The sequence below is a fragment of the Leucopleurus acutus genome, assembly GCF_964270905.1.
Source record: "Leucopleurus acutus genome assembly, chromosome: 1".
Classification (NCBI taxonomy): Eukaryota; Metazoa; Chordata; class Mammalia; order Artiodactyla; family Delphinidae; genus Leucopleurus; species Leucopleurus acutus.
This window is the reverse complement of record NC_139142.1, coordinates 65,887,047-66,031,225: the sequence shown is the minus strand read 5'-3', so window position 1 is coordinate 66,031,225 and position 144,179 is coordinate 65,887,047. Positions and strand designations below refer to the sequence as shown.

At 36.7% G+C, this 144,179-nt stretch overlaps 1 protein-coding gene across 2 annotated transcripts; it reads left to right on the top strand.

The window, feature by feature from the left end:
• The first annotated feature begins 38,253 nt into the window (after positions 1 to 38,253).
• On the top strand, positions 38,254 to 112,082 carry ARHGAP5 (Rho GTPase activating protein 5). Of its 2 annotated transcripts, none has more exons than XM_082856022.1 (7): positions 38,254 to 38,408; positions 51,021 to 54,908; positions 73,322 to 73,466; positions 98,545 to 98,622; positions 101,390 to 101,521; positions 103,536 to 103,641; positions 108,716 to 112,082. In XM_082856022.1, the coding sequence occupies exons 2-7, from the start codon at positions 51,189 to 51,191 to the stop codon at positions 109,041 to 109,043; spliced, it is 4,509 nt and encodes a 1,502-aa protein (XP_082712148.1). In that variant the 5' UTR covers positions 38,254 to 38,408; positions 51,021 to 51,188; the 3' UTR covers positions 109,044 to 112,082. The 2 variants fall into 2 exon arrangements, with proteins under 2 accessions (XP_082712148.1, XP_082712147.1); XM_082856021.1 differs by having other exon boundaries at positions 73,319 to 73,466.
• Positions 112,083 to 144,179: the final 32,097 nt, after the last annotated feature.

Genomic DNA, 144,179 nt, shown 5'->3' with positions numbered 1-144,179 from the left:
TCTGAAACAGTTCAGTTTAAACATGTTTGCAGCAAAGTCCCTTCAAATTTCTGAAATATATGAAGTCATTATTTATATGAGAGTGGAATCTTGTTTTTAATATGGATCAGTTTGAAATAAATGCTATTTGGATAGCTTGTGAAACGTACATAATTTTGTCACTTTCAGAAATGTTTAGGTACAGGGTATTGTAAATTAATTAATATAAAACCTCGAGTTTATAGATATAGAATTGTAGTGCCACATGATGCAATTAAATACCCGATGTTCTATTTTCATAAGTCCAAGGTCATTGGTCTAAAGTACAATTATATAATTTCTGTTATGATTGCTAGTGATTGGTATAATTCAACTAATTATTGCCTAAACAATGGAAGTTGGCTGGGACTCAAACTGCAACAAATGCTTTTTTGTATGAGAAGCACAAGGAAACTTAATACTTTTTCCTTTTATCATTCATTATGTTAGGCTGCAATTAATCATAAATATTGTACTGGGGGGTGTAGAAAGCTTTCCTTATTTTCCAGGATCATCTTTCTTGAATGGGATGGAAGGTAACCCTCCAGAGAAAAATAAATGATTATGTTTAGGGAAACATCACATTGACTGACTAATTGGAAGGATAGCGGAAAAATCCCACAGGAAACGGTCTGAAGCCTGTGACTTTTACAGTCAATGCTCTTCTTAGACAGAGCAAACATTCCTTTTAATGGCATAAAAGTCCATTTAAATTGAAAGTACCATCTGCCCAACCTTATTATCTGACCACAGGGTCAAGAGTAACCATTGCCAGATAAGGAAATAATAAAATAATAAAATGTCATGAAATATGGAATGAACTTGGGTCTAAATAATAAGAGTGCGATTACAAATTAGGGGGCTGCCTTTTGAAAAGGCGCTTGTACTTTGAGGCAACTTAATATATTACATCATTTATTAAAACCTTCTTAGCCTTTCCAACCTTTTCCAGTAATTTCTTTGTCTATTTTGACCACAAACTTTGAATGAATTGGTGATGAGAGAACTTGGTCATTGTCACTTTCCAGAGGCATAGAGATTTGTGTGAGTACAGATAACACAGAACCGCCACAGCTGACAATAGAAAAGCTAGGGAAGAAAATAGTGTGCACGATTTAGCTGTGCACCCAAAGATGTTAGGATTTGCACAGGGTTCTTGGAATTCCTTAGCATCTCTACTAGAGCTGAGGAACTCCCTGGTCCCTAGAGGCGAGGGGTATACATACTGTAAAAAGTCTACTGCTGAGGAGGCGCTGTGGGGACATCCCAGGGGCCCAGGGTGGGCAACAAGTTTTTTCCACGAACCTCAAGGCAATGAGGTTTTCCCAGTCAAAGTGACAGGATTGAGAATTCCATCTGTCTTATGGTCACTTCCCACAAATTCTAGGTAGAGAGTTGCCCCTTCTTCCCCAACCCCTTGCAAAGAGCTTTATAACTTGGAATATGTTCACAGAGGCTGTTAATGCCATTTCCCCACATGTTGTATCCTCAATGTCAGAAAATTCCTATTGAAAAGAATGATAGTTTGGATAGGGTAAATCTTCCATGCTAGTATCACATTCTAAAATTAATGGTATGCCTTCTGAAGTACTGAGTGAAATAAATTGCCTTTAGTACAGCACAATGTAGCACAAATAAAAACGTTAAGTTCCTTATTTAAATCTCATTTGAACGTTTTATGCTGCTCACCTTAGAGATTGTCTCATTTCCTTGGCAACTAAGGACAAGTAGGCAGAGACAAGCTGACCGTTGTGGAGCTGGACCTTCTGGAAACAAAAGAGGCCTTATGGAAGGCCATATAGCACACCATTTAAACATGTCAGGCCTGGAACCCAGTTGCCTGGGTTAAATTCTTGTTCTGCCACTACCAGCTATGAATCCTCAAGCAAGTTGCTTCACTTCTGTGGATCTCAGTTTCCTCATTTGTGAAATGGAATATATAATTATACCTACCTCAAAGGATTACTGTGAGGATTAACCAAAATCATTCATGTCAAACACTTATAAATTTTAGCCGCCATTATTATGAATTCATTTCTTCTACCTCGATATTCCTTCGTCTGGCATTTCACACACCAGGATTATTCAGAATTATTATTGAGAATGCTTTAGCCTACCAAAATTTTAAATGCCTAAACAACAGTCCTAGAGAAAGTTATTTATTCTTTAAATACAGTATAGACACATTTCCAAAAAGGCCTGCTCTCTGGGTTTCCTCAGCACTGATAGAATATCCTTAGACCACAGTTATACCCAAAGTTATTTAAGTGAGCCCAGAACCTCTAAAAAATTAGGCAAATGAAAAATTTGCAGGCCAAATAGCATTCCAATGATTCTGAACATCATGATTATAGAAGTTTCTGATCCACTGGGGGCACACTTTTCTCATTTGTCTCAGTAGCGAGAGCTCTGTAGTTCCACCACCCCCTTTTTAGCTCACAGAACTATTTCTTCATTTTTGAAGATGCAGTAAAATGTGAAGGGGGAAGGTGCTTGAGCACCTACATAGCCTGGTGCCCACCTGGTCTTTGATGGTTTGTCAGGGGTTTGGTTCTGGAGTTCATATTTTGGGTTATGTGTGGATTAGAGGTTATTGGCTGGAATTTTTTCTAAGCCGGAAAAAATAGTTACTTTGGTTTTTTAGGTCATAGCAGTCATGAATGTTATTAAAGATTAGTATGGAGTATAAAAAATTGTTTTCCTTAGAATTCTTGATCTAAAAAAGTAACCTTTTCATTTTAACCTCTGAGCTTACCTTGCAATACAAGTAAATAGACTGCAGCAATATTATACTCCTTAGCTGCAGCAGCAAACATTTCTTCTTTCTAGGATGCTGCAAAATCATAAACTGAAGAAGTCAAAGTCAATTTATGAACTCTCCAAGATCTTATTAAGGAAAGAGCTAGAAAATAGATAGAAAATGTATATTTATCCTTATGGTACATGTAAAATAATCTCAGTACACTTCCCTAAGTGCCTCTACTATGCTGTGTAGGCTATGTAAGATTATGAATGCATTGAGTTTACTTAATATGATGCTTTTGGGAATGTGGTATAATTGAAAGCTTCAGAGATAAAACTAGCATCAATTGAGTTGAAAAGTTCCTTTTTAAATAAGAGCTGTTAAATTATACTGCAAAATGCTGGAGAAAATATTACACACTATCTAAATGTGAAATTAATGTTGTGCATTAATTTGCTATAAGTAGTGCATCGCAACTTAGTTCATAATTGAGAGAATTGTTTCTTTTGTTTCTGGTGATTCAGATTTCCCACGTAATAATATATCTTTTCCTTGTCTCTTTCTGTAACCAAATTCTGCTGCTAGAGTAGTCTGTTTGAACAAGAAAATTAGTGCCTTAGAAAGGTGTTAATAAGTCACAGAGCTGAGAGGAATATTTCAAGGTAAATATATTACACAATTTTCTGAAAGTGAGCAAGTTTGCTTCATGATTTTCCTCACTGACTTAGAACCATAGCTCTTTCACCGTGGTCTTCCTTCTCTTTTGTAACTTGTGGCTTCATTTGTGTGACTCATTTCACTTGTTAGGTTTATCTCCATGGATACTAACCATCCAATAAGCCATACTTTGGACATTTAAAAACAAGATGTAAATCAGCAATTCTCAACCTGTGTTTTCAATATCCAAGGGTGTGTTGATGTAAATCAAGGGTTATCTTTAGTTCTTTAAAAGCTAACTCAAAATAGCTTTGGACTTCAAGATGCTACTGAAAACTAGAATGAATGATCGTGCAACAGCTTGTTTTCTAAGATTTGAAATACAGTTGACCCTCAAACGACATGGGGGTTTGGGGCCCCATTCTCTGCTCAGTGGAAAATCTTCCCATAACTTTACAGTTGACCCTTCGTGTCTGTGGATCTGTATCCACAGATTCAACTGTGGATCATTTAGTACTACAGTAGTTACTATTGAAAAAATCCACATATAAGTGGACTGGCACAGTTCTAACTCATGTTGTTCAAGGGTCTACTGTATATATACTTAAAGAATTCTTAGTATAGCTATAACTACTTGATTGAAGAAATCAGTTGCTAAGCAAACAACTGAATGGTCTTAAAAATATAACTTGTACTTGCTTCCATTTTTGGATTCCTATTCCCTTCCCTCAAATCCATAATATTTGGAGGCACTGTGTTGATATTATAAAATTTATGGAGAAACTAGACTCTGCTTATTAGATTTCACCATCGAAATGGTTAGGCTCTAGAGGTCATTATCATTTTAAAAATTAGCTTTCTTCAGCCAAATAAAATCATAGATGCATGATCTTAGAAACTCCTCATTTGTAAAGGAGCAAAGGCCCACAACATTCAAAGGAATTGTTTGAGTTTACCCAACTAGTTAGCAACAGAGTTCTACCCAGAACCTAGGACCCTTCCCACCAGTATTTTATTTTTTTCCCAATATACCAGACTACTATCTCATTGGCACATATCCATACATTTTAGAATAAAGTGAGTGACAAGGCAAGGGAATAAGAAATTGAGAATTAGAAATTTGGTGTAGGGTCTATGACATTGTGTCTCAAAGTATAACCTGATGATCACCTGTATTAATTACTTGGATGCCTGTTTAAAATGTAGATTCCTGGACCCTACCCCAGACCTACTGAATTTCAATCTTCCAGGGGTGGAACCCAGGAATATGCAACTTAAACAAGCTCTCTAGGTAATTTTTCCATGCCCTAATGATATCCTACATGTTTCACTAGAATGTTATTTAAAACATTTTAAAGTGTCATAAAAACATAATAGATTCCCATTTGAGAAATGTGTAAAATTTTGCAGTGGGTTCTCAGGAGTGGTGCAGAGGAGACTGGGTGAAAGGGAAGGGCCTTGAGTTTGGGTTTCAGTCCAGGCTCTTCCACTTTTCTGTGTGAGCCTGGTCAGGGCACTTAACTTTCTGAGTCTCCAATTTTTCTTCTTTAAAATAAGAATAACGCCACTCTTGCAGGATTACTGAGAGATAATGGATAGAAAATACCTGGCAGGCACTGGACCTAGCATAGTAGAGGCATGCAGGTATTAATTACTGTCATTACCTAAGCTAATATAACTATTTTTTTCCATGCCTCGTCCCTTCCCATGCAAAGTAGAAATATATTGAATTCTACATTGTTTTAGACTTAGCTACCATCTGTGAATTATTTCTGCCCTTCACTCCTCCTCCTGTCCTCTGTGGCTTCCTGCCTATCTCTTGGCCATTTCACTGTCCATTAGTCACCTCCACTGGGAGGAAATGGAAAAAAAGAAATTCAATTCAAAACACCTATTTTCCTCATATGTTATTACTTTTACTAAAAGGCTTGGTTTGAGAGAAAGAGGCTGAATCACTGACAAAAATAACAGTTTTTAGTTTTTTTGAGAATTGAGTTTATCTATTTTTTAGATAGTTTCTGTTCCTGCTCTTGTAATGGAAAAGTGGTAGTCATCTACTTGACATGCCCTCATTTGAAAACAGTGATTTTAGTCAACATTGCATGATAAAGGGATATTTCTAAGTGAATCATCTGAATCTTGTTTCCTTCCTTACATTTTAGGGAAACTGAGAACATGTGGTTTAGTGAAACTCATTAAGATCCTACTGAGAAGGAACCCGAGTATGAAGTAGGTCAAATTCAATCTCCCAGTCATGCCCTTCAGGCACTGCTGACACGAGTCTCTAGCGTGGCAGAGGTGGATTGCATGTGGATGGATTCCTAGATCGCAGAGCTGCTCAGTCAGTATAGCTCACACCTAATGAGAAGGTGCCTGCACAGGGCCGGCAGCCAGGAGCCTAGAGTTTCATGTAAAATGCCCTCGGTTCCTTCAGATCTTCAGGTTTTTCCTCATGAAAAGTTCTTGGTGATAGGCATCTGTTGATTGGAAAGGAGAGCCACAATCTCAGCTGCAAGAACTGTGAGCCTCCAGAGGTGGTAAAACCCAAAGCATCACACAAAGGTGAGTGTAGCAATACGGAATTTTTTTCTTAACCATGCTGGTGTGTAGTCAGACTCTGGCAGGAGGGTGGGGGTGGGGTGTGGCTGTCTGGAGCCCTGGTCTTTTCTTCTTCCCACTCTTTACCTATTGCCAGTCCTGGGTCCTGACAGGGTGTCCGATATTGGCCCTCAGGTGGACCAGTGATATGGTTGACATGTGTGGCATGAGTGGTCCACTAGAATAGCATCTCCTTGAGGGTAGGTATTTTTTTGTTTTGTTTTTAATTAGTTTCTTTTTTAAATTTTATTCTAGTAAAGTTGATTTACAGTGTTGTGTTAGTTTCAGGTGTACAGCAAAGTGATTCACTTATACAAATATATACATTCTTTTCCATTATGCTTAATCACAGGATATTGAATATAGTTCCTTGTGCTATATGTAGGACCTTGTTGTTTATCCACCCTATATATAATAGTTTGCATCTGCTAATCCCAAATTCTCAACCCATCCTCCCCACTCCCCCTTCCCCCTGGCAACCACAAGTCTGTTCTCTATGTCTGTGAGTCTGTTTCTGTTTCATAGGTAAATTCATTTGTATCATATTTTAGATTCCACATATAAGTGATATCATATAGTATTTGTCTTTCTCTTTCTGACTTACTTCAGTTGGAATGATAATCTCTAAGTCCATCCATGTTGCTGCAAATGACTTCATTTCATTCTTTTTTATGCCTGAGTAATATTCCTTTGTATATATGTACTGCTTTTCTTTATCCACTCATCTGTTGATGGACATTTAGATTGTTTCTATGTTGTGGCTTATTGAGGGTAGGTATTTTTGACTGCTTTTTTCACTGCTCTAATCCCAGCACCTAGAACCAGGTCTGGCATAGAGTAGGCACTTAATAAATATTAATTAAATAAATGCATGAATTAATCATTAGGGTTAATAAATGTTGAAGGAAAAGAATGGGGATGGGGAGGCCTTCAAGATGGTGGAGGAGTAAGAAATGGAGATCACTTTCCTCCCCACAAATACATCAAAAATACATCTACATGTGGAACAACTCCTACAAAACACCTACTGAATGCTGGCAGAAGACCTCAGACCTCCCAAAAGGCAAGAAAATCCCCACGTACCTGGGTAGGGCAAAAGAAAAAACAGAGACAAAATAAGAGGGATGGGGACCTGCACCTCTGGGAGTGAGCTGTGAAGGAGGAAAAGTTTCCACAGACTAGGAAGCCCCTTCACTGGGGGTGGGGGTGGGGAAGCTTCAGACCCACGGAGGAGAGAACAGCCACAGGGGTGCAGAGAACAAAGCGGAGAGATTCCCACACAGAGGATCAGGGCCAACCAGCACTCACCAGCCTGAGAGGCTTGTCTGCTCACCCATTGGGGCAGGGGGATGCTAGGAGCTGAGGCTATGGCTTCAGAGTTCAGATCCCAGGGAGAGGACTGGGGTTGACTGCATGAACACAGCCTGAACGGGGCTAATGCACCACAGCTAACAGGGAGGGAGTCCGGGAAAAAGTCTGGACCTGCCTAAGAAGCAAGAGACCATTGTTTCGGGGTGCATGAGGAGAGGGGATTCAGAGCACCCCCTAAATGAGCTCCAGAGATGGATGCAAGCTGCAGCTATCTACTTGGACCCCAGAGACAGGCATGAAATGCTAAGGCTGCTGCTGTAGCCACCAAGAAGCCTGTGTGCAAGCGCAGGTCACTATCCACACACCTGCCCCAGGAACCTATGCAGCCTGCCACTGCCAGGGTCCTGTGACCTAGGGACAACTTCCCCAGGAGAACACACAGCTTGCAATGTCACGCCAGCCTCTGCCACCACAGTCTCACCCCACATTCCCATTATAACTACCATACCCCTCCTTCCCCCTGGCCTGAGTGAGCCAGAGCCCCCTAATCAACCACTGCTTTAACCCCGTCCTGTCTGGGAAGGAAGAGAAGCCTGAAGGCAACCTACACACAAAGATGGGGCCAAAACCAAAGCTGAACCCCAGGGGCTGTGTGAACAAAGAAGAGAAAGGGAAATTTCTCCGTGCAGCCTCAGGAGCAGCAGATTAAATCCCCATGATAAACTTGAGGTATGCTGCAACTGTGGAATACCTGAATAGACAACAAATCCACCCATAATTAAGGCTGTGGAATTTGTGAGCAACTGTAGACTTGGAGTTTGCTGTCTGAAGCTGACTTGTTTCTGATTCTTGTTTTCTTAGTATAGTTTTTAGTGCTTGTTATGATTGGTGGGTTTGTTTATTGGTTTGGTTGCTCTCTTCTTTTTCTTTTTTTTATTACTTTTTAATTTTAATATTGTTTTCTTTTTAATTTTACTTATTTTATTTTAGTTTACTTTCTAATTTTTTTCTTTCTTTTTTCTCCCTTTTCTTCTGAGCCATGTGGCTGACAGGGTCTTAGTGCTCTGGCCTGGTGTCAGGCCTGAGCCTCTGAGGTGGGAGAGATGAGTTCAGGACATTGGAAAACCAGAGACCTCCCGGGCCCATGTAATATCAATCAGTGAGACTCTCCCAGAGATCTCCATCTCAACGCTAAGACCCAGATCCACCCAACAGCCAGCAAGCTCCAGTGCTGGATACCCCATGCTAAACAACTAGCAAGATAGGAACACAACACCACCAATTAGCAGAGAGGCTGCCTAAAATCATAATAAGTTCACACACACCCCAAAACACACCACCACATGGAGCCCTGCCCACCAGAAAGACAAGATTCAGCCCCACCCACCAGCACACAGGCACCAGTCCCCTTCACCAGGAAGCCTACACAAGCCACTGAATCAACCTAACCCACTGGGGGCAGACACCAAAAACAAGGGGAACTACAAACATGCAGCCTGCGAAAATGAGACCCCAAACATGGTAAGTTAAGCAAAATGAGAAGACACAGAAATATGCGGCAGATGAAGGAGCAAGGTAAAAACCCACCAGACCAAACAAGTGAAGAGGAAATAGGCAGTCTACCTGAAAAAGAATTCAGAGTAATGATAGTAAAGATGATCTGAAATCTTGGAAATAGAATGGAGAAAGTACAAAAAAGGTTTAACAAGGACCTAGAAAAACTAAAGAGCAAACAAACAATGATGAACAATACAATAAATGTGATTAAAAATACTCTAGAAGGAATCAATGGCAGAATAAGTGAGGCAGAACGGATAAGTGACCTGGACGATAAAACAGTAGAAATAACTACCGCAGAGCAGAATAAAGAAAAAAGAATGAAAAGAATTGAGAACAGACTCAGAGACCTCTGGGACAACATTAAATGCACCAACATTTGAATTATAGGGGTCCCAGAAGAAGAAGAGAAAATGAAAGGGCCTGAGAATATATTTGAAGAGATTATAGTCGAAAAGTTCCCTAACATGGGAAAAGAAATAATCAAGTCCAGGAAGCACAGAGAGCCCCATATAGGATAAATCCAAGGAGAAACATGCCAAGACACATATTATTCAAACTATCGAAACTTAAATACAAATAAAAAATATTAAAAGCAGTAAGAGAAAAGCAACAAATAACATACACGGGAATCCCCATAAGGTTAACAGCTGATCTTTCAGCAGAAACTCTGCAAGCCAGAAGGGAGTGGCAGGACATATTTAAAGTGATGAAAGGGAAAAACCTACAGTCAAGATTGCTCCACCCAGCAAGGATCTAATTCAGATTTGACAGAGAAATTAAAACCTTTACAGACAAGCAAAAGTTAAGAGAATTCAGCACCACCAAACCAGCTTTACAACAAATGCTAAAGGAACTTCTCTAGGCAGGAAACACAAGAGAAGGAAAAGACCTACAAAAACAAACCCAAAACAATTAAGAAATGGTAATAGGAACATACATATCAATAATTACCTTAAATATAAATGGATTAAATGCTCCAACCAAAAGACATAGACCAGCTGAATAGATACAAAAACAAGACCCATATACATGCTGTCTGAAAGAGACCTACTTCAGACCTAGGGATACATACAGACTGAAAGTGAGTGGATGCAAAAAGATACTCCATGCAAATGGAAATCAAAAGAAAGATGGACTAGCAATTCTCATATCAGACAAAACTGACTTTAAAATAAAGACTATTACAAGAGACAAAGAAGGACACTACATAATGATCAAGGGATCAATACAAGAAGAGGATATAACAATTGTAAATATTTATGCACCAAAGGTAGGAGCACCTCAATACATAAGGTAAATGGTAATAGCCATAAAAGGGGAAATCAACAGTAAGACAATCATAGTAGGGGACTTTAACACCCCACTTTCACCAATGGACAGATCATCCAAAATGAAAATTAAATAAGGAAACACAAGCTTTAAATGACACATTAAACAAGATGGACTTTATTGATATTTATAGGACATTCCATCCCAAAACAACAGAATACACTTTCTACTAAAGTGCTCATGGAACATTCTCCAGGATAGATCATATCTTGGGTCACAAATCAAGCCTTGGTAAATTTAAGAAAATTGAAATCATATCAAGTATCTTTTCTGACCACAACGCTCTTAGACTAGGTATCAATTACAGGAAAAAAACTGTAAAAAAATACAAACACGTGGAGGCTAAACAATATGCTACTAAATAAGCAAGATATCACTGAAGAAATCAAAGAGGAAATAAAAAAATACCTAGAAACAAATGACAATGAAAACACGATGACCCAAGACCTACGGGATGCAGCAAAAGCAGTTCTAAGAGGGAAGTTTATAGCAATACAGTCCTACCTCAAGAAACAAGAAAAAGCTCAAATACACAACCTAAACTTACACGTAAAGCAATAGAGAAAGAAGAACAAAAAAACCCCAAAGTTAGCAGAAGGAAAGAAGTCATAAAGATCAGATCAGAAATAAATGAAAAAGAAATGAGGGAAATGATGGCAATGATCAATAAAACTAAAAGCTAATTATTTGAGAAGATAAACAAAATTGATAAACCATTAGCCAGACTCATCAAGAAAGAAAGGGAGAAAAATCAACAGAATTAGAAATGAAAAAGAAGTAACAACTGACTCTGCAGAAATACAAAGGATCATGAGAGATTACTACAAGCAACTATATGCCAATAAAATGGACAACCTGTTAGAAATGGACAAATTCGTAGAAAAGCACAACCTTCCAAGACTGAACCAGGAAGAAATAGAAAATATAAACAGACCAATCACAAGTACTGAAATTGAGACTATGATTAAAAATCTTCCAACAAACAAAAGCCCAGGAGCAGATGGATTCACAGGTGAATTCTATCAAACATTTAAAGAAGGGCTACACCCATCCTTCTCAAACTCTTCCAAAATATAACAGAGTGCGGAACACTCCCAAACTCATTCTACGAGGCCACCATCACCCTGATACCAAAACCAGACAGATATCACAAAAAAAGAAAACTACAGGCAGTATCACTGATGAACATAGATGCAAAAATCTTCAACAAAATACTAGCAAACAGAATCCAACAGCACATTAAAAGGATCATACACCATGATCAAGTGGGGTTTATCCCAGAATGCAAGGATTCTTCAATATACATAAATCAATCAGGGTCATATACCATATTAACAAACCGAAGGGTAAAAACCATATGATCATCTCAATAGAGGAGAGAAAGCTTACGACAAAATTCAACACTGATTTATGATAAAATCCTGCAGAAGGTAAGCATAGGGGGAACTTTCCTCACAAAATAAAGGCCATATATGACAAACCTACAGCCAACATCATTCTCAATGGTGAAAAACTGAAACCATTTCCTCTAAAATCAGGAACAAAACAAGGATGTCCGCTCTCAACAATATTATTATTCAACATAGTTTTGGAAGTTTTAGCCACAGCAATCAGAGAAGAAAAATAAATAAAGGAATCCAAATCGGAAAAGAAGAAGTAAAGCTGTCACTGTTTGCAGGTGACATGATACTATACATAGAGAATCCTAAAGATGCTACCAGAAAACTACTAGAGCTAATCAATGAAATTGGTAAAGTAGCAGGATACAAAAGTAATGCACAGAGATCTCTTACATTCCTATACACTAATGATGAAAAATCTGAAAGAGAAATTAAGGAAATACTCCCATTTACCATTGCAACAAAAAGAATATAATACCTAAGAATAAACCTATGTAAGGAGACAAAAGACCTGTATGCAGAAAACTATAGGACACTGATGTAAGAAATTAAAGGTGATACAAACAGATGGACAGATATACTATGTTCTTGGATTGGAAGAATCAACATTGTGATAATGATTATACTGCCCAAAGCAATCTACAGATTCAATGCAATCCCTATCAAACTACCAATGTCATTTTTCACAGAACTGGAACAAAAAATTTCACAATTTGTATGGAAACACAAAAGACCCCGAATAGCCAAAGCAATCTTGAGAATGAAAAATGGAGCTGGAGGAATCAGGCTCCCAGACTTCAGACTATACTATAAAGCTACAGTAATCAAGACAGTATGGTACTGGCACAAAAGCAGAAATATAGATCAATGGAATAGGATAGAAAACCCAGAGATAAACCGATGCACATATGGTCACCTTATCTTTGAAAAAGGATGCAAGAATATACAATGGAGAAAAGACAGCCTCTTCAGTGAGTGGTACTGGGAAATCTAGACAGGTACATGTAAAAGAATGAAATTATAACACTCCCTAACACCATACACAAAAATAAACTCAAAATGGATTAAAGACCTAAATGTAAGGCCAGACACTGTAAAACTCTTAGAGGAGAACATAGGCAGAACACTCTATGACCTAAATCACAGCAAGATCCTTTATGACCCACCTCCTAGAGAAATGGAAATAAAAATAAACAAATGGGACCTAATGAAACTTCAAAGCTTTTGCACAGCAAAGGAAACCATAAACAAGACAAAAAGACAACCCTCAGAATGGGAGAAAATATTTTCAAACGAAGCAACTGCCAAAGGATTAATCTCCAAAATATACAAGCAGCTCATGCAGCTCAATGTCAAAAAAAAAAAACAAACACCCCTACAGATGAACCGGTTTGCAGGGCAGAAATAGAGACACAGATGTATAGAACAAACATATGGACACCAAGGCGGGAAAGTGGCGTGAGGGGGAGGGTGGTGGTGGTGGTGTGATGAATTGGGAGATTGGGATTGACATATATACACTAATATGTAAATTGATAACTAATAAGAACCTACTGTATAAAAAAATTAATTTAATTTAATTAAAAAAAAAAACCCCAATCCAAAAATGGGCAGAAGACCTAAATAGACATTTCTCCAGAGTGGACATACAGATTGCCAACACACACATGAAAAGATGTTCAACATCACTAATCATTAGAGAAATGCAAATAAAAACTACAATGAGGTATCACCTCACACCAGTCAGAATGGCCATCATCAAAATATCTACAATCAATAAATGCTGGAGAGGGTGTGGAGAAATGGGAACCCTCTTGCACTGTTGGTGAGAATGTAAATTGATACAGCCACTATGGAGACCAGTATGGAGGTTCCTTAAAAAACTAAAAGTAGAACTACCATATGACCCAGCCTTCCCACTACTGAGCATATACCCTGAGAAAACCATAATTCAAAAAGTCGTGTACCACAATATTCATTGCAGCACTATTTACAATAGTCAGGACATGGAAGCAACCTAAGTGTCCATCAACAGATGAAAGAATAAAGAAGTTGTGGCACATATGTACAATGGAATATTACTCAACCATAAAAAGAAACGAAATTGGGTTATTTGTAGTGAGGTGGATGGACCTAGAGTCTGTCATACAGAGTGAAGCAAGTCAGAAAGCGAAAAACAAATACTGTATGCTTACACATATATATGGAATCTAAAAAAGGATTTAAAAATGGTTCTGATGAACTTAGAGGCAGGGCAGGAATAAAGACACAGATGTAGAGAATGGACTTGAGGACATGGGGACAGGGAAGGGTAAGCTGGGACGAGGTTAGAGAGTATCATTTACATATATACACTACCAAATGTAAAATAGATAGCTAATGAGAAGCAGCCGCATAGCACAGGGAGATCAGCTCCGTGCTTTGTGACCGCCTAGAGGGGTGGGATAAGGAGGATGGGAGGGATACATAAGAGGGAGGGGATATGGGGATATATGTATACATATAGCTGATTCACTTTGTTACACAGCAGAAACTAACACAGCATTGTAATGCAATTATACTCCAATAATGATGTTAAAAAAAATAAATAAAAATAAAATATATGTTAAAAAAAAAGAAGAAGAAGGTGGAAAAATGGGAGAGGGAAATTATGAGGTGATGATTGGCCTGGTTGAGTCAATCTGATCATCTAAAGAGTGTCCTTTGCAGAAAAAAGAAGATACTTCTTTGGTCAAAGGCCCATGAGATTCCTGCTACTGCTAGATCCTCCAAAGTTTTAGGGTCTACCCCTGATAGTATTAATGCTGATGACTGTGTGAATTAGAAAAATAATGATAATAATAATGATGAATAACAACAACAGCAGCAACTGACATTATATAGCACTTACACCATGTGGATTATATTTCCCAATCCATTTGTAAACTTAGTGAATGATAGTAAAAGTATAATGGCATTTTGCCACAGCAGTGTGAGAGCTTACTATAATATGGTATCAAGTCCATTTAGTCACTGGAATGCAATGTTACAAACAGGTCCTAAGGGCAGCAGGCAAGCCTAGTTTCTGTAAAAAGACACTTCGTGTGTGTATGTATGTGTGGGTGGGTGCATGCATATATGTGCCTCTAAATACACAAAGCCTACTCAAAATCGTTTTAGTGATAACCTTGATTCTGGACGTTGGGTTGCTAGGTAAAGCTAAGTATAATTTTTACCTTAAGGCCACATCCTTTTATTCAGAGGATGGTTTTCTGGGAAGTTTCCAAAACCACAAATGCAAATGACACAAACATCTCTAGAAATTTCCCTTTTAGGTGAATGGCAGTATGCCCACAAACGTGATGTACAGAGTGTACTTTTTTTGCAGTTCGCGGGCCTCTCACTGTTGTGGCCTCTCACGTTGCGGCGCATAAGCTCCGGATGCGCAGGCTCAGCGGCCATGGCTCACGGGTCCAGCCGCCCCCGCGGCATGCGGGATGCTCCCGGACCGGGGCACGAACCCGTGTCCCCTGCATCAGCAGGCGGACTCTCAACCACTGCGCCACCAGGGAAGCCCCAGAGCGTACTTTTAAAAGGAGCCCCTAACCTGGTCTGTATTTTATAGATCTGCTCTGTGATCTTTATTTTGTCATCTTTGTTTGCTGCTTTAACACTTTGGCTCTCGAAGGTACTTTAGTTAAATTCAGTGAAGGCAAACCGAAATGAATGGAACCATTAAATAGATTGTAGTGTCCTTCAGCGTGTCCTTTGTGAAAGGCCATAGGCTTTGGAAGAAGACAGGCTTGGGTGGTTTGGATTCCAGCTCCGCCAGTGGTCACTTGAATGATGTTAGGTAGCTTTCTTAATAATCAGAGTTCTCCACAAAATAGAGAAAGAAATAACCTCTGAGGGTTGCTGTGAGGATCGAGTGAATAATACATACAGTAACATCGCATGTGTAAGGTGTATATACACTTACTTCCCTTATTACCTGCTCTTATCACCCCCCTCAGCATCCTGCACAGTGTTGGCTGCTTGGATACTTAAACGTCCACAGAACTAGAGTAAATTAAGAAAAAACCCAGGTTTTCCTCCTGTGTCTTTCTCCTTTATGTTCACACAGAACACTTCACTTCTGGTCACCAAAATGGTCACCAAATGCATGGAGTGTTTTTCCCCACAACAAGGAATTCTCTGTGACACTCAATTCTGGCCCTGTCTTCCTGGAGATAGTGTCATATCCCACAGGTTAAGGGCTCAGTCCCACAAGACAGCTCTCATCTCATTTCAGATGCCAATCGCAAATAGTCGGTCCCCAACTTCTGTGGGGCTTGGCTACGAATCAGAGGTTCCCACTACTTCCATCTTGGCTTTGATTAATTTGCTAGAGCAGCTCACAGAACTCAGGGAAACACTTACTTACATTTACCAGTTTATTAAAGGATACAGATGAACAGCCAGATGGAGAGATATATAGGGCGAGGTCTGGGAGTGTCCCAGATGCAGGAGCTTCTGTGCCTGTGTAGCTGGGGTGCATCACGCTCCTAGCATGGATGTGTTTGCCAACCTGAAAGCTCTCTGAACCTCATACTATTGGGATTTTATGGAGGCTTCCTCATGTAGGCCTGATCAATCATTAACTCCATTTCCAGTCCCTCTCCCCTCTCTAGAGAAGTGGAGGTAAGAGCAGGGCTAAAAATTCCATTTCTAATCATGGCTTGGTCTTTCTGGTGATCAGCCCCCATCCAGGAGCCCACCTGGAGTCACCTCATTAGATCAAAAGACGCTCCTAGTTCTCTTATCACTTAAGAATTTATAAAGGTTTTAGGAGCTCTGTGTCAGAGACTGGGGATGAAGGCCAAATATATATTTCTTATTATAAATCACAGTATCACATGGAGCCTCAGGGCAGCCCCTTCTTTCTCTCATAGACTGTTGCAGTTACAGCTAGACACTGTACTTCCAGCCCATTCTCTGCATTGCCACAAGCATTATCCTAAACACACACACACACACACACACACACACACACACAATCTTATTCTACTTCCTTCTTAGTTTTCTGCTGCCTTCAGGATAGAGCCTAAGCTCCTTGTTGAAGCATGCAAACCCTCCTCTTCTAGCTGTAGGTCTATTGACTCATTTCTTGCAGATCCTGAACTGTTTCTTCAACCTTTCCATGCCCTTTTACAACTCTGTGTCTTTGCATATTTTTTTTTCCAGCCTAAAATGCCCTTCCACTCTTCTCCAGATATTCCAGTGAATATCCACTATGTCTTCTTTAAAGGTAGAGCTCAAATGTTATCTCCTCTATAAAGCCTCTCTGGACTGCCTGAAGCCAAGTCGGTCACTCCCCTTTATGCCTTTCTGACTCCCACAGTTCTTTAGGTATATCTTTATTTTAGCAGTGTCATGCAGTAATTAAAATTCAAACACACTTAGCAATGCCACTTTCTGGATGTGTGACTGGGGGCTCTATTAGCCTTGTTGTTTTCATTTGCACAATGGAGACAATATTAGTACCTATCAGACAGAATTATTGTAAGTATTAAATGAGATAATCCATGTTAACCACATAGTACAGTGCCTAGAACATGGTCTTTACAGGGCTATCCTTGTTAGGCTGTGAGCTACTTCATTTTTGTATCCCCAGTACCTAGCACAAAGTCTGGATCACAGTAGGTATTTCATATATGTTTGTTGGAAGAAAAGGAGGAAGCAAACAAGCTACATTTCATCTCTATTAACAAAAAACAGAAAGTGTTAAACTGTATTTATGAGGAAGGCTCATTAGCTGTTCTTTCTTTCAACCTTCAGTCAATACTCGGATCTTCAGTTTTACCAGCTGTAAAATGCCTACTTCCTGCTCTCCCCCAGAAAGCTTACAGAATATAATATGTAAAAATTACACAGCCTTAATTAAGTCTTCTAGGTACATCTTAGCTATAGAAACTGCTCCAATACTGTCCCCAAAAAGGGAAGAGAAATTAAGAATGCATTTAAACTGTGAAATTAAGGAAACTTGGTAAAACGGAGGTCAGATAAGCCATTCAGTAGCATTTCTAGAGTCCTCCATTTTCTGTATATAGTGTCAATACTTTTGTTTTCAGAAAACTTCACTCTCCCAATTATCAATCCTTTTAAAATTAATTGTTAATAAAATGATACTGTTGTCTTCCTTTACTTAAAATTCGAAACATAATTGTTAAAAACAAATGCCAATTGAGGACGCGGGAAGGGGGAAGGGTAAGCTGGGACAAAGTGAGAGAGTGGCATGGACATATATACACTACCAAACATAAAGTAGCTAGTGGGAAGCAGCCGCATAGCACAGGGAGATCAGCTTGGTGCTTTGTGACCATCTAGAGGGATGGGATAGGGAGGGTGGGAGGGAGATGCAAGAGGGAGGAGATATGGGGATATATGTATATGTATAGCTGATTCACTTTGTTATACAGCAGAAACTAACACACCATTGTAAAGCAATTATACTCCAATAAAGACGTTAAAAAAAAAAGCCAAGTTTCACCGTAATGAGGTATAGCAGCCCATTTCTTTCTGTCTGTCTAAAAGTGAGCTTTGGCAGTGGATGGCAAGATTTTGGGGTTCTAGTTCAGGGACAGGTATTAACAAGTGAGTTAATCCGGCCAAGTTTATAATTTACCATCTTAACAGCACTGCTGGTTATTTCTTAGATGCTTTGAAATTTTTAACATTGTTTAATTTTTCTGCAATTCAAGTTCCTCGTTTGCAAAAAGAAAGTAAAAATACCTATGGGAAGATATGAAGGTTAAATGAATAATGTAGATAAAACATCTAACATGGTTCTTTGCATGTAGTAGATGCCTGATAAATGTTATTTTCTTTTTTGTCAGGATTTTGTTTACAGCACCACGTTTTATTCAGACTAACCTGCTTAACATATGGTTTACCTCATTATACTGCAAACTCATTCGCGGCAGGAATTATGTTATACTCATCTTTGGATTCCTAGCACCCAGCACACTACTTAACACATAAGAGGTGTTGAATACATAATTATGGAAGGCAGGAAGGAAGGATGGGAGGAAAAAAAGAAAGAAGAAAGGGAGGAGAAGGTGAGAGATGGAGGGAACTAAATACTAGGTAGAGTTGAGTACCATGGAACAAAACCCCCTATATAATTATTCAAGTTACTTTGTTTTATCATACTAATTGTAATAAGTCTAAGCATTACCAGCACTATAAAAAATACTTGAATGCTACTTCATACTTTTGAAATGAAATATATATATATATATATCTCCTTTTTTTTGTTGTTTTTTTGTTTTTTTGTGGTACGCGGGCCTCTCACTGTTGTGGCCTCTCCCATTGCGGAGCACAGGCTCCGGACGCACAGGCTCAGCGGCCATGGCTCACGGGCCCAGCCGTTCCGCAGCATGTGGGATCTTCCCAGACCGGGGCACAAACCCGTGTCCCCTGCACTGGCAGGCGGACTCTCAACCACTGCGCCACCAGGGAAGCCCCTCCTTTTGTTTTATGCCAATGTTCATGAACAAGCATTACTGAATGAAAATTGATTATCAAAAGTGTAACAAATGTGAGGTGGGCTGTGATTTTGATGGCACGTGTCACAGGCCAGCAAAATACGAGAGTGTCACCATGTTTCAGGGCTCTTATGTGGCACTTAGAAAACTGCAGTCTGTGACCTAGTCAAGGTGATTTATCGCAGGTAAAAAGCATATGTTTTGTGCCTTTTTAGTGATGTGCTTGGCACATATTAAGAAATGATACAATCTGTATAGTATAAAGTTGCAGTGCATACCAATCAGAGATGTTATGCTTCGGGCTTCCATAATTCACTGTTTGAAAATACCTTATCTGAAGAAAACGAAAGAACAAGAATCTGCTACCAAGATAGTTTTCAGTCTTCTCAAATAGACTTCTAGTATCCCTTCTCTAGTGTGTGCTACGGCCCCTAACTTTCTTATTTTAGACTTTTTGTTGCTGTTGCTATTCTTTTCTCTTGGTTGACAGTTGATACATACTGTTTTCTTTTTAATTTTTTAAAAAGTTTTAATCATAAAATGTAAACAACATAAAAGTGTAAGTAACAAATTCCTCTTTGCCGTGTCCTTACCCTCCTTCCCTTGCATTCCATCCACTTTCTTCCACAGGTACGCATCTTTCCAAATCTTTACCGTATATTAAATGTATAGATATATGTACATATACATACACATATATTTTTCACACACATGGGATCCAGCCATATATATGTATGTGTGTGTGTATATATATATATATATATAAAATTAAGTGACATGCTTTTTTCATTTAATATCTTAAGACACCTTTTCATGTTAGTACATATAAATACATCTCGTTCTAATGGCTGCATAGTGTTCCATGCCATGGTTCTAACAAAATTGATTTATCTATTCTTCTTTTAATCAAAATACATTTGTTTTCCCTCTTTTGCAATATAAATAGTATAGCAATTGACATTCTTGTCTATTTATCTTTCCATAGGGTAGAGTCCTAGAAGTAGAATTGCTGTGTTAAAGGGCACACCATTTTTCTGAGTGCCACTTAGAACAGTCTATTGCAGCATTTAGTAACCATTGCTATTTGTTTTTTCTTTCCTGTTTTATAGAGGTTGGAAATCTACTCTGGTTTAACTGATCCTTCAAATACATTGAGATGTCAGCATAAAGAAGCTTTTGCTTCTTAAAAAGAAGGGGGAAAGGAAAGATTGTGCCTCTTATGTTAATTTAATCAGGAAGCTTTAATGATGTCTTAATGTTTGGGTTTTCACCATAACAAAGTTTCTTTTAAAGTTGATTTCAGTTCGTTTTACCTTATTGTTTTATCTTATGCCACATCCAAGAGGAGTTTAACCATTTAAATTGGTAGTCACTTAAAAAAGTTATCTCCCCACAGCATGGATTTGAGGGGGGCAGGCAAATATGGAGTGAAGTGCTTCTCATTAGATTATACGATTGCAATCCAGTTCTACTGAAGCCCTGCAAAATTATTGCTGCCAAATGTAATGTACATTTTCTGTTTTTTGGTTTTGGGGGAACAAATGCTTTCATTATTTCTTTTGTATTGCAGAAAGGGAAGAATCTAAGAATTCTGAAATTTTAAGTGTTGAAAATGAGAAATGTAAGCTACAGCTATACGGATCACGATTTGAGCTATCTTTTTAAAACGTTATGGAGATTTCTAAGAATGGGGTTATATCACAGCCCCTCAAATGGGAAGTTATGAATAACACTCATAGACGACTGAGGAACTAGGGCCATAGAGTTCTGGGAAACTATTGGATGATGGTGTTTTGGGGCTGTTTGGTCATACCTCCTGGACTCCCTCCTAGAATCTCCTGGTACCCTCCTCCACCTATCCTGACTGCTGTGGTCACAAGTGAAATGATTTTCTTTATCATCTTATTGTTAAGCTTCTGCTACAGCTTCAAAAATCAGAACATTTTAAAGTGGAAAAGGAGTCCTTGGAGACCACTAACTTCTTTCTCTTGTCCTGAAGTACTAAAACTGAGCTGCATTCTAGTGTAATCACAGGTCATCTGTCTTTCCAAATGATTCCTATTGAATTTCTTTCACTTATTTTTTAACTAAAGAAAAAAAGTGATGACTAATAAGAACAGAATGAGCAAATCAAACATCTCCCTCTCCATGCCCTCAGCACATGTGCCCATTCCTTGGCCTTTCACTACTCTGTTCAACATGGCAGTTCCTCCTCCTTATACAGACTCTGGTTGGTTATCACTTCCTTGGTGATGGAAGCCATCCTTTGTATACCCTCACTCCCAGTGGAGAGCATTCTTCTAACATGCTTATCACTATAATCCGATATTTTTCTCCTGTTTGTCTCTCCCATTAAATAGTGAGAATAGATTTGTCTTTATCTTCGTATCTCCAGCACCAAGCACAACATCCAGCACTCAGTATATGTTGGTTAAATGAATGGACGAATGAACAACTGACTGAATAAACCAATTGGATAAACAGTCCTTTCTTAGATGTCATAAATATTTTTCAATCTAGAGGAAGAAGGATGGATTAGAGTTCCCTCTCTACTTTCCGAGTCCGTAAAAGCTATAGTCATTTTACTTAGACGCTTTAAAATATTTGAGTATGGATGATAATCACCTACTTTGGAGAATGACTAGTGCATGATTTGGTGTTTGTTAATGTGCCAGAAGGCATCATGACAGCGATTGTTCATCCATCATTTGGTAATTTGCTGGATTCTTACTTAGCCCATGGAAAGGATTCCAGAGCTTTGTTGTAGAGACCTCTGATCGTCTGGACTGGGCCAAACTGATTCATAAAAATCTGAAATTTTCAGGGCCATATGTACCGAGAAACATTCCAAAATTTGTGTGTGATTGTGTTTAGATTAGATTGCCTTTTTAAAATTTGTCAGATGATGGCCAAAGTGACAAGACCTGTATCAAAACAAAATACGCTGTGAAAACTGCTGAACAGTGGCATTCGGGAAACATGGTAAGTGTGTGTGCTTTTGTAAAAGTGATTAAAGTGAATCAGGATTAGCAAAAGTTTAGGGTTCAAGATTAGCATAGAAATTAATTTCTGAACAAGCAGGTTGTCTTGTTTCATTTCATTGCTTCCTGTGTGATTATGTAAAGCTGAAATTAATTTCTGAGCTGTTTTTTAGCCACGAAACCATGCTAGTATTTCTCAACTTTTTATTTGTGTCTGTGTCTAGATTCCCATTTTGTGTCCTCCCATCATGCAGTGGCTAATCAAGGGCTTAGCTATACCCTTGTGAATTTCTGACTAGTTGCTTCTGACCCTACCTATCTCATGTAGCACTTTTCAGTTTGTATCTGAACCATTCCTTTAATCAGTGTGTTTTTGAGGAAGATCTTTATCCTGCCAAGAACCTGGGAAAGCTTCATGAAGAGATTGCTCAGCAGCCTAGAATTTGCAAGTGATTAATCAGGGTGCAAAGCTTGCTTAAGGTTGGAGAGTCAGTTCCCATGAATGCATCTATACCCACACAGCAGAGTGACTCTGAAGGGGGCCAACTCCTAATAGGGGCCTGCAGTGTGGACCAGCCATCCTACTTTATTCAGGAATGAGAAGGATAAAAAGAAGGAAGAGTGTGGTGACAAAAGTCTTAATGCCATACTCCTTAGCTCTATAGAAGTTTTCTGGGTTTAAGGTCCTTCTGTTTTAGGCTCTATTCTCCTTTTCACTGCCAGCTAAACCGCTGAAACTTTATCATACTTATCTTGACATGACCTCTTAGATTCTTACTCAATATAAGTTTTTATACCTGGGTGAAATGTAAACATACTAAATCCTCTTTAAACTGGTGCTGGTTTGTTCTTGACAGTAGTTCTATTGCCCTAAGTTAAAAGCTACTCTTCTTCCCAGTACATTAGGTGCTTAGTTACTCTTAAAACACTGGCTATCCCAAGTTTCTTGGAGTAGAAATCTCTTTATTTCTAGGCGCCCAGTATTTTAAAATAAATATATTTCCTGTAATTAGGCTTTAAAATGATGGAACAGTTATGAATAAAATTATTTCTGTGACTACCTAAAATATCCACTAAAAGTTCAAAATGGTTAAGAAGAGGAAGAGATGTGTGCTTGGTTGGCACTTAAATATCATATGTTTGTGTATAAAGTCATATTAGTTTTGTACATATACTCACTTCAGGAAAAAACATGGTCAGAAGAGTAGAACAGGGCTTCCCTGGTGGCACAGTGGTTGAGAATCTGTCTACCAATGCAGGGGACATGCGTTTGAGCCCTGGTCCGGGAAGATCCCACATGCTGCGAAGCAACTGAGCCCGTGTGCCACAACTACTGAGCCTGTGCTCTAGAGGGTGCGAGCCACAACTACTGAAGCCGGCATGCCTAGAGCCCATGCTCCGCAACAAGAAAAGCCACCCCAATGAGAAGCCCATGCACCACAACAAAGAGTAGCCTCCGCTCACCACAACTAGAGAAAGCCCGCACGCAGCAAGGAAGACCCAACACAGCCAAAAATAAATTAATTAATTAAAAAAAAAGAAAAGTAAAATAAATGTTAAAGATAATGCTACAATCACATTATTGAAGAAAAGTGAACATTAACTAGATGTATAAACATTAAAATTAGATTTGATATTTTAAAATTAAAAAGTATTATCATTTGTTGAAATTTACTAGGAACAGCACTTACAATTTCACTAACTCATTCACTCTCAAAATTTTCCTGAAATGCTATTTACATAAGCAATAATAATATTAATATTAAACATTTTAAGGTATAGTTCAACTTCAACATTTAAAAAGCATACACAAACCCTGATAGAGTAACTTCACAGTCTATTAATCAATTACAATCAAATAGCACAAACCAGAAAAATACTGAGTTAATAGTCATCAGCAATAAAGATAGTGATAGTTTTGGAGAAGAAAATTTCCTACAGTGATTATTTCCATAACTTACTCATTGCTGTCAGGAGAGCATTAACACATACTTTTAGCATTCTTTGCAGAAATTATCTTCTAAAGACAGCTCTGTTCTAAACTATGTCACTGACATACTATGTGATTCTTTGGACAGACTTCAATGTTTCCATCTATAATACATGGATAAATATGTTGAAACCTAATTTTGAAGATCCACTGACTAAATGGAATATAAAAAATAAAGCAATGTTTGAAAATAGGCATGCTGCGTATTTTTAATGGGTTTACTGAACACAAATGTGCAGGAATATTGAGAAATTTTTGGTAAGAACAACTTCCCTAGCATGAAAAGCATATTAATATTGCCACATGTTGACATTTACAGCCACATATGACATTTAAATCCAGTTGCATATGGTTGCTAAATCAAGGATCTGATATAATCAAAGTTTTAAAGCTCAAAGGATTCTTAAAGAGCAGCTAGTCCAAGCTCCTTATTTTATAGATGAGGAAATTAGGTTCAGAATGGAAAACGCATTTGTTCATGTTTTCACGGAGTGACTGCACATCCAGATCTCCTCAGTTCCAGTTGTTATTTCCCTCAGAGGGCTGACTTTTGTTGGGACCTTTGAAGGTGCATACCAGTGTCTGGAAACTTAACATATAGTGTCCCACAGGTGCAATTTTTCAAATGTACATAAGTGCCACTGGGATTAACAAAATACATTCATTTTTAAATAATAAGAAAATTCATGATAGTTGTTATTTTTGCTGTTGTCATTTTGTATTTGTCTCATCAATAGATTCTCAAAATACAAAATATCCCATGGAAGCCACTGAAAAATTTTGAAGAGAATATGAAAAGTTTGGGAACCATGACACAGTATCCCTTCTCCTATCTATTTATTAAAATTTTGAATGGCTGGAAAGGATAATGATTTATTCATTTGTTATGATGGTGATGATGATGATGATGACGATGATGATGATGAACTGGGGGAACAGAGGCCCAGATATACTGATGCAAAGATGAGCCTGAAACCAAGGGCTCAGGTAAGCATGCTGATATTGGTATGTACCCTGTGCCACTGGAGCATTATTTACCACGCACTCACACCAAGTGAAAGGCAACCTCCTTGTTTTATAGGCATGTTAAGACACACAGAACATTTGATTCTAATGGCATTTTTCACTTGACACAAGTAGTATCATAGTAATATCCACCTAGTCCTTTATCCTGACTTACTAGCAATACTCCTGATTCTGGTTTTCAAGCAACTCTGGAGAAGCCCGAAAACCCCTAAGGTATCTAGCAGTGTCAGATCTTCCTTCTTTTTAACCTTATGGCAGTGTAAGCTCATTCCCTTTTGTTCATTCTTCACTGCTTCATTTATATGCTTAAAAATAGTTTTCCTTTTCTCAAGCAAAGGAATTCAGGTTACTTCAGCTCTTATGGAGTTTATTTTCCATAAATTAGGGCACTCAGAAGTACTCATATTAAATTGCGCTCTGTTGAGGAGACAGTGAGTAGCACATCACTAGAGCAAAACACTCTGCCATGAGTCTGCACACAAGCAGGGTTCAGGAAAACATTCTGAGGCTTTCCCAGAAGAAAGGAGGATCCAGAACACAGCCCTTATTACAATTCCACAAACCAACTGCGCATTTGTAGTCAGAATGTTCTCAGAGCCTCCTCTATTATATTCTCTGTGTTCCATGTTTGTTTTGATGTATGCACCTCATCCCCATTAACTTTAATGAGTTTTGCCCGCAATCAAGAGACCGACCCTTGTATGTGGGGAGCTACCATTCTCTGTATTTCTCAGGAAACAAGACGCCACAGGGGTAATCTTACATGGGAAGATAACCAAGGTCTTCCTTAAGGCCTCCTTTCCATAGCAGAATCTGTCTCTCTTTGCATTTAAGTGCTCGGAGTCTAAATACACTTTTGCATTTAAAAGAATAACTAAGATTTTTAGGTTAAAAGTTTGGCAACCCAGAAAAACCTAGTTTTTGTTTAAACAATTTGAGAAATAACACACATTGCTAAAGAATTGTGACTATTATTTGTGTTGGATCAACTAATACATGTACAAAATGTTGATATTTTTAATTCTTGGATTTTCAAAATTTATTTAAAAGGGTTAATGTTTAATTATGTTTATTATTTTTCTATACTACTATTACTACTGCTCCTGCTGCTACTACTATTAATATTACCAAGAGGACTTGCTGAATAAGAATTCTGTGTTTTGCTTGTCTTAAAACATCTCCCTTTATCACTTTTCTTGGAATGTCCTGCTAAAAGTTTAGTTACACTGAAGGAAATGGAAACAGTATACGAAGGAGGGATGGCTTTTATGAAATGGAATTTGCGGAATGCCCTCATTTTGGATGAGTTGCAGACTCAAATTCCACAGAAACCCAAATAAAAACAGTTATATGCCAGTTAAAACAAGACTTCACTTGGTCTTGGAATGGTCTCTGTGTCATTTGGTGGTATGGCACTAACCTAAAAACTGCAAAAAAAAAAAAAAAAAAAAACCATGAGACTACAAATTTGACAGTAGAAGAGAAAAAATGAGTTAGAGTACCTCTAATGATCAGAATCTGAAAATACCGTAATCGTAAAAGTAATTTGAACAAGTTAGTTGTTTAGTTAGATTAAGGAGAAATTATTGTCCATTCAAACTTGTCATTCTATAGATGGTTTTTTCTATCTTTTTATCTATCTATCATCTATCAATCTATCTATTTATCTGTCTCTGCTTGTCATGTTTAAAAGGAGAAATTGTAAATGATGAAGTTATTATAGAATAACAGAAATTGAAAGACTTATTTGACCTTCACAGATATAATATATGGACCTAGCTCTCAGTAAAGATCCAATCCTAGGACATGAAAATGAGTTCATTGCAGGCAGGGGCCATGCCTTTCATGTTTATATTTCTGGTTTGAGTAGAGTCTTTGGCACATAGTTGGTACAAATTGATAGTTGTTGAATAAGAGAGTATATCGAAATAATATTCCAAAGAGATGGTCTACTTAAGTTTCAAAACTCTTGTTGATTGTATTCTGTCTGCCAGACAGTGTAATTTTAAGGAACGTTGTGAATGAGAAGACATGATTAGTATGTGCAGCATTAAAAAAAGAATCCTCTTTTTAAAAAGTCCAATAAAGTATATGGATAGATAAGAAAGTATATAAGATGAATATGCAAGAAGTATATATGATAAGTATATTTTTTAGAAAATTACCCAGAGATAGCCACTGTTCATATTTTTATATATTTCCTTTCAGGCTATTTAAGTATTCATATGATTTTTATATTTGAACAAACTTGGAATCATATTGAATTTCCAAAATATGTCAAACTCCACATATATCTCATATATAAAATAATCCAGAGTAAACTAAAAATAATTACCCTATAACCAGCTTACACTTAATATATATCACTTTCAAACAATGAATTCTCAACAAATTTAAACTAAAAGCAAAAACTAAATAAGATTTGAACCAATGTAACAGGACTAGGGGGACTGAGGAGATTTCTAGTTGTCAGCACTCCTAGAGTGTTTCCCCTTTGTATGAAGACTTTCCATTTTCAAATGAGGGTATTTTACTTTAGCAGCTTATAGAGTATTTATTCTCAATATCTTAGGAGAGTTTGATAGGCAAGCATTCCCTCTACGCTGCAGGTGTACATAGTGACATCTGATTTCTGAAAACACCTTGGCAAATACCTATTATTGTGATGATTTAGCTAAAAATACTTATCTGAAAGGTGGGCTGTGGTAGCCAATTACAGCAAGTTAACTGATGAGATGACTGGGGAGGGTGAAGTGTTTTATCCTCAGGTAAATTCAAAGAATTGTCAGCAGCCTGTTCCAATACAAGGTGAACATGCAGAATGCTGTCAAAGCCAGAGCTCTTTTATTAGAATTAGGGCGACACTTGGGATGCTTACCACAGTAGCATGAACCCACAGGCCACACTGCAGATGTACACGTAGTAAATCAGAAGAGAGTATCCAAACTGCAGTAGCCTCTTTTCTTTCTAATCCCTAAATTGCTGTGGCACATGATTTCTTTGAGGCCAAGAAGTTGCCTTACACTGCAAAATATTAAAAGGCATGGCAGTATTTCAAGGTATCAAATGAAAAGATCACTTTGAAGTGTTTTAAAATTGTATTCCCTTGGCTTAAAAGAGTTAACTCACTTTCAAAAACACTTACAACTATATACCCTGAGAAAACCATAATTCAAAAAGAGTCATGTACCGAAGTGTTCATTGCAGCTCTATTTACAATAGCCCGGAGATGGAAACAACCTAAGTGCCCATCATCGGATGAATGGATAAAGAAGATGTGGCACATATATACAATGGAATATTACTCAGCCATAAAAAGAAATGAAATTGAGCTATTTGTAATGAGGTGGATAGACCTAGAGTCTGTCTTACAAAGTGAAGTAAGTCAGAAAGAGAAAGACAAATACCGTATGCTAACACATATATATGGAATTTAAGGGAAAAAATGTCATGAAGAACCTAGGAATAAAGACACAGACCTACTAGAGAATGGACTTAAGGATATGGGGAGGGGGAAGGATGAGCTGTGACAAAGCGAGAGAGGCATGGACATATATATACTACCAAATGTAAGGTAGATAGCTAGTGGGAAGCAGCTGCATAGCACAGGGATATCAGCTCGGTGCTTTGTGACTGCCTGGAGGGGTGGGATAGGGAGGGTGGGAGGGAGGGAGATGCAAGAGGGAAGAGATATGGGAACATATGTATATGTATAACTGATTCACTTTGTTATAAAGCAGAAACTAACACACCATTGTAAAGCAATTATACCCCAATAAAGATGTTAAAAAACAAAACAAAACACTTACAACTGAAAGTGAATTAGGCACCAAGGAGAAGAAGGTTAGTTGTAGTAACTACTTTTGATCAAAATGCCTCAAAAGTTCTGCTCAAGGCTCATGCTATTGAGATAGAGACCCCAATTGCCATGGATCAGGGAGCGTATGGCTCAGAGTTTAATAGTCGTTCACCCAGATTTTCTGATAGAGTGTGTGTACTGTTTCTACAACAAAATCAAATTAGGATAACTGGCATGAAGCCATCCTGTTTAAACAATAAGGAAGGGGAAGGAAAGTAAACAACAGCTATGTATTGCCAATTAAGCAAACTGATTGTAAGAATACCCTAGAAGAGAAAATATTTTACTCAATGGTACTGTATTTTTTACAACATTTTGCAAGCTGGGAGAAAGAAGCATTACAAACATGCAAGGAAGTATTGGGAAATATTAATAAAGTCATTGTTGCATTAAGAAAAAGTCTTAAGGATTTTTCTGGGGAAAATTCAATCAGAGAATTTAAGATCCAGGGAGGCCCAACTCAATTATAAGGCTCACAACCCGATTTTAAAATAGGCAAAAGATTTTAATAGATATCTTATCAGAGAAGAGATATCAATGGCTAAAAAGCACATAAATAGATGTTCAACATCATTTGTCATTAGGGAAATGTGAATTCAAATTAGAATAAGATACTATTTCTTACCCATTAGAATGGCTATAATAAAAATGACAGACAATAACAGGTATTGGCCAGATTGTGGAGAAACTAGAACCCTCATACACTGCTGACAGAAATGTAAAATGGTACAACCACTTTGGAAAATATTTGGCATTTTCTTATAACATGAGACATAAATTTATTATATGACCCATCAATTTTACCCATAGGTATCTACCAAAGAGGAATGGAAACATATATCCATGCCAACATTTGTGTGTTCATAGCCGCATTATCCATGGTAGCCAAAAAAGTGCAAACAATCTAAATGCTAACTAACTGGTGAATAGCTAAATAAATGTGATATATCCATACAACAGACTACTATTCAGCAATGAAGAGGAAAGGATTACTGATGCGTGCTAGAATATGAATGAACCTCAAAAATATTATAAGTCAAAGAAGCCAGATACATGAGACCACATATTGTATGATTCCATTTATATTAAATGTCCAGAATAGGCAAATCCTTAGAGGTAAAAAGAAGATTAGTGGTTGTCTGGGGCTGAATGTGGAAACAAGACTGATTGTAAATGGGCACAAGGGAGAAAAAACATGGGTGAGACCATGAGCAACTGAATAGATTACTAAATAGATTGTGAGGACCCAGGATTGGCTACTGGATGCCCAGGATGGTGCTGCTGATTGGGGGGTGGGGGACAGAGTGATGAATACATTGTGGGAGTATAAAGAACTGTAAGCTTAGAAACTACAAAGCAACCTTTTGTCAAAGAAGGTTCAGAGAAGCTGACCTTCTCTGAACAGGGATGTGGCTGGCTTGTTCTAGGAAACCAGAGGTCCAAACCTAATGAAATAGATTTTAGAGATGGTTTTGGAGGAATGTAATTAATTTAGTTTCATCAGGATGAAGTTTGTTTTTTTTTTTTTTCTCTTTGTGGGGAGGGATGAGGTATGGGACCCAGACAAAACCCGCAGGGAAGCTGAGAGTAACAACTTTGTCCTGGGTGTGATGGTGGGTGTAAATTAAGTGTGAAACAGGAAGAAGTGAAGCCTGGTCTATAGGCTAACCCTGTAAAATAATTTCAAACTCAAGTTAAAGTGGCAAAGGGACAATTTTATGGATATGGAAACTTCAGAGAGATTCAATGACTTCTGAAGGTCACACAGAAAGCAGAATCTGAGATAACAAATTCAGGTCTCCTCATCCCCAGTTTGGTGGCCTTTCCACTACAGACTAATTTGTGCCCCAGCATTCCTTTGTACTATAGTTAAGACCATCTTTACCTTTCCTTTAAACTGGTAATCAATTGTACTGTGCTGAGGATATAGTGGAGGAGGAACTCTGCAAGATAAATGTCTGACTTAGAAAAGCAACCCTCATTTCCTTAGGGGTGATAGGAAGAAAAGGTAGCCTAAGTGTCAGCAAATCCACATGGGAAACCATCCAAATGGAACACATTTTATCATAAACCTTGTGGTCCAAAGGGAAATGCCAGAGCATGTGGAAAGATCAGTTTGGCTTTATCAGTATTAGAGAAGCTACCTATTGTCTATACCTGAAAGCTTTTCAGCAGAGTCTTAGTGTAGAAACAGAGCTTAAAAATAGAATCTGTGCCATGAGACCATCAACAGTAGAGGCATTGGTATTGGCAGATTTACATAATTTAAAATAAGTCATTAGGGACTTCTCTGGTGGTGCAGTGGTTAAGAATCCACCTGCCAATGCAGGGGACATGGGTTTGAACCCTGGTCCAGCAAGATCCCACATGCCGTGGAGCAACTAAGCCCATGCACCACAACTACTGAGCCTGCACTCTAGAGCCCACGAGCCACAACTACTGAGCCCGTGTGCCACAACTACTGAAGCCAGAGCACCCAGAGCCCATTTTCTGCAACAAGAGAAACCACCACAATGAGAAGCCTGCAACGAAGAGTAGCCCCTGCTCACCTCAACTAGAGAACGCCTGCGTGCAGCAATGAAGACCCAATGCAGCCAAAAATAAATAAATAATTTAAAAAATAATAATAGAAAAATAAGTCATTAAATATAATAAAATGTATGTTCTTTGCTTGATTTGGTCTGTAAGAACTTTAAAAAAAATTCATCAAAGACAGTACAATCTAGTGGTGGAAATAATAGGTTTGCCTAGACCATTTCATTCCCTTACATCAGAGGCTGCTGCAGACAGAAAGAGACAATGCCCAAGGTGGCTTGTAAAAGGCCCAAGAGAAAGTTAAGGGAGAAGGAAAAGAAGATGGAGAATCAAAAAAGAAAGGAAGAAGGAGGAAACATCTAAAGTAAGAGTAAGAGGGGGAAAAGAGTGAAGAAAAGAAAAGGGAAGAATAAAAAAAAAGTAGCTATATATAGTAGGCAGTTCAATTGCTTCAAGACAGTTTACCTTATTCTGCTTTATACATTGCCTTTTTCTCAATTTTCAACACCAGTATAATCCAAACTTTTATTGCACAAGAAATAATAGGTTCATTTTTAAAAATTTTAATTGCAGAAAAAGCAAAAAGAATAAAATAAACATTAGCTGTAATATCACCATGTAGATTAAATCTCTAGTAACATGTTAGTCAATAATATCGCCATCTTTTCAAAACATTTTCTTTTTTATAAAAATAGAACTGTGCTTCCTTCCTCACTTTGTAGCCTGATTTTTTCACAGAAAATAAATGAAGTATGTATTTATTCTACCTCAATAAATACATACTTTCAAAGTATTTTAGGACTTCCCCAGCGGTCCAGTAGTTAAGATTGCATACTCCCAATGCACGGGGCACGGGTTCAATTCCTGGTCGGGGAAAGATTCCACAAGCCACACAGCGTGGCCAAAAAAAATAAATAAATAAAGGGTGTCGAAAAATATTTGCCTCCATTTAATTTTAGAGAATTTGATTTATAGGACACACAGAGCTTTTACAAATTTATGAATTATTGCTTTTACTTTTTTATCATGTTTGTAAAATCTCAGAATTCTTTTTTTTTTTTTTTTACTTTTTCTTTTTGGCTGTGTTGGGTCTTCGTTTCTGTGCGTGGGCTTTCTTCTAGTTGCGGCGAGCGGGGGCCACTCTTCATCGCGGTGCGCGGGCCTCTCCCTGTCGCGGCCTCTCTTGCTGCGGAGCACAAGCTCCAGACGCGCAGGCTCGGTAGTTGTGGCTCACGGGCCTAGTTGCTCTGCGGCATGTGGGATCTTCCCAGACCAGGGCTCGAACCCGTGTCCCCTGCGTTGGCAGGCAGATTCTCAACCACTGCGCCACCAGGGAAACCCTCAGAATTCTTAATGTAAACACTTTTGGGGGAAAGAATAGAAAAGAGTTACTTAACATCTACTTCTAAGAGAACCAAAGCTAGAAATAATAAAGTATATGCTAGAACCCTGTGCCGGGCTCTGCTGAAGAGAGATGGGAAGACTATTTGGGGAAAGATGAGTATTGTTATTCCTCACTATGTAATAGGTGTGTATGAAAGAAGCTGTGCATCCATCAGAAAAATCGCATTGTTATTTGTGAAGCGTTTTGAAGAAAATGCAGTAGCATGGATTGGTGAGACAAACATTTGCCATCTATTGCAGTTTATAATAACAGAGGAAAATGACAAAGCCTTAATTGTGAAATGATTATACACCTTGTCATTGATTTCAGAAACTGCTAGTTGCATTTCTTTAGAATGTTCTCTGATGTTTCAGATCCATGGTTACTTGTCGCTAGTAACTCACATTTACCTACCAGAGAGATGTAATATGGAGAAATGTGGGTTGTACTTAGGGAAGGACATCTAACTCAACTTTCACAGGCTAATTCATCAATTTCTTTAAATGATTTGTATTTTCCAAAGTGACTATCTCAGCTGTATTTCAAAATATAATCCAAAGCCTTCTGTTGGTAATAAGTCCACAGAAATCCATAAAGCCTAGAGTGTTTCATATTATTATTATCAAACATTTTTTGAGCTTTCTACTAGTTGTATTCTAGTTATTGTATAGGTCCAAACATTCATTTGTGATCCCTACCTAGAGGGGCTCGCAATCTAAATTTGGCCTAAAGAGAGTGGGAATAAGGGATATTCACAAAAATTATGTGTATGGTTAAATAGTCAAGCAATACAAGTTCCTGTTTCCCATTGTAATGATTTACAAATTACAGTGCCAACAATCTCAAAGAGAGAATTCAGTTAGCAACCTTTGCAGTTATTTTTTATCTTTACGGGGTTAACCTTACTGGGGTTGATTAAATTCAAGCTGCGATCTTTCATGAAAACTCAATGGAGGGTCCAGATGGTCCAACATTACCTCCTTTTGTGAGAGGAAATAACTTGAAGATTTTTGTCTAATTAAAGTATTTGTGCTGGTTATTCCTTTAAAAGGAGTCTGCATTACAAATAATCTTTATAAAATACTAATTAGTCAAAACTAGAGCTCTGATTTCACTCTTTCAGTTATGTCTGAGAACCAGAGCAGCATGAACATGACATTTTGAAACTAGACTCTGATACCATCTTTGGGATTTCAGTCTGAAAATACAATTCTGAAAAATCAACAGAACAAGGTTCTGTGGAACAAAATGCCAGGAAGGTCAATGCATTACTTTCCTACTGTTCCAGTCCCATGCTCTCAATTACCTTAACTCTTGTCAAAATATTTTCTATGGTAACAGCCAAGACATAATTAGCACCTTTTCTTCATGCTGAAAATATCATTGGTAGCCATAAAACAAATTTGGAGAAAGCTTTTCAGCACCTCAACTCAGCAAATGGCTACTATGGTTATATTGTGGTCATTAGTTATTGGTATTTGCCTGCTAGTGGGAGAAACACTCCATCTTACTCTGCCTTCCTTCCTTCTAATAGCCCTAACTGTATGAGATACAGAGAAAGAGAAAAGTCTAGGGAGAAGGTGGGGATTAGGTGGGGTATGGAAATGAGTTGTGACATTCTATAGGAAATTAGGCAAGAAACAACATTACCATGCTTTGGTTATTTAGTTATTTGCCTTTGTTATTCTCCAACTTCTTTGGGTATTTTGTCTGTAATCAGGTTGATATTCTGAGATAGTTTGTTCTCCAAAAGCCTGTCTTATGTCAGACAGGCAAAAAGTATGGGTCAATTTTGTTATGAATGGAAAGGCCCTTTATTTGGCTTTTCCTATGTTCTTGGTTCAGCCTACAAAAGCCAAAGTAGTTATGATCAGAGATTTCCAGCAGGGGGTGTACCTGCTTCTATAGGGTAAGTTTATTGAAGCCAAATGACATCAAACATCTCAATATGGTGTGTAGTGTTACCACTGATGGTAGAAGGTAGAATTTTGATAACATTTTTTATGGCTGTCATCTCTTTTGATCCTAAAAAGACCATGCATATTAATACTTTATTAGGCTGTGTTAAAGAACTAGAAACTTGTGGAGAATATTTAAACTAAAAACCTAAAATACCTGACTGAAATCTTATTCTGCTAATTTTTAAAAAGTAAATGAAGAATAAAGCTTCAGGTGAATTTAATTATCCAGTACAGCAGAACAAATGCTTAAATTTTTTTTAAGATAAGAAGAGTAGTTGATCTGAGAGGGGTTGGTAATATTTCCTCTCTCTCTCCCTCTCTCTCTCTCTCTCTCTCTCTCTCTCTCTCTCTCTCTCTCTCTCTCTCGTGTGTGTGTGTGTGTGTGTGTGTGTGTGTAAATGATAAATTACTTATTTTCTCAAAGTTTTTGTTTTGGGTGGGGAGTGTTGGTGTTTAAAGCAATTTCTCTGAACGCATGGTTCCTGATCAGTTTTAAAACATGCCATGTTGTCCTTGGGTTTTATTTTCTGCTGTTTATTGCCTTTTATTTGTATATATGTAAGCATTTTTAACCCTAGAACTTTTGCCCCCAATTCCTATTTTCAGATTTTTATGTGTACAGAAAACTGTATGCTTTCTTTTTTGAGAGGAGGCAGGTACTAACATAAAAATGATACAAATTTGTTAGTTATTAAGCAGTTTACCAGTATATTAGTATTAATAAGGAGCAAAGTTGTAAAGTTCCAGACCCCTTAAATCAAGATGGATGATGCAGGAGGACTAAGAAGTAAAAACAATGCCAGCTATGAAAATTATCTTTTGAAAACCATGACTTTTTTCCCCCTACACTTTCTGGTGTCTTCGTTATGAGAAAATGAGATTTCAAAAGTCCTTTTTTTCCTCCAGTATTATGTCCTGACTCTTCAGTATCATGTCCTTTTCTAAAGAAAACAGTATTATGTAAAGAAAGTAACATGTTTAAAAGCCCTGATTTGACTTTGGTTTATATTGATACATGTCCATAGTTATGAAATTTCTGATTATTTAGGAAATAATTTTTAAAATATCTTTAGGACACCCTATAGTACTTAACATTTCAACCTCAAAATTATGGCTTTGAATTGGCTTCTTGTACTTTTAAGGACTTTTAGTACAAAGGTCAAAAAATGCATTTAAATGCATGAACTTTCCAACCTATACAAGTGGTGTGGCTATGTAAGGCATTAGTACCATGTGTTGATGGATCCACTCTCCGAAATTTCCTCCTCTCCTCTTTTTTCTTCCTTTTCTCTGTATTTTCTTTCATTGCAAGTTTTCTTTAGTGTCCTTTTTCCCTGCCCATAGTTTGTAACTGAAAGAAATAAGTACCTATGTACCTTACTTATCTGGTACCATTCAGATGCAAGGGAGTGACTGGAGTAATTTTAGTCACACCTTTTTAAACTTAGGGAGCAAGAGACATCTAGAGAAATTAAACATCCCTTCTGTTTTTGTCTATTAAGTTTACCTTAGAGAAATATGGAGAATAGAGGGGCAGGGGTGTGGAAGAAATGAACAGAATTTCTGCTGGAATATTGTGACAGATTTACTGACAAATATTTTCTAACAGATTTTTACCAAAAGGCAGTTTTTGTTTTTCTTTACTGACAGACCGGAAACGTACTTCTGTCTGGAAGCAGCTGCATCATTATAACACTAAAAAGCAACCTTGGCTAACTTCAGTACCTTATGTAACATAAGAAATACAGAATAATTTGAATTTAAAAGACTTTTTTTTTTTATATGTTAACTTTACTGATGACAAACTGTTTTCAATGCAGGAAATCTATCCCCAAAGAGAAATTCTCCCCCACATTACTTCTTTCTTTTAAACTTAACAACAAATTGGGGTAGATTTATGTTTTCGCTCATTCACTCTTTCATCTGCTGGCAGCTATTTTAAGACCTCTGTGTAAGACGGATTCTGATGACCTTGGGAAAATCACAAGACCTCAGTTTCTTCAATGGTAAAAGAAAAGGCATTCTTCCACCGTCCTTTCTCCACCATTCAATGCCAATGCCCAGATGAGAGATACACCGAAAGCTCAGTGTACCCCCAAACTTGTGAAATTTCCACAAGTCTCAAAAAATATTGAATATATTTAAGGCAGTGTAATAAAAGCCGGGTGGCCGATGGTTCCTAAGGTTGGGCTGGTAGTGGTGTGAGCAGGGGTCTTCTGGGCTACCCCAAAATCCGCCCCATGTCTTGGCATCTCGCTCAACTTCCATAAGAACGGACTAAACCGAGGGCCTGCCTCCGTCCTTGTGCGGTGTCGACGGCGAAATGGATTCTTCTTGCTCCCATGTAGTTTTGCCTTCTGGGTGAGTATGGCACCAGGTCCCGGGCGGGTGATGTCTGTAGTTGGCCAGCGATCCCAGGCAGAAAACTGGCTGCACACACAAGAGCATACAGGCAAGTATGTCCCTGAGAACGAGCTTGGGCGCATATTTTCATCTCTTGAATTCGTTAACGCTCTGAGACCGTAGGCTGATTTATCGAGAATCATTCAGTGCCCATGCGATGTTTTGCGGCTAACACAATATCAGGTTCCTTTTCAGTATTGTGGTTTGCTCTCAGTTACGGCCAGAAACCGGAACAGAAGGAAAGGGAGAAAGCAGGAAAGGTTTGGAGACGACCGTGCTCAGGGCGGCATGGTCTGCAGCTTCTAAAGCGTGGAGGATGGGACGGAGGAGGAGCAGAATACGGAGAAAGGGGAAAGCAGAGAAAAAACACTCACGCCAATGGGTAAAAGGGAAAAGGTGAGAAGGAATGGAGTAAGAGAGGGAACCAATGGGTGGGAGGGGCGGAGGAAGAAGGGGGAGGGGCAGAAGCCAATGGGGGAGCCGGGACGCGAGCGAGGACGCGGCCCCGCGCGCTCGCTCCCTCCCTCCTTCTCGGGAGCTCGCGCCTTCCCAGGCTCCCGGGAGACGAGGGCAGGGGCGGGGCCCAGCCGGGCTCGCGGCGCGGGAGGCGTCGCGAGGTGAGGGCGGTGGGGACGGGGGATTGTGGGGAGGGCGCTGTGGCTGCGCGCGCGCGCGCCCCGTCGAGGCTGCGCCGCCGCTCCGCCCCCGGCCGTGTGTGTGGCAGCGCGCGCGCGTGCGTTTCGGCGGTGCGCGCCGGGAGAGATGCTGAGGTAAAGTTCGGGAGAGAGGGAGAGATCCGTCAGCGCGAGGGAGCCCGAGTGGCCGCCATTACTGAGCCCGGCGCGGCGGCGGGCGCTGGGGAAGGGGGGAGGGACGGGGCCGCCGCTGGTGGCGGGGAGGGAGGGAGGGAGGGTGGGTTACCCGGCCGCGGGAGCCGTAGGGCTTGAGGTTTCGGGGCGTGTGTGTTGGGGAGGGCGGGGGGAGGTGGCTGAAGGGACGCGGCGCACGGTGAGCGCGCCGGGGAAGAGAGACGAGCAGAGAGTGGAGGAGGAGGCGGCGGCGGGAGCGCTCCCCAGGAATGTCGCTGCCGCCGCCACCGCCGGGGCCGCTGCCGTTGAGGAGGAGATGGAGGAGACCGACGGTGTTAGGTAGGACCTTGCGACTCCCTGCTCCTTCGGGCCTGCCGGCTCGCCCCCTCCCCGCCGGGGACCCTCCAGCCGCCCGCTGCCCTCTGTCCCGCTCGGTCGCCGCCGCCGGTTGTAACCAGTTCAAGGGGCTGGGGCCCCGCAGCCGCCGAGGGGAGCCTGGCGCCGCGCTCGGTCCCTGCAGGCCGGGGCGGGGAGCGGCTGCCTCCGGGAGGATACGGGCGGCGTGAAGGGCAGAGAGGCCGTGGGGGTGGGGGGCGCTTTCTCCACAGGTGACGGGGCAGGGGTCGGCGGAGGCCTGGTGGCGGCCGGGGATCGCGCGGGCCCCGCCGGGTGTCCGACCTCGCCCGCCGCCCTCACTTGCTCTGGTCTCGGATGGTGCGTGGGGGAGGAAGGTGGCCGTGTCTGTTGCCCGGGTGGCTGCTGTTAACGAGTTCCACCTGGAAGGGGGAGAGGGGGTGGGCGCATATTCGCGGAGACACAGTCCTCGTTGCAAACTTGAGCGTCTTTCTGGGGGATCGGCCCTTTCACTTTTTTCCCCTAGCTCCCCCACTCCTCCCTGGGTTCTGTTCACCAATTTCCCGTCTGCTCCTAAAGCTCAGGGTAGGATATGAGAAGTTGCGCTGCGCAACCAAAACACAAGAGTCCTAAGGGTTGACTGCGACTGGGTGAGCCTTTGATACTGAGTTCTCGCTAGAATAACCTCTAGATTCTCCCTGTTTCCACTAAAGAAAAGTATCGGGGTGGGGGTGGGGAGCTGCGCGGGAGCGCGCGCGCACTTATCCACACATAAATACACTCACTCCTTCACACCCTCCCTCTCCAGCGTTACTAGAAATGCAAGTGAGGTGGACGCTCTGGGTGCAGCTGAGGCTGAAAGGTGCTCGGAAGTCAAGGCAAACTATCAGGACGTTTAGTAAAATTTCGAGAAAGTTGTAGGGGAGAAGCTCCAGTCTGGGCCCATGCTGAATATATGGGAATTTAAATGTTCTAAATTTAGGCCAAAATAGGCATGAAGATGGTGTGTACGCGCGTTTTTAACTTTAAATTCCCAACGATAATTTGCATTTGCCTTTGTGATTGGTAGGAAACGACATCATTCTTTAAAAAGTGTTCAGGTATAAAACAGTGAAATGCATCGCTATATTTACTGATTTTTGCTTATGCTGTCTTCTACAGGTGTTGGGGGGGCGGGGTTTGTCGACTCCACTTAAATCCAAAACCAGTATTCAATTTGAATAGTATATTAGGGAGTGTTTATTTACATTGCTGTTCTCCTTCATTTCAGGGCATATTTCTCTAAGTCTCCATTTAAGATGGTTCTTTTAACAAAAATGTGATCTAGATTCAACTCTTAAGAAAAATATTTAGTTAAGTAAGATATGTTAATAAATTGTGTTTGGAAGTGTTTTGCTGTCAATTCCAGTTTATTTGACTTTAATGTGATAAAACTGTACTCTTACTTAGTATTTTTAGATAGACATACTGACCATATAGGTAACCTGCTAGACAGTTTCCAGATTAAGGTTTTGCTTCCATTTTAAATTGCTTTCTCATTTTTGGCTTTTTCATGTGTTCTTTGTAATTGACTCACATTTCTTGTATCTGTAGTATCAATAGATCAGAGGAAGAGGCTGGTAAATGCAGATCACCAAAAACTTTTATAGGCCTTGGAGCATATGACTAAACATACATGACTGAAAAGCTGGGAATACCTGTGCATTTAACTTTCAAGAAATAGCACTATTGATCAGATGGACTTAAAGCAAAAATTAGAGCAATACAGGTGACTAGATAACAGTCGATTTGGTTGTCATGTGTAGGCTACATTTTTTTTTAACCCACCTCAGCATGTCTTATTTTACCATTCTTTGTACGTTAATTGTAAGAGCACTGGGGAATGGGGTGTGTTACACTTTGATATGAGAAAGAATTGTCACAGAATCTGATATCTTTATCAATTTTTTAGCACCCCTCCCCCACATTTAAATTAGCCATTTAGAAATTGTATTGCAAAATTAATATCTTACTTCTGTCACATGGTACTTATCCTAAATGTTTTCAAACCATGCCCCCACCCCCATCTTTTTATGTTTGAAAGGCAGATTTAAATCTGCACACTTGCTCTTTCGGAGAAAATTATTTTGACCTTGAAAGTTAAGATTTTTTAAGGAATAAAATACTGTACTTGCATTCTTTTTTTGGAATTGAAGTTGTGGCACAGCTTAGAATAATAGTTTTGTAACTCACTTTTAAATTGAAAAAATTATTTCTCAAGAAGAGCTTACTAAACTTTTACTTTTTCATCATTAGCAGGACTTAAGGTAAGTGTTGCCTTTAGTATTCACTTCTTAAATATGAAATGACATAATAGAGATTTTCTTGATAACTACAGAATGTTTTAATTTTCACAACTTCAGTTTCCATAGATATTATTTTTAAAACTTTATTTGGGCTAATTGTTTCTTTGCCCACCAAGGAAGGATACAGGTAATATAGTTCACTCAAGAAACGCTGTATAGTGTTCTGTTTTAGTAATGTCTTATGTTCCTAAAGGATGTTTGTAAAATACATTTGAAGTACACCAAGGGAATTCGGCTTTTTAAAGAACTGTGAAGAAACTTTATAAAGTGATCCATTATTTGGTGACTTGAGTAATCAAGCTCCTATTTGTTTACATGAAGGTTGTTGATAATTTTCTCAAACTCGGAAAATTAAGAAAAAATAGTTCAGTACTAAGAATTTTAAGTATGAACTTTAATTGGTTTTCAAATTCTGTTCCTTGGATCCCTTATGGATTTTTGCTGGATGTCTTGAGACTTCCTCTGATACCCCACCCTTCAAAACCAGGGCAGCCTTTATTTTTGTCTATTAAGTGTATTGTATCAATACTTAAATATAAAAATTCCTTTGAAAACAGAAATCATCTGCATTAGGAATTTTTTGAAAGCCTCCAATTTGTATTCATTAGTTCAGATTATCTTTTTTGGCACTTATTATATGCCTGGCCTTGGGGGTACCAAGATAAGTTAGTAGTAACTTTACCAGGAATAAATAGTTACAAGTACTAAGAGATGCGGAAAAGAGAACCACTGTTTCTGTCAGGGCCTCTTTGGGAAACCTTTACAGAAGAAGCATTTGAATTTGGATGTTTTGACTGCAAATAGGAGTTTGAATGTAAGAGAGACAAAAAAGGTTTTTGTTTTTTCACTGTATTTTGGAGGTTGACTGTCCACAATTCCTTAGATTTGCAGTCAGATAAAGTAGGTTGTTAATATTTGGTCATGTCTGTGTGTTTTACTTCTTAGAATTAGACTGTTGGGAAAAAATTATGCATAACTTTGTAGTTTTAGGGTTAAAATATGACTGGTATGTTCCATTTGGTTAGATTCTCAAGCTTTTCATCATGAAGAGTTAATGGAAAGGTGAATTTTTATTTTTCTATCTTCGTATTAGATTTAGTCTATTTTATTATCCCTGACCAGTATTTTATTGAGCAACTAGGCACTGTGAGTGATACAAGGAAATATAAAATATTGCTCCCTTAAAAGCTTTGGTGGGGAGTGAGCTTGACAATTTAGGAATAGTTAAATGCCAGTTAGAAGTAGAGTAGAAGAGCCAGATACAAGGTAGTACCTGTTGATTTAAAAATTGGTGTAAAGGAATTTAGATAAAGGAGATGTCATTTGCAAGTTGCCTAGGATTGGAATGAGTGAGAAAAACATTTAAGTTAATGACACTGTGGACCCAAAGCACAGGGGAAGTGTGGATAAATTGACAAGTGAGGAGAAAATATAAGGTAAAAATGTAAGAGCATCAGTTTGTATGTTGTGAGCCAAATTGAAGGATTGGGGAAAAGTGTTAACACAAGGTTAATAGGAGGAGTAATCGGGAAATAAACAAATTACATCTTCATCACTGTCCTTGTTATTATATTTGGCATTGTCAAACAGCCTTGGAAAACTCATTCTTTGGCTTCTGTTAAGGTATATAGTTTGTTCTTTTTCTTCCTAGTGATCCAATATTGTGATCCAGTATTTTACGTTTCTTTCTATACTTGCCTTTCCAGAGTCAGGATAATGTATCTCTTTTTATTTGCTCCTTTATTTTTACTTTGGTTGATTACTAAAGAGAAGGTAGAAAATTAACATTCCTATGATCTGGGAAACTGAGATCCAGATTTCTACTCTTCTCTGTAAGTTTGTAACTCTTTGGATACTTGTTAAAAAGAGTATTAAATCAAATGGCCTCTTAAATAATTTTCTAAAGTTTATGATCTTGAAATTGATGTTACTGATCTTGACTTTGCCTCATTTCATTTCTGTATTTTCATTTGTCTTGGTAATACTGTTACCTGAAACTCAAGTGATAGCACCATCTGTTGCTGAGACTGATTAGTTTTTCTTTAAGAAACATTGACTCATTTGTTTTTATTTCTTTTATCTAGCAGCCAGTCACCAAGATCTTTGTCTTGGACTGCTGTTTTCAGTTCTGTGATAGTTCAGGTGCTTTCAAGCCTCTAGTGTATGTACATCTCTTGGGCATTGTCCCCTACCAAATCCAGTTTTGTATTCTACGTCTAATCTGGAATGGCTTCTTATTGCTCATTACAAAGTCTAACTCACGTTTGCCCTTGAAGACCTTCCATAGATCTTATATCTTCAGAAATAAATAAGAAATAAGTTTCTACTTTCCAACATGGCAGCTGTGCTCAACCACTCCACCCTAATCACACACCAGGAAGGACTTCTTTTTAAAATCCAAATCCAGTCTGTTTTCAGAGTTTACTCAGATCCTTTAATCTGTTGCAGGGGTCTGCAGATTATAGCCTCTGGGCCAAATCCAGCCTGCTGCCTGTTTTCATTTAATGGCTTTTTACATTTTGAAATGGTTGAGGAAACAGTTAAAAGAATAATATTTTGATATATGTGAAAATTATATGGAATTCAAATTTCATTGTCCATAAATAACCAGTGATCATTTTTGTAAGTATTGTCTATGGCTGTAATATTTACTGTCTGGCCTTTTACAGAAAAAGTTTTCCAAGCCCTGACCTATACCAATATGTACTGATTTTTCATTTCTTTGAATTCCTGTTACATTTATCAGTTCCATAGTATAGCACACTGCCTATGACTCCTCAGCTATGGTACTATATATAAAGCTTCTTAAAAATAGTGGGGAAAGTGTTTTTCAGCCTTTTAAAAAAAATCCATACCTCCTTTTTAGTCTATACCCCTTTTTGAGATTCTTATTTGACCACCTAATGTTCCCATAATTAAGAATATTGTTAAACTTAATACAGTTTGTTTTCCCTCCTGTGTAGCATTACAATAACAAACGTTAAATTATGCCCTTTCCCCCTGCTTTTCAGTTCTTCAAAGTGAGAAGAAAGGACTCAGACCCTGGAAGGGAGCATATTCATAGCCTGGCTTAGTGGACTTCCCGGTACATACCTTTGTACCCTCAAAACTTCTGACATAAAGCTAAGCAAATAGTAGCTAAGCACAGTATGTACTTAATGGGTTGCTTACATAGGTTAATGTAAATGAGGTTACTGTTGGTTCTTCTGTTTTCATCACGGAATAAGGAAATGGACTAGGAAGAGTTTAGAATAACTTTGACACCATGTCCTCAGAAACAACATGTTGTTAGAGGAAAGTGTGGATTAAAAACAGGATAGGCAGTTTATCTAGGGAGTAGTTTACATCATTGCTTTTCAAATATTTTCTGCAATGAAACTTTTTCAAACAATAAATCCTTGAAATATCAAAAGATAAAAATGGATAAAAGCAGAATTACCTTTGCTGAGTAGGTTTTGGGGAGATCTCAAGAGTACTGCCTACTGAGACCCTTCTGGAAGGTACCCTTCAGGCTTAATGTTTATAAACCCATAATTTGTTAATGAGCAGACTAAAGATCTTGGAAAAAATACTGGACTTTTTATATTAGAATATTCTGCTGTGCTAAACCTTATGGACCCATAATAGTGTGTGATTTTGTTAATTGTGACTGCGAATATGACTTCCAGATTGTCCAGTGGTTTGGGATCCGAGTCTGGAGATTGATTCATTCAGTCATCAAATACTTGAGCACCCACTGTGTGTCAGGCACTGATCTGAGTGCTAGGAATATGGTAAAAAACAAAACAAAATCTCCATCCTAACAGTTTATCCTGAATCTTACCAAGATATGCTTCAATGAAGACTAATTCATAGGAATGATGACTTTAGCATTCCTTTCACCCTTAAGATAGTGTGCTTATGTGGTACAGACCTTGGTCAAAGAAAACATGGAATATGATTGACTCTCCTACAGGTGTTAACATTGTTTACTTAGCTATCTTTTATATGTTAAAATGACTTTTCCATTTCCTCTTCTAATTTTTATGGCATATATTTGTCATTGAGAATTAGCAACATTAAGAAAAGTATATTTTAAGGCAATATTATGCCATATTCATCTTTTAGTATACAGTTGATGTTTTTATTCTCAAACTGTTCTCGATAAGTTTACCTAAGATTGTGGAATATATGATCACCTTTGGGCTTGGATCTGCTTCTGTCTTGAATATTTGTTTATTTAAGGGATATTTTCTCTATTTGACTTAAAGAAGATGGAGCACATAATTACAGAGCTGCTTCTGCGTAATTAGGTCTTTGAAATGTTTTCTGTAGTAAATAGTTGTGATTTAAAAAAATTTTTAGGTGTCAAAAATAAAAGTTAGATGATTATTCTGGCTGAATACAGGCATACATTTTATTACGCTTCACAGATACTGTGTTTTTGCTCATTCAAGGTTTTTGGCAACCCTGTGTAGAGCAAGTCTATAGACACCATTTTTCCAACAGCATTATTTTTTAGTTAAGGTATGTACATTGTTTTTTTAGACATAATGGTACTGAACACTTAGTAGACTACAGTACAGTGTAAACATAACTTTCATATGCACTGAGAAACCAAAAAATTCATGTGACTTATGTTATTGTGATACTTGCTTTCTTGTGGTGGTACGTTATTGTGATACTTCCTTTCTTGTGGTGGTCTGCAACCAAACCTGCAATATTTCCGAGGTATGCCTGTACAGTATTATAGATTATAGTTAGTCTTTATTCTGATGGCTTAATTTTTGACAAAAAATTTTGGGACCTTGAATATATGTATATTTTCTCCATAAGTAGCTTTAGAAAATCTTTTAGATAAGTAAGTCATGGCACCTATTTAGTAAACCTAACATGCTTTATTTTTTTTTTTTAACCGAAGATTTAAGAACATTTGATTTTAATATTTATTAGCATTCATGCATTTGTTGAATAGCTACTAGGTGGGAAGGACTGTTCTGGGCTCTTGGGAGCCCAGATGATGGAATGAACAGATTTGTGCCTTGGTGCATCTTTATTAAACCTGGAGTGGGGCAGGGAGAGGGATAGAGTTAATGACAGATAATAAAGAAGTAAGTTGTATAGTAAGTTAGGAGGGTAAGCAAAGGGGAATTTGGGGAGTATTAGGAAAATAAGTGCAAAGGTAGGAACATGTTTGGCTTGTTGAGCGACAGTTCAGGGTTTCTCACTGTGACTGGAATAGAATGAGAATGGGGAGAATAGTATGAGAGTAGGTCAGAGAGTAAGGTAGGGCTGGAGAAGGTAGATCTTGTAGAAAGCCATTGAAAGGACTTGGCTTTTATTTTTAGGAGCCACTGGAGAGTTTTGAGCAAAAGAAAGGAAGGGTCTGACTTACGTTTTAGAAGAATTACTCTGGCTGCTCTATGAACAGACTGGGGAAGGGGAGCAGGAGTGGAAGCAGAGAAATTAGTTTAGAAGCCTTTGGAATAATCCAGAGCCAGAGATGACAGTGGAATGAGATCAGAGTTATAACAATAAAGGTAGTGAAAAGCAATAAATTTTGGATGTATTTTGAAGATAGGGCCAGCAAGAATTTCCTGACACAGTATGGTAACTTAAAAGTGTAAAATAGTTTTTAAAATATACTTTTTATTGATTAATGAGTGCAATAGTTTTGTGAAAAGGTACAAAACAAAATTTAGTTTAAGTCCAGAATTAATAAGAATCTTTTCAGTTTCCTAGATCCCTTATAGAACTTAAAAACATTTTTTTTTTTTTGCAGAAAACCACTTCATGTTATTAAAACTCCATTAAAAGGAGCATGTTACGTTTGAATGGCTTAAAATTGCTCAGAAAACTTAGTTGTAGAGGTAGCTTCATTGCAGCAGACAACTGTAGGACAGTTCCACTCAAAAATTGTACATTGTCATTAATTTCTGTAAGGATGCTTAATCTAAACATTTCCTTGAAGTGAAAGTTTATAGGGTAGTCTTAAAGGCAGGATGAGAAACTGATTGCAAACTATTAAAAGCAGCACTACTGCTTAAGAAAGTAAAGATTGGTCATCAAGAGACTCATCTTAACCCTCTAACTTTGAGTAGGTCATTGTTTTTATCTTTTTATTGGTTTTTTCATGAGCAAAAATCAGCATGATAGTAGATGTTAGAGAGAACAAGGTATTTTTAGTTATATGAAAATAGTTATGTCAAAAATAGAAAAGAGGGGCTTCCCTGGTGGCGCAGTGGTTGAGAGTCCGTCTGCCGATGCAGGGGACACGGGTTCGTGCCCCGGTCCGGGAAGATCCCACATGCCGCGGAGCCTGTGCGTCTGGAGCCTGTGCTCCGCAACGGGAGAGGCCACAACAGTGAGAGGCCCGCGTACCGCCAAAAAAAAAAGAAAAGATATGTCTGGATTGACATAGTCAAATATTACCATTAAAAATATTTGAAAGGAATTTTCAAATTAAATCAAACAGGCTGCCTATAGACATTGGCCAGGCTGCCTATAGACATTGGCCATTAGCTTATTAGTGGGAACTCAAAACAAAAAAAACAGAAGGCATTCTTTTTTTCTCAGCACAGCAGAAAAATTACCTTGGTTAGTTAATGAGGGCAGTTTTGACTTGGATAGTGAGGGCCAGTGGATAATTCATGTATGTATAAACTATCCAAGTGTCTGAAAGTAAATTTCTTTATAACCTATTACAGCCAATCTCATGAGAGCTGTCTTTCTCCCTTGGGGTGGTAATAGCATACTCACTCAAACAAATGGCAAACTCTTTTTGAGGGCAGGATGGCAACAATTTTTTTTTTTTCTGGTCTAGGATTTCTGAAACATTTAAAAAATCTGAAAACACTTTTATAAACTTTAGTTTCTGAGTTAAGTAAACCTGTAAATCAAATAAAGAAGACACTGCTCTGATGAAGAGTTGGAGAGAGCAACTATTTATTTGCCCAGTGTTCTTTCCCACCTCTAGATGAAAGAATTTTCCCACCAGAATTTGAAAATCACTATATGGCGACTCATGACATAAACTCTGGATCTGACTTCAGAATACCAGCAGGTAGCCTGCCTGAGAGCATCGTTAGAAAAAAGAATATGTATGTTCCTCACTGTGTCTAATTGGTAGTTTACTGTAAATTTGGTTTGTTAACCATAAATGTCACACAAAGCTACCTTATTTTTAATTTAAACTTCAGTATTTGTAATTCAGAGACTGCCACTAACAAATTAATTAGGATGTGTTGAAGCCTTAGTATTAAAAATTATCCTCAGTATAATAGAGGGGCTTCCCTGGTGGCGCAGTGGTTGGGAGTCCGCCTGCCGATGCAGGGGACACGGGTTCGTGCCCCGGTCCGGGAAGATCCCACATGCCGCGGAGCGGCTGGGCCCATGAGCCATGGCCGCTGAGCCTGCGCGTCCGGAGCCTGTGCTCCGCAACGGGAGAGGCCACAGCGGTGAGTGGCCTTCGCACCGCAAAAAAAAAAAAAAACACATAATAGAGGGGTTTTTTTTGTCTGTTAGATAAAAAGCTTTCCAGTTTTCAATGACTGATGAAAGCGTGAAGACTTCATGCCTCCACTCATCTTCATTTACTTTTAAGGCCTTTTTCTTTCTGAAACTTTAAAAATTGATTTTGTGATAGTGTTTTTATTTCTTCTCTTATACTCTATAACTTTAGATAGAAAAGTATGTCAGTCTTTTGAGGTTTATGCTCTAGGAGAGCATGAATGATTCTTTTCATGTGTTTCGATAAGTATATGTAAAAAATATTAACAAAGATGTGACCATTATGACAAGGATTAGATTTGTAGTTGAAATTTTTCTGCAGTATTCAGGTCCATATGATGTTGTATTGTTACCTTTCTATTAACAGCTTTGTGTCTCTTAAGCTGGAAAGCAGGGGATAGTCTTAAACTTCTTTGAATTGCTCTTAGTTTTCAGAATAGATGTTTGTCTACCAAAGAGTTAATAAAGAGCTATATGTAGTTCTAGTGTTTGTACTGTTTAATGTAAAAATTCCCCAGAGTAATCACTGATTATGTTTTCTTTTGATGTACATTTAAAAGGATATCTTCTGCAATTTTTTGCTTGCTTAGTAAGAAAGGATAGACCTTGTATTCCACTGTGTTTTCAGTTTTTTTCTTAATTGTTAGTTATGAATCACTATGCTATTTTCACAAACTAATTTCCCTTTTTATCACTGTTTATAACTTTGTTATCCAGTTAGTTCACTGTTGTCTTTTCAGTAAATATCCATTAAGTAGCCCAGTTGTTCTTTTATGCAGTTTAGGTAAAGAATGTTAAACTTGGTGCTAAGTGCAAATATTCAGTTTGATCACGTTAAGATTTGTAAAAATTTTTACTTAATGAAAGAGAGTTAAGAGCATTGGGTGGGACTGCCCTACTTTCTTATGCTGCTAGTTATTGTATATACTGCTACCAGATAAATATTTGTAAGTCACCAGTCTGATCACATCATTTTTAATAAATCTTCAATAGCTTCCTTGGTTCTAAGAATCAAATTTTAAAAACAGAACTTAGTATTTATTAAGCATTTTTTTCTTTGCTAGGCACTTAACATTAAAGATTAACATTTTCTTTAACATTAAAGAAAAAATTAGTTCTTAAATTTGTATAGATAGGCAGCCCTATTTTATAGATGGGGGAACCATGTCTCAAGAGGTTTAGGGCTTTACTATTGTCATAAACTAGTAAATACTAGGAGTTGAATTTGAAATCAGTTCTATTTACTCATGGTGTTCTACTACTTATGTTGCTCCTTCAACATGACAATATATTTATTACCGAATTGAAGATAATGAACATTTTGCTTGAATATCAGATGGCTGATATTGTTAAAAGTAATATTTGGTTGAGGCTGATAGGATAAACTTAGAGAATACAAAAATAAATCTGAAACTTTATTTTAAAATATTGTACTAGAAATATTAGAATTTAAATTTCAAGAATAATTTCTCTTTACCATTAGTTGTTAGTATAGCAGATGTGCAGCACAACCTAAATAGATGTTTACTTGCAATTTTGAGGGTAGTGGAGAAGCCACATATTGGGGGCAGGTAGTGGTTCTTTATTTTTTTCCTCATGGTCTTTTTATTCTTTTATTTTGTCTGGATTGAAGATAATTTTCACATATGTTGATGTACATGACTGGATATTTTCCTTGTGAAATTTTGATGTGGTAGAAATGATGATGTATTGCTTTTCCTTCAACCTCAAAAGAATGTGAAGAATCTCCAAATGATACCTTTGTAAGAGACTGATTCATTGCTTCCACACAAATAACCTAAATTAAATTACATGCAATTCTTAAAGTTTATTTGATGTTGTTGGTATATCAAATAATTCTAAAAGATTTTCTCAAATACATAATCGTAAAATTCTTTAGCTTTGTGCTGCTCAAAATGTGATCTCTGAGCTCTTTGTAAATACTCAGAGGGAATAAATACAGAAATCAAAAACATTTAGAAACAATTTGACAGTAATTTTGTATCTCTTGAATCTAATAAGAAACTGGGACCTAGATTTTTTAAACATTTCATTCATTGTATTTTTAAAAATTGACTTACAGATATGAAATAAAAGGTCCTTAGATCGTTTGAGTAGCATTGATCTAGTTAAATGCTGTCATTATTTGTATTAACTGTTCATTTATATTTCCTTGTTTAAGTATATGAATATCCTTAATTGCTTTTAGATATAAAATTTGATAGATTTCACAGGAGTATGTTGAAACTTATTGAAAATTTTTTTTAATTCTAAAATCTTGCTAAATTCATATGAAATTCCATTTTAGGGAATAAGTTTTGAGGAACCATGTTACAGAAAGCAGATAGTTTTTTAAAGTTGTGAGAGAGTTGTTCATGCAACTAGTATGTTTTAGTTATCGTCAAACATAGCCAGCCTCCAGTCAGAAAAGGCAGGAAAATTGAGGGAGGGGAAAAGACTAGTTGTTTCCTCAAACTCATAGGAAGAAGTAGAAACAAAATGCACATTTGGTTAAGAGGGTTTTATTTTAAAGTTTGTAAGATCACATTAAAATTTGTATTTAGTTTTTCTTGTTGTTAGATTTGCCTTAAATTTTGAGGTCATCTTGCATTTATAACAGTAAATCATAAACTGTCTTTGGTGATTTCTTAAAATACATGTAACATTGTTAACTTGCCTGGTGCTTTGTTATGAACATCTTTAATATGTATATAATTCGACATGTGTAATTCATGATTAAGATTTGTCCTTTTTCTCTTTCTAGGAAGATGATCCATATGATCTTGAAGACCTTTCTGCACAGAAATGAGGGAAATACAAAGAACCAAATATCGTTCTGAAATTCGGGATCTGTATTTTGAGATGATTTTATTTTCAGAATGAGAAGTATATCTGGTTATCTTTATGAATGTAGAGACATGACAAGAGAGTTATGATGGCAAAAAACAAAGAGCCTCGCCCCCCATCCTATACCATCAGTGTAGTTGGACTCTCTGGGACTGAAAAAGACAAAGGTAACTGTGGAGTTGGAAAGTCTTGTTTGTGCAATAGATATGTACGCTCAAAAGCAGATGAATATTATCCAGAGCATACTTCTGTGCTTAGCACCATTGACTTTGGAGGACGAGTAGTAAACAATGATCATTTTTTGTACTGGGGTGACATAACACAAAGTGGTGAAGATGGAGTAGAATGCAAAATTCATGTCATTGAACAAACTGAGTTCATTGATGACCAGACTTTCTTGCCTCATCGGAGTACGAATTTGCAACCATATATAAAACGTGCAGCTGCCTCTAAATTGCAGTCAGCAGAAAAACTGATGTACATTTGCACTGATCAACTAGGCTTGGAGCAAGACTTTGAACAGAAGCAAATGCCTGAAGGGAAGCTCAATGTAGATGGATTTTTATTGTGCATTGACGTAAGTCAGGGATGCAATAGGAAGTTTGATGATCAACTTAAATTTGTAAATAACCTTTTTGTCCAACTATCAAAATCAAAAAAACCTGTAATAATAGCAGCAACTAAATGTGATGAATGTGTGGATCATTATCTTAGAGAAGTTCAGGCATTTGCTTCAAACAAAAAGAACCTTCTTGTAGTGGAAACATCTGCACGATTTAATGTCAACATTGAGACGTGTTTCACTGCACTGGTACAAATGCTGGATAAAACTCGTGGCAAGCCTAAAATTATTCCCTATCTGGATGCTTATAAAACGCAGAGACAGCTTGTTGTCACAGCAACAGATAAGTTTGAAAAACTTGTGCAGACTGTGAGAGATTATCATGCAACTTGGAAAACTGTTAGTAACAAATTGAAAAATCATCCTGATTATGAGGAATACATCAACTTAGAGGGAACAAGAAAGGCCAGAAATACATTCTCAAAACATATAGAACAACTTAAACAGGAACATATAAGAAAAAGAAGAGAAGAATATATAAATACTTTACCAAGAGCTTTTAACACTCTTTTGCCAAACCTAGAAGAGATTGAACATTTGAATTGGTCAGAAGCTTTGAAGTTAATGGAAAAGAGAGCAGATTTTCAGTTATGTTTTGTGGTGCTAGAAAAAACACCTTGGGATGAAACTGACCATATAGACAAAATTAATGATAGACGGATCCCATTTGACCTCCTGAGCACTTTAGAAGCTGAAAAAGTCTATCAGAACCATGTACAACATCTAATATCGGAGAAGAGGAGAGTAGAAATGAAGGAAAAATTCAAGAAGACTTTGGAAAAAATTCAGTTTATTTCACCTGGGCAGCCATGGGAGGAAGTTATGTGCTTTGTTATGGAGGATGAAGCCTTCAAATATATCACTGAGGCTGATAGCAAAGAGGTGTATGGTAGGCATCAGCGAGAAATAGTTGAAAAAGCCAAAGAAGAGTTTCAGGAAATGCTTTTTGAACATTCTGAACTTTTTTATGATTTAGATCTTAATGCAACACCTAGTTCAGATAAAATGAGTGAAATTCATACAGTTTTGAGTGAAGAACCTAGATACAAAGCTTTACAGAAACTTGCACCTGATAGGGAGTCTCTTCTACTTAAGCATATAGGATTTGTTTATCATCCCACTAAAGAAACATGTCTTAGTGGCCAAAACTGTACAGACATTAAAGTAGAGCAGTTACTTGCCAGCAGTCTTTTGCAGTTGGATCATGGCCGCTTACGGTTGTATCATGATAGTACCAATATAGATAAAGTTAACCTTTTCATTTTAGGGAAGGATGGCCTTTCCCAAGAACTAGCAAATGAGATAAGGACACAATCCACTGATGATGAGTATGCCTTAGATGGAAAAATTTATGAACTTGATCTTCGGCCTGTTGATGCCAAGTCGCCTTACTTTTTGAGTCAGTTATGGACTGCTGCCTTTAAACCACATGGGTGCTTCTGTGTATTTAATTCCATTGAGTCACTGAATTTTATTGGGGAATTTATCGGAAAAATAAGAACGGAAGCTTCTCAGATCAGAAAAGATAAGTATATGGCTAACCTTCCATTTACATTAATTCTGGCTAATCAGAGAGATTCTATTAGTAAGAATCTACCAATTCTCAGGCACCAAGGGCAACAGTTGGCAAACAAGTTACAATGTCCTTTTGTAGATGTACCTGCTGGTACATATCCTCGTAAATTTAATGAAACCCAAATAAAGCAAGCTCTAAGAGGAGTATTAGAATCAGTTAAACATAATTTAGATGTGGTGAGCCCAGTTCCCACCAATAAGGATGTATCAGAAGCTGACTTGAGAATTGTCATGTGTGCCATGTGTGGTGATCCATTTAGTGTGGATCTTATTCTTTCACCCTTCCTTGATTCTCATTCTTGCAGTGCTGCTCAAGCTGGACAGAATAATTCCCTAATGCTTGATAAAATCATTGGTGAAAAAAGGAGGCGAATACAGATCACAATATTATCATACCATTCCTCAATTGGAGTAAGGAAAGATGAACTGGTTCATGGGTATATATTAGTTTATTCTGCCAAACGGAAAGCATCAATGGGAATGCTTCGAGCATTTCTGTCAGAAGTTCAGGACACCATTCCTGTACAGCTGGTGGCAGTTACTGACAGCCAAGCAGACTTTTTTGAAAATGAAGCCATCAAAGAGTTAATGACTGAAGGAGAACACATTGCAACTGAGATCACTGCTAAATTTACAGCACTGTATTCTTTATCTCAGTATCATCGGCAAACTGAGGTGTTTACACTGTTTTTCAGTGATGTTCTAGAGAAAAAAAATATGATAGAAAATTCCTATTTATCTGATAATACAAGGGAATCAACCCATCAAAGTGAAGATGTTTTCCTGCCATCTCCCAGAGACTGTTTTCCCTATAACAACTACCCTGATTCAGATGATGATACAGAAGCACCACCTCCTTATAGTCCAATTGGGGATGATGTACAGTTGCTTCCAACGCCTAGTGACCGTTCCAGATATAGATTAGATTTGGAAGGAAATGAATATCCTGTTCACAGCACACCAAACTGTCATGACCATGAACGTAACCATAAAGTGCCTCCACCTATTAAACCTAAACCAGTTGTACCTAAGACAAATGTGAAAAAGTTGGATCCAAACCTTTTAAAAACAATTGAAGCTGGTATTGGTAAAAATCCAAGAAAACAGACCTCCCGGGTGCCTTTGGCACATCCTGAAGATATGGATCCTTCAGATAACTATTCAGAACCCATTGACACAATTTTCAAACAGAAGGGCTATTCTGATGAGATATATGTTGTCCCAGATGATAGTCAGAATCGCATTATTAAAATTCGAAACTCATTTGTGAATAACACCCAAGGAGATGAGGAAAATGGATTTTCTGATAGAATCTCAAAAAGTCATGGGGAACGGAGACCTTCAAAATACAAATACAAATCTAAAACCCTATTTAGTAAAGCCAAGTCATACTACAGAAGAACGCATTCAGATGCAAGTGATGATGAAGCTTTCACCACTTCTAAAACAAAAAGAAAAGGAAGACATCGTGGAAGTGAAGAAGATCCACTTCTTTCTCCTGTTGAAACTTGGAAAGGTGGTATTGATAATCCTGCAATCACTTCAGACCAGGAGTTAGATGATAAGAAAATGAAGAAGAAAACCCACAAAGTAAAAGAAGATAAAAAGGTAAGTTTAATTTATGGTTCATAATGTTTCTAAAGATGTTTGCTTTTGACTTTTAAAAAATTATTTTTTAAGAGAATGGATTTGACATCAATGAGAACTTAGGCTGCCTGTGTCATTCAGTAAATAAAATTGACAGCTCTTTTAAATTTTCTGAGTATTTTGTGAGGGCAGATTATTTTTTGTTACTTATTACATTTTATTTACTTGAGCTTTATCTTATTTGGGGTGGAAGTTTGATTTCATATTCTTCAGCATAAAAGTTCTAGCTGAATATGTGTGTTCTCTCTGCAGAAACTCAGATATAAAGTGATTTTGTTCATTTTTTCTGTTTGTCTGTAAGCATCCCATTTGTCTGTTTTTCCCTTTTGATCTACCATTTTGCAATATTAATTTGATACATTGACATAGCTTGTTTTATTGTGCTTTGCTTTTTGCGCTTCTCAGATACTGCATTTTTTACAAATTGAAGGTTTCTAGCAACCCTGCAACAAGCAAGTCTTCATCAGCACCATTTTTCCAATAGCATTTGCTTACTTCTTACTTGCTTCCATGTTACATTTTGGTAATTCTTGCAATATTCCAAACTTTTAGATTATTATATTTGTTATGGTGATCAGTGATCTTTGATGTTGCTGTTGCAAAAAGATTACAGCTCACTGTCGGCTCAGATGATGGTTAACGTTTTTTAGACTAGAAAACTATAGACAAAGATCTGGCAAGATTGATCAGATAAAAAGAGAAGGCATAAATCCTGAGAATGAAAAGGGGAATATAATTACAGATAGATCAGGTTAATAAGATAGTAGAGAATACTATCAACAATTTTATGTCAACAAATTTGAAAGTTTAAACAAAGTTAAACTCCTTGACAAGAAAGCTTAGAATAATCCTGTAACTATTAAATAAATTATGAAGTAATAGTTACATCTTACCACAAAAATACCAGGCCCAGGTAATTTTACAGGAGACTTTTTAGGGAACAGATCATTCCAGTGTTCTACAAATCCAGAAAATAGAAGAGGAGAATACATTCTTTAATTCATTATCTGAAGTTATCTATTCTTAATTCCAGAACCAGTCACAGGTAATATTAGAAAAGAAAATTATAGTCCCATTTTACTTATGAGTGCACATGCAAAAATTCTAAATAAAGTTCAGGTCTACAGACCCTTAACTGCAATTTTGAAATCCAATAACCTCTGAAAACCAAAAGTTTGTTTAGAACTTGGCAGCGTAATCTGATTTACCCTGTTCTTGGTGGGAAAACCTGACTTGAACTAATGTGTGAGGCTACATATAAGCATTGTCTTATTTAGAGTGAATATCCATATAGTTCACTGCAAGTGTATTAATGTATTTGAATACAGGTACTGACCCACAGTTTGTTGGGGTTGTTACCTAATACACGTTTTTTGTACTGTACAGTAGGGATGATGACTAAAATTTTCTGAATTCTAAAATATCTTACCCTAAGGGTTTTACATAGGGATTGTGAATGTATAATACCAAAAGAAAAAATCCAACAATATATATAAAAAGCACTTGATAAAATTTAATTCATGAGAAAGCTACTAAATTATGAACAGATGAGAACTTACTTGAGAAAAGGTATCTATAAATATGCAAACAAGTAAGCATCATCCTAATTAGGGAAATGGATTCCCTTTTCAACCAGAAACAAGACAGAATGTACACACCATCACCACTTACAGTTGGTATTATACAGAGATCCTAGTTAAAGCAGTAAGATAAGAAAAAAAATTAAAAGGATGAGTATTGGAAAGGAAGAAACAAAATTGTCACTCTTGGCTGATGATATGATTGCCTATGTAAAAGCCAAAAGGGATCTACAGATAAATTATTAGTATTAATAAAAGAGCAAAACAGCTCCATATAAGATCAGTAATCGTCCGTTGCATCTCTATACATCAGCAGTAAACAACTAGAAAAAATAATCAGAGAAGACACCATTTTTAAAAGCATGGCAGATTATCAAGTGCCTGGGAGTAATTGTAACATCATGTGCAAACCTCCGTGTGGAAAAGTATAAAACTTTATTGTAAGACATTAAAGAAGATCTAAGTAAATGGGGTCACTATTGCCTTCCTATCCATGAATATGGCTTATCACAAAGAAGTTATTGCTGTTCAGACTTATCTCTAGATTCAGTGTTGTTTCATTCAAAGTGTCAAAGATTTTTCAAGAAATTCTGCACTGATTCTAATACAAATATGGAAGAGTAAATAGTAAAACCAAATATTGAATAGCCAGGACACTTCTGAAGAAGAAAGGCAGAGGTAGAGTGGTGATGATACATGTGCTTATTGTATCAGATAACGTAAAACTTTAGTATTTAACATAATGTGTTATTGGCTCAGAGACAGGCACATTTACCAGTAAAACAGAACAAAGTGCTCCCAAATACACAGACCTCTGACTTGGAGCTGTCCTTCCAAGCCAAGTGAGGCTGTTGAACACTTGAAATGTGGCTAATCTGAATTGGGATATACTGGTCTACAGGGTGAATAAAGGCTTCCCTGAGACTTGTCATTTTGTCAGATCTGATAGATGAATTGGACTTAAGTAGGGGAGTGGTTGGGTGGATGGAAGAATATTTAATGCTGAATGAATAGAATGTGCATATTCTTAAAGGAGGTCACTGTGGCTAGTCATTGATCTAAAGCCGTCGTTGGCAAACTTTCTGTAAAGAGCAAGATAATAAATATTTGAGACTTTGAAGGTAATACCTCCTGTATTATAATTGCTCAGATCTGCTATAAAAAAAAGCAGGCATGGACAACATGTAAGTGAATGAGTATGGCTTCTTTTTATTTATTTATTTATTTATGGCTGCGTTGGGTCTTTGTTGCTGCGTGCGGGCTTTTCTCTAGTTGTGAGTGAGGGCTTCTCTTGTTGCAGAGCACGGGCTCTAGGCACGCGGGCTCTAGAGCGCAGGCTCAGTGGTTGTGGCACAGAGGCTTAGTTGCTCCTCAGGATGTGGGATCTTCCCAGGCCAGGGCACGAACCCACGTCCCCTGCATCTGCAGGTGGATTCTTAGCCGCTGCGCCACCAGGGAAGTCCAGTATGGCTATTTTTAAAAACAGGCAGCAGGGTGGATTGGTCCCCTAGGCCATAATTTGCTGATACCTGATCTATGGGAGAGAATAATACAAGGAGAGATTTGAGGCTAGGGACTAGATGCAGACCTTTTTAGCACTGTTAGGAATTTTTGTTATTTAGCCTAAGAGTATATTGAAATTAACAGAGTTAGTGGATCCGAAATCACTGGGTTTCTGTATGGAGTATGGGTTGAGTGATACAGAAGACCAGTAGGCATTTACAGTAGTCTAAGCGAATCATGATAAAAGCTTTGAATAGTTGGAGTGGGGAGGGAGAGTGGTTTCAATGGATAGAATGGGATGGATTTGAGAAATACTTAAAATACATAAGATTTGATAATGTATTGCATATGTGGGGGAAGAGTAAAGATGATGAAAGAGATAGGAAAGATATCTCCTTGGTTTCTAGCTTGTGCGGCTTAATCAGTGATGATGCTGTTCCTGACGTAGAGCATTGGAAATTTGCCAGGTTTGGAGTGGAGGGATGGAAATGAAAACTTTTAGAGTTCAAGTGGAGATATCAAATAGGCAGTTAGATATATAGGTCCTCAGAGAAGAGGTCTGAGTTGGAGATATGTATTTAGGAGACAATGAAGTAGAGATGGCAGTAGATGAAATGATCTAGGGAGTGAATACAGAGGAGTGCCTAACACAGCCTAGACCAATGTTGAATGGCCAAGGAGCAGAGAGGATCCTTAAAGGTAGGGAGAGTAAAAATAGACCACTTACCCTTTCTTAGCTCATTCCCTCACCTGTAAATTAGGAATGATAATGTTTCGCTTGGAATTGTGGTAGAAATTAGAACTGTGTGTCTCAAGTGCCTGACATACAGCAGTGTTCAATAAATGCTATTATAGTGTGCTTCAGGCCTGAAATATCCCAGTATACTCTGTCTGTATTTCAGAATAGTCCTTTGACCCATTTGCTGGATTAGTCTCCTGACTCATTTTTAAATTAAATACTCCTGTGATTTTTGATCCTGAATTTATGTACTACTTCTTCTTCTTTTTTTTTTTTTTTTTCTCTAAGAGAAAAGTTCATTCTTTTTACCTTCATTCTTTGATTCCAACATGGGAGCTATAGTCTAGGAATATTTTCTCAGGTTCCTTGACATTGGAAGATTATAACTTTTGGGCATTAGTGGCATCTAAGGAAGGCTCAAAGATCTGTTTCTCTTAATGTGGGCTTTAGTTGTCATTCCTTCCAAGCAGAGAAGGCTTTATGCTTAATTATCTTTTGTTCTATACCCCAAAATGAGTTTAGTGTTAGTTGTGGGAACAAAACCTCTAAGATATTTCTTGATTTGCAAGGATTTTCTTAAGTCATAACCCGTTATAGACATAAATATTTCTGTGTAAAGGAAATCTTGCAAAAGAATACCTACTTTATAAGTTATTTTGATTTTCTAGTCTATTGCAGTGGAAAAGGGGTGCTGGTTGTGACCTACTGAATTGACTTTAACTTAACAGGTGCTTGAAAAATAGTGCTTAAGAGAATGAACTGAATGAGAAAATTTGAGTTAATATTGATAAAATTGCCAGTTTTTAACATCCATTCAATGAGATATACTTGTGTTTTAACTAGTTTGTTTTTTCTTCAGTATCCATTTCAGTGCTGTCAGCTTGATTCAGATAGTAAATAGTAGAATACTTTGTGAATTTTGTGGTGCATTAGAATAAGCTGGTATTCTAATGATTTTTCTTTTTGAGCTTTTCTTTAAAATTGTTTTCCTGTCTTATTTCCAGGTCATGAATCTTTTCATCCTCTTATTTATATTAGCAACTACCAACTCCTATTTTACTCTCAAATATTCCATCCAGTCCTTATTATTTTCTCTGTGTTTTATTGGTCCCTTCTTATTAAACCCCTCTATCAAATAGTATCTTAGAAGATTCTGCTGCTTTAGCCATTATACTAGGGTTTGGAGCCTGTTTAGGGAAGAATACCAAAATAGGTATGTTTTCTTCAAAAAACTGAAGAGATATCTATATGTATATATTGAGTCGAAGATGTTAATTTAGTATTAGTAGATAGTGAACTGATACCAAGCTATTAATAGGGTAGATCCTTTAAAGTATAGTAAATCTTAAGTTTAGAATTATTTGACTTCTGACTTCTAGAACCTACAGTCTTTATTAAGTAAAATGCCTTTTGAAAACACTGTCAACCAGACAGTGGTGACCAGAATTTTCTCTTGATTTATAGATTGTTCATTCCAGATATAAAAGTAATGAAGTATATGAAAGTATGTCTGTGGTGAACTGCTGTTTGTCTGTATCAAAATGTATAAGTTGTAGGGTAAGTTTGCTTTTTATTTTTAGTGTATATCACTTAACCTCTTGACAGTCACTTAACTGACTGTCAGTGTTCACATCTGAGGTTCTTGGAAGAGTTATAATTAAGGCTAAATAAAAATTGGATGGGGCTTCCCTGGTGGCACAGTGGTTGAGAGTCCGCCTGCCGATGCAGGGGACACGGGTTCGTGCCTGGTCTGGGAAAATCCCACATGCCGCGGAGCGGCTGGGCCCGTGAGCCATGGCCACTGAGCCTGCGCGTCCGGAGCCTGTGCTCCGCAACGGGAGAGGCCACAACAGTGAGAGGCCCGCGTTCCGCAAAAAAAAAAAAAAAAATTGGATGATTAAAGAGCTTACTGTAGGAAGAGCAATACTTACAGATCAGATACAGATAGAGTAGTTTGCACTTTGTTTAATGAGCTAAGTCATTTAACAAAGTCTTGAACTGCTCGACAGTTTCAGGTTTTCTATTTTTCACCTATTTTTTGGGGAGTACCTTGGTTAGATTTCTGGGCAGTTGATAATAGGGTGCCCATTATATATGTTATTACTTTGCAGACACTTCCTTAGGGGAGAGAGTGAGGGTCACTTTTATAAAGGAAGTATGATCAGAAGAATGAGAAAACTGCTTTCCCAAATTCCTCAGCCAGCATCTTTTCCAGCCTCATTGACATGAGTTGGGTCTTATATCCATTCCTGACCAGTAAAGTCTGGCCAGAGGTGGAGAATTATGCTATTGAATGTAGGCCTGAGCCTTTAGAGCTCTTGGCGAGGTTGGCTTCCCCCAAATTAGGGTAATTTCTAAGGGATGAAAACTGCAGTGTCTAATGCAGGCTAGATTTATATGTTGTTTATAGTTGATCTCCATGGCCTAGCATAGTATGTTGTACTATGATCAGTTTGAAGTCAGTAGGAGTATATAGGTTTGTTTTTGTAGTGGTAATGAAAGAACGATTTATGGGTTTTTAAAAATAATTACATTTATTTTGACTCAAGGAAACTATTGTTTTATTCAACAAGCATCTTACTGAATGCCTTCTATGCCTGAACACTGTCCAAAGCTAAGGATACAGGGATGACTTGGTCATGGGCTCTGCTCTCAGACATTCAGTCTAGTACATTTGATTTTGGTGAAAATTAAACATATTTTATATTTTCATCAAGGTTAGTAAAACTTCTGGTTCTTTCATATCTCTCATTTCATTTGGAAAGCATTTATTTAGAAGTCTTAGTAACGATTTTTATTGCTTTCATATTGGCTAAATATGTTCTACATCTGACTGATTAGTTCTAAGGTGTTTCTGAAATTTCTTATAAAGTTAAAATTGGTTTCTTTAGTAGCATTTCTGGTGCTGGTGACATCAATTTATGGTATGATATAAGTGTGGATCTATAATGTGAATATTTCTGCCTACATTTCACTATTTGCTGTTTCTTTGAATTTGTTCTGTGCTGTTGGGTTGACCATGATCTGTTACTCTTCAAATTCAGAATGAAATGTAACGAGATGGTTAGTTTTTAAAGTATATTTTGACTGATGTGTTCTAATAAGACTCAGTTTAAATGATTGTGTCAGTGGTATGCTTGTTTTCACTAATTTAAAAGCAAATGTAAATGTCTTCAGTGTGGCTTTCTATTCAAACTTTGTGTTTTTACTTAGTTTTCATAACAGCATGTTGAATGTTTAGCAAAAACTGGCATAGCACAAATTACTGAAATTACTCTTTTGCAGCACATTCATTATATTAATTGTTAGACTATATTTAGTTAATATATAAAGGAGGCACTTTACCTCTATAACATAGAATACTGTGTTCTTACTATAATTTTATATCAATGGACAATTGTTACTATTCCAAGACTTATAAGTGAGTTTATAGGGTTGTCAATTTTATGTGCTCCAAAAATTTATATACTACAAATCATCCCACTCAAACCTAGAAGAGTTATTTCCACAGTAGTTATAGTTTTATGATTTTCAGCTCTGTAATGTTTTCTTGTCATCTCAGCGATGCGTTGAAAGAGTCCTCAATAGGGCTTAATCTATGACTGTGTTAAGAGAAACCTCAGCGGAAGGAGGACTGCTTTTTAAAAGTAGTAATATCTGATGTTTACAGTTCTTACAACAGAATATAAGGGTGTGACAAAAGAGATCTTGAGTTAATATCTAACTTTGTCCATATAAAGGTACACCTTGCATATGTTTGTGTATGTGTGTGTAGTTGTTTTGAGCTTTTTGGAAATTGTTCTTAGCCTTTGAAAATCTGAGGAAAGGTTTGGATATTTTAACTGGAAAAATGCACGTTCACAAAATTTTAGTGGCATTTTAAGGGTGTCATATATACTTTCTAAAGTATATATGGACTCTAGAATCTCTGTTGATGTAAGAGAAGAGAAGAACACACTTGAATTTGTCTCATTCTTTACTGATGCTCTGATTTGCAATCTTCAGAGTGACAGAAAGAACCTAACAGATGACATGGGAAGCAAAGGGAGAAATAATGGTTTTAAGAATGAAATGCTGGGTATAATATAAAACTTATTTTGATTTGAATACACTTGAAAAAATATTTTTAGGGAAGTTGGGAAGAAATCACTCATCGTTAACTTGAATAGCTAGATGTTTTGCTAGGACCCTCTCCAGGTGACTCCAGGTCTAATTTTTTGTTAGTAAAATTGTTAATGGCATTAATAAAATGCCTGCCAGGTAGATAATATATGTTGAAATGCTTTATAGGAAGGTGTCATCTTAGAGATGAATCAGTGCAAGAACCAGTTTGTCTGATACACGTATACAAGAACCCAGACCACATTTATTTGCCCTCAGTTATTTTCTCTTCCCTCTTTTCACCTAGTGTTAGGTTAAAGGGTCTGAAAGAGCATTCACAACATCCAGCACCTAACAGCTTTTAGAGAATTAAAAAAAAAAAAAAAAGGATTAAGTAGACCTTCATGGAGTACTGACTCTAAAGACTTCTTTTTTATGTTGATGTGTTATGCTATGGTGTAATACTTATTCTTCCCACATAAAGTAATCACTTTCTAGTAGTTTTATTGCTTTGTAGTTTAATAAGTTTTGTTTTTCTTACTACATTGTAAGCTTTTTGAAGGCAGTTATGATTATCATTCATCTTTGTGTACCGTACAGTAGTGATTCTCTATCTTGAATTATGTATTGACTTTTTTTTTTTAAAGTTAAAGTCTCAGACTTCCCAGGGCTATATCTGTAGCCATCTCCCAAACTTGAGTTCTTAGTCCTTGATTTTATTAGCCTAGTGCAATGGTTCTCAACCAGGGTCAATTTTGACCTGCAGGGAGCATCTGGCAATACCTGGAGACATTTTTGGCTGTCACAACTCAGGTGGGGAATTGCTACTGGTATCTGTTGGATTGAGGCCAAGGATGCTGCTAAACACCCTGCAATTCAAAATGTCAATAATACTGAAGTTGAGAAACCCTGTGTAGCCAAATGTGGTCTTTAATGAAATTCCTGTGAGATTCTAGAAGTCAGTCATACAAGGCTTGTTTGTAGTTGCTCATTAGGAAAGGCAGGTTTTTCCTCACAGGTCATAGATATTTCTTCCCTATCCTCACCATGATTGGGTAAGGATGTATTTTCAGGAAGGAGTTACTGTGGGTCAAAGCTACATGCTCTTGCTATTTAACTTGTCTGATCTTTATTCTGCTGTGAAACATGTTGTTTCCATTTCATTGTCACAGTCTTAGTTGAGGTTATCATAAATTCTTACTTGGATTATTGCAATGACCTTTTTTAAAAAAAATCTTTTTAATTTGAGGTAATTGTAGATGGACATACCATTGTAAGAAATAATGCAGAAAGATTCCATGGACCCTTTGCCCAGTTTTCCGCAAAGGTAACATCTTGCAAAACTAGTAAAATATCACAAATAGGGTATTGACATTAATGTGACCCGCAGATACTTTAGATTCCCCCAGGTTTGCTTGTATTTGTGACTGTGTGCACGCATGTGTGTGTGTGTGTGTGTGTACTCTGTGCAGATTTTCACACGTGTAGCTTTGTGTATCCTATCCTGCACAATACCTAGCATGATGTTATTATGCACATGGTAAATGCTCAGTTCTTACACACTGTTGAAAGTACATTACCTTATATCCAAATGAATTCACATAGAGTTGGCTATTTAATCCTTCTTGTAGTTTTATGATAAGAATCATTATTTTGTATGAATCCTGATTTTATTAGGTTCAGATGCTTAAGCTTAGATACATCTATATAATGACTCGCGTAGTAAAAAAAAATTAGGTATAATGAAACTGTTTGCATAACTGGTAAATAAACTAACAGTATTTCGTATGTTTATTAACAGAAATCTTATATGGTAAAGGCTTTCTCTGGTTCTTGTTTATAATTTTGTTTGCTGCTGTTAGTGTTGACTGAGCACCCACCATGTGCCAAGTTATAGGTACTAAAAAGGAAAAGTGGACAGTTTCTAGAGTATTTTGGAAGTCATACCAACAGGGCTTCTTATGCATTCACTGTGGAGAGTAAGGGAAAATCAAGGCTGATTCATAAATTTATGGTTTAAGCAACTGGGTAGATTTAGATTTACTGAGATAGTGAAGAAGGTTAAGGGTGAAAGGTTTCAGACCAGAGAGACTCAAGACATCTGTTTTGTGCTTTTTATATTATGTTTAAAATATCTATGTTGAAATCCCAGTGGAAGTATAAAAGTTAGATTATGAATCTGGTATTCAGAGGAAGACTTATCAGGTTATAAAAGGATTGAAAGTTATGAGTTTAGATAAATTCACGTAAGGACAGAGAATAGCTAGAGAAGAAGGGAGGGGCTCAGAAGTGAGTTTGGGTAGACCAGGAAGACTTGTTGGCAGGTGAAACCGATCCCACTACTGGGCATATACCCTGAGAAAACCATAATTCAAAAAGAGTCATGTACCACAATATTTATTGCAGCTCTATTTTCAATAGCCAGGACATGGAAGCAACCTAAGTATCCATTGACACATGAATGGATAAAGAAGATGTGGCACATATATATGATGGAATATTACTCAGCCATAAAAAGAAATGAAATTGGGTTATTTGTAGTGAGGTGGATGGACTAGAAACTGTCATACAGAGTGAAGTAAGCCAGAAAGAGAAAAACAAATACCGTATGCTAACACATATATATGGAATCTTTAAAAAAAAAAAGGGGGGGGGGTTATGCAGAACCTAGGGGCAGGGTGACAGGAATAAAGATGCAGACATAGAGAATGGACTTGAGGACACGGGGAGGGGGAAGGGTAAGCTGGGATGAAGTGAGAGAGTGGCATGGACTTATATATACTACCAGATGTAAAATAGATAGTGGGAAGCAGCCGCATAGCACAGGGAGATCAGCTCCGTTCTTTGTGACCATCTAGAGGGGTGGGATAGGGAGGATGGGAGGGAGACACAAGAGGGAGGAGATATGGGGATATTTATATATGTATAGCTGATTCACTTTGTTACAAAGCAGAAACTAACACACCATTGTAAAGCAGTTATACTCCAATGAAGATGTTAAAAAGAAAGAAAGAAAGAAAGAAAAATGAATCCCTGGTGAGAAAAGAGGAAAAACTGGTTAAGAGTAGTGACATGGGAGCCAAGAGAGCAAGTGTTTAAGGAGGAAGTGATCAAGAAAGAATGTTGCTGAGAGCTCAAGAGGAATGAAAAGTTTCTTTTTGATTTGATAGTGTGGAAGTATCTGATCTTGACAAGCAGTTTAGTGGAATGGGAGAGAAAGCCAGATGGAAGCAGGGTGAAGAATGAATGGATGTGAAAAGTAGAGATAGATGTAGATGACACCTTCAAGAAGTGTTTCTATGAAAGGGAGCAAGATTTGGGTCAGTAGCTAGAGTTCAATATGGGATCAAAAGAGGGTTTTGTTTTCATGTTTGTTTTTAAAGATGAGAGATATTATATTTGTATATTCATAAGAATGACCCAGGAGAGGGACAGGTTGATGCTATGAAAGAAGAGGCGAGGGGATATTGGCTTGTATGAACAGGGGATACTACAGTCATAGGAAGGAAAACATGAATCAGGGTAGAGATACATAGGTGGGTTGGTTGTAGGTGTAAATGAAGAAAAGGGAATTCCTATGTGTCTTTTCCAATGAAATGTGAGTTGAGGACATTAGGAAGAGAGAGGGTAGGTAGTACTTGTAGTTACATGAGTTTCTTTAATTGTACAACTTCTCAGAATTTTTTAGCATGCTGTGATATGTTGAGAATCTCTTGAGTGTGGGACAGAGTATATAGGGCGGGACCAGAGAAAACTCAAATTGGAAGCCATTGGGGAGAAATTTGATTTCCTATTTCTTTCCATTTTGAAAAGAGGATTAAAGTTTATATATCATAGACATAAATTTTTAAATTAATCTGTTTTTGGCTGTGTTGGGTCTTCGTTGCTGCGTGCAGGCTTTCTCTAGTTGTGGCAAGCGGGGACTACTCTCCGTTGTGGTGCGTGGGCTTCTCATTGTGGTGGCTTCTCTTGTTGCGGAGCATGGGCTCTAAGCACACGAGCTTCAGTAGCTATGGCACGCAGTCTCAGTAGTTGTAGCTTGTGGGCTCCAGAGCGCAGGCTCAGTAGTTGTGGTGCATGGGCTTAGTTGCTCCACGTCATGTGGGATCTTCCTGGACCAGGGCTTGAACCCATGTCCCCTGCATTGGCAGGTGGATTCTTAACCACTGTGCCACCAGGGAAGTCCCTCATAGACACAATTTTTTAAATCTTGGTTTTTTTCTGGTTACACAAGTGATCTTTATCTTTTCAAAAAGTACTTCCTTTACAAAAGGAAATGTACAATTTACAGTGAAAATTCTGTATAACCTCCCCCCAGTCTTTTCTTTCTCTTTCCTTCTATACCCTGCTCTAAATTTAAGGGTATTGTTGTCAATAGTTTGGTATTTGTTTTTTAATTTTTGCTATAATATTAACATAAATGATTTATTTTGATGGAATGGAATTATACTATTTATCCTGTTCTTAAACTGTAACATATATAAGTATATGTAAATCTGTTAAAATCAACCTTCTTAATTCGTCTTTATTATCATTAATTTTGGTGTACTAGATCTTGACAAGGACTAAAGGAGATCATTTAAAATTTCTTATTCTGTTTCCATAGAGGTACATATTTCTGCTATACTTTGTTTCTGCTACTTGGTGGATTGAATTCTAGATAATTGTAAGTGAGTCTCTTTTGTATAGTTCAAAGCTTTTTGCTTTGAAGACAGCTGCAATGTTAACCTTGCTCTTGTAAAAACAAAAAAAATCATTATTTTCTCCATCATTTTGTTTTCAGTTTTTAGGAGTCTGTTTAAATGGCATGTGGTTAGTCACGTTTAGTTTTTTTGTGTTTTTTTAAATGAATTTATTTGTTTATTTGTTTGTTTGTTTTTGGCTGCATTGGATTTTCGATGCTGCGCAAGGGCTTTCTCTAGTTGTGGCAAGTGGGGGCTCCTCTTTGTTGTGGTGCGCAAGCTTCTCATTGCGGTGGCTTCTCTTGTTGCGGAGCACAGGCTCTAGGCGCATGGGCTTCAGTAGTTGTGGCACACGGGCTTACTTGGTCTGTGGCATTTGGGACCTTCCCGGACCAGGGCTCGAACCCGTGTCCCCTGCATTGGCAGGCAGATTCTTAATGACTGTGCCACCAGGGAGGTTCTCCTGTTTAGTTTTGTACCAGGTCTGAGAGTCTTTTATAGCTGATCTGATCTTAATCCATTTACATTTACTTTTTAATTTGCTTTTTTCTTGTTATCTATTTTTATTCTTCATCAGCAAAAAAAGAGAGAGAGAGAAATAAAGGAACTAATAGTTATTCTTTTTCAGATTCTTTTCCCTTGTAGATTATTACAAAACATTGAGTATAGTTCCCTGTGCTATACAGTAGGTCCTTGTTGGTTATCTATTTTATATATAGTAGTGTGTATATGTTGATCCCAAGCTCCTAATTTATCCCTCCATGCCCTGTCTCCGCCCGGTGATGTTTCATTATGTGTTTAGGATTTCTAGGGCAGTTCGAGACTGCTATAATTTAAATATTAACTATTACATATTTGAGAACTTAAAAAAAGCTGTAGTTGCTTGTTACACACATTTGGATGACATACTGGCTAAATAAAGAATCTTTGACATCTTTTTCCCATGAATATTCACATAGAAGAGTTTTCTGACTTCCCAAGTTTTCGTGAGAACTTTGAGGCTAGCCTGATATTTTCCCTCCTTTGTTGGTCATTGGTTTCTTCTGCCTAGATGCTTTTAAGATTTTTGAAGCTTACTGAGTTCAGCAGCATATGTCTGTAACTTGATGGTTTACTCCTATTTGTGGTGAGATCATTCAATCTACAAATTAAATTCATTATTTCAGAAGAGACCTCGACTATCTTTGCACTTTTCTCTTTCTCACAAGCAGAATTCCAGAGCATTGGAGTATGTTAATGAACAAAGCAGATAAAAATCCGTGCCCTTGTGTGGAGCTTAAATTGTAGCAGGCGTACACCAAAATAATAATGATGATGATGATGATGATGATATATGAGAAAATTTATATAGTGTTGTGGGTAGGAAAAGCAGTGTAAGAGGGATTAGAAGTACTGGGCAGTAGTTAGAGAAAGACAGGCCATAGATCACAATTTTTAATAGTCCATGTAGGCCTTATTGAGAAGGTAAAGGGAACAGCCAATGCAAAAGTCCTAAGTTAGGAGCATGTGTCACATGCTAAAAAAGCAAGTAAGCTGTGTAACTTACTTGCACAAGGAAGTAAGGAAAGGGAGTAAAATGATGGAGAAAGTAGAGGAAAATGAGGTAAGAATATATAGAAGCCGAGTTCAAAGCATGCTAGATTATATATGGCCTTGAAGGCTGTTATTTGTGGGTCACTATCATTCTGGGTGCTTTATTGAGAACGGTATGTAGAGAATGGTGGTAGAAGCAGGGAGGATGGATTGAGCAGTCAACGCAGTAATCTACATATGTGAAATGGTGATAGCTGTATGGACCAGGGAATTAGCAGTGAAGATGGTTAAGATCTCATAGATTTGGAAGTAAGGTGTGAGAAAATAAGAGGGATCAAAAATGACTCCAAGATTTTAGCCTGGCAGCTGAAAGGATGGAATTGCCAGCAACTGAGATGTAGAAGGCTGTAGATGGAGCTCATTTTAAGGAAATCATCAGGAGTTCAGTTTTGCGTGTTAAGAAAGAAATATCTCTTAGACATTCAAATGAAGAGTCAGGTAGAAGGTTTCACATGAGTCTGGAGTTCAGGAGAAAGAGCTGAGCTGGCAGTATTAATTTGGGTTAGCAGCATATGGATGACATTACCAAGAGGGTGATTATAGATATTGAGAAAAAAAGGCAGGGACTGAGGCCTGGGGTATTCACAGTATTACAATGTTGCCGAGGAGGGACAAGCTAAGGAGACTAATAAGGGGAGAACAAGTGAGATAATAGAGGTCGTCTCCTGAAGTCCACTAAAGAGAGTGACTGCTGAAAAGTTAAGTAAGATGAGAGCTGAGAAGTGACTATTGCAAAACAGTCATTCGTGAACTTAATAAGAGCAGATTTAGTGGAGTGATGAGAGTGATAAACTAATATAAGTACATATAAGAGGGAATGGAAGGAGAGGAATTGGAGACCACTAGTATAGATGATTTATATAGAGTTTGTTCTACAAAAGGAAGTAGAATTCTGGAGCAGTAGCTAGCAGAGAGAAGAAGATTAAGACTTCTTTTAAGAATGGGAGCAAAAGTATTTTTTGGCATGTGTCAAAGAAATGATACAGTAGAAAAGAGAACTCTGATGATCTTTTCCACTTTATTCTGATCTTTTCAATCATATTGGGTCTTTTACTAAAGAGGTATTCATTTCTTTAATGGATTTTTTTCTTCACTTTCTTTACATTTTGCCTCTGGTTGTCTCATTTCTTCTTTAATCTTTTATTTCAAGAATCCCATAATAAATTTAAGAGAATAGAGAAGTCCAAAATTTCTTGTTTCCTGGATTTATTCTTTGAAAGCCTCCTCAACTGTTTTTTGCTACTTAAGTTTTCTACAGTTTGTTGGTTACATATGAAGCAATTGAGGTATTGTTTTTTTCAGTGTTATTGATTGTATCGACAGTATTTATTGAATATTTGAGGATGTTGCTTAGATGCTCTCCTTTGTTGTGTTGCTGATATTGCTGAAGTGGAAGAGCAGATTCTGTAAAGAGCTATTTATATGCCTTTTCCTGGTCCCGTTTACTTATACTAATGATAGTTTTTAATATCCACTGGACACTTAACTGATAACATTGTTTATATTATTTGTGAAATACAATGTTTATTTTACTGGATATGCTTTTGCAGACATGAGATTTGCCTAAGTGGCCAGGAAGAAAAGACCATGGGTATTTGCATTTAAGCAGAAATTAAGATTTGTATGAATGTAGTAATGAATCAAAAGTTGGATTATCATAAATCAGATCCTGTTTTCCTGCTGGCATAATTATTTATTGGGACCTGCCATTTCTGACTATTGGTTCATCAAAAGCTATAGATATAAATGACCAAATAACCATACGCCTCATCTTTTTCTTGCATTTCAGAGAACCTTGATGGGATTTTATAGCAGTTGTAATCATCTAGCCTTAGTTTAATTTATGAAATAGATTTTAAATTATGTAAGTTAATTTGAATTGGTATAAATTTGTAGCTATAGGTTAGCAACTCTTAACTAAGGGTTGTATGTTAGAATAATGTATAGTTTTTCAAAATTCACATTTCTAAAGAACTCCCTGAAGTGATTCTTATGCTTAAGAACCATCACTTATAGAAAAAAAGTTATATATGTTTTTATTCATCATAAAAGCTAATATAGGAATGTCTAATTCAAAACTATTTTCCTACATAGAGTTTTCTTTTGCACCACTGTAAATTAGTAGAAAAATTGGTAAAGTCACATAAGCTTTTTACGCTTTTTTTCCCCATATATGTGAACTATAACTTGACTGTCAGGGCAGTTGTATGTTAGTAAGTTATCCCTTTATACTTTGCCAGAAATTCCATGCTATAAGCCACTTAGCATTTCATTGCCTCAGATTACTGGTGTAATCTGATCTTGGAGTAACTGCAGAATTAAATAACTTGCCCTTGTAACTTTATGGACTTTGAGAGATGGATATTCCCTGAGCATAAGCCAGAGAAATCTACCCCCAATTTTAGTGAAGTATTCAGAGTTTAGTTTGGTTCCTAAAGGGTAATATGAAAAGAGAATTTCTTAAGAGTTGATTGGAACAGTTAGGACTAGCTAGCTTACTGTTCTTACAACTTTGTTTTTTAGGTGTCATTGCAGATTAAGATCTTTTATTCCTGTTTCATGGCTCTTGCCGTAGGTTAGGCATTGCTGTTTTCATTAACTTGCTTAAGTGTAATCTTTTTCACCACTGTATTATCTCTCTAAACAAAAACATCCATCTTTGCCTCGGTTTTCACTTTTGTAATCAAATGGTGCAGCTAATAGTTTGCAGGCTGGAAAGCACCTTAGTGCTCCTGAGAAAGAAGAGGACCCAGTCGCTGTATCCCTACCTCAGCTTTGAAATTACAATCTCTTCATTTCTACTTTCTTGCACATTGTTCTGTTTTGGTGGTGGTGGTAGTGGAAGGATTGTTTAAGGAGTAAGGAAGGATCCACACTACTTGACTTGGTGGGCTAGGTCTTGAGCCATACCAAGTATTCCAATGCTTTGTTGGTAACATTTCAGACAACTAGTTATATTGTATGTAATCTGTACCTACCAGAGTTTATGTAATCTGTATCATCAGAGTGATAATATATGAAGACTTAGAAGTTGGATTTCATGAGATCTGGAAGTTTGCTAGGTAGAGCAGCCTGAAATTGAAATGAAGAAAGGACTTGATTGATTATGCAGGGTATCAGTTGCATAACTTGGAACTTGGAAGAACACATTGAAAGATCAGTCCATCCAAAGGAGAGACTCCTCTGGAAATTAAAATGAGGACTGTTGCTTTAAGCATTGAAAGCTCTGCCTGTGTTCCCTCCCCCGCCCCCACACACACTTTTCTGATTAGAAATGGTATGTTTTTATGTGATTTGTAAGTCAGTAACAATACTTACGACAAATATAAATACACCCTACTTAAGGAAGAGTGACTCAGAATCTCCTTAAGGGTTGAATTCCAGGCAGTATTTCCTTAGGTTTTTGAAATGTTCGCTCCCTGGTTAAGAACCCATTTTCTCCCAATGCAATATTGAAATTAAACTTTGAAAATTCTTATGTAATTTTGTTTATTATTGTGAAAATGTTTTGTCCATTACTTATAAAAATTATCTTTTTGGGGGTGCTTAATAAAACATTTTTAATAGACTAAATTAACATCTCCTTTCCCACTAGGATGTTATTTTCTTTTATAAAAATTATCTTAATATTTAAGAAATAGAGTCAATAGATAGGAAGAAAATGGGGAAATGATGGGGTTAAAACTCATGGAGTTGAATAGCTTCATTGTATAATCAATAATTAAAGCTATGTTATATTCTTACTAGTACAGCTATGCACAAAAATCTCACTTGGAACTTCCCCAAAGACCAAATAACAAATGCACCAATCAGCAGACCACACTGAAACTGTGAATTGAGCATTGCTTACTCCTAGTTTCTCCTTTTCACTTGGCATTGAAAAATGATCTTTTCTAATTTCCCTACCTATCCAGTTTTCTATTATTTTACAAAGGGAAAAGTTTCTTCTATTCAGCCATTTTTTTGTCTGTTCACTTTTGTCTCTTTCTCTTGGTCACGTTGCTGCTTCTAGTAGAATTTTTTTAATGAACCCGGTATTGATGGACATTTAGGTTGGATATGGCTTTTAAATATATCTTTTGATACAAAATGTTTATTTACATTGCTTAATACTAATGTTTTTCTGAAGGAAATTAATTTTAATAGTTTTAACTTGAATATGTTTTCTTATAGCAGAAAAAGAAAACTAAGAACTTCAATCCACCAACACGTAGAAATTGGGAAAGTAATTACTTTGGGATGCCCCTCCAGGATCTGGTTACAGCTGAGAAGCCCATACCACTATTTGTTGAAAAATGTGTGGAATTTATTGAAGATACAGGTAGGATAGAAGTATCATTGCAAGAGGTTTTATATAAAATTTCACTTTTGCTACACCAATAGTTTGTCAAATGTTCCTGATTCAAGCTAAAATTTGAAAGAGGTGTATCGTTCTCATTAGGATTGATTATCTTGAGTATTAATTCTAGATGTAACCATCTGATATTTGAAAGCAGTTTTGTCGTTAGCCAGTCATGCCTTTGTTGGACTTCTCTTTATTAAATGGCTAAGTCAAATACTAAAATGTTAAACTTACCTTTTTCTGGAATTTAGAATAACTCAGTTATTAAATTATGCTACTGTTCAATCATAGTTATGATTTGAATCAGTAATTTGAATGTTTGCAACATTTTAAGTCTAATACTATTTTTAACTCATTTTACACACGAATTTTTCTTTTAAAAATTCATAGCAATATTTGTGAATGTGCAAGAGGTAGCTTGTGATGTTACTATTTATTCAGCCCCACTAGCTTAATATGGTTTGTATGGTTTGAGTTGTATTTGTAAGGAGTGTGTAGATATCCTCACTGTTTCAAAAACAAGCCTGCTCTTATGTTTACTTTGTCTGATGAAACTATTCAGAAAGTAGTCAGAGTTGGGTTATAAAGGCAGAATATTATGTTTATGTGCATTTAAAATGAATACAAGTTAACCATGAAACTTCAGTGATTTGAATAGACTCCAAAATGTAATGGTTTGAAAACGTAAGCTAATTTCATTTTAGCTTTATTTATTCTTAATGACCTCTTTTGATAAACAACTATTGTTTAAAGAATAAACAAGCTAGGATGCCCATGTCCTATCTAAAAAATCAAGCTCATTTTTACTTAGGTGTATGTACGCCATACCATTTAATCTTGACTGTCAGCTAAGTTCTATATGTACATATTAGGTTGTCCGGTGAGAAGTGCTAACTTTCAGTTTTAATAACGATTGGAATATGGGGCAATACCTGTTATCCACTGGTATTAGAGTTGAAATAACCTATCTTCTCCCTTAAGTTAATAAATTTTAATTTATAGAGCCTGTATTTGTATATGCCTTTAATCATTTGTTTTTTCCTTCAACAGAAGTATTAGGCAAATTTCTTTATGTATTTCTGTCCATCTTTAGCATAGTAGAAATGCAGAAGTTCTTATAATATTAGCTATCTGCTTTGAGGTAAAAGAAATCTCATTTTCTCTAGTAATATAATTAGGCCTTGTGGATATGACTGAGCAATTCAAGAAGACTTTTCTTTAGTGATTAGAAAATAATAAAGTAATAATGGATTGCATTTTGTACATTTATTTTTATAATTAAAAAGTCCCACTTCTTGAATATTTTCATGGTAGTTGAGTGATTTGGCTTGAGGAAAATAAATTCCAAGTGTAAGATAAAATGAAAATTCTAGTTCAATTCTTAGCAACATTTGAATTAGTTCAGTCAACTGGCAGGTAATTTATATATTTAAGTGCTTTGTTAGAAGTATACTTAGGTACCATAAAACCATAAGAATACTTATATAAAGATTAAAGCTAGTTCTTTTGTTGATGTAGTAGTATGTATTATTTTGTTACTGATTAATGCTAATCCATTTTAGCAGAAATTCTCAGTTGTTTAAGAATTGAATATCAGATTCTCATTATGGACTGGAGCAGCCATCTCCATATTTAAGGTTTAACTTGTACCATAAATATAATCAACACCCTTGTTTAGAGGACTAACCTTTTAAACAACCCTGAAGAAAATATGGTGGAAGTTTTTAAAATCAGCTTTACTGTCATAACTTACATGCAATAAAATTTACCAATTTTAATTATACAGTATGAGTTTTAATAACTATAGTCATATAAGCACCACCACAATCAAGATTTAGAACATTTTTATCACCTCAGAAAGCATCTAGTCTTTTGTCAGGTATGATGTTAGCTCTTAGTTTTTTGTAGATATTCTTTATCAGGTTGAAAAGTATCCTTCTGTTTTTTTAAAGAAAGCACTGGCTCTTTTATTTTTTTTATTTTTTAAGATTTTTATTTCTTTATTTTATTTTTTTTTAAGTCTGTCGGGTCTTAGTTGCGGCACGTGGGGTCTTCGTTGAGGCACGCGGGATCTTTCTCGTTGTGGTGCTCGGGCTCTTCGTTGTGGTGCTTGGGCTTCTCTCTAGTTGTGGCGTGTAGGTTTTCTCTTCTCTAGTTGTGGCCTGCGGGTTCCAGAGCGCCAGGACTCTTTAGTTTGCAGCACGCTGGCTCTAGTTGAGGCACATGAGCTCAGTAGTTGTGGCATGTGGGCTTTAGTTGCCCTGCAGCATGTGGGATCTTAGTTCCCTGACCAGGGATTGAACCCACATTCCCTGCATTGGAAGGTGGATTCTTTACCACTGGACCACCAGGAAAGTCCCAATCCTTCTATTCTTAGTTTGCTGCATTTTTATCCAAAATGGATGTTGATTTTGTCATGTGGCTTTTCTGCTTCTGTTGATATGATCCTAGAGTTCTTATTAAAGTCTGTTTATGTGGTGAATTATATTAATTGATTTTTTTTTGAGGTTTTTTTTTTTTTTTTTTTTTTTTGGCTGTGGGATCTTCATTGGGTCTTTGTTGCTGTTTAACGGGCTTCTCATTGTCATGGCTTGTCTTATTGCGGAGCACAGGCTCTAGGCACTCAGGCTTCAGTAGTTGTGACTCATGGGCTCTAGAGCGCAGGCTCAGTAGTTGTGATGCATGGACTTAGTTGATCTGTGGCATGTGGGATCTTCCTGGGCCAGGGCATGAACCCGTGTCACCTGTATTGGCAGGTAGAATCTTAAGCACTGTGCCACCAGGGAAACCCCATTAATTGATTTTTAAATGTTGATTTTTAAACTAACCTTGCGTTCCTGGGTTAGTCATACACCATTTGGTCATAATGTTTTATTGCTGGATCCAGTTTGCTAAAATGTTAAGGGTTTCTGTATTCTAAGAAATATTGGTCTATAGTTTTCTTTTCTTGCAGTGTCTTTGTCTGGTTTTGCTATCAGGATAAACCTAGCGTCATAGACTGAGTCTATTTTCTGGAAAAGTTTGTATAGAATGGTAATATTTCTTTATTAAATTTCTGTAGAATTCACCCGGGAAACTATATGGACCTGGAATCTTGTTTGTGAGGAGGCTTTTAACTATACATTAAATTCCTTTAATAGATACAGGGCTGTACAGATTTTCAGTTTCTTCAGTAAGCATTTATTGTGTCTTTCAAGGAGTTTGTCCATTTCATTCAAGTTGGCAGAGGTGGTTTATAAAATTCCTTATCACACTTTTAATGTCTGTAGCATCTGTCTTCTCTTTTGTTTTTGGCATTACTGATTTCTTTTTTTGTCCTCTTGAGAGAGGTTTATCAATTTTCTTGATCTTTCAAAGAACCAACTTTTGGTTTTATTGATTTTCCTCTCTTGTCCATTTCTAAATTCATTGAATTCTACTTTTTTTCCTGTTTTCCTTCTTTCTGCTTTCATTTTGTTTCTTTATAGTTTCTTAAAATGGAAGCTAGCTAATGGTTTTGACCAGTCTTCTACTATAATGTTAAATGTTTAAAAATTTCCTATAAACATTATTTTAGCTGTGTGCCACTGATCTTGATATGTTGTTTCCATTTTCATTCAGTTCAAAATACTTTGTAATTCCTCTTTTGACTTTTTAATTTAACTCATTGATTATTAAGAGTGTTTTATTTCTAAATGTTTTCCAGATATCTTTGTTATTCATTTCTAGTTTAATTCTATTGTAGTTGGAAAACAGTTTGATTTCAGTGTAAGTTTATTGAGACTTGTTATTTGTAGCCCAGAATGTGGTCTGTTTTGAAGAATGTTCCATGGAGCCTTCAACAGAATGTTTTTTAAGCTGTTGGGTGAAGGGTTCTATAAATGTCAGGTCAAGTTCTTGAGAGTATTCGTCAAGTCTTGTCTATCCTTACTGATTTTCTTGTTGACTTGTTTTTTTTAATCGAGTACTATTGAAATCTGAAATCATGATTGAGATTTGTCTGTTTCTCCTTTCAGTTGTGTTAGTTTTTGCTTCATGTGTTTTGAAATTCTTTTAGTTGCACATACATTTAGGATTATGTCTTTTTTTATGAACTGACCTATTATCGTTATGAAGCATTCTCCTTGTTCTGAAGCCTCATTTGTCTAAAATTAACATAGCCAATGGTATTTTCTTTTGAGTAGTGTCTATATGGTATATCTTTTTTCATCCTTTCATTTGTATCTTTATATTTAACATAGTTTCTTATGGATAGCATATCTGAATCTGACAGTCCATTTCTTTTAAGCAGAGCGTTTATTTGATCATTGGCTTTTCATGTAATAATCAGTATGACTGGTTTTAAATCTGCCATCTTGTTTTTATTTTTCTTTTTGTCTCATGTGAACATTATTCCTTTTCTTTTCCTGCCTTCTTTTGGATTAACTGAATATTTTTTATTCTATTTTAACTCCAGTGCCAGGGTTATTAGTTATATTTATCTGTTAGGATTTTTTAGTGGTGCTCTAGAATTTGAAATAATAAAAAGTTCAGAAAGTTAAAAAGGCATCAGTTATCACTTTTATACCATCCTAGTGACTTTGGTTTTTAAATGAATGGACAACGATGTACAGTTTTTACTATGTGGCCACTGGTTTAAAAGATGCTGACTTTATTTTTTCATTCATTTTTGCGGGAAAAGGGGACTTGTACATAAGGTCAGTCCTGCTCCCTCAGAATCATGTTAAATGTGGCTAACGGTGTGGTACAGAACTGTAGTTAGTTGTGCATTTGTGATTTTTATCACTGTTTGTTTAATCACAGTTCATCTTCAGGCAACATTACACCACCATGATATGTAGCTTAAGAACCTTGGAACAGTGCATTTAACCCTCCTCTCCCTTGTTCTTTTGTTGTACATTTTAATTTTCCAATATGTTTTAAACATCACAATATATGTTCATAATTTTTGCTTTAAACAGATAATTATCCTTATTTTTGAAAGATATCACACTCTACAATTCACCCATTTAAATTGTACAATCCAGTGGTATATTTGTATATTCACAGAGTTGTGCAGCCATCGGCACTTTCAATTTTAGAGCATTTTCATCACTCCCAAAATAAACCCCACCCATTAAGCAGTCACTCCCTCTTCTCCACACCCACCCCCCTTAACTTTCTGTCTCTATAGATTTACCTGTTCTGGTCTTTTATGACTGGCTTCTTTGATTTAACATAGCGTTTTATAACATCAGTGTTAGCATCTATCAGTACTTCATTCATTTTTATTGTTGAATAATTTTCCATTGATGAACATTTGTGTTATTTGCCACTTTTTGACTATTGTGAATATTGCTGCTGTGAACCCTCCTGTAAAAGTTTTGTGTGGACACGTTTTTCACTTCTTTTGAGTATATATACCTAAGAGTGGAATTTCTAGATCATATGGTAGCTCTATGTTTAACCGTTTGAGGAATTTACCAGACTGTCTTCCAAAGTGGCTGCACCATTTTACATTCCCACCAGCAATATGCAAGAGTTCCAGTTTCTCCACATCTTTGCTAACACTTATTTTCTGATTTTTTGATTATAGCCATCCTACTGGGTATGAAATGCTATCTCATATGGTTTTGATTTGCATTTCCCTGATGACAAATGATGTTGAACATATTTTCAGGTGTTTATTGGCCATTTGTATATCGTCTTTGGAGAAGCATATATTCAGATACTTTACCTTTTTTTTTCGGTACGCGGGCCTCTCACTGTTGTGGCCTCTCCCGTTGCGGAGCACAGGCTCTGGACGGATGCGCAGGCTCAGCTGCCGTGGCTCACGGGCCTAGCCGCTCCGCGGCATGTGGGATCTTCCCAGATCGGGGCACAAACCCGTGTCCCCTGCATCGGCAGGCAGACTCTCAACCACTGCGCCACCAGGGAAGCCCCTGGATACTTTACCATTTTTAAATTGAGTTGTTTGTCTTACTGTTGAGTTTAAGAGCTCTTTATATATCCTGGATACAAGTTGCTTTCAATATGACTTGCAAAAATTTTTTCCCCAGATTCCTTATTGGTATCGTTTGAAGCACAAAAGTTGAAAATTTTGATGAAATCCAGTTTTTTAAAAAATTTTGTTACTGTGCACATGGTATCATATCTAAGAAGGTTTTACCAAACCCAAGATCACAAAGATTTATTCCTATATGTTCTTCTAAGAGTTTTTTTGGTTTTAGCTCTTTCATTGAGGTCTATGATCCATTTTGAGTTAATTTTTGTGTATGGCACAAGGAAGGATTCCAGCTTGATTCGTTTGCTTTTACGTATCCATTGTCCAAGCACCATTTATTGAATTGCCTTGGCATTCTTTTTGAAAATCAATTGACTGTAAATATGAGTACTTCTGCACTTCCACGTATATTCCATTTATCTATATGCCTATCCATTTTTTTTATATATATTTATTTGGTTGCACTGGGTCTTAGTTGTGGCAGGTGGGCTCCTTAGTTGTGGGTCATTGGCTCCTCAGTTGTGGCATGTGAACTCTTAGTTGCAGCATGCATGTGGGATCTAGTTCCCTGACCAAGAATTGAACCTGGGCCCCCTGCATTGGGAGCATGGAGTCTTAACCACTGAACCACCAGGGAAGTCCCTATGCCTATCCTTTTTTGCCAGTACCACTTTGTTTTCACTATTTTAGCTTTCTAGTAAGTTTTGAAATCAAGAAGTATAGTCTTTCAACTTTGTTCTTCTGATAGTTCTAGGCTGTTGATGGATTTCTTTTTTCTTTTCAGCTTTTTTTTTAAAAAATTTATTTATTTTATTTATTTTTGGCTGCGTTAGGTCTAAGTTGCTATGTGCGGGCTTTCTCTAGTTGTGGCAAGCGGGGGCTACTCTTCATTGCGGTGTGCGAGCTTCTCATTGCTGTGGCTTCTCTTGTTGCGGATCACGGGCTCTAGGCATGCGGGCTTCAGTAATTGTGGCACATGGGCTCAGTAGTTGTGGCTTGCGGGCTCTAGAGTGCAGGCTCAGTAGTTGTGGCACATGGGCTTAATTGCTCTGCGGCATGTGGGATCTTCCTGGACCAGGGTGTGAACCTGTATCCCCTGCATTGGCAGGCGGGTAACCACTGCGCCACCAGGGAAGCTCTTCTTTTCAGCTTTTTAAAGACTGCTTCTTGTCTTCTGCATGATATTTAAAAGGAAATCTGCTGCTATTCTTAGCAGTATTCCTCTGTATATGATGTGTTCCCCTTTCTCCCTCGATTCCCGGCTGCTTTTAACATTATTCTCTCTAGTTTTTAGCAATATTATTAAAAATGTATTTTAGTGTGTGCTTAAAAAAAAAAACAGTTCTGCTTGAGGGTTCTGGAGCTTCTTAGATGTCATGGTTTATAATTTTCAAATTTGTGGCCATTATTGAAATATTTTTTCCTGTTCTATTTCCCAGTTATGGACTCCAGTTACATGGTATTAGACATCTTAAAATTGTTCCGCAGCTTACTGAGACTGTTCATTTTTTTAAACCTTTTTTTCTTTCTGTGTTTCATTTTACCTAGACTGTGTATCTATTGCTATATCTTCTAGTTCACTGATTTTTTTTTTTTTTTTCCCTGTATGGTCAAATCTAGAAGTTCCATTTTAAGTCTCTTTTTTATCATTTATCAATATCATGTTGATATTTTCTTTTACATCTTTAAATATACTTATAAAATTTATAATAGCTGTTTTAAGGCCCTTGTTTTATGGATTCTGTCATATTTTATTTCTTGGTCTGTTTATGTTTCTGTTGGCTTTTCTCCTGATTATGGGTTGTGTTTTTCTGCTTCTTTGACTGGCGGTTTTGATTTGACATCAGACATTTTGAATATTTCATTTTGCGTGGTGAATTTTCTAGTGTTCCTTTAAAGAGTGTTGGATTTGTTTTGTCATGTATTAAGCCTTTTGTGGATCAGTCTGGTCCTTTCTAGGCTTGCTTGTAAGTTTATTTTGGCAGATCCATGGCAGCTTTTATTCTAGTATTTATTTAGACCTACTTTAAGGTATGAAGACTTCACTTACTGCCCTGCATATTAGAAGGTCTTAAAATCAGCTATACTTCAATTAAAAAAAGAAAACAATACTTAAAAAAAAAAAGTCTTTTGAGAATAGAACTTGGACTAGTCTCAGCCCCTGTCCTCAGAAAGTTTCCTCTCACACACTTGCAGTATTCAACCAAAGACTCCAGTGTCTTTTCTGCATATCTCTGAGGCTTTCTCTATATACCTCTCCCTCTTTTTTTGGTACTCTACCTCACAAATTCTAGACATCTCATCCTTTCTGAACTCCTGTCTCCACATTCTCAACTCTGGTAGGCCAATATGATTCCACCTCTCTGCACTGCTATCTAAAATCTGTTTCCAGGCACTAAATCGGGGCATTCAGACATTTTAATTTATTTGCTTCTTTTTCCTTACAGATCAGTTTTGAGCTGCCTATAGTTCAGTGTCTGAAAACTGTTGTTTCATATAAAGTTTACAGTTTTTAGTTGAAGTTGTGATAAGTTCCAGTTAGGAAATGACCCTTGAAATATTAGTATAAGTTTTAAGTAGACAGAAAGTGTGGTGGAGAGAGATTGAAAAGAAAGAGTAATAGTCCTCTCTAAGAAACTATTTAGGATAGATAAGGAGTTGAAAGAGGTCTCAAAAATGCCTCTCAGATTCTATATTAGGGTGACCATAGGTGGTACACCATTAATGAAAACAGGAATTATGGTATGAAAAGCAGATTTGACAATAGATCAATAGTTTGATAATAGATTCATATTATGTACATCTTAAATCTTAAGGTGCCTGTAGGGCAGTGGTCCCCAACTTTTTTGGCCCCAGGGATCGGTTTTGTAGAAGACAATTTTTCCACAGACTGGCAGGGGCACGGTGTCAGGGGGGTGGTTTCAGGATGATTCAAGCACATTACATTTATTGTGCACTTTATTTCTGTTAATATTACATTGTAATACATAATGAAATAATCATACAACTCACCATAATGCAGAATCAGTGGGAGCCCTGAGCTTGTTTTCCTGTAACTAGATGGTCGCACCTGGGGGTATTGGGAGACAGTGACAGCCGAAGTGTGTTGCTTATGGTCCAGTCTAGTATGTAAGATGCAGCTTAATGGTCACTTGCCACTCACTGATAGGGTTTTGATATGTTTCTGCAAGCAGTTGATTTATTATGGTCTCTGTGCAGTCAAACCTCTCTGCCAGTGAAAATCTGTATTTGCAGCCGCTCTCCAGCACTGCAGTGGGGAACAGCTGTAAATACAGACGAAGCTTCCCTCATTCGCCCACTGCTCATCTCCTGCTGTGTGGCCTGGTTCTTTAAAAGTTCAAGATTCAATTGAATGTATGGCTGTGGATCTTTGGAAAGTTATTTGGTCTTTTTTTTTTTTGCGGTACGCGGGCCTCTCACTGTTGTGGCCTCTCTCGTTGCGGAGCACAGACTCCGGACGCGCAGGCTTAGCGGCCATGGCTCACGGGCCTAGCCGCTCCGCGGCACGTGGGATCTTCCCGGACCGGGGCACGAACCCGTGTCCCCTGCATCGGCAGGCGGACTCTCAACCACTGTGCCACCAGGGAAGCCCAGTTATTTGGTCTTAAGATGAGATTTTGGTAATTGTCATTGTATAGATATTAATGTAAACTATGTGCTGATGAAATTCAGGGTAAGCATAGAGAGTGAGAAGAAAAGATCACATTGCAAATAGGCTGTACAAAAGAATGGAGCCCGAAAACACTAAGAAGAAGATTTTTAATAAGAAGGAAGCATGGTTATCAGCTTTGAAGTTACAGGGGTTAGATGACTTAGAATACTTTTTTTTTTACATTTTTATTCAGGTGGAATTCATATATTATAAAATTAACCTTTTTTTTTTTTTTTCTTTGGTACGCGGGCCTCTCACCGCTGCGGCCTCTCCAGCCGCGGAGCACAGGCTCCGGACGCGCAGGCCCAGCGGCCGTGGCCCACGGGCCCAGCCACTCCGCGACACGCGGGATCCTCCCGGACCGGGGCACGAACCCGCGTCCCCCGCATCGGCAGGCGGACTCTCAACCACTGCGCCACCAGGGAAGCCCTAAAATTAACCATTTTAAGGTGTACAGTTCAGTGACATGTAGTACATTTACCATGTTGTACAACCACCGCTTCATCTAGTTCCAAAGATTTTCATCACCCCAAAGAAAACTATACCAATTAAGTGGTTATTCCCTTCCCTTTTCCCCCCTTTCTCCATCCTCTGCCACCATAAACCTATTTTCTGTATTTATGGATTTGCTTATTCTGGATAGTTCATATAAATGGAATCACACAATGTGTGACCTTTTGTCTGGCTTCTGTCATTTCGCATAATGTTTTTGAGGTTCATCTGTTGTAGCATGTGTCATTGTATGGATATATACTGCATTTTGTTTATTTGTTCACTTGGTGGGCATTTGGTTTGTTTCCACCCTTTCGCTGTTGTGAACAGTGCAGCAGTGAACATTCATGTACAAATATTTGTTTGAATACCTGTTTTCAGTTCTTTTGGGTACATACTTAGGAGTGAAATGGTGGGTTGTATGGTAATTCTATATTTAACTTTTTGAGGAAATGTCAAACTGTTTCCTGCATTTTACATTTCCATCAGTAATGTATAGGCGTTCAAATTTGTCCACATCCTCCTCAACACATGTTATATTCTGTGTGTGTGTTTTATATATTTTTATTTTTATATACAGCAGGTTCTTATTAGTTATCTATTTTATACATATTAGTGTATATATGTCAATCCCAATCTCCCAATTCATCCCACCACCACCACTCCCCCACTTTCCCCCCTTGGTGTCTATACATTTGTTCTCTACATCTGTGTCTCTATTTCTGCCTTGCAAACTTGTTCATCTGTACCATTTTTCTAGATTCCACATATATGTGTTAATATATGATATTTGTTTTTCTGTTTCTGACTCACTTCACTCTGTATGACAGTCTCTAGGTCCATCCACATCTCTACAAATGACCCAATTTCATTCCTTTTTATGGCTGAGTAATATTCCATTGTATATATGTACCACATCTTCTCTATCCATTCATCTGTCGATGGGCATTTAGGTTGGTTCCATGACCTGGCTATTGTAAATAGTGCTGCAGTGAACATTGGGGTGCATGTGTCTTTTTGAATTATGGTTTTCTCTGGGTATATGCCCAGTAGTGGGATTGCTGGGCTCACATGGTAATTCTATTTTTAATTTTTTAAGGAACCTCCATACTGTTCTCCATAGTGGCTGTATCAATTTACATTCCCACCAACAGTGCAGGAGGTTTCCCTTTTCTCCACACCCTCTCCAGCATTTACTGTTTCTAGATTTTTTGATGATGGCCATTCTGACCGGTATGAGGTAATACCTCATTGTAGTTTTGATTTGCATTTCTCTAATAATTAGTGATGTTGAGCAGCTTTTCATGTGCTGGTTGACCATCTATATGTCTTCTTTGGAGAAATGTCTATTTAGGTCTTCTGCCCATTTTTGGATTGGGTTGTTTGATTTTTTAATATTGAGCTGCATGAGCTGTTTATATATTTTGGAGATTAATCCTTTGTCCATTGATTCATTTGCAAATATTTTCTCCCACCCATTCTGAGGGTTGTCTTTTTGTTTTGTTTATAGTTTCCTTTGCTGTACAAAAACTTTTTAAGTTTCACTAGGTCCTGTTTATTTTTGTTTTCATTTCCCTTACTCTAGGAGGTGGGTTAAAAAGGATCTTGCTGTGATTTATGTCAGAGTTTTCTTCCTATGTTTTCCTCTAAGAGTTTTATAGTGTCCAGTCTTACACTTAGGTCTTTAATCCATTTTGAACTTATTTTTGTGTATGGTGTTAGGGAGTGTTCTAATTTCTTTCTTTTACATGTAGCTGTCCTGTGTGTGTGTTTTAATTCTAGCCATCCTATTATTCCTTTTTGATAGGGATTGCATTTTGATCTGTAGATGACTTTGGTAATATTTCCATCTTAACAGTATTAAGTCTTCCAATCCATGAACACTAGATGTCTTTCCATTTATTTAGGTCTTCTTTAATTTCTCCCAACACTGTTTTATAGTTTTCATTGTACAAGTCTTGCATTTCCTTGGCTAAGTTTATTCCTAGGTATTTTATTCTTTTGGATGCTGTTATAAACGGAATTATTTTCTTAATTTCATGTTCGGAATGTTTGTTTCTACTATATAGAACTGATTTTCGTGTGATTATGTTTTATCCTGCAACTTTGCTGAAGTTTTTTTTATTAGCTTATTAGTTTTTTGGTGTGTGGGTGTATTTGGGATTTTGTCTGTATATAAGGTCATATCCATTTGTGAATAGGGATAGCTTTACTTCTTCCTTTGAAGTTTGGTTGCATTTTATCTCTTTGTCTTGCTCTGGCTTGAACTTCCAGTGTAATGTTGAAAAGCTGTGGTGAAAGCAGGCATTGCTGGTGTTCCTTACTTTAGAGAAAAACTTTCATTCTTTCACCATTATGTTAGCTCTGAGTTTTTCATAAATGCTCTTTATCGCATCGCGGAAGTTCCCTTCTGTATTAGTTTCCTGGAGTTGCCATAATGAAGTCCCACAGACTGAGTAGTTTAAAACAACAGAAATTTATTTGCCAGCAGTCTAAAGGCTGGAAATCTGAAATCAAGATGTCAGCTGGGTCACACTTCATCTGAGACTCTGGGTAGAATCTTTCCTTGCCTCTTTCTGGCTTCTGGTGGTGGCTGTCAATCCTTGGTGTTCCTTGGCTTGCAGCAGTGTTAACTCCATTCTCCCTGTGTCTCTGTCTTCTAAGAAAGACACTAGTCATTGTATTAAGGACTCACTCTACTCCAGTATGACGTCATCTTATCTTAGCTAATTACATCTGTGATGACCCTGTTTCCAAATAAATTCCCCTTCTGAGGTATTGGGGAGTTGTGACATCAACATATCTTTTGGGGAGACGGAGTCAACCCATAAAATCTTTTATTCCTAGTTGAATATTTTTTATCATGAAAAGGATTTTGTGAAATGGTTTTTCTTTCTCAATTGAGTTATCATGTGGGTTTTTTTCTTTCATTCTATTGATGTGGTGAGTTGCATTGATTGTTTTTTTCTTATGTTGAACCACTTTTGCATTACTGTGATAAGTCCCACTTGCTCATGGTATATAATCTTTTTAATGCTGTTGCATTCAGTTTACTAGTGTTTTGTTGAAGTTTTTTGCATCTGTATTCATAAAGGATATTGGTCCATAGTTTTTTTTTTGGTGTCTGTCTGGCTTTAGTATCCGGGTAGTACCTCATACAGTGAGCTAGGAAGTGTTTCTTCCTTTATCCTTTTATCCTTTAGAATGATATTTTAATGAAAGTTTTCTCTGGTATTAAAAACGTGCTATCTTCAGAATCTTTTGAAGCATTCCTATGTTAGAGACTTTCTAAATTTTTTTCTAGATTTTATAGTTTTTCAATTTCCTGCTTTGTTGTCAGTGTACCTCCTGCTGCTTATAATCTTATTTTACTTTTCCAGTTTGCAACTTCTAATCTGCTGTGAGTGAGGAAAACATATGGCAGAGTTAGTTTAAGTTGTGTTTTTGGTTAGGTTAAATAGAATCTGTGGAAAAACAGGAGGTATTCCTCCTATAAAGGAAATAATATATTTTAGTGCAAGGGCTTTGTACATCTTTTTGGCTATTTATAATCCTTTTTGTTTCCATTTTTTCAATTATGACAGGTTAGGTGATCAGATGACCAAGTTCCAGATAGGGGAAGAATTTCTTCACCTATGTATCCTAAAATTTATATTTGCATGTAGATGTAGTTAATCTGGAATGCCCTCACTATTACAAATGAATTATAAAGAGATAAACTATCTGTATAGCTTAGGGGTTATTTTTCTGCTAAGACTCTGTTAGAAGGATAAATGTCTCGGTAAGTTTCTTTAAATATTGGTCTAAAAATTATGTTGTTCCAACACACCAATGATGGATGAAATAAATGAGGTTAAATGGGTAAAACAAATCTTTGTTTTATTGCTAAAATAAAGGTCAGTATAACTTTCTTTTTATTTAAATATATAACTTCCTTTTTATTTTATTTATTTATTTTATTTAAAAGCATTCCCACTTGCTTTTTTGAAGAACTCCTACTAATTTTCATTATTCTGACACTTTTTCACTAAATGTCATTACCTAATGTCTTCTGTACTTCCTTGTCCTACCTATATATATATCTCAATCCATTTTTATATTCACTCCTTTGCATACCTCCTCAACCCTGACCATGTTATTCTCTTGGTAAACCTCAACTGTGGTTAAACTAACTCCCTGTCTACTCTGTGGTTGGACCAGAAAGTAGATTATAGCTGTAGAAAAACAAAAACCATGCATTTCGTGTTAAATATGTGACCACAAATCTGAAGTAACCATCCCATATTTTCTTTATTTCTTCACATTTTGAAAACTTTTGAACGTTCAGAAATGTTGCAAGAATAGTATGATTGAGCATCCATATATCTTTCATCTAGATATACCAGTTTGGATGGGGGGCTGGGTTGCCACATTTCTCCCCAACTTTTTTTTTTTCCCCCAAACCATTTGAAAGTTACAGACATCATGGCACTTTGCTCTTAAATCTTTTTGGCATGTGTCTCTTAAGAACAAGGACATTTCCTCCACATAACCACAGTATAAATACCACCTTCAGGAAATATAACATTGATAAAATACTGTTATTTAATATTTTATTTATAATCAAATTTCCTTCATTGTCCCAATAATGCCCTCTTACAACTTTTTTGTTCTTTCACTTTAGGATCCAGTCAAGGATCGTGCATTGCATTTCTTGTTATGTTTCTTTAGTTTTCTTTAATCTAGAATAGTTCCCTAGCCTTACGCATGTTTTCCTGACACATTCTTTGAAAATTTTAAGTCACTTTTTTGCAGAATGTTCCTGAATTTTGTCTGATTCCTGGTCAGATTCAAGGTAAACATTTTTGGCTGGAATTCTACACAGGGCTGTTGTGTCTTTTTTTTTTTTTTTTTTTTTTTTGCCCTACGCGGGCCTCTCACTGCTGCGGCCTCTCCCGCTGCGGAGCACAGGCTCCGGACGCGCAGGCTCAGCGGCCATGGCCCACGGGTCCAGCCGCTCCGCGGCACGTGGGATCCTTCCGGACCGGGGCACGAAACCGTGTCCCCTGCATCGGTAGGCGGACTCTCAACCACTGCGCCACCAGGGAAGCCCTGTTGTGTCTTTCTTAATGCATCACACTAGGAGACGTATTATTTCCTAAAGGACTTTTTATGTTGCTTTTGAAATTATAGGCTTTTAATAACCTTATCCGTGTCAGATAATGCTAAAAGTTGGTATCATTGGCAACTGAATTTAATGATTCAAGTGTGACTTGTTTATTTTTGATCTAGCTAAGAGGAATTATAAATTAGACCGTAAAGCCTTTCTTTAGATAATTTTAGTATGCCTATTTCTAGCAGAAATTCCTTAAGGTTTTTTAGTATGTTAATATGTTACCTTTTGTGTTTTCTAGTTTTGAAATAAATTTTTATCTGTTAGCAAGAACATTTTCTTCTTTGAAGTAGTTGGTCATTGGGTTACAGCCAATGCTTTGTTTTGTTTTTTAAACACCACAGCCATTAGACCATAATCTCTAAGAGAGGAGGGACCCCCAGCTCCTAAAACTAGGAGGACATGTGAATAAATCCTTTTTTAATAAACGTTTAAAAAATGAACCCTACTTAATTTTAATAATCCTAAGTGTGTGTCCTTGTGCCAGTAGTTATACATGAATGATATCTCTTTAAGTCTTTATTTAACAAACTAGAATTAGCACTTATTATTTTTTCCTGCAAAAATGCATGACCTTTGCAAAAGATGAGAGAATGGAGGCATTTGTGCTACAGTGTGACTTTTATAATTTACATTTATATCAATTGACTAATTTGTCTTGTGCTGAGCTGTTATATCATTAAAAACCCAGGTTTTACATTGTAATAATAGTGGATGATGAAGGTGATAGACAATATGCAAGATGCTCTGTGGTTATGACAGGGAACGAAAGGCTATTCTCAGGAGAAAGCTATGTCAAATACTTTATTTGTAAGTTAGATTGAAACATGGAATCGTCATTTTTTTGTTATTGACAACCAGGTGATTATACTCTTTTGTTTTTTTAATGGTGAAATTCCAGCAGGAAAATGAATGTGGTGCAAGTCTGAAGAAACACTCTAGCCCTTATTCTTTTTATCCCCAAGGTGAAATAATTAGTAATGTATTCAGCTTTTACTGAATGCTTGCTATTTGTATAGTAAACTTTCGGTATGCTATAAAACAAGTGTGTTTTTTCATTTAATTTTTTTAAAGTATTTATTTATTTATTTATTTATTTAGCTGTGCCATGTGGCTTATGGGATCTTAGTTGCCCGACCAGGGATTGAACCTTTGTCCCCTGCAGTGGAAGCATGGAGCTCTAACCACTGGAATGCCAGGGAATTCCCTGTAGTTTATTCATTTAATTTTCACACCTCTATGGCGTGTGTGTGCATTTACTATCTCTGTTTTACAGAGCTAGAAACTGAGGCCCAGAGAAATTAAGTAATTTGTCTGAGGTCACACATTTGGATTCTAGCCCAGACTCCACTACGATTATCGCTTACAGGTGATATTTGATAGCCAGGGGTTTTTTTTTTTGTTTGTTTTGATTTGTTTTAAGGAAACGAACTATCTATTTCATTACAGCAGGAAAAAAAGTACAGATGAGTCCATAAGGAATAGAACTGAAAAAATCACCTGTGATTTCATGAGCAAGAGATAAGTTTTTCTTCTTCTAAATGTTTACACATTTAAACATACAGCTTTTTCAAAAGGGGAAAATTCAACATGGTTTTGTAATATTTTTAATATATGAGCAAAACTTCATTCCATTTGATGAGATACTTTAGAATTATTTTTTATGACCTATGTTTCGTATCTAACATCTTGATAATTATGGTTTATTCAGTAATTCTGTATTTCTGGATATGTCTTGAAACAGTCAGTAATGGCACTTATCCTTTTGTTTACATCAATGCTCACATTTTTATTTTCTAGGAAACATGACTAGACATGAAATTGCTATGCCCAACCCCAGTGATAGAAATCATGCAGAGAGAGGAAATCACCTAGCATAAAACAAATGGGGTAGCATGTCAAAAATATTTCCTTTTATGTATTGAATGAGACAAACTAATGACCCTGGCTTGCCCAGTTTCTAATTTTAGCAAGTCACTTCACTTTTCTAAGTTTGTTTCCTTATCATTAACATAAGGCCTCTTGTCTGTTATTTTGAAAATGGAATGAAAACAATGTATGTCATGTTTACGTTATGTATTTTTAAGCATTATATGTAAAGAAAGTAACAAAATGAAAGATTGGAACACTGTTGTTGCTTTTTCTTGGATATTAAAGAGATACATATGTATATATATCTTTAATATAGCTTCCCCCCCCATATTTAAAAATACTGTTTTTGATTGAGGAAAAAAAAAATACTGCCTTTAGCCTTCTTATTTCTGTAACATTCTTGTCCCTGAAGTGTCACTTATCATTGCTAAAAGACTCTCGCTCCATTGGTGTTACTTCATCCTTATAAGCTTTGATGTATCTATATATGTCTATATCTTTTTTTTTTTTTTTCTTTTTTTGCGGTTCGCGGGCCTCACTGTTGTGGCCTCTCCCGTTGCGGAGCACAGGCTCCGGACGCGCAGGGTCAGCGGCCATGGCCCACGGGCCCAGCCGCTCCGCAGCATGTGGGATCTTCGCAGACCGGGGCACGAACCTGTGTCCCCTGCATCGGCAGGCGGACTCTCAACCCCTGCGCCACCAGGGAAGCCCTATATCTTTTTTTTTTTTTTAAAAGAAGTTTTAGGTTTATAACAAAATCAAGAGGGAGGTTTAGAGATTTCCCATATACCCCCTATCCCCCCACACATGAAACCCTCCTCACCCCCAATTACCAACATCACTCACCAGAATAGTACGTTTTTTGCCAAGGATGAACCTGCATTGACACATGATAATCACCCAAAGTTCATAGTGTACATTAGTGTTCACTCTTGATGTACATTCTGTTGGTTTGGACATATGTATAGTGACATATCCACCATTATAATAGCATACAGAGTATTTTCACTGCCCTAAAAATCTTCTGTGCTCTGCCTATTCATCTCTCCCCACCTCCCTCACCCCTGGCAGCCATTGATCTTTTTATTGTTTTCATAGTTTTACCTTTTCCACAATGTCATATAGTTATAATAATCATACAGTATGTACCCTTTTCAGATTGGCTTCTTTCATTTAGTAATATGCATTTAAGTTTCCTCCATGTCTTTTCATGGTTTAATAACTCATTTCTTTTTTGGCATTGAGTAATATTCCATTGTCTGGATGTACCACAGTTAAATTATCCATTCACCTCCTGAAGAACAGCCTGTATGCTTCCAAGTTTGGGCAGTTATGCAGTAAACATAGCTATAGCTATAAAATAAATGTTGTAAACATCTGTGTGCAGATTCTTGTGTAGATGTGTTTCCACTTCCTTTGGGTAAAATAACAGAGGATGATTGCTGGATGGTATGGTAAGAGTACATTTAGTTTTGTTTTTTGGGGTTTTTTTTTTTTTTTTTTTGGTCCACACTGCACAGCTTGTGGGATCGAACCCAGTCCCCTGGCAGTAGAAGTGTGGAGAGGACATTTAGTTTTGTTAAGAAACTACCAAGCTGTCTTCCAAAGTGTCTGTACCATTTTGCTTTCCCACCAGCATTGAATGAGAGTTCCTGGTCTCCACATCCTTGTCAGCAATTGATGTTGTCAGTGTTCTAGATTTTGGCCATTCTAATAGTGGTATCTCATTGTTGTTTTAACTTGCAATTCCCTAGTCACGTGTGATGTGGAGCATCTTTTTATATGTTTATTTGCCATCTATAGATCTTCTTTGATAAGGTATCTGTTAAGGTCTTTGCCCCATTTTACAATGGAGTTGTTTTCTTTTTTTCTTTTATTTTTTTTTTTGTGGTATGCAGGCCTCTCACTGTTGTGGTCTCTCCCGTTGCGGAGCACAGGCTCCGGACATGCAGGCTCAGAGGCGATGGCTCACGGGCCTAGCCGCTCCACGGCATGTGGGATCTTCCCAGACCGGGGCATGAACCCGTGTCCCCTGCATTGGCAGGCGGACTCTCAACCACTGAGCCACCAGGGAAGCCCTGGAGTTGTTTTCTTATTACTGAGTTTTAAGAGTTCTTGGTATATTTTGGATAACAGTCCTTTACCAGATGTGTGTTTTGTAAATATTTACTCCCAGTCTGTGACTAGTCTTCTAATTCTCTTGATGTTGTCTTTCACAGAGCAGAAGTTTTTAATTTTAACAAAGTCCAGCTTATCAATATTTTTTTCACAGATTGTGTCTTTATCTAAAAAGGCATCACTGTAGCCAAGGTCATCTAGGTTTTTTACTATGTTGTCTTCTAGGAATTTTATAGCTCTCTGTTTTACATTTAAGTTTGTGATCCATTTTGAGTTCATTTTATATATATATATATATATATATATATATATATATATATATAATTGGCTGCGTCGGATCTTAGTTGCAGCATGCAGGATCTTTTCATTGTGGCACACATGCTCGCTCTTCGTTGCGGCGTGCAGGCTTCTCTCTAGTTGTGGCACACAGGCTCAGTAGTTGCGGCATGCAGGCTCCAGAGTGCGCGGGCTCAGTAGTTGCGGTGTGTGGACTTAGTTACCCCACGGCGTGTGGGATCTTAGTTCCCCAACCAGGGATCAAACCCACGTCCCCTGCATTGGAAGGCAGATTCTTAACCACTAGACCACCAGGGAAGTCCCCAGTTTGAGTTCATTTTGTCAAGGGTGTAGGTCTGTGTCTAGATTCATTCTTTTGCATATGAATGTCCTATTTTTCTAGCACCGTTTGTTGAAGAGACTGTTTTTGCTCTGTTCTTATTGCCTTTGCTCCTGTGTCAAAGATTAGTTGACTGTTAATGGGTGTTTATTTCTGGGCTCTCTACTCTGTTCCATTGATCTATTGAATATTTGCCTCTTTTTTCCTCAATACCATATTGTCTTGATTACTGTAGCTTTATAGTAAATCTTAAAGTCATGTAACGTCAATCCTCCAACTTTGTTCTCTTTAAATATTGTCTTGGCTTTAAGTCTTATCCTCTCTATGTAAACTCTAGAATCAGTTTGTTGATAACCATAGAATAATTTTCTGGGAATTTGATTGGGGTTGCATTGAATCTGTAGATCAGGTTGGGAAGAACTGACAACCTGACTATTTTGTCTTCCTTTCCATGAACATGTTATATCTCTCCATTTACAGTTAGTTGACCCTTGAACAACGTGGGTTTGAACTGCGTGGGTCCACTTATACCTGGATATTTTTCAATAGTAAATACTATAGTACTACACAATCCATGGTTGGTTGAATCCGTGGATGTGGAGCAACAGTGGATACAGAGGGCCAACTATGAGTTATACATGGATGAACTACTGCATTGTTCAAGGGTCAGTTGCATTTAGTTCTTTGATTTCATTCATCCGTTTTGTAGTTTTTCTTATATAGATCTTGTACATATTTGTTAGAAAATTTTCATTTTGGGACATGCTAATGTAAGTGGTATTGTGTTTTTAATTTCAAGGTCCATTTATTCCTTGGTATATAAGGGAATAAGTTGATTTTTGTATCCTGCAACCTTGCTATAATCACTTACTAGTTCAAGGATTTTTTTGGCAGATAGATTTTCTACATAGGCAATCATGTCATCTGTGAAAAATGATAGTTTTATGTCTTCTTTCCCAATTTGTATACCTTTGATTTCCTTTTATTGCTTTAGCAAGTACAAGAACTTCCAGTACTTTCAACCAGATGTTGAAAGGTATGGTGAGAGGGGACATCCTAGCCTTGTACCTGATCGTAGTGGGAAAGCTTTGAGTTTCTTTGGGTACTAGACCCTTATCAGATAAATGATTTGCAAATATTTTCTCCCATCTTATAGGTTGTCTTTCTTGATAATGTCCTTTGATGCACAAAAGTTTTCAATATTGTTGAAATCCAATTTATCTTTATTTTGTTTCTCATGTGTTGGTGCTGTATCTAAGAATCCATTGCCAAACCCATTGACATGAAAATGTACTCCTGTGTTTTTTTCTAAGAGTTTTATGGTGTCAGTTCTTATATTTAGTAAGTATTTTCATCAGCAATTAGGACTAATTTTACTTAATTTTTTTATGCTTTGGATTCCTTTTATTTCTTTTTCTTGCCTAATCTAGCTAGAACTCCAGTACAGTGTTTATTGGAAGTAATGAAAGCAAACATCCTTGTTGATTCTGTTTTTCTACCTTTTTATTTTTGTATTCTACTTTTTATTTTGTTTATATCCATTTTACTTTTTATTATTTCCTTTGTCCTATGTAGGTCTCTTTGAGTTTATCCTGTTTTCAGTTCATTGAACTTCATGTATAGATTTGTAGGTTTCTTTTTCATATTTGGAAGTTTTCAGCCATTATTTTTTCAGATATTCTTCTTTCTCCTTTTCCCCTCTGGGAAAGTTTTTATGCTAGTGTTGGTATGCTTGATGGAGTCCCAGAAGTCTCTTTGGCTCTGTTCATTTTTCTTCATTCTTTCCTCTTTCTGCTCGCTAGACTGGATGATCTCAATTAACCAGTCTTTAAGTTCATTGTTTCTTCTGCCTGCTAAAATCTGCTGTTAAACCTCTATAGTTTATTTTTCATTTTAGTTATTATACTTTACAGCTCCAGATTTTCTCTTTAGTTCTTTTAATAATTTCTCTGTATTTATTGATATTCTTCATTTGTTAAGTCATCATTCTCTTGGTTTTCTTTAGTTCTTTGTTCATGGTTTCCTGTAGCTTTTTGTGCACCTTTAAAGATTGATTTAAAGTCTTTGTCTAGTAAGTACAGTGACTGGGTTTCCTCATGGACAGTTTCTATTAATTTCTTTTTTTTCTACAATGGGCCATACTGGCTTCTTTCCATGCCTCTTAATTTTTTTGTTGAAAATAAGAGGTTTTGAATATTTTAACATAGTGAAACATAGGTAAGCCCTTGTGCTCTTTCTTCTGGGAGCCACCAGACAGGTCAAAATATGCAACTACAGTTCTTTGAGAATAAGATCTGTGTTGCTCCCTCTGGCACTTGAAACCTAAACCCAGAGTGCAGGCTGCCTTCCTTATGGTTGTTGCCCGTCTAGAGTGGCACCGGGAATGGTAGGTGGGCAGCTTAAATCTTCTTTCTTCAGCAAGCCTTCTAATGGTGGTTGTAATTTTTTTACTAGATTCCAGAGGTTCTGCAGAAGTTGATTCTGATACTTTTTGGCTGCTCATTAGTTGCTTTTATGGGGGAACCAAGCCCCAAAATTCCTTTCTCTATCTCTTTTGCTGATGTCACTTCCCATGGACTTATTAATCTAATTTGTGGATTATCTACACACCTTACTTCTCCTTTACCATTTGTAATCTGTTTTATGACTTCAGTGAAACTCTTGAATCTGTTAGCAACTCAAAGAGAACTTAGACCATTTTAGAACTTCAGATATCAAGAGTTCTGTGTAGTGTAAGGATTAGTTACCTTTCTAATGAAGGAAAAAGGGGTGATGATATTTGGTTCAAACATATTTTAAATTTAGTTTTGGAATATTGGTATAGATTTTTAATACCTATATATTACTTGGAGGCCCAGGATAGATACTTTGGGTGATTTAAGTCAAAGTTAAACTTGTATAATTCACATCTAGATAATTGAGTTGGCTTCTTCTTTTTTTTTTTTAAAGTCACTCATTTATTAGTGAATGGAAGGCAAGATTTTTTATCATGGATGATTAAGCACCTTATAATTTTCATTTAGCAAATAAATGCTTATCACTATGTCAGGGTTTCTCAACCTCAGCATTATTGACATTTTGGGTGTTTTTAATTCTTTATTAGGCAGACACTTCAGGATCTAATCTATGGGCACTGCTTTTAGTAATCATGTCGTTTTTAACACCTTTAGTTTGGGAGAGTTGCTCAGCTTCTTTTGTTTTTCTTGACTTTGAGACTATCAGACTTTCAGCCACTAGTTTTAGCTTCCGTTGATGATTTTTTTTTAGTCTCTCATTTTTTGTATATTTATTGGTTGGCATTTTACTGTACAAATGAACTTTTTCTTTCTCCTTCAATTTGAGGTTACTGTTTCCTCATTATTAGATTCAAATTATGCATTTTTGTTAGAAATACCACCAAAGTAATGTTGTATCCTTCTAAGTGCATCATATCTGTTGGGATAGGATGTTATTTTGTCCCACTGTAGATGATAATAATTTTGTTTATTTGGTGGTGTCTGCCATGCTTCACTGAAGTTAAAACTTTGGATTTAATAACTTTGACACTTTTATCAGTGGATTTTTGCTACCTTTATGACCATGAATTTCTGAATATAAAAAATTAGAATTAACATATTGTCCCATACAAGCACCTTGACATTTGTCCAGGAATAAATTTGACAAATTCTGCGTTTCTGTTGATTCTTTTTTTCTCCTTGGGATCAGAACAATACAATGCCTTATCAAATGGAGTCTCTTTCAGAAGTGCTTTCAGAAACTTCCCATTGAACATAGAGATAGGTTTTTGGCTGATGACACAAATATTAGATCTTTTGTTATTGTCCCACAAATCCCTGAGGCTCATCATTTTTTTTTAGTCTAATTTCTTTAGATTGGGTAATTTCTACTGATTTGTCTTCAAGTTCATTTATTCATTATCATTACTCTGTCATCACTTTTCTATTATTGATCCCATTCAGTGAATTTGTTGTTTCTGTTACTGTATTTCTAGTTCTAAAATTTCCAGTTAGTTCCTCCTTATATTTCTGTTTCTTTGCTAAAACTTTCTATTGGGAAGTTTGTTTCAAGTGTGTTTATAATTGTTCACTGAAGTGTTTTATGATGCTTTAAAATCCTTGTCAGATAATTCCACAACTGATATCTTTGTATTGGTGTCTGTTAATTGTTTTTTCTCATTCAGGTTGAGACTTTCTTGGTTCTTGGAATGATGAATGATTTTAGTTTTATTATTATTGTATTCTAGACATTTTGGATAGTATGCTGTGAAACTTTGGATCTTATTTAAATCTATTTTAGCAGGCCTCCTCTGACACTGCACCAGGCAGGGGAAGTGCAGCTGCCTCATTACTACAAAGTGGGGCTGGAAGATTGGACTCCCCTCCCCACTTGATCTCTACCAGCCTCTGTTGACTACCATGGTGAAGAGGGGAGGGTACCTCTTACCTCAAGGTGGTAGTAGAAGTTCAGACTTGCCATTCAGTCCTTGCTGACACTCTAGAGAGGGGAAGGGGCACCTTTGTTACTGCTGGCAGAGGTAGAATTCTAGTCTCCCTACTTGGTTCCACTGATGTGGATGAGGAGGAGTGGATTCCATGGTGTTTGGCTGTAGTAGGGCAGTAACAGTAAAAAATGTTTTTGCTTCCTAGTCTGCACCTTTCCCAATCCTTTCACTAGAGAGAACTGGCTTTTCTTGTTGGTTTTCTGAGTGGTGTTTTGTTTTTATTTTTATTTTTTTGCCTGTGCCCATTGGTACTTTTGGGTTGCAGGCTTCTCTGTTGCCTGGTCTAAGATACGTAAGAAGCAAAAGGAAAACCCAGGGAACTCACTGTGTTGTTCTTCAAATTCTGTGGTTGCTATTCAAATTCACTTTCTCTCCACCTTTCAGAGTCTTTTGACGTTTTTAATATATTGCACTTAGGAATTTTAGCTGTGTTTAGTGGACTAGGAAGAAATGTATCTTATTTTACATGGAACTGGGTAGGCTAAATGGTTTAAAATTAAGGTAGTCCATTAAGAACTTACTTTAAATGAAATGCTCAAGAATATTTTATTCTTAAAAATATTTTACCACCATATTTTCTAAGTCACTAAGATGTACATAAGGTTAAGTAAATTCTTTGTTATAGCTATATATTCATGTGTAAAAGTCTATTTATTTCTTTATTCTTTTAGGATTATGTACTGAAGGACTGTACCGTGTTAGTGGGAACAAAACTGATCAAGACAATATTCAGAAGCAGTTTGATCAAGGTAAGAAGATAATTATAGATATATTTTTATATATATTTGATCAAGGTAAGATAATTATAGAAGATAAAATAAAATCATTGTTTTATTATTTCCCTCATTGAAATTTCATATGAAAACCTCCTAAGAATATGGATGTTTAGGGGAGAAAGTTTTGAAGTAGTATTGGAAGTATTTAATGGAACAGATACCACAGTCAACAAATGGGAGAGCTATAAATCCATTACCAGAATTAGAGAAGCAATAAATTGAGTTATGATGCATCATCATCTTTGTATATCACAGATTGCACCTATTTAAAGTTGTGATTTAAAAGGTTGTTTTTTTCCTTCATGATACTGGGCCAACTAACCATTAGGAAGTTTCAAAAAGCTGAATTTCCTACTCATATTAAAGGAAATCTGTATGAGATCAAAGGTTTAAATGCAAAAAATGAAAACTAAGTTCTAGGGAGAAAAACGAGTGAATATATTTATAATCTTGGAGTAGGGAGAGGCCTAAACTTGACATGAAACCTAGAAAGCATGAACAAGATGATAAACTAGACTGCCTAAAAATGTAAAACTTCTGTATGAAATAGTGTATAAAGCAAACAGAATCAGGGGACAAACTGTAAACTTGGTGTGACTGTGGAATTTCTTTGCTAGATTAAGCAATTCATATCAGAAGAAAGCAACCAACAAATATATGAAAATATGCTCAACCTCTGTCAGTTATAAAGAAATAAAAATTAAAACAAAAAGGTTGTATTTATTTTATTATGTGAGTGGAAAGGATTGTTGGTAGAGTGTAGGCAAGCAGGTATGTTGTATGCTGTTGGTTATGGGTGCTTCAGGTAGCTTTGTTGGAGAAATTCTATTTGTAAATACTTATGTTACAAAAGTCTTTGTGTAAGCATACCAAGATATTTATTGCAGCATTGTTTGTATTTTGTTTTAAAGGTAGGGGGACCAATCCTGTTTACAAGTAGAATACTAGATAGCTGTATAAAATAATGAAGATTATATGTGTTGAAATGGTAAAATGTTGAGTGGTAAATGGTAAAGTTGAGTGGTGGGTGGGGTGTTCGTGTGTGTGCCTTGCTTTGAAAGACTGGTATTTCATTATTGCATGATATTTCAAATACCATACATTATTGCATGGTATTTCATTTAAAAAAAAATTGTTAGAAGAACTGTTTAGACTTTAGCAAATTGGTACAATTTCACTTCAGGTAATGAAGGAAGAGTAGTCGTCAGTACCAGGGCCTCTTGAATTAGAGTTTCTGGTTTTGTTTTCTGGTTCTGCCACTTACTGTCTTTGTGGCCTAGGGAGGTTAACCTTTCTAAATCTCAACTTTTTCATATCTAGAATGGGAGTGATAAGAGTAACTGAGGAATAATGAGATAATGCATATAATGAGTTTTCTGTGCCAGGCACCATGTTAAATGTTCACTGGGTAGCTGTTATTACAAGGAATATAGCCTGCCTAAGGACCTAAGCTTTAGTACATAAAAGTTGTTATCATAACATCTTTATAATATTTTTAAATGAAATAAATCTGAATGTTCAGTAATAGAATATTATGTAAATTTTTATATCTGGGAGAATGTTTTGTAGCCATTAGAATTGTTTATGTAGGGCAGAATGTAAGGATTGGTGATTCTTGGTTAAGGATATATGTGAGTTCTTTGTATTTTTATTATTCTTGCAAATTTTCTGCAAGTTTGAAATTACAATGAAATGTTACCTGCCCCCTCAAAAAGTTTTTAAAAGTTGCTTGTGAAATTTTATTAACCTTGGATAATGCCTTAAAAATTAAATCCAATATAAAATCTATCTATCTATATATATTTTTTTTAATGAGCAGAAAAGGGCTGAAAGGAAACATGCTAAAGTATAAACAGTGATTATCTCTTGGTTATGGGAGTAATTTTTTATTATAAATATTCATTGTATTTATAATAAGGAAAATGTTACTTTTTTAATAGCAAATTACCCTTATGATATACCTTTAATATGTTACATTCTTATTTTTTAAGTCAGAACTTCACTGATAAGTGTTTAAAGTGTTTTATATTAAAATTTTTTAAGTATAATTTCCCCACCAGGGAACTAGTAGATTTATACTGTAGATTACAATTTATATTGGCTTGCAGTATAATATTGTAGAAAAAACACACAAAAGTGGTCCTGCGATGTGAGAATAATAATGTATATTGAAACAATAAAATAGTGTTCGCCTTTTACCCCTTTTATGTCCAGTTAAGCATACTCCATGAGGTATAGTGATTTTGTTTTTTCTTCCAGTTTTATTGAGATAATAATTGACATACAGTACTGTATAAGGTGTACAACATAATGATTTGACTTACATATATCATGAAATGATTACCACAGTAAGTTTAGTGAACATCCATCATCCATCAAAACTTGAATTTATATGCATGATTCCTATCTTTTGTCTTTCTGCTTCCTTATGGCCTCTTTTAAATAGCTTATGTGAACAGAATGTTTCAAAAGAAGAGAGATGTCTCATATACTGACAAGCCTAATAGCATTTTTTTATTGTCACAGAAAATGCTTCTTACTTGGTTTTCTCTTTCCTTATCTATAGTTTGTCAGGCAAAATTATATTAAAACAATGGGGGAGGGATGAATCAGCCTGTGAAGAAAGGTGGTCCATGAGAAGACTTAAATGTCTTTGGATCTACAAGTATCCCTTTAACTTACTTCTCCTGTAATAAATTTAAATTTATTATAGTTTTTAATTTTTATTTTTGTCTTATAGATCATAATATCAGTCTAGTATCAATGGAAGTAACAGTAAATGCTGTAGCTGGAGCTCTTAAAGCTTTCTTTGCAGATCTACCAGATCCTTTAATTCCATATTCTCTTCATCCAGAGCTATTGGAAGCAGCAAGTAAGTAAAAGCCTCCTTTTTTGTTTTTGAGAGGGATGATGATAGTGGGGTTTGTACATTGATTGCTTTGTGTTAAAATCAGTCATGCACTAGAATATGTAGCTAATAAAAATTCAGCTTCTAGAACTGTTTATTAAAGCTCTTTCCCTTTAAATAAATAGTTTTATCTAGGCTCCCAGATGACTAGGTGCTCTTAGAAGTTAGATCATTATACTAGAAGTTTGAGATTTGTGTTTTTAATTCAAACTCAAAGGCATTGTAAGAAAAAGAAATTAAGTCTTGGGCTTCCCTGCTGGCGCAGTGGTTGAGAGTCCGCCTGCCGATGCAGGGGACACGGGTTCGTGCCCCGGTCCGGGAAGATCCCACATGCTGCGGAGCGGCTGGGCCCGTGAGCCATGGCCGCTGAGCCTGCGCGTCCAGAGCCTGTGCTCCGCAACGGGAGGCCCCAACAGTGAGAGGCCCACCTACTGCAAAAAAAAAAAAAAAAAAAGAAATTAAGTCTTCAAATGAATGTATCTGTAATGTACTTTAGTAACATATTAACCTGTGTATGGTCTGTACACATGTGTATATAAATATTTTTTAAGTCAAAGAAATTAACTTTGGCCTCATGTCTTAATTCAGTTTTTGAAAAAGACAGGAAAATGGGTACTCATTCAGTATTGATTCCTACTTGGCATCATCATTCATCCAGATGTTTCTATGAATCAAATACTCATTTGTTATCTGGAAAATGAGACCAAAGGTCTATTTGAGTATCAGGTAACCTAGTGCTTAATCCACATTGTGTTCTCAATGGCTAAATTTAATGTAGTTTCTAAATATTTCTCTTTAATATTTCCTTTTGATTACAAGTCTTCAAGCTCTGTAGCATGAGACTACTTATAATACTTATTGTTAAAGTTCTCAGTTAATTTTCTTTTCATTGAAATCCACTTCAGTATATTGTCATAAGATGCAGTTGCCTTATACATTCTCTCATACGAAAACTAGGAAAATAGTCCAATCGATAGCTTAGATTTTCTTACGTTTTGGCCATGAACAATAGCCTCAGAACTTCCCTACTTAGGAAATATTGAGGGCTGATTTAGAAGTAATATGTGGCAAATGAGAAATTTGTTAGTACTTAGTGTACTACCATGAGTTGGTTGGCAGACTGGCCTCCTCCAGAGGAATCCATTGTTATTTTAGAAGAATGAACTGAATGAGGAAGAGCAGAGCAGTAAGGCACTCTGTCCTCTCCCATTTACAGCAGAGCCACATTTCAGTTATCCTGTTTCATAATTTGTGTAAATTTGGAAAGTAACTGAGCTAAATGCTTGTACTGCTTGTGCTACTTGTGAAGAACAATGTTTTATAAGCTAAGTGGATTATAAATAAGTATAATGCTTTAAATCAGGTGTTGGCAAACTGGCCTGTGGGCCAAATTTAGCGTGCCATCAGTTTTCAGAAGGCTTGCAAGCTAAGAATGTTTTTTTACATTTTTAAATGGTTGAAAAAATATTAAAATAAAATTTTATGAAATACTAAAATTATATGAATTCAGATTTTTAAAGTTCTGTTGGATCACAGTCACTCTAGTTACATATTGTCTGTGGCCGCTTTTGTACCACTGCAGAGTTGAGTAGTTTCACCCACAAAGCCTAAAATACTTACTATCTGTAGCATGAATATTAAGAGCCTAACAGATTTGTAAGTAATCAGTTAATTCTAAATCAGTATCTAGTTATATAAGTTGCTTAGAGAAATTACTAATATACCATTTCCTATTTTACCACCCCCAGGTTACTTTGATCTTCAGTTATTAGCTTTACTTGTGAGAGGCTATTGTAAATAGATGGTAGTCTGTTTATTAGCAGGCTCTTTACAACATTTTCTTTGTTTTTGTTTCCCTCTCCTGATATGCTTTATATACATTCTTGATTGTCTCATACAATAAGCATAGCAGGAAGCTTTATCAATATTTTTTAATGCTTGTGTTTCACACAAATTCCTCGCTACTTTAATTTTACAGAAATCCCGGATAAAACAGAACGTCTTCATGCACTGAAAGAAATTGTTAAGAAATTTCATCCTGTTAACTATGATGTATTCAGATATGTAATAACACATCTAAACAGGTATTTTTATTTTTCGTTTTTGCAAATAAAATGCACTACGGATTTCAAACACGTAACTTTATAAATTGGGTGATCATAGAATAGAGAAAGAGAGACTAATTTAAACATGCAGTTCAATTTTGGTTCTCTAAATTAGTTTTTCTGTATTTTTAAAATAGATTTTTCATCAACTTGTTTAAAGAAAGGTATATGACCCTTTTAGTATCTAACATGATTATATAAATAATAAGTGTGGTGAGTACTTTTTTTTTGTCACTGCTGTTCTTTAACAATTCTCTTCTATAGAGTCTTAGAATTTTAGTTATGAAATGACACTTAGATAATTAACCAGATCAACCTATTTGAAGTTGGAAAGGTTGAGGTTTAAAGAGAGAAATCATATGCTCAAGTGACACATCTTATAACTAGAATCCAAGTTTTATTAAGTGGTTTAATTGCCTCTTCTTTTGTACTGTGTCTCTTTTGTGTATCTTGCTTGTTTTGTTTGGATATTCTTCATAGTGAAATTTTATTAGAAACTTGAATTCATATTACTATCCACCTTGACTGTGACTGAAATGCAGGACATTAATCCTATATCAAAAGCCTTAAATATGTTAAGCTTCAAGTTTATACTTTTTTCTATAAAGATACTCTTCCCAACACCATTTCTTAAATGAAAGGCAATATTAATATTGTATAATAACGTAAAGCTCAAGACTGTGGAATTAAATAGGCTTGGCTTTGAAACATTTTTAGTTCTGTGGCTTTGGACAAATACTTCACCCTGCCTAAGTCTTGATTTTTCTCAACTATAAGAATGAGAAGAATAATAGCTCACAAAGTTGTTATTGAGACTGAATAGAATTATTAGTATTTGTACTACATTTTTCAAAAGTCTACTCTTCACAGTATTTTCTACTAACATTTTAACGAACTGAGGTTTGGTTTTTTTTAACTAATAATGTCAGTGTCCAAAACAAATACATTTCAGTCTATACCTCTTAAAAGAGAGTATTAAGCAGTGTTTAAAGTTTTTTTGTTGTTATCAATGTAGCATAAAATTATATTAGCACTTCTAGTAACTCTTCTCTGGGGTCTCCGTCTGTGAGAAAATACCAACATACATAGTATTGCAGTATAATTAGTGGAATTTCCTCTTTTGAAAATTACCATGCAACGTGGTTCATGATTTAACAGATGTGTACAGGGCACTACAGGAGACCTTACCCAATATGGAATGTAGGGATGGTATATGAACATATTATTGTATTGCCTGATTAAAGTGCTGAAACAAGAATTGGACTTTATTAAAAACAATAGGGAAAAGAGACAAAGGGAAGAGCATATGCAAAGAATCACAGTGCTGGCCCACCATCAATGTTATATTAAGACACTTAACTGTGTTTGACTCCAGTGATACAACAGTTAATGACAGGCATATTTGGCATGTTGAGGAACAGCAAAAAGGCCTGTGTGGTTTGAGCAGAGTGAAGGATAGGGCAGTACTACCCAGAGTTTAGCCTATTGATTAGTTTTAGTCCTCAAAATATTTTACTGACAAGGAGGTTGCTTTCATGTCTATCACTAAGTGCACTGTTGAGTTCAGCTGACATTTATGGGGGGTGGGGTGGGGAGCAAGACTTTGTCAATGAAAAAAGCATTGCATGACTGTTACTCTGAATGGTATGGGGAGCCACTAGAGAGTAGAACAGAGAAATAGTATCATCAGACTTAAATTTTAGAACAAACACTCAACTATTGATTATAATGGATGTACTCTTTGTGCCAGGTACTCTTGTAAACCCTATACAGACATAGCAGTAAATAATCACATTTCATGGAACTTTACATTCCAGTATAGGAAATAAATGATAAATATATATTGGGTGATTGACAGATTGCAAAAATTAATCCATGGAGCTGTTCTTTGGATGTATTTTCTCTCACCTTCCATATTCAGTGAGTTATTGTGTCAAATTAGTTTTTTCTCCTGATTAGTTTTCCTTTTCATTCCTCTGCCACTGCTTTAGTTTAAATTTTATCATTTCTCATTTAGGAAACTCTAGTTTGTCATTGAGCTCTCTCTCTGCCTATTTTTCTTCTTGATTCTCCCTTGATCCTGATGCCAGAATGATCTTTCTAAAAGCTCTTTGTGTAAAGATCACTTACATCCTAAAGGAAAAAAATCTAAATTGTTTATCATTAAGTGGCCTAGTTCTAACTTACTCTGTTAAATCTCCTTTCCTTTTCCACCGTGCAACACCAAGTGCCACTGTATTAAACTAATAGGACTTAACCGAAAGTATCAATTTGTGCCTGGTCCCTTATCACATCTTAACATGACTGCCTCAGTCTTTCTCAAAATTCAGTCCTCAAAGCAGCAGCATCAGCATCACCTGGGAACTTGTTAGGAATGCAAATTATCAGGCCCCACCCCAGACATACTTATCAATCTGTTTTAACAGGCCCTCCAGGAAGTTCTGATACACACTGAGAATCGTGTTTGTTTGCTTTTTTATCGAAGTATGGTTGATTTACAATGTCATGTTAGTTTTCAGGTGTACAGCAAAGTGATTCAGTTATATATATTCTTTTTTTAGATTCTTTTCCATTATAGGTTATTAAAAGCTATTGAATATAGTTCCTGTGCTATACAGTATTGTTTATCTATTTTATATATAGTAGTGTTTATCTGTTAATCCCAAACTCCTCATTTATCCCCCACACACCCTTTCACTTTTGGTAACCATAGGTTTGTTTTTTGTGTCTGTGAGAATCTGTTTCTGTTTTGTAAATAAGTTAATTTGTATCATTTTTTTTTTTAGATTTCCACATATAAGTGATATCATATGGTATTTATCTTTCTCTTTCTGCCTTACTTTGCTTAACATGATAATCTCTAGGTCCATCCATGTAGCTGCAAATGGCATTATTTCATTCTTTTTTGTGGCTGAGCAATATACCATTGTGTGTGTGTGTGTGTATATCTATCTATCTATCTATCTCTCTCTATATATATACATACATACACACCATATCTTCCATGTCTTAGCTATTGTAAGTAGTGCTGCTGTGAACATTGGGGTGCATATATCATTTCAAATTAGAGCTTTCATCTTTTCTGGATATATGCCCAGGAGTGGGATTGCTGGATCATATGGCAACTCTATTTTTAGTTTTTTAAGAAACCACCATACTGTTCTCCATAGTGGCTGCACCAATTTACATTCCCAACAACAGTGTAGGAGGGTTCCCTTTTCTCCACAGCCTCTACAGCATTTATTATTTGTAGACTTTTTGATGGTGGCCGTTCTGAGCAGTCTGTGATGGTGTCTCGTTATAGTTTTGATTTGCATTTCTCTAATAACTAGTGATGTTGAATATCTTTAAATGTGCTTCTTGGCCATCTGTATGTCTTCTTTGGAGAAATGTCTATGTAGGTCTGCCCATTTTTTGATTAGGTTGTTTGTTTTTTGATACTGAGCTGTTTGTGTATTCGGAAATTAACCCCTTGTCAGTCACATCCTTTGCAAATATTTTCTCTCCGTAGGTTGTCTTTTCATTTTGTTTATGGTTTCCTTTGCTATGCAAAAGCTTATAAGTTTGATTTGGTCCCAGTTGTTTATTTTTGCTTTTATTTCTGTTGCCTTGGGAGACTGACCTGAGAAAACATTGCTACGATTTATGTCAGAGAATGTTTTCCCTATGTTTGTTAGGGGTTTTATGGTGTCATGTCTTATATTTAAATTTTTAAGCCATTTCGAATTTATTTTTGTATACGATGTGAGAGTGTTCTAACTTCATTGATTTACATACTGCTGTCCAACTTTTCCAACATCATTTGCTGAAGAGTCTGTCTTTTCTCCATTGTATATTCTTGCCTCCTTTGTCAAAGATTAATTGACCATAGGTGTGTGGGTTTGTTTCTGGGCTCTCTCTTGTGTTCCAGTGATCCATATGTCTGATTTTGTGCCAGTACCACGCTGTTTTGATTACTATAGCTTTGTAGTATCTGAGAACCACTGTTGTGACTAAATTACTCTTTCTTCCTACTGTTTTACTAACACCCATCACCCTTGGCTCAACTCAAACATTACCTCTTCAAGGACCCTGACCACCCTCATCTAACTGATTTGCTACCTTTCCTTTGTACTTTTTGACTCAACAATTAGATTTGATGCCCATATTCATGTCTTTCAAATCTATGGGTATTTTCAGAACCTATACTTGACTACCACATAGACACACCTGACTGGGCCCCTCTATACACTATATTTTAACAGAGATTGACTTTATTCTGAATATTCTAATTTAGTTTCTTAACAAATAGTAATAACTTTTACCACAGAACACATGTTTTTAGAGCACTTATTTTACCTCAGATGAGTAACTCCTGTGTTTGGGGGTGTGGGTCCTTTGGTTTAGATTTTTAATTTTTTGATATACAAATTCAAATAAAAAATTTTCCTGCTACCTTGCATATTGGGCTGTTTCTTCATGTGTGAATGAGAGGATTGGATAAAATACCTAAACTTTCCTCCCAATTTAATAATTTTGAGTTAAAATTCAAGATTTGCTTCTTATGTTTCTTGCTTATTACAGACAATGGTAGTAGTGCTTGCTCACATATTTAAAAGACTGGATGCAAAATAGTTAACATATGGTCGTTTGTAAATTATTTATTGTCAGATCAAAAGAATTTTAAGGTAGAATTTGCTTTGTGAACTGTTGTCATTGAAATTAAATTTGTAACGATGTACAAGGTAGTTAATGATTAAAAAGATTGTTTTTTGGAATACTAGAAACTTGAGTTTTTTGAAAGTTGAAAAGTCTCCCGGTTGGAGGATATGATAGTTTTTCCAAAGTAAAAACCATCTTTGGTTCTCATAAGGAATGGATTTTACTGCTTTTTTCTGTTATTAGAATGTAGTTGAACATGGAATGCACAAGCAGGAAAATGTTTTAAATTTGAAGTTAAGATTTTTAAAAAAGGTAAAACCAAATCATCTGAAATAATATCCAGCTCTCAGATTCTTTAATTGCAATGAGTTTTGACTGGTTTCTAATTTTTTTTTTCCTATCATAATTTCAGGGTCAGTCAGCATAATAAAGTCAACCTAATGACAGCAGACAACTTATCCATCTGTTTTTGGCCAACTTTGATGAGACCTGATTTTGAAAATCGAGAGTTTCTGTCTACCACCAAGATCCATCAATCTGTTGTTGAAACATTCATTCAACAGTGTCAGTTTTTCTTTTACAATGGAGAAATTGTGGAAACTGCGAACACTGTGGCTCCTCCACCACCTTCAAACCCGGGACAGTTGGTGGAACCAATGGTACCGCTTCAGTTACCACCACCATTGCAACCTCAGCTGATACAACCACAGTTACAGACGGATCCTCTTGGTATTATATAAGTAGGAAGTGATTGCAGACAGCCTGAAATTGGACAAAAGCAAATCTAGGCATGCATGTTTCAGGGTTCAGTAGTATACTTCATGTTTCTTACAGATAATTCACATTCAAAATAATGAAACATTTTCTCTTTGAACTATATGGTATTCCTTATTCATTTACATTACAAATCTAAGACCATGTGATAAGCATGACTGGAGAGGTTTAATTTTTATAAACAAAAATAGCTATAAAATACAAAGCTGCTGTTGCATGCAACCTTATTGCAATCAGTATATCATTCCTGTGGCATTTTCTGTCACATTATATTGTGAATAAAATTTTTCTATAGAAATTAAATGATTTAAAAACTCACGTATATGAAACATTTAATGCTTTCCAGCCTGCTTTATGGCTGGTTTTGTTATTTGATGTGCTAATTTGAGCGACTTAATTTACTTTTATCAGTCTGTATAGATAACTAAAAGCCCAGTTAAGTATTTTATAATTTCAGGCTACTTATGCCATGCTTGGGATGTTGTTTGAAAGAAAGAAAAGTACACTTAACATATTTCTGCACCTTCATCTTCTAAGTAAACCTGTGGATGATCTGATGGGGGTAAATGGATATATTTCTTGTACACACATACCAAGGACATGCTTGTGGCTAAAGTGAGTTGATAATGTTGTGCAAAGGATAGTTGTCACCAACTCATTTCTTTATAGTCCATGATGAAACAAACATCTTGTATACTGTTAATTCTGTAAACAGATGCATGTTCAAAAGATCTATTATGGTCTTGTAATCTTAATCTAATATATTTTAGATATTTTAATTTTTTCCCTCTTGGGAAATACATTTAGTATAGTGTAGAAAATACTTCATGACATTTTCATATAAGGTTATATAACTTTTCATACATAAACATGAAATTTGTTGTAGAAAATTCTTTAAACCAAACATTTTAATCTAGGACTTCAATTTAAATCTGTCCCTTGAATCTATTTTTATGTGGCCCTTAAAAACATATCCAAAAATCCATTGCTAATATAGCAATAAAAATACTTTGGGTACTGACAGCCTCTTTGGAGTATGTATATATAAAGTTGCATACTTGTATTCATATTCTTTTCTGTGATATGTTGTACTAAAATCCAAAGTGGCTTTTGCACCATTTTTTAAACCAAGTTTTTCCTTTGATGTTGGTACCAGATTTGCTGTAAATGACTGCTGCTTTGGAGGTTAAACATTTCTTTAGTGAAGTTACAACCAGAACACGAAATTATGGATAAAATTTTCAGAATAAGTGGCATAGGTAAATTTTGTTAGGCTTTATTCAAAATTTGTTCATTATCAAACCATGCCGGGTTTTTTCCCAGAAAGGGAAAAAATGTTTTTTTTGTTGCTAGGTTATATTTTGTGTAGTAAAGAAAAAATTCTTTGGTCCACATTGTAATCTTCATACTGCAATTTTAAGGTTGTCTTATGTGTACTGTAGTAAATAGATGATTTTGAGATTTGAGGCTCCTAAGAGTTTGATTTACTCCATTTTTTCCTAAAATAAATATTGTCTTTCCCAACTGTTATGTCCTAGGTATTGTACTTCTAATTTTAACTTCAGAATCAAGATGTTGACATGAACCAGGCTGCTGTTGAAGTACATGTATATTATAAATTATCTTATTTGTGTTATACTCTTACATGTTATTATCTTTTCTAAGAAAACAAAGTCCCTATTATTCCTATTGCAAAGCACACAGGAATTAAGAAAGTACAGTAATTTTTAAAAAGAAAAATCTGGTAAATGTAGTATTCTTAACTTGTTCTATATTACTTATACCTATTGTCTATATAGCTTTAATTTATAGCTGTCAGTTTAACATCGGCATGTCTGGCAAAGAAAATTAAACTTTAAGAGTTTTATAAACTGTTTCTAGGTTGCTAAAGAATTTATTTTTCTACTATATATGGTATAGACAAAGCTCAAAACTATGTACAGGAAAAAAGCCTGACTATTTCTTTTGGAAGTAGGCTGAAAAGAGAATTTTCAGAACTGTTCATGTCTTCAGTTCATTTGGTCATAACTTTGCTATTGTAATATGTGAATCCCAGTTTATTTAAGCTATTCTCTTTTATACTGTGTTAATTTAACTTTCATGTGCATTTAGTACAACTTTTGTTATTGAAACTAGCATTTACCATTTTCCACATTTACTACCTTACACCTTCCCAAAAATTTATCTCCACTTTTCTATGCATTCTATAATTGATTTGAAAAGCTTCATAGTGGATCATTTAAAATTCTACTTTTGGTTCACTTAACAGATAGGTTACAGTTAATTGAAAATTAAAATACGGTTTAAAGCTCAGTCTGTTACACTGAATTGATTGCGTTTGTTTTTGCCAAGGGTTTAGATATGTTTTTAAATATTAGAAAAATAATGCTAAAAACAATAATATGATTAAACTTTTTTCTGGTAAGTTACTGGAAGGTTTCACTGTTTAGGGAACTATCATATATGAAACTTCTTAAAGGATGAAAAGAATATTAGGTAGTCTCGTAATTATGCGTAAACATTAAGGCATTATATTTTACAGTTTTAAATAAAATTCCATCTACACACATGTTGCCATCGTTTCATTTAAGCTTCAGTGCTTGTAATTATTACAGTATTGTACTTAACAGTATCTAGATTAGCAATATAAAGAAGCGTAGTGGAATTCTCAAATTTTCAGTAGATTTATGGGAAGTCAAATTCTATTCAACAAACACTTATTAGGATATACAATTAATTTTAGAACAAAATTCCAGGCACAACATATTTTCATTTGAAATGGTATTTGTTAGTAGTGCTTATTTTTTCCAACATTTACAATGTAAATAATGTAGGTAGCAGCAATCTAACTTAGCCAAAAAGCAGCTTTTATTTTCCATACTGTATGTAAATAATGTAGACTTTTTTTTTTTTGAGGTACTGCAATTTAATTTCTAATATCTCTTAGATAGGAACAAAAAGGAACAATTGGAATAAGAACTTAGGCCTTAGCTTCCATGTGATTTTTAGTTTTTTATACAGTAATAATTGTGATGCTATTTGTCAACTGGATATAAATATATATATATAATTTTAAAAAGTCAAAAGTGCTTTGTTTCTTCGTTTATAATTAATGTAATTTTGTGCTTCACCAACAGGATGCTGCAGTAAATTAAATATCAGTGAAGCTTCTTCTGTATGAAGAATGCTGTGAATAAAACATTAAGAAGCTGTGTAATTTTAAGTTATAGTTGCCTCTAATTTTACCATTTTATTGGTAAAAATCAACTAATATTTTTTCATAAAATAGGAAAATGTTTTTAAAATTGTGATGAAAATTTTATTAGGGAAGTGTATTATTGAGCTTTTACTGTACCCATGAGAGGAGATCTAAAATTTATTCTGGATGTATACATAAAGATGAAAATTAAATGTTTAGGAAAACAGGATTGCACAGATTTCTAAGACTCAAATGTTACCTGGAATTTCGAGCTGTGGCTAGACATATTTTGAGCCACTGAAAATATTTTGAAGGCTATTCTAGTTTATAACAGAGGTGCTAACATTGAACAAGAATATTTTTATTTTCTTCATGGTTTATGAATATTAAGTCAAACTTCTATAGGTATATGTTGTCAGATTCTATGGATCTGGTGAGGTCAGTTTGACCTGAATCATTGTATTTGTTTATCTTGAGTTTAATCCTTTTAATTAAGTTCCTTAATTCTTAGGCTGAACAATTTCTGATTTGTTTCAGAACTTTATGGGACACTTAAAATTTTTTATTGTGTCTGAACTGTTAAAGTTCTTAGCATTTTCAATTTATCAAATGTCTGAAAATAAAATTTTCTAAGGTTTAATAAGGGAAGGAACTACTCTTCAAAATTGATTTGTTATGGTAGGTTCTGTGTGTAGTTGAAAAGACTGTACAAGCATTAATGACATCTCATATCCAATATCCAATCATTAGATGTGATCCAAGTACCATGATCTTTTTAAAGCAGTTAAAAATCTACTAACTAAGGAACTTTAGGAATATCCACTATTCAGTTGGTCCTCATCATCATCCTATAAGCATGAGGCCATTTTTTTTTCCCTTACAATATTAGTTTTAACTCTTGGGGTGTGTTTGGGGGGTAGCGCTGGGTGGGAAGGATCCACAGTTCTCACATTGTTTAAGTCTTAAAATGTTCAATATTAGTCTGTAGAAATTTTGCAGGCAGTAGGAATGATTTTGAAAAGCTAATCAATGGTAGTCAAAGGTAGGATTTCAGTTATAACTAAGTTTAATGTATAAAATTATAAACCTTGAAAGTAATGCAGTGCTGGCAGTTCTGGTTTAGTTATTTTTTACTCATCATTAGAAGAGTGCCAAGACCTGCAGTATACACACTTCTGCTGTAAGTAGTTGTCAAGGAATTTGTACTTTAGAAATGACCTAATACTTGTTTATTCCCACAGTATAGTTTTTCTATTCAGCTTTATTTGCCTCATAAAATTTATTCATAAATTTATTATGAACTATTTAATAATGGCTTTCTTGTTCTAATAGTTTATCTGATACTTAGTTAAGATTCCCTTAGTGTTAAAACCTATTTTTTCAAATTTCTATTTTGTGTTAAATCTTATTCCAGCACAAGTGATGTTGGATTAGCAATTGATATATTTACTAATTGCTTTACTAATTCATCAAACTTAGTTATGTATCTGTACTCACCAGATCATTTTCTTTTTTTTCTGTTATCTATTTTATACATAGTATCAATAATGTATATATTATTTATATATATATATATATACACACACACACACACACACACACACCCAGATCATTTTCTTATGACCTTGCACTAAATGTTCTGTCCTAACTAGTATTTTTTAGGTCCTTACCAGTTTTTTTTTTTTTTTGCGGTACGCGGGCCTTTCACTGTTGTGGCCTCTCAGGCCACAGGCTCTGGAAGCACAGGCTCAGCGGCCATGGCTGATGGGCCTAGCCACTCCACGGCATGTGGGATCTTCCTGGACCGGGGCACAAACCCGTGTCCCCTGCATCGGCAGGCAGACTCTCAACCACTGCGCCACCAGGGAAGCCCCCCTCTTACCAGTTTTTAAACTATCTTACCAGTTTCAAATTTGGAGCTCTTAGTTTCCCTTATCTCTAGATTCTTGGTATTTCATTTTATCCAAATAAATGTCTTTGTAGGCTTAGTTGCTCCACGGCATGTGGTATCTTCCTGGACCAGGGCTTGAAACGTGTCCTCTGCATTGGCAGGCGGATTCTTAATCACTGCGTCACCAGGCAAGTCCCTATCCAATTCTTTATTGCAAAATGACTTGTAAGTTACTTTAAAATCCACTTAGATAATTATGATCATGGTGAGCAAACTTTTTGGTGAAAGGACAGACAGTAGATGTCTTAGACTTTGTAGGTCATGCAGTCTCTGGCACTACTCAACTCTGCTGTGGTGCAAAAATAACCAGAACAATATAGAAATAAATTAACACGACTGCATTCTAATAAAACTGTGTTTATAAAAAAAAAAGGCAGCAGGCTGGATTTGGTCCACAGAGCTGAGTTGATTGATCCCTGCCTCAGATGGTTAGTAGAATTAGGATCTTCCAAGTTTTATCCATGTGGAATAATGTATGATAGAGTAACACAAAGTAATGTAGGTCAAAGTAAAATTTTATGAAGGATGATGACAGTTGCCCGCTGTTCATGCTGCCTTTTTTCCCAAAGGGGATCATCTTTTTTTAGTTGTAAGTAATGAGAGCTATGTGGAATAGTTTTTTGAAAGATCATAATAAATTATTAAAACGTTGCATCTAGAAGGTAGGAATGATGATATAATTTTATACATCAGAACTGAATTGCTTTCATAGCTTTATTTCTCTTCTTAAGGATAACTTAAAGTAATATTTTTGAGGGCAGTAATTGCCATCTCCACACACTATATATTAATCATGATCATATAATAAGTATGTCAGTAAGTTGTTATATAGGTTAATGAAGTGGTTAATATCTTTAAAGTGCTAACCCTAAAATAAAATCATGTCCATAATGGATCTAGAAGTATATGACCATCATTTAATGGATCATCTCTTCAAACTGTAGGTCTCTACTTCTGAAATCTTTTTGGTTGTTTTTAGTCTATATTTAAGTGCTATATGAAGCTTATAATGGCAAATCCTAATAGATTCATACTTAAGTTCAAACAAGTTCCTTCAGGTAAAAATAACCTTTCTCAAGTTTTAAGAATGTGCTGGCCTTTTGAGTGTTTTTCTGTTTATAGCAGTGGTTTCCATACATCAGAATCACTTGTGGGAGCTTTTTAAGAATCAGGCTATCCAGAAGCTAGCCAACTTATACAAATCTCTGAAGTGCAAGTGTAACAGATTTATTCCCAGTCATGTGCTTTTGTATTCCATCTAGGGAGGACAAAATGGAGTTTCCAGAAGAAAAATTTCATATGGTAAGGGTTAATTACATAGAAAAAGCCTTGGTATTCAAATTTAAACTCATAACTATATCATGTAGGCTTGATAGTTACTGAGCAATTTAATAATCATCCATTGTAATAATCTAGTTAAAACTAAGCTTTTTAATGGCAGAGATCTGGGCTTGTTAGTAAGGAAATTTTAATGTTATTTCCTAGAAAATTCAAGTATTTACAATTCCTTCTTCCCCTTTTTGTGAATAAAAGGGTTCTATCAAAGAAATAGGAAAATGATAATAAAGGGAATAGGGCAAGGAATTGGAGGAAAAAGAGTAATTTGTACTGTAGAACGTTTTTTAGTGTTCTAACTTTATACATCCTGAATTTTCCAAAGTTGTCATTTTCATTTTTATACCACTTTAATATTTGCCTTACAAACGATGTAGAGGTTCTATTTTCAATGGGATGTAGTAGGTCACAGCAGGTAAAACTACATCTAACATATAAATAAGCAAGATAATTTTCGAAGGCCATATTTTTAAAGGCATCAGTGTGATATGGAAATGACTGACTCTAAAATAGACTTCAGTCTCACAGAGGGGAGAACTATTCAGAGGTTAGTGGAAGATCAAAAAACTTTTTTTTTTTTTTTTTTAAATCTCCCTGATTTCCTTTGCAGTATCAGGGCATAGTCTGGGGATCTGCATTTGGCCCAGGCAGAGGGCCATGTTAAGGGAAGAAGAAACCAGCTATGCTTTTAATGATTGCATAGGGCTGGAGTTACGAAATTGGAGGTTTGAAAGAATAGCCAGTCTTTCTGTCAAGATATTAAATGTTGTAGCTTAGAAAGGCTAAAAAAGCTAAGCGGAACATTTCTGTCTGGCAGAGCTGAATCCCTTGCAGATTCCTGTACCTCAGAAATGTAATAAGTGGGTTTTTTTGAGAATTCTGTAGGAGGTAGCTGAGCAGCTGAGCAATACTGCTGATGGCCTCCTGTAGGCATAGGTGGGTTTTGAGTTTGGGGGTAATTTACACAGCAATAGATACTAGCACAATTGCACATCAAAGTTCATAGTGGGGGTATACGTTATGAATGCAGTGATTGTGCATTTCCTTCACTTCCAAGTCACAGTTCCAAGTGTAACAAAATTCACACAGAGTGAAATCATATATGTGTACTGAGTGAGAAAGCACTAAGTGCTAGAGTAAATCTCAGTAAATGTCAGAAAACTCCCTGTAATGAAAAATTATATTTGTACCAGATAAGAGAGAGCCTTTGTAAAGAAATCTTTAAAATACATGTCAGAGAACCTGTACTAGACAGAAATTGTATGAGTGTGCTGACTGTGGTAGCTCCTCTAGGAAATATCACAGAAGCAGTGGAATCCAGTGGCTGCTGGACTCAAAAGGGAAAGAAACTATGTGAGAAACTGTGTGTGTGTGTGTGTGTGTGTGTGTGTGTGTGAAGGCTTTTCCAAACAGTGTTTGAATGTGACCAGAGTAGTCATGCTTGAGTCACCGTTAATGCAGTGATGGTGGGAAGGGCCTTGGAATGAGTTATAGTGTATATCAATTTATAACTGAAAGAAAATCTGTTTCTTCAAAGTGAGAAAGTCTTACAGAATCAGATGAAATTGCACATTACAGATTTTATATAGCCTAGAAACTACATAAATATATTTGTGAGAGGAACTCTGAGGAGAACAAAATGAAGGATGCATTGAGGAAAGGGCATCTCATTTCACTTAAGTAATAATTCATAATGAGGGAAAACCTACCAGTTTGAAGTATTAGGGTGTGGACCAGCAAACTTATAAAGGGCCAGATGGTAAATATTTTCAGCTTTGTAGGCCAAGAGGCCAAAACCAAAAATGTAGACACTTAAGAGAAAACAAATGTCCACAGTATTTCTACTGACAAAAATTAACGTCATTGCATCGCAAATCATTTCCAATTGAAGTTTGGAAATTCCACAATTGCACAAATATATTTTTAGATATAGAAATTTCCCTTGCAATTTCATCAAGGTCCGAAAAATCCTGCTGGAATTATAGTGTAAGATTGGAAAGTACATCCAGTGCAAATTTGGATATGAAGGATTCACTTCTTGTTTTAACTTCTGATAGTACTGAAAGTGTATAAAGTAGCTTGACATTACTTTTGATTCAAACAATGTTAGTTGTCATCGAGATGACTTTACTGCAGCATAGATTTTGCATGTAAGAGCTATTTTGCCACCCATCACAAGAGAAAGAAAAGCATTTTATGTGAACATAACACTCAAGTGGAATTTAAAGGAAAAAAAAAAAGTTACACAAGTTTGTTTCGTTTTGTTTTACCACAGTTCCCACATATCTTCGCCCTTATCAAGCCACCTTTTTTCTTACAAAAAGTCAGGTTCCTATATAGTTAGAATATAAATGGCTTCAGTAACAAGAAGGGATTTCCATTTATAATAATGCCAGGTAAGGTCATTTGGACCAACTCTTCAACTTAGGACAGTTAGAAAGAAAAAAATGGACAAAATTATTTCAAAAAAATCAATTTGAAGTCCATCAAAAAACTAACAAGATAGTGAAGATTTGCAGCCAGGAGTTTGGAAAGAAAAGATGCCTAGATAGATAAACCTGTGTTTGGAATCACTTCCCCCTTGGGTTTTTTTGAGAATTCTGTAGGAGCTAGCTGAGCAACTGAGCAATACTTCTGATGGCCTCCTGTAGGCATAGGTGGGCAGAAATTGGAGTTCAAGACCTCAAGTTTGGTGTCCATTACAAAATAAGGCATGTGTGGAGATAAGGCAACATGAATTAAAAGTAACAGAAACACAAAATTTAAAATATGCTAACTGAGCCCAAGGAGATAAAAGTCAAGATGGAGATTGCAGCAGATAACTGGGAAAGTACAGAAAAGTACCAAATGGAAGTTAGAGAACCAAAAAATATATTAATTGAATTTAAGAACGCAAAGGATGGGCTTATAGCAGTTAGACACAGCTGACGATAGAATTCGTGAAAGACTGGTCAGAAGAAAATAGAATAAAATGAGAACTGAAAGAATAAAAATACAGAGAAGAGAGTTTTGTGATAAATTTAATGAACTTCCCAGAAAGAGAGCAGAAAGAGAAAGAGGTAGAAGGATTATATGAATGGATAATGGCTGAGATCTTTGCACAGCTATCTGAGAGCAAGCAACTGATTCAAAGTTTGTGAATTAACCCCATGCAAGAAAGAAAAAGAAATCCATACTTAAGCATATCATAATAAAGCTGCTGAAAACTGGACAAAAAATTATAAAAGCAACCAGAGAAAAAGAATCACCTTTGAAAGAGTACTGCTTAGAGTAAAATCTGCTTTCTTAATCAAAATATTAGAAGCCAAACAACAGTGAAATTACCTTTACCTAAAATTCAGTAACAAAAAATTTAGCCTTTAAGGAATCTCCAATGGAATGCTGATATGTAGGAAAGAGTGAGAAGAATGAAAAGCAATGAAAAATACCTTGGTAAATCTAATGTTAACAATAATAGTAAAAAAGAGTCTAACATCAAAGTCAATAGAAGGGGGAAAATAAAAAATGCTTAATAAAAAGGGGAGAAAAAGAAGAAAGAATAAAGGCAAACAGAACACAAATGTATTATGGTACATTTAGACCCAAATATATTAATAAGTACATTGAATTAAAAAAAACGTTTTAAATGATACGAGAATCAGACTGGATTAAAAAATGACAAAATCGCAAGCATTTACAAGTCAAAAGTCATAAGGATCAGAAATATTAAAAGGAAAAAGATTATAAACAACTGATATCTATTAAAATGGATCTGTAACTTCAAAGTTCATGACACACATAGGCCTACATGGCTTTGCTGGTGAATTTCACCAAATAAGGGAGAAATAACACAAATCTTATATAAAGTCTTTAGCAGAACTGAAAAGGAGGAAATACTTTAACTGATTTTATGAGGCCAACATAATCTTGATAATTAAATTCAACAAGGACATAATTATGGGGCAATCTCATGAATATAAATGCAAAAATCTTAAGTATTTGTATTTAGCAAGATACTAAGAGGAAGAAATAGAGTTGGTTCAACTTTCAAAAATCAGTGACTAATTTGCATTTATGGAATAAGAAAAATATATGATTGTGTCAAAAGATAAGGCATTTTATAAAAATATATCATGCAAATACTAATAGCTGGTATTGCCACGCTATTATCAGACAGTAAAATATAACGCAAAAAGCATTACTAGAGAGAGAACATTTAATGATGAAGGGTTTATTCAGCAAGAAGAGAGAGCAATTCTAAATTTGGAAGCACCTAATAACATAGCATTAAAATAAATAAAGCAAAAAAGAAATACAAGGAGAGAGAGAAAAGTTTACAATCCAAGTAGGAGATTAGCACCTCTCTTTCATAGCTGATGGAACAAGCAAATAAAATATCTGAAGGTATCAAAGATTTGAACATGGTAAGCAAACATGACATAATGGACCTATATTACACATGGCACCTAATAATTGTAGATATTTACATGAAATTGTTACAAAATTGGGGCTTCCCTGGTGACGCAGTGGTTGAGAGTCCGCCTGCCGATGCAGGGGACACGGGTTCATGCCCCGGTCTGGGAAGATACCACGTGCCGCGGAGTGGCTGGGCCTGTGAGCCGTGGCTGCTGAGCCTGCGCGTCCGGAGCCTGTGCTCCACAACGGGAGAGGCCACAACAGTGAGAGGCCTGCATACTGCAAAAAAAAAAAAAAAAAATTGTTACAAAATTGAATATACACTGAACCACAAAGGAAATCTCAATAAATTTCAAAGGATTAAAATCACACAGAGTTTGTTCTCCAGTTACATTAGAATTAAGGTAAAAATCATTAACAATAAGATAAGAAAGTCTCCAAATGTTTGGAAATTAAGCATATACTACTAAGAAGTTCATGGGTGAGAAACAAATTGAAATGAAACATATTTTGAACTAAAAGATAATGAAAATAACATCAAATCTCGTGGGATGTTAATTGTGGGAGGTTGCTTAGGGCCGTGCTTAGAGGGAGATTTATGGCTTTGAATGCGTATATTATAAACAGGATTTATAGCTTTCAATGCATGTATTAGGAAATCTAAATTATCAGTACGGAAAAAGAGTAAAAAGTAATGAAGTAGAAAACAGACACAGTAAAGCCACAACTCATATCTTTGTTTGCTTTTTAATCTTTCCCCAATGTGAAATTTTTTAAATTTTATTTTATTGAAGTATAGTTGATTTACAGTGTTGTGTTAGTTTCAGGTATACAGCAAAGTGATTCATATATATATATATATATATATATAAATATATATATTTTTTTCAGATTCTTTTCTCTTATAAGTTATTACAAAATATTGAGTATAGTTCCCTATGCTATACAGTAGGTCGTTGTTGGTTAACTATTTTATACACAGTAGTGTGTATATGTTAACCGCAACTCATATCTTTGAAAAGACAAATAAGCACAGTTACCTATATTTTTAGGTATTTGATGGGAAAAGACAGCATGTGGCATTTATGGTATCATTCCCCAACAGAAGAATCACAACAGAGTTTCTTAGGATTTTGAAGCAATCCATGTCATCTGCAGCAGAGAACTGCATACTTTTCAGAAAGCTCCTGGCATGCTTATGGGCCATGGAAAAGACAGAAAGCATGATCATGGACTATTAAGTGCCCATGTGGCCAGAACTATTTAAGATGAGGTAGGTACTGTCAAATCCATCAAGTCATCCTGAGGTCAGATGGACCCAGCAGCAATCTATCATAAGATGGAAGTGGCACATCTGTGATTGGGCCTTAGTGGGGCTGGAGGACCCAATTAAGTTGCACAAGCAAGTCATTGTGATCCCCATCTCATCAACTTGTGTTGCCCGAGTGCCTGCTTCTCAGTTCAAAACCATGTGCATATGGTAGCCATGGAAGTACACTGCTCAAATCTTCTAAGAATTGCCTCTAGGATTGCACTCAGCTGACAGTCCTAAGCTGCAGCACTTTCAGAATCCACTGCAGCATTTAAATTCAAGACATACTATCTCTGGGTACCTATAGCCAATGACCAAGTACTGGTGGGGTTGGACAGATATTAGGATCTAAATATTTCTGCATTCACCAAGATCCTGTGACTTTGCATTCATCAAGACCATCAGGAATGTTCTTGTGAGAGGGGCACCAAGTATCACTAAAGAGTGTAGTGGTGACTCCTCTCATCTACAGGCTGGAGATGATGGTAGGAAAGGTAGTCACAGAACTGAGCTAATTAATAGCAACAGGAATGATGGCACCCCAAAGCAGGCGGCACACTAAACTGCAAGAAGTCACAAGGCCATAATTACAATGACCTGCAAGGTTGAAGGGGTAATCTCAGAGGCTTGACCAGGGAATTGTGGAGAAGGCTAATAGAACATTTCATCTCCGGGGGCAAAAGAGATGGGCATTCAATAAGGATGCTGTTTAACATCTAAAAAACATTTTTTTAACCAAGTATGGAGAAACAAGTGGCCAAAGGCAGCCAGTCCAAATAAGTTGAAATCCCTTGCTTAGTTCCCTGACCTGTATTCACAACCAGAACCAACTGACTAAAAAGGCGAACAGGTCTCCAGGAGGAAAGATCCTACAACATCTCAGTATATATTGTAAGATTTCCTGTCTTTTCCCAAAACGACTGAGGCCCTTTACTCAGGTGATTGTACTCTGGAGAAAGAGGAGAACCTTGCATTTCAAAGAATATTAGACACAGGGTCTGAGTTGACCTTTGATACCTAGAGACCCAAAGCATCATCACCACCCCTTTGTTAGAAATTCACTAGTGTGTCCTCTGAAGAAACCAGATGGATCCTGGAGAATGACTGTAGACTATCATAAATTCAACCAAAGGGTGTTATGTAACATTACATAACAGATGTAATGTTAGGCATGATATCATTGATAGAGTATGTTAATAATATACGTGTCATGTGGCCATTGATTTGGCAAGTGTAAGAATATATTCCAATTGGGAAAGAGAATCAGAAACAGTTTGCTTTCATGAGGAGCAGATGATGTTGATTTAAGTTTTACCTCAGAACTCTGTCAATTCTCTTAACATCTGTTATAACACATTGTGAAGAGATGAAAGTGTCTGGGCATCCCATGATCCATTAGGCTGATGTCACACTGATTACGCAGGTGGAGTCCTTGATGAGACAGTGCACTCCAGAAGAGGGAGATAAGCCCTTTAAAGATCAGTGAGCTGTCACTTCAGTAGAATTTTTAGGGGTCCAGCGGTCAGGCACGTGCCAGTATATTCCCTCCAAAGTAAGAGAAATTTGCTGCATCTTGCATCCCCTTCTACAAATAGGGAAGTACAGCACCTGGTAGGCCTCTTCTGGCTCTGAATGCAACACATTCTACAGCAGGGTTTTTCAACCTTGGCACTATTAGCACTTTGGACTAATTAATTCTTTGTGTGGGGAGCTATGTTGTGCGTTCCAGGATGTTTAGCAGTATCCCTGGCCTCTACCCAAGTTGATGCCAATAGCACTCCCCCTACTCCAGTCATGAAAATAAAAAGTGGCTCCAGACTTAGCAAATGTTCCCTGGGGAACAAAATCATCCCTGATTTAGAACCATTGTTATATACCTAGGAATTCTGCTGTCCCATGTACCAAGTGACAGGGAAAGCTGCCAGATTTCAGGGTGGTCCAGAATACAAAACAGCCCAGCAGAAGGTACAAGGTTTGGTATAAGCAAATATACTATACTATCCAGTAGACCCTCTGGTCTTGGAGGGGACAATAGTGGAAATGTAGAGTTTGTTGAAAGTCCTAAAGGGACAATTACAGTGCAGACCCTTGGGGTTCTGGAGCAAGGCCATGCCATCTACAGTGGAAATTCCTGTATCTTTTGAAACACAGCTTTTGGCACATTCCTGGGCTCTGGTGGAGAAAGGAATATTTGACTGTGGACACCAAGTGTCCACACTCTGTTGTAGGGAGGAAGGTGGGACACTAAGGGAGATACTGGATCATTATATGACAAAGGAGGAAGAAACCTTAAAGAACCTCAACATTTCACCATTGAGGAAGCTGAGTCCAGAGACATAACTTTGCCTAAAGTCATCACGAGGTTAGTGGAAACCAAGTTAGGAGTCTTCTACTCCATGTAAGTGAGTATCTCACTTCATAAATTGAAAATGATTGCATTTTCCCTGTGGAATATTCTTACACACAATTCTTGGGTTGTTTAGTACTGTGGCTACAGTGCATTATAGGTTAAAGAGAATTTTGTGGGCCAGTTTGATGTCTTTCTCTTACAGAATGCATTCTGAGTTCCCAAAAACTGACTTACAAAACAAACTTGAACACTGGGAACTTCTTGGTATGTGTGTGAGGTATGTTGTGGGCTCTCAGGTTTTAGAACAATAAGAGGGAATCCTCCCCCATACTCCTGCCCCTGCCCCATATACTGGGCAACAAACCTTTCTGCCAGGTTACATGGAGCAGCAGTTTTCAATTCTCATTTTGACCAAGACCCAGAGTAAGAGATATTTTTGACATCATGACCCACTGTGTGTATGTGCACACATACACACTCACACATACAACACAGATAGGAAAGTTTCCCAAACAGAACTTGCCCTTACCATATATAATGCTTTCAAATATTTCCTCTATTTTTTTAGTATTGATCATAACCAACTAATCATAGCTACAATCCTCCTGAGCTGGTAATTTCACAGCCCATTAATAGGCTAGGTCCCAAAGTTAAAACAAAAACAAAACACCAGTGTTGAGAGTTGTAGGCCTAAAAATTCTAGACTCTAAATATAACTTGATAATAATATGTACTCAAAGATTAATTTTTCAGGATTTCCCTGGTGGCACAGTGGTTAGGATTCCACAATCCCAATTCAGGGGGTCCAGGTTCGATCACTGGTCAGGGAACTAGATCCCACATGCATGCCCACCTAAGAGTTCGCATGCCGCAACTAAGGCCCAGTGCAACAAAATAAAATTTTAAAAAAACCAAAGATTAATTTGTAAAATATGAACACTTATTGGAAGTTGGCTGTTTGGATGGAGAATACATTTCACATTGGGAAATATATCTTTTAAGGTATAAAGCAGGCCAGTCCACAAAACTTTCTTTCCATAAATGTATACACAGGAATAGGACACCAATTGGGCAGCATCTTGGGGTGGGCAGTCAGCCACTTCACTGATGCCCTTATGTTTTCTTCTACAGCCATTTCAAAAACAGGACATTCTCTTTTATAATATAACAGACAAAAAAAAAATGCTAACCAGCCCCTTGGAAATTATGATAACCCAAAATGCAAAATTTCTTGAAATGGAATTTTTTGGTCCACACAATAGGATTATTAAGTATGTGATGTTTAGAACTTCCTAAGCCAGATTCTAGGAGAAGCATTTTCATCGTGTATGAGTTATACCCACTTAGAAACATGTTATCCCTAACACTGAGTAGGAACAGGGACAACAAGAACTACATAATAGAGCACCTAGAGGCTCTACAATAAACACTTTCTATACACCACTTTCTGTACTGGGCTTAGTAATTCTATGAACAATATTTTTATCCTGCAGCTGAGGAAACTGAGATGCAGATATTTTAAATGTAATTTTCTGAAGACCATGCAAGCTTTATGGTGAATTTGAACCCTGGTTGTTCTGACTACAAAGCCCATGTTCTGCACAGTCTCATCTGCTTCTTAGTCATTTGATTTGTTGATTGGGAAGAAGTGGCCATCCTTTGACAGTTGGTCCTTTGAAGAAGTCCATAGTGCTATGAGTTCTTACTGCACCAGGAAGTGTCAGGTAAGCCTGAAAAGCTGACTTTGCTCCAGTTTTGATCAAGATGGAAAAAACTGAACTCCAAAGTCAGTGATGTATCACCTGAAACTTGAATTTCTGAGATTGGACATAATATAAAGAAAATTAGGGAATTCCCTGGTGGTCCAGCATGCTTTCACTGCTGTGGGCCCAGGTTTGATCCCTGATGGGGGAACTAAGATCCTGTAGGCTGCGTGGTGCAGCCAAATAAATAAATAAAAAATAAATAAATAAAAATAAGTCAGAATTCTAAAAAGATATTTTTTAAAAAAAGAAAATTAACAATGGTTTCAATAAGAACTCTAACATAATTTCATACCTTGCATTGTCTTCCACTGTTGATAGGATACTGATGTTTAGGCCTTTCCCACCCCACTCCCACCCCCAAGTAATATTTCCTATGTCTTTCACTATACCATCAGAGGCTTAGCATGAAATATGAGAGTTCAGACAATCCTTCCTTTTCTGGTCAGGAGGAATCCAAACAATCTTGGGAGGATCATCTAAAAGATCACCTCTCTTTGGTGTGAGCCTGAAATTTTTTAGTGAATTTTCAATTTGCACCAGTCCATAACCACATCAATCTGATATGATTGACAATATTTTTCTACGAATTTGTCTCATTCATCTAAACTTTCAAATTTATTGACACTAGTTCATGTTTATTACCCTTTTAATTCCTGTTGTATCTGTAATATCCCTTCCTCTACATTTTAAACATTGCTTATTTGTACCTCTTCTCTTTTTGTATTGATTAGTCTTGCCAAAGTTTGTTAATTTTATTAGGTTTTTTCCAAAAAATCAAGTTTTTGCTTTATTGGTTCTTTCAAAAATAGGGTCTTTATTTTTTATTTCATTAAATTCTGCTTTTATCGTTATCATTTTCTTCTGGGTTTATTGTGTTGTTTTTTATAATTTCTCAGGTTGGTTACCTAGATCATTAGTTTTGGAGTTTTTTCATTCCTTTAATGTACATTTAAAGCTATAGGTTTTCCTATATGTAGTACATTAACTGTATTCTACAAATTTTGATATAGAGTTTTTATCATTGTTTATTTTGAAATATTTCCTAATTTCTGTGTATTAGAAGCATTTTTAATATTTTATATACAGAAGATTTATAGTTATGTTTTTGTATGATTTCTAATTTAATTGAAGTTTTTAGAGATCATAGTCTTTCTAAAATTTTTCTTGTCTTGCCATAAAATATGAATTTATTTCATCATAATCAAAGTCAATAAATTGATTTTTTTAACTAAGAGAAAAGGTTGATGAAAAGAACTTCAGTTGGGGCAGTTCAAAATTGGGATTCCAGCTGGTGCAGCTCACACATGGTAGAATCCTAGAAATCATAATCTTTCTAAAAACACTTGGAAATTAGTTGAGATCTATTTTATGGAGAGTACGTGATCAGTTTTCTTTCCATAGACACTTGGAGAGAAAAGGTGAAGTCTCTAATTCTTGGGTACAATTCGTGTTCTATACCTGTCCTAAATTACACTAAGCTTAGTAAATTGTTATGCTTTCGATCCTTAATATTTTTATTGATTTTTTTTGTCTATTGCTCTCAATTACTAAGATAAGTGTGTTAAAATCTTTCATATGATGTAGAATTTGCCAGTTTTTCCTTACGTTCTGTCAATTCTTGCTTTAGATAATGTGAAGTTCTTTTTTATGTTCATAAATATTCATGATTATTAAACTTTCTTGGTGAATATCATCATTGTATAATGTCTCTTTTATACCTGTTTATGCTTTTTGCCTTAACATCTATTTTGTTCATTATTAATACAGCTCTGCTGCTTTCTTTGTGTTAGCATTTACTGAGTATGTCTTTTTTGGATCCTTTCAATCATTGTGTTGAAACTTCATCTCAAACTTTAAATATTTCTCCTGTAAATGGCATAGGGATGGACTTCTCTTTTTTTTTTTTTTTTTTTACCAATTAAATAACATGCTTGGCTTCACTTTCAGCCTTAATTTCTACTACACTGTTTTGTTTTGTTTTGTTTTTGGTACGCAGGCCTCTCACTGCTGTGGCCTCTCCCACCGCGGAGCACAGACTCCGGATGCAAAGGCCCAGAGGCCGTGGCTCACGGGCCCAGCTGCTCCGCAGCATGTGGGATCCTCCTGGACCAGGGCACGAACCTGCGTCCCCTGCATCGGCAGGCGGACCCTCAACCACTGCACCACCAGGGAAGCCCTCTACTACACTTTTTAGCAAGGATGATTGATTTTTTAAAATTAATTAATTAATTATATTTATTTTTTGGCTGCATTGGGTCTTTGTTGCTGCGTGTGGGCTTTCTCTAGCTGCGGCGAGCAGGAGCTACTCTTTGTTGCAGTGCGTGGGCTTCTCATTGTTGTGGCTTCTCTTGTTGTGGAGCACGGGCTCTAGGTGCACAGGCTTCAGTAGTTGTAGCACATGGGATCAGTAGTTGTGGCACACGGGCTTAGTTTCTCTGCAGCATGTGGGATCTTCCTGGACCAGGGCTCAAACCCGTGTCCCTTGCCTGGCAGGCGGATTCTTAACCACTGCACCACCAGGGTAATCCCAGGGATGGACTTCTTTTTAACTTAGGGCAACAGTTTTGTATTTCAATTGGAAGTTCTATATACTTTTTGTAATCATTTATATACTCGAATTTCTTTTTGTCATCTTATTTTGTGCTTTCCATCTGTTCCACTTTCTCTCCCTCCTTTGTTTCTTGCCTTCTTTTGGCTTTGACTGAGTATTTTTGTTTATTCCTTCTCCTCTACTAATTGGAAAATTTTGCACTCTATGTCTGTTCTTCCAGCTTTACTCTTAAAATTTTAATATACTTTCTTTTTAAAAAATATTTAGGCTGCACTGGGTCTTAGTTGCAGCACACAGGATCTTCGTTGTGGCATGGGGGATCTTTACTTATGGCATGCAGGCTTCTTAGTTGTGGCATGCATGTGGGATCTAGTTCCCTGACCAGGGATCGAACCCGGGCCCCCTGCATTGGGAGCATGGAGTCTCAGCCACTGGACCACCAGGGAAGTCCCTTAGTTTGCTTTCTTAAATTTTAAAGTTAGTCAATACATTTATTTTTTTCTTGATCATTACAGGAGCTTTTTAACTCTGACTACCCCCACCCACCTATATGTTATTATTTTCTAGTATTTTTAAAAAATTTATAACCATATAAATTAATTCCCATTATTATTTAGCATAGTAAATATTTGTTTTTATTTAATCACATATTTACTATTTTCTTGGCTCACAATTCCTCCTTTTAACTCAGATCTTGTTTCTGGATTTATTTTCATTCTTTCTGGAATATATTCTGTATGACTTCTTTTAGTGAGGATTCTAAGTTTTAGTGTTGGAAAAATATCTTTATTTTGCACTTATTATTAAAAAATAGTTTTACTAGCTATGCATTTCTAAGTTCACAGTTGATTTTGAAGATATTATTATTCCATTATCTTTTTACTTTCATTGAAGCTGGTGATAAATCTGCTGTCAGTCTAGTAGAGGTTCCTTTGTAGATAATTTGTGTTCTCTGTCTTCCCCTAAGATTATTTTTGTCTTTGGTATTCTGTAGTTTCAATATGATATGTCTAAGTGTGTATTTCTTTTCATTTATACTGCTTGGATTTTTAAAATTTATTGAACATCAGTTCTAAATGTTCTCAATCATTATGTCTTTGAATATTATCTCTTTCCTGTTCTATCTAGTCTTGCCTATTGTTATGGACTTAATGTGTCCCATCAATATCAAGATGTTGAAACCCTAACCCTCAATGTGGTTATATTTGGAGATAGGGCCTTTACAGAGGTAATTAAGTTTAAATGAGGTCATAAGGGTGAGGTCTTAATCCAGTGGTGTCCTTATAAGAAGTGGAAGAGAGACCAGAACTCACTCTCTCTCTCTACACATACATAGAAGAAAAGCCTTGTGGGGACACAGAGAGAAGGCAGCTATGTACAAACCAAGAAGAAAGACCCCACCAGAAACCAACCCTGAGAACAGCACCTTGATCTTGGACTTCAAGCTTCTAGAACTTTACATATGTTTTAATATCTGTATTAGTCAGCATTCTCCAGAGAATGACCAATATGATCTATTTATTTATTTACCTCTACATATATAACCATTTACAAATTTGGAGAAAGAAAGAGAGAGAGAGAGAGAGGAGAGAGATTTATTGTGAGGAATTAGCTGACATGATCATGGGGGCTAAGACAGTCTGTTGTCTGCAATTGGAGATCCAGGAAAGTGGGTGGTGTAATTCTAGTCTGAGTCTGAAAGCCTAAGAACCAGGGGAGTCAATGGTGTAAATGCCAGTCCAAGATCAGAAGACCAATGTCTCAGTGCAAACAGGCAGGCAGGAAAGGGATAAATCCTCTCTTCTTCTGCTTTTTGTTCTATTCAGTCCCTCACCAGATTGGATGCTGCCCACCCACATGGGGAGAGCAGTCCACTTTACTGAGACCATTGATTTAAATGCTGATCTCATCTAGGAACACCCTCACAGACACACTCAGAAATAATATTTAATCTGGGCACTCCGTGGTCCAGTTAATTTGACACATAAGATTGACCATCAAAATATCTTTGTGCTATTTTCTGATTTTTAGCTCTATCTTCCATTTTAGTTAATTGTCTTTTTAATTATAAACAATCTGATATCTAACCTGATCACTGAGTTTCTTATCTTAGTTTCATTTTTCATTTTTAGATGTTATGTTTGATTTTTTTTTTTTCTGGATCTACCTGATATTTTGATGGTCTCTTTTTCCTTGGGCCTACTCTTAATACTCTCTTGTTTTTTAAAACATAGTCACTACAATCTTGCACCACTTTTTTTTTAAATGATCACCACTATGTATTCCTTTGTTTTTTTAATAAATTTATTTATTTATTTATTTTATTTTTGGCTGTGTTGGGTCTTCGTTGCTGCTCACGGGCTTTCTCTGGTTGCGCTGAGCAGGGGATGATACTCTTTGTTGCAGTGCGTGGGCTTCTCACTGCGGTGGCTTCTCTTATTGAGCAGCACGGGCTCTAGGCTCACAGGCTTCAGTAGTTGCAGCACCCAGGCTCGGTAGTTGTGGCTCGTGGGCTCTAGAGCGCAGGCTCAGTAGTTGTGGCGCATGGGCTTAGTTGCTCTATGGCATGTGGGATCTTCCCAGACCAGGGCTCAAACCCATGTCGCCTGCATTGGCAGGCAGATTCTTAACCATTGCGCTAGCAAGCAAGTCCCTCTTTTTTAAAAAAAATATTTATTTATTTATTTGGTTGCACTGGGTCTTAGTTGCAGCAGGCAGGCTCCTTAGTTGCAGTTCTCCAGCTTCTTATTTGTGGCACATGGGCTCCTTATTTGTGGCTTGCAAACTCTCAGTTGTGGCATGCATGTGGGATCTAGCTCCCTGACCAGGGATTGAACTCGGGCCCCCTGCATTGGGAGCTTGGAGTCTTATCCACTGTGCCACCCGGGAAGTCCCATAGCATCACTTTAAACTAAACTTTCAGCTTAATATAAATTCTTGCCTGTAACCCAGATGAAGGCAGACTTGTGATTAGGAAATCTTCAGAGAACATTTTCCCAACTCTATTCAGAAATAAGATTGAGACTGGCATATTTCCTAACTATCTTCCTCTATGTGATGGGGTTTTGCCCAAGTTTATCCTTCCATTAGAATGACACCTCTCAAAGTCTCAGCTTTATGCCAGTATCTTATTTTGAATTGCCATTTTATATATGTGTTCCAATTAAACTTTATATATGGACACTGCGATTTGAATTTTATACAACTTTCATGTGTCATAAAATACTATTCTTCTTTGATTTTTTTTCAACTATTAAAAAATGGAAAAATTATTCTTAGCTCATGGGACATATAAAAATAGGTGGTAGGTTGGATTTGGCCCATTGGGTTATAGTTTGACAATCCCTGTTCTATAAGAATGTTTTCAGCAGCAAAATAATCTATACAACCTAAGTATTCTTTATGCGAGAGTGAATAAACTAAAAAACAGAGACATATCCAGGAAAGGAATACTACCCAATAGCTACATGTATCAGCGTGGTGAAACATAAAAAATATAATTTTAAGCCAAAACAAAGCAAAAAGTTGCAGAAGGACATTCTAATATGGTACAATTTAAATAAAGTTTTAAAATCTGCCAAAGAAGACTATATATTACTTATGGATACATATATATGTGTGTATGAAAAATTATTTTTTAAACTCATGAAAATTGGAATTTAGAGAGAGAGGAAGAATGGCAGCTGAGAGAGATACACAGTGGGTCTAAGATATATCTGTAATGTATTGTTATTTTTGAAAAGTTTGAAGCATGTTGGGCAAATAAGATTTTATATATAGGGTTTTCTTAAATTATTCTCAATACTTGTGTATATGTTTGAAATATTTCATAATTTTAAAAATAATCTAAGATTTCATCTTAAAATTTGTATGGAGACACAAAAGACCCCGAATAGTCAAAGCAGTCTTGAGGGAAAAAAACGGAGCTGGAGGAATCAGACTCCCTGACTTCAGACTATACTACAAAGCTACAGTAATCAAGACAGTATGGTACTGGCACAAAAACAGAAAGATAGATCAATGGAACAGGATAGAAAGCCCAGAGATAAACTCACACACCTATGGTCGACTAATCTATGACAAAGGACGCAAGGATATACAATGGAGAAAAGACAGTCTCTTCAATAAGTGGTGCTGGAAACCTGGATAGCTACATGTAAAAGAATGAAATTAGAACACTCCCTAACACCGTACACAAAAATAAACTCAAAGCGGATTAGAGACCTAAATATAAGACCGGACACTATAAATCTCTTAGAGGAAGACATAGGAAGAATACTCTTTGGCATAAATCACAGCAAGATCTTTTTTGATCCACCTCCCAGAGTAATGGAAATAAAAACAAAAATAAACAAATAGGACCCAATGAAACTTAAACGCTTTTGCACAGCAAAGGAAACCATAACCAAGACGAAAAGACAAGCCTCAGAATGGGAGAAAATATTTGCAAATGAAGCAACTGACAAAGGATTAATCTCCAAAATTACAAGCAGCTCATGCAGCTCAATATCAAAAAAACAAACAGCCCAATCCGAATATGGGCAGAAGACCTAAATAGACATTTCTCCAAAGAAGACATACAGATGGCCAAGAAGCACATGAAAAGCTGCTCAACATTAAAAATTATTAGAGAAATGCAAATCAAAACTACAATGAGGAATCACCTCACACCAGTTAGAACAGGCAGCATCAGAAAAATCTACAAACAACAAATGCTGGAGGGAGCGTGGAGAAAATGGAACCCTCTTTCACTGTTGGTGGGAATGTAAATTGATACAGCCACTGTGGAGAACAGTATGGAGGTTCCTTAAAAAACTAAAAATAGACTTACCATATGACCCAGCAATCCCACTACTGGGCATACACCCTGAGAAAACCATAATTCAGAAAGACACATGCACCCCAATATTCATTGCAGCATTATTTACAATAGCCAGGTCATGGTAGCAACCTAAATGCCCATCGACAGACGAATGGATAAAGAAGATGTTGTACATATATACAATGGAATATTACTCAGCCATAAAAGGGAACGAAATTGGGTCATTTGTAGAGATGTGGATGGGTCTAGAGACTGTCATACAGAGTGAAGTATGTCAGAAAGAGAAAAACAAATATTGTATATTAACGCATATATGTGCAACCTAGAAAAATGGTACAGATGAACCGGTTTGCAGGGCAGAAATAGAGACACAGATGTAGAGAACAAACATATGGACACCAGCGAGGGAAAGTGACATGGGGGTGGTGGTGTGATGAATTGGGAGATTGAGATTGACGTATATACACTAATATGTATAAAATGGATAATAAGAACCTGCTGTATAAAAAAATAAATAAAAGACCCTTGCCTTATTCACCACCTGAAAAAAAAATGATCTAAGATTTCATTAGTTTGCATAATATTAACATGGTGTAAAATGCACATCCTGGTTTGGAAGAAAGTTTGGAGAAATGAAAAGAACACTAAACAACTTAGGACAACTTAGTCCTAAGCACTAGACTCTATCAGGAACTAGCCTCAGACAAGTCTTTTCATATCTTTGGGTCCAATAGAAGAAGTTCTATCTGATGAACAGTGTGCCACCTGTTTGAAAACAGTGATATGAAACACCCTAAAAATGCAAGAAGATACATATTTTTTGTTTGTTTGAGACACACACACACACACACACCCACCCCTCATTTTAAGCCTTGTCCATTGTGAAATATAACACACATACATAAAAAGTGCATAAAATAGCAATGTATACCTTAATCATCATAAAATCAAACCATGTAGCCACTACTCAGATCCAGAACACTGGCAGCTCCCAGAAAACCCCTGAATGCTCCCCACCCCTCCACCTATGATAATTGCTTCCTTGCTTTCCTTTTCAAGGTAATTGTTAGTCTTTTTTTTTTTTTTTGGCAGCCCCACACAGGGCGATTTCAGTTCCCCAAGCAGCAGTGAGAGCTCTGAGTCCTAACCACTGGACCACCAGGGAACTCCCTTTCAAGGTAATATTTTTATTTGTTTGTTTCAAGATATTATCCTTGATGAAATTTACTGTGACCAGAATTCTTACAGTATTTTGACTCAAAGGTCTTTGGAATGTCTGTGGGCTCAGAGAGAAGGGGATTGGGAAATTCCTTACTGGATTGTTGTTGAGAACTCTCCTTTCTCCTGAAAGGGAAACTCAGGCTTAGGCTGTGCCTTGAATGGCAATATCAGCTGCCCAGATGCCCCACCTCCAGCCTGTACTGTGCGGTGGGCGCTGTTTTGGGCATTGTATATATTTACATAATTTCATCCTTGAAACAGACTTGTGAGAAAACTGAAGTAGTCTCTAAGGTCAAAGAGCCAAAGAGAAAGATAAAGGAAAGAAAAGTTGCACTTAATTCCTAAATATTCAAGACTATTAATTTACTTACATTTTTTCCCAAGGTAAAATGTACAAGGCATAGCCCCAAGTGACTGATTTGAATTTGCCTCTTTAAAGTATTTGCATAATTGCCATTTACTTTATCTGTGGAGAACTTGAAAAAATAAATTTCCGTGGATCAAAGCATTTTGAACACATTTAGGGCTCACCAAAATTCTTATGAATTATTAAAAATGTGTCATATGTACCTATAGTCAGCTGTACTGTAAATTGCAGCTAATCGATGCTTAGTTGACAAAAGGTGGAATAGTTTGGCTGATTTACTCCTTGGGCTCCTCCTGTTTCACTGGAAAACTCGTCTAAACATGTATGTCACAAACTAATTTCAAGACAAAAGCAAAGCCTCAGCTGAATGGTGAAAACAGATAGCCCCATCCAAAATAGATAGCCCACCTTCCCAGGTAAGACTGGGAAGACTGCCTGTCTGAAGGAAACGGCCATCAATCTAAGTGAATGCTCCAGAAAGACACTTCTAAAAATAAAAGCAGCCTCTCTACAGGAGAAAAGAAATATCACTAGACATTTTGACCGTGGTTTTATTTCATTAAATTGCTGAGTGTAATCTGAGTTACAAGAAGTAAAATTCAATATATAGTTTCCAAGTGCCTCCTCTGTTTAAGGCACTATGTGGTGGCCGCCAGAGGACGCAAAAAGGAATGATCTGCCATCCTCACTATTGAGGAGGTTATAATCTAAGGAGGGGTAAACAGCAAGATAACATTATATGAGCAATGTGTGATAAGACTTATGAGAAAGAAGCAGAGGGGAAATGAACCAAGTTATTTGAGTACCTTTCATAGGCCAGGCATGTTTCATACATCATCTTATTTTAATCTTACAATAAGGTAATGAGGTTGGTATTATTCCCAATTCGAGGAACTGTGGGAAAGTACAACCAAACAACTAACCCAGGATCACACTAGTAAATGGCACAGCTGAGATTCAAATCCAGATATGCCTGCCTCAAAACTTGTGTTCCTAACAAGCCCACAGGCCTTAACCATGTGATGGATAGAAAAGAGGTCCTTACTGACCATGACTCTCAGAATTAGAAAGGAGCCAGGAGGATAAAACATATTACGGTGACTTCAGACACCATTTATGTGTGCCCTCCAATACATGATTGTATGATTTGGCCTTGTTTTCTTAGCCTAGAATGTAAAACACTTTGGATAGAAGACATGGAGTGAGATTTGATCACAGGCGTTCTTCTGTCTCTGCCATCAACCTCACTCTGCTCAAAAAGATAAAACGAATTGAATTTTATTATTTATTCATGTGAATACTAACACTGTGGATATATTTTCATAAAATAAAAAAAAGAACCCTCAGCCTCACCATATAAATTGTAGGAGTCCATTTTCACTCTTATTACTATTACTATTTATCATTTTGATTCTTAATTGTCCTTTGTTCAGGTGACTATGCAGCCCCAGTTGTCCTTCTCCTTAATTGCTTGCTTTCGCTTGAATACCTGCTTCATGGTTTCTCAAGAGCTATCATCATCGTTATCATCATTATTTTGAAAGGTGAATGAACCTAAATGTCGATTTTCATCATGTGTAGACTCCACTGACAATCAGCTAAAGTTTTTCTTTCATATGAATTGTGTAGCGTAGAGGGGATGCTAGAAGATTAGCCCCAAATGGAAAGTTCAGCACTCTCTGGTTTAATTTCAGTTCTGCCAGTGAGCCACTGGGCAGACCACACTGCCCTTTGGCATGGTCTCTGTTTCTAAGCAGGTGACATTAAAGATGCTTGTCACCCATTGTTTTCCCTGAAGTGCTAATAGGGTTTACTAATGAAAGAAAACACCATTTCTCAAAATGATATAAAGCATCATAGAAACTAAAATTATAGGAAATAATTTCACCCACATTTTGGCTTGCACAGGCCTACCTGACTTTGGGAGAGTTGTTTTTAGGACAAGGGTTGATCTACCGTAGTTGAGACTAATACAATTTTAGCTTTTCATCAATGTCAAACAAAGCTAAAACACCAATGGCTAGAATCTCTTTCTGTTCCTCCACTGATGAGAACCAAAATAAACTTTTAAGACATCAAGAACAACAATACTATGGTGTGGTAACAGATGCTTAAACTGGTGAAATCCTGTGGCTCAACTGCATGACTCTAGAACAATTCCAGTGAACTAGTTGCTAAGACTTTAGAGTCTGAAACTTTTATTCCCTATACCGTACATGTTACATGAATGAGGGCTTGGTATGTAGTATGATTTTCATGGGTCATTTCAAGCCAGTAGGTTTTAGAAATCCCCAGTCACTTACTAGTATACCTTCTTAAATATTCAAGCCTTGAGGAGAAAGTGGGAGTTTCCAGTGAAACTGAGGGATGATAGTGGATCTTAACAGTGTGGTGTTCTTTACTTAAATGCACAGTCCATATGCTTTTAATTTATGTGTAATGATTTGGTGAATTGTCAATCTGTCCTTTTTTAAGAGTGTGTGAGAAAATGTACATAAATGTGCACCAGTGAAATAGGCCTTCATGTTCTCATGTTTTGAAAATGTGTTTTCTTCATAGAGTGAGAGCAAAAGTATTTGAGAATTGATATTTGAAATCATAACAGAGCTAAATGTGACATGCAGTTTGACAGGCAAATATGTGATTCACACACCCTGCCTCAGAAATGAGTAAAATGTGGTCAAATATTTCATTTTCCTCATTGCATTTATTACCATCTGAAATTAGCCCATTTATTTATTTGAATACTTTTAAAATCTCTGTCTCTTCCACACTCAAGTGAAACTCCATGGTCACTGCTCTACCCCTGGTTCCTAGAACATTACCTGCCACACAATAGGTGCTCAATAACTATTTATTAAATAAAGGAATTAATGTAAGTTGAAAGATATTTAGTGCACTACTTTAGAAGTATATTTGTCTGTTTCTTTTATAAAAAAATATTTATTTATTTTTGGCTGTGTTGGGTCTTGCTTGCTGCATATGGGCTTTCTCTAATAGTTGCAGTGAGCAGGGGCTACTCTTTGTTGTGGTGCACGGGCTTCTCGTTGTGGTGGCTTCGTTTGTTGCGGAGCATGGGCTCTAGGTGCGCGGGCTTCAGTAGTTGTGGCTCACAGGCTCTAGAGCGCAGGCTCAGTAGTTGTGGCGCATGGGTTTAGTCGCTCCTTGGCATGTGGGATCTTCCTGGACGAGGGCTCAAACTTGTATCTCCTGCATTCGCAAACGGATTCTTAACCACTGTGCCACCAGGGAAGTGCTGAAAGTATACCTATTAATTCACCTTGATGAAGCCTCCACAAAGGCAGTATCTACCAGCTTTACTAAGTGCCTTGTTATTAGATGGGATCAATATATATCTAGTAAGGGAGTATAGATAAAGTTCCAGGAGCACTGGTTAAAAACAGCAAACCCTTCGGCATTAGATTTCAGCAACAATTCTTTTGTTCTTGCTGCTTTCTTCTTTTTTATGGAAGCATGCTTTTTTATTGCAGTATAATTGATAATTGTGAGATGCACACATTTCATGTGTATAGTTGATATGTTTTGACAAATGTATACACCCATATAACCCACATACTGATCAAGATATAGAACTTTACATCATTTCAGAAAGTTCCCCTGTACCTCATTCAGTCCATTCCCCATTTCCCTCTCCCCCCTAAGCAATGGCTGTTCTGATTTCTATGACTATTAGGTTAGCATTGCTTGTTCTTAAACTTTATATGAAAGAAGTCATACAAATGTATTCTTTTATGTTTGGCTTCTTTTGTACAATTTACCTGTAAAATTCATCCAGGTTGCTATGCGTATCAGTGATATGATCCTTTTTATTGCTGAGTAGTATTCCATTGTATTAATATACTACAATTTATCCAGTTTCCTGTTGATGGAGAACATTTGGGCTGTTTCCAGTTTGGAACTATTATGAGTAAAGCAGTTACAAACTTTCTTATACAAATCTTTGTGGACATACGTCTTAATTTCTCATGGACAAATACATAGAAGTGGAATTGATGGTTCACAGTGTCAGTTTATCTTTATATGAAACTGCCAAGCAGTTCTTTGAATGTTGTATCATTTTATACTCCCACCAACAATGTATGAGAGTTCTTAGTTGCTCCACATAATTGCCAATATTTGGTATTATCAATCTTTTACATTTTAGCCATTCTAATAGGTATGAAATAGTATTCATTGTGTATTAACTAACAGTTTGCTGATGATTAATGATGTTGAGCATCTTTTTATTTGCTAATTAGCCATTTGTATATCTTTTTTTGTGAAGTGTCTGTTTAAGTCTTTTGGCCACATTTTATTTGGGTTGTTCTTTTTATTGAGTTGTAAGAGTTCCTGATTTGTTCTAGATACATGTCCTTTTCTGGATATCTCATTGTTAAATATTCCTGAATATTTTCTCCCAGCCTCTAGATTACCTGTTTTTTTTTAATGGTGTCTTTTTATGAGCAAAAATTTTAAATTTTGATGAAGTCCAGTTATCAACTTTTTAATGGTTTCTGCTTTCTGTGTCTTATCTTAGAAAGCTTTGCTAACCCTAAGGTTGCAAAACTATGTTCCTATTTCCTTTAGAATTTCCATCTCTAATTAATTTTTGTGTATTTAAAAAAAAAAAAAAAACCCTGCGTTTTACCTACCTTTTTAGGAGCTCTCAGAAATGCTAGAACTCTATGTGACTCTACTGAGGTTCATTAATGAAAACTATTTGATTAAAACAAAAGCTTACTACCTAAAACAGAAAGCTGATTTTAGTTGATAAAACATGCATTCAAATAATTGAGTTATTATTTATTTTATTCAATTATTTTTCAAAAACTGAATTTTATTTTATTTTGCTTAATTTTTTTTAAAGAACTGACCACTAAAGGCAATTCTGAATCACTTGTTTTAATGGAGGACAACATGGGCATAAATCCTGGATTGGGCCATTTTATTATTGTTTTTTATGGTCACAGGCTTTTTTTTCTTCTGTTTTTTTTTTTTCTTGACCACAACAATTATATTACCTTTAACTCATAAGTTATCTTCAGTGGTCTAAAAAACATAACCCAGAACATTTTGGAAGATAAAAATAAGCTGTTGAGACAATTTTTTTCCTTCCTAAGCTAGAAACAGAACACCTAGAGTTGACTGAAGTTTTTCCTCTTATTATGATCTACGTATTGATTGCCCAAGAATTTTAAAATAGTTTATAAAGATTTTCCTGGTTAAAGCTACATTAGGATTCCTCTAATGTTAAATAAAATTATAGAATAAGAAGGAGCGTGGATTCGGATTCTGAGGAAACTGAATTTGAATTCTGGCTTCCCCCAGTCCAATATTATTGCCCATATGAATTTACCCAAGGTACATAATTCCTTTGAGCATCAATTTCCTCAGCTGTAGAATGGGATGATACCTACCCCTCAGAATAATTGCAAACATTAAATGCAATCTTGTATGTAAAATGCCTACCAAGTAGTTGGTGCTCAATAACTATGACCCCCTCCTTTTCTATTTCTAATTCTTGAGTTGTCCTCTCAAGAAAAGGACACATATAAAGCTACACAAACTCCAGAAAGTAGATTTTTCTATATCAGCCTATACAGTGTTTCTCAAACTAGGATCTAGAACCTCTTGGAGACTTCAGACAGATTCTCAGGGGTCAGAGGCTTTTCTACAGGATTTTCAAAAGAAACTGTTTATATTTGGATGATTATCCTAAAATATTAAAATAAGCAGAGTCTGAAACTTCTGAATAAGTTATCTTTAGCTTATAACTAAGCATTGCCATAAGATTTCAATATGAATTTGCATTTACCTTTGCCATTTCAGCTTACTGAACTAAGGGACCATCAATGTGTCAGTGCTGTTTGGTTGGCATGTCCTACTATCTAAATGGCAGCAATGGCCAGTGTCTGCTATTATACTTATGTTGTCTGTGAAGGCAAAATTTCTATTTCCTAGTAATAACATACATATGAATAACATTTTCAATGATGAAGACTTTAGTTTCTTGTCTTTTTAATAAAACAATACTTTGATTTCTCATCAAGAAAATGACACGCCACTGAGTATTTACTATTTTGTAGAGGCTAATGAGAAATGAACAGAGGTAGACTGAATAATATTAATGATGCACTTGCACCAAGAGAAAGCCAAATGCTTTAGGACATTCTATACAAATAAAGATTTAATGGTAATTTGAATATTCTAAATTGAAAACAGAGTGGAAGCAATCATAATAAAATCTGATTTATGATCAATTTTGAAATGGTGTAAATGAGGCATTTTCAGTATCTAATTGCCTCTGTGAAATTCTGCACTCTCAAGCCTCATTCGTGGTAAACATGGCGCTGAGCCTGTTGAAAACCCACAAGGCTTGTGATGCCTGTGTTGGACTTGTTTCTCTGTAGGAACCTATCTGCCTTGTTTTGGGGGTGAGAGGGTAATTTTGATTATACAGCCTCTCTGTTAATCCTTTTCTCTCTTGCCAACAATTGTTGAAATATTGTCCAAATGGAGTCCCAAGCAGATATAAACAAAACACTGTGAGAAACCTAGTTCCTTCTTTGCCTTCAACAGTCTATGAGCTCAGGGCTGAAATTGAAAAAAAAAAGTTTAAGAAGTATTTCTAGGAGTTTAAAACTAACTTCACATAATCTTGTTCTAAATTTCAGCAAAATTTGATTATGCATTTAGTGCTGATTTCAATTATACTGTTATGCCAACTCCATGTTGAAATAAGTAATACAGCTTTACAGAGTCATCAAGCAAGTATTGCTCACTGCAGAATGTTAATTAGGAGGCCTAATTTTCCGAAACTACCTTATTTCATAGAGTCTCAGCTCCCATCTATTGTGTGCTGTGTCCTGATTTCAAAAATGCTACAATATCAAAAAAGTATGTTCCAGTATCTATATAATTTGGTAGTAAACAAAGGTTCAGTTTTTTCAGAACATACTTATAGGAACTGGCATTTTCTGCATTAGTCAAAACGCAGAAACAAATTAATTATAGAACTGAACCTGAGGCTACATCTTTCCACTATCAAATCCAACAGTGGTTATTCAGTTTCAGCCAAAGACATTATCATTATCACTGCAATAAATTTGAATTGTATTGATTTGCAGTTGTGTGTTTAATTTGTAAATCTGCTTTGGTTTTAGAGTATGTAACAGCTATAAGCATGAGTTTATACCCAGTTTTATGTTTATACATATTTAAATAACAATATAATAGAAGTAATTTGGGAATACTGGGAGCCTAGAGAGAATTTATTGTTTTAAAGGGGGTCATGCATATATCACTTGTGAGAAATTCTGCTCTAGTTCTTTAACAGCTCATTGTTCAAAAGTGCCATGACTCTAAAAACATGCGTTTTTGCTATTTCTGTACACATCTGATAATTTAAAGCCATTATAAAGATTTTTCCTCCAAAGGATTTGATCTTTAGTCAACTTTCAAATCTTTTTTTCTGTCTGTGGTAAACATTTTTCCTCTCTTCAGAATATAAACATTTTTCCTTTTCCTGGTTTAAACATGGTCATCCAGAAGTGTAGTTGACTGAAGGAGCTTACAACTTGTTAGAGACATCAAGCTCATGTCCCAGGAACTCTGACCATCCTTCCAACTATAGATTCCTCTAATCATGTATCCTTTAACAAACTGGTTGTAAGGTTTCTAAAGAGAGTAAGAACATGAAGGGGTTTTGAGATATTTCTTCAAATCATAAAATTGAACATCAATTTACTATTTCTTAATAGCTTTGAAGTCAGAAATGCTTATTGGAAAGACAGGCTATTAGAAGAAATACATCAAAGCATATTTTATTTGTAATTGGGAAACTTAACCGGCTGTCATTTTTTGCCTAATTTGGCGGGGGGGGGGGGAAAGAACAGTATATTTTATTACTTTTCAAAAGCTGTGAAAGTAAAGAATTATAACTATAAACACTGAGAAAGAAAGGTTGAGCAATAAATAATCCTTATAGGCTTTCTTTTCCTTTCTCTATTTTTGTTTCAGCAATACCAGAAACTCTTACATGGTTTCACACTACTTTCTTTTTGTACATCATAAAACTGGATACCAATTTTAAAACTTCTCAAAATTACTTATCTTTCACAGGTTTTTACTTCAAACTATTATGTTGTGGAAAGGATAGGACCGACCATAGGAAGGAGAAAAAAGAAACAAAACTTCACTTATTCTATAAATATGCCATATTCCTTGTTGAGGGTGCCATTTTAACACAACGCAGGCAAACCTGTGCCCTTCATTTCAATATATGAAGGCTTTCACCTTTGGCCCTCAGTTCACTACGTGTAAGGCTGTAACTTGAGCAGCAGTTAATATCAGAATGTTTTAACACTAACATTCCAGTATTTCTTGCAGGTAGATCTGTCCTGCATGTTTGTAGCATAATAGGGCTAGGGTTAGGGTGTGGGGAAGTATACTTAAGTACAAGAATGATTCTCCAGTTCAGCTCTAACAGTTTAATTCTTCGAATCCATCTCTCAGGCCGAACAGGTGCGCTTCAGCGTGTTCCAGTGGGTTGGAGGCCAGGCTAGAAGGCGGCCTAAGGGATGACACCTGTGAAGGGCGTGGTCACCCATGCTGGCTCCACCCCCCATCCCAATGACGCCTGCGCAGAAGGGACTCAGGTCGGGACACTTGTGCTAATACTCGAAGAGCCCAGGGCGTCCTAGAGTGTGGTGCTGACCGTCATATCTGAGTGGTCAGTCGTTGGGAGGAATCTCCCGGAGAGCTGGACGGTGGGCTTCGCCATTTCAACAAAGCCTCTGGAACTGGCACAAGGCTCCTATGTCATGGGTGAAATATCGGTGACACGTTCCATATTTTGCTGGGAGGACCCGAGCTCGATCCAGAACCCTAGTGACCCAGCGTCCTGGTTGGTGGCCCAGCAAGCCAACCGATTCGCAAACCTTAGACTTGGGAGAGGCGCCGCTTGTTCCAGGCAGGCCGCCAGGGCCGCCTCAATCGCGCCAGCCTGGTGGCCCACTCCGCATCGCGGCCGCCTCAGAGGGCGCGTGTCCACCTCCCTGGCCGGGTCTTCGAGTGCGCCGCGCTCGCCACTCCCGGCATGCTCCGCGAGCCGAGCGCCCCCGCGGGAGGGCCCACAGCCCGGGGACCTGGGGCCCGCGACGGGGCTTCTTACCCAAGGTGCCCCGGGCGCTCATTTGCATGTCCCTCCGAAAGGTGAACCCAACAGGCCTCGCGGTTTAGCAGTCATAGCACCAAATGTGCGAGCCTGCTCAGTGGTTGCGAGACATCAGATTTCCCTAAACGTTCGGCGGTGGCTGGGAAGACGCGCAATTCAGTCACCGTAAGCGTAAGGAGCGAGAAACTCCCGTGCCTTATATAGGCTGTAGGCGGAGAGTATGTCGTGCTCGCTTCGGCAGCACATATACTAAAATTGGAACGATACAGAGAAGATTAGCATGGCCCCTGCGCAAGGATGACACGCAAATTCGTGAAGCGTTCCATATTTTGTGCCCTTCCCCACCATCTGGACACCCTTTGTTCACCAGCTCCTAAAGGAAAAGCTATGGGCCAGAAGCACAACGTCTGGCACTTAATGCTGAAATTAAGTGATTTTCACTATAGTGATTTTTCACTATAAAAATATTCGTGTAAGGCAATGTATGAAATGTGAATGAAGCCGAGTTGTACACCTGGGAATTTACGTGCAAATATGTCGTTTCTACGTATCTTGGAAATGAGAAAATGTCAACTTGCATTTCCTTCATAGAACTTGAAAGTTCTGAAATCGCCTTACTTATGGTCTGTCTCCCTTAACACAAACTCCAGAGGCCCAG

Excerpts from the sequence above, each read along its gene's own strand:
- ARHGAP5 (XM_082856021.1), top strand. The coding sequence starts at position 51,189 with ATGATGGCAAAAAACAAAGAGCCTCGCCCCCCATCCTATACCATCAGT. Across the intron at positions 73,467-98,544 it reads GGAATTTATTGAAGATACAG|GATTATGTACTGAAGGACTG; the intron begins GTAGGATAGAAG and ends TTATTCTTTTAG. Across the intron at positions 101,522-103,535 it reads AGAGCTATTGGAAGCAGCAA|AAATCCCGGATAAAACAGAA; the intron begins GTAAGTAAAAGC and ends TTAATTTTACAG.